This window comes from Nymphalis io, chromosome 19 (assembly GCF_905147045.1).
Source record: "Nymphalis io chromosome 19, ilAglIoxx1.1, whole genome shotgun sequence".
In the NCBI taxonomy this organism is placed as follows: Eukaryota; Metazoa; Arthropoda; class Insecta; order Lepidoptera; family Nymphalidae; genus Nymphalis; species Nymphalis io.
In genome coordinates, this window is record NC_065906.1 from 5504357 (window position 1) to 5607255 (window position 102899).

The 102899-nt window shown below is 33.5% G+C and overlaps 7 protein-coding genes and 2 long non-coding RNA genes across 13 annotated transcripts; 4 read left to right on the forward strand and 5 right to left on the reverse strand.

The window, feature by feature from the left end:
- Positions 1-5524: 5524 nt before the first annotated feature.
- Positions 5525-42156, reverse strand: LOC126775802 (CLIP domain-containing serine protease HP8-like). 4 transcript variants are annotated; one of them, XM_050497900.1, is made up of 7 exons: positions 41603-42156; positions 12923-13092; positions 12151-12481; positions 11042-11232; positions 9975-10080; positions 8285-8462; positions 5525-7179 (listed from the first exon to the last, which is right to left on the reverse strand). In XM_050497900.1, coding segments are annotated over exons 1-7 (1218 nt in total). In that variant the 5' UTR covers positions 41604-42156; the 3' UTR covers positions 5525-6938. The 4 variants fall into 4 exon arrangements, with proteins under 4 accessions (XP_050353857.1, XP_050353859.1, XP_050353856.1 ...); XM_050497902.1 differs by lacking the exon at positions 41603-42156 and adding an exon at positions 23151-23254; XM_050497899.1 differs by lacking the exon at positions 41603-42156 and adding an exon at positions 17009-17415.
- Positions 25973-39844, forward strand: LOC126775811 (serine protease easter-like). The gene is made up of 7 exons (XM_050497914.1): positions 25973-26152; positions 30735-30881; positions 34142-34250; positions 35169-35350; positions 35719-35855; positions 39010-39141; positions 39660-39844. The coding sequence occupies exons 1-7, from the start codon at positions 26092-26094 to the stop codon at positions 39801-39803; spliced, it is 912 nt and encodes a 303-aa protein (XP_050353871.1). The 5' UTR covers positions 25973-26091; the 3' UTR covers positions 39804-39844.
- Positions 42157-43705: 1549 nt separating the features above from the next.
- Positions 43706-47284, forward strand: LOC126775805 (CLIP domain-containing serine protease HP8-like). Its single transcript, XM_050497906.1, has 7 exons — positions 43706-43957; positions 44869-45023; positions 45714-45963; positions 46127-46229; positions 46312-46499; positions 46581-46685; positions 46882-47284. The coding sequence occupies exons 1-7, from the start codon at positions 43897-43899 to the stop codon at positions 47196-47198; spliced, it is 1179 nt and encodes a 392-aa protein (XP_050353863.1). The 5' UTR covers positions 43706-43896; the 3' UTR covers positions 47199-47284.
- A 2192-nt stretch (positions 47285-49476) lies between these two features.
- LOC126775797 (protein FAM161B) lies at positions 49477-56281 on the reverse strand. The gene is made up of 6 exons (XM_050497889.1): positions 55464-56281; positions 54870-55034; positions 50931-51152; positions 50578-50857; positions 50102-50397; positions 49477-50025 (listed from the first exon to the last, which is right to left on the reverse strand). The coding sequence occupies exons 1-6, from the start codon at positions 56279-56281 to the stop codon at positions 49653-49655; spliced, it is 2154 nt and encodes a 717-aa protein (XP_050353846.1). The 3' UTR covers positions 49477-49652.
- An 806-nt stretch (positions 56282-57087) lies between these two features.
- On the forward strand, positions 57088-78311 carry LOC126775799 (ubiquinone biosynthesis monooxygenase COQ6, mitochondrial). Its single transcript, XM_050497891.1, has 9 exons — positions 57088-57409; positions 57529-57719; positions 58163-58414; positions 71284-71391; positions 72616-72786; positions 73780-73982; positions 75562-75677; positions 76474-76640; positions 78191-78311. The coding sequence occupies exons 1-9, from the start codon at positions 57232-57234 to the stop codon at positions 78215-78217; spliced, it is 1413 nt and encodes a 470-aa protein (XP_050353848.1). The 5' UTR covers positions 57088-57231; the 3' UTR covers positions 78218-78311.
- On the reverse strand, positions 59302-66226 carry LOC126775792 (transient receptor potential channel pyrexia). Of its 2 annotated transcripts, none has more exons than XM_050497882.1 (14): positions 66101-66226; positions 64620-64779; positions 64301-64520; positions 63975-64131; positions 63617-63751; positions 63216-63444; positions 62559-62804; positions 62034-62263; positions 61507-61645; positions 61238-61431; positions 61007-61166; positions 60609-60904; positions 59975-60172; positions 59302-59776 (listed from the first exon to the last, which is right to left on the reverse strand). In XM_050497882.1, exons 1-14 carry the CDS (start codon positions 66140-66142, stop codon positions 59378-59380), a joined length of 2805 nt encoding a protein of 934 aa, XP_050353839.1. In that variant the 5' UTR covers positions 66143-66226; the 3' UTR covers positions 59302-59377. The 2 variants fall into 2 exon arrangements, with proteins under 2 accessions (XP_050353839.1, XP_050353838.1); XM_050497881.1 differs by having other exon boundaries at positions 61238-61446.
- Positions 78312-91240: 12929 nt separating the features above from the next.
- Positions 91241-92924, reverse strand: LOC126776173 (uncharacterized). The gene is made up of 3 exons (XM_050498474.1): positions 92726-92924; positions 92308-92649; positions 91241-91719 (listed from the first exon to the last, which is right to left on the reverse strand). The coding sequence occupies exons 1-3, from the start codon at positions 92922-92924 to the stop codon at positions 91274-91276; spliced, it is 987 nt and encodes a 328-aa protein (XP_050354431.1). The 3' UTR covers positions 91241-91273.
- A 1769-nt stretch (positions 92925-94693) lies between these two features.
- Positions 94694-97246, reverse strand: LOC126775910 (uncharacterized). Its single transcript, XR_007669920.1, has 2 exons — positions 97114-97246; positions 94694-95757 (listed from the first exon to the last, which is right to left on the reverse strand). It is a non-coding gene; the product is annotated as an uncharacterized LOC126775910 (long non-coding RNA).
- Positions 97247-99650: 2404 nt separating this feature from the next.
- LOC126775909 (uncharacterized) lies at positions 99651-100119 on the forward strand. The gene is made up of 2 exons (XR_007669919.1): positions 99651-99801; positions 99985-100119. It is a non-coding gene; the product is annotated as an uncharacterized LOC126775909 (long non-coding RNA).
- Positions 100120-102899: the final 2780 nt, after the last annotated feature.

Consider the following 102899-nt stretch of genomic DNA (forward strand, 5'->3'; position numbering starts at 1 on the left):
ACAAAACAGCAATACTTGATATTGTTGTGTTCCGGTTTGAAGGATGAGTGAGCCAGTGCAATTACAGGCACAAGGGACATAAAATTTTAGTTCCCAAGGTTGGTGGCGCATTGGCTATGTAAGCGATGGTTGACATTTATTACAATGCCAATGTCTAAGGGCGTTTGGTGACCACTTACCATCAGGTGGCCCATATGCTCGTCCACCTTATTTTCTATAAAAAAATAAAAATAATGCTATCTCTTTTTCTTCGAATGTCAAATCAATAATGAAAGGCAGAGTGAAATCAGTGTTTAACTAAATAGCCGCTAAGCAACGTTCATAAGTAAAGCTCTATGTTATTAATTTTGATAATTTTATTTTAAATATATATCTTCATGACTGAATAAAAAATTAAAAATTGTCATTACTACAGAACCCTATAGATGGGTATTTTGGCTATCTTTATTTCTTACACAATATTATTATTTAATAATATAAAAAAAGATATGACGCAAAATTTTAACAATATATGAAAAAATAAAACATAAAATCCACAAAAAAACATATTGCGAATGAACACTAGCTCTTGGTCTATTGCTTTTTTTTTAAAATGATAAGTGTTGACCACAATCCAAACGGGTTTTTTATTGCCTGCTGATCATATCGTTGTTTCTATTTCGAATTCATATTAATAATTTGGTAAAACTTACAATATATAATTTAGATAAGTGTATCATATTATTATTAAGGCAATGAATGTTTGTAAATATATACATTTGCGAGCAAATGTTTTTATTTTTTAAAACTCATTAAGCTGAAATGCATCACAAGATTGATTTGATAAAGATATTTTATAAATATAAATAAATACCTCATACATAAAATTACAGTCCATCTGGGTGGAGGAAAGGTGAATAACCTTGGCCCTATTTTACATAACAGATACGCATTAATTGCACAACAATGCGACCGCTAACAGTGTACGAGAATCATGTGCCGAAAAAAGTAATGCTTATTTTTTTGCCGTAAAACACATTTAGCAAAAAAATAAAGAAACTATTGAAATTATGAAATTTTCGTTCAAAAACGCACTCATTATTAATTTTGCATATTGGTAAAATACTGAAAGTTGTTTAAATAAATAACTAAAGCTCTTAAGTACGACGACATAAAATGTAAAAAAAAAAATTTCAATGACGTTTTGACTTTTATTCAAATAAAAATGTTCATATTATTCAATTCTGTTTTCCTTATGAATATTTGCCCATATGTCGTCTGAGGTCATTGAAAAGTTTAAGGCCCAATGTGAACATGACAAAGCTCTTTAAGAGTTGCCAGTGAAATGGATCGTTGGTCGTTTGCCACAGACCGTAAGCACTCTTCCATACGATCATAAGTTTTTGTCTAATCTTTCTCAGTAGCTGAAATTGAAAATAACTTATTAAATATATTTTTTACATCATCAGTAGGTACAAGCGAATCTCATTAGTGTACAAGCTAGCTTATAAGTTATAGGGCTGATTTCTATTTTTTTTATTTTAAATAGATAGGCCGATTGGCAAATGGGCCACATGATACTAAATAGTAACCACAGCTCATAGATATTGGCGCTGTAAGAAATATTAACAATCCCTTACATTGCCAATGTGCCTCAAACCATCGGAACTAAGATGCTATGCCCGTTTAGCCTATAGTTACTCTGGTTAACTCACCTTTTAAACTAGAATACAAAAGTACAAAATACACTAATATATAGTATATATAGCGGAAGAAACGTGATGAGGGGAGTGGTACCAAGTCGGGTTTGCACGAAGCATTATCACCAACTACACCCAGTGAACTTAGGTCTTTCTGTTAAAAATTTCAGAAGCATTGCTGATTAGCAGTAAATAGACCAAAGATTGGGTTGGAATATACCGAAAATGTAGTGAGCGCTACCTTCGACGGATTGGAACTTTAAGCATCTACAGTAAGGGCAATACTAGCAATCTTTGACAACTAATTTTATAAAATGTATACACACATATATATATTAATTACACATATATATTTTTATATATATTAATTATAAATGAGGCAAATTATGTCCTTACTAACATTTGATGGCAATCTTAAGTCACGTGGCTGGTCTGAGACACGGCTGGATCTTGTATTGATAGATACCAGGTCTGACGTCACTGTTCTCTGCGACAAACTTCCTTCGCCCACATCACACTGTGTTGCGTTCGTTTTCGTACAACAAAACTTGCAGACACTCATTACAAGCTCACGCGTGATCTATTCTGCATATTTTTATTTGTTTTTTTCAAATTATAATATCGTGGAAGTTTTATTCTTTGGTGAATTCATTTTAGTTTTGTTATTGTAAAAATGACTGACGACATTTTGACATTCGCTGTCACGAACAATAATAGAGATTCTAAAATATTTTAATATGTTTTAATTTTATTTCCCAAGAATCGAATATAAATATTTCCCAATTAATATATGCTCCTTGCTATTTAAAAAAGTGCGATAATGTGAAAAAAATATATATATAACTTCTTATATATATTTAAACAAAATACCACTGACTGACTCATCCGAGTTATCTGATACTATAAGTCCGATTGACTTGAAATTAAAGTTAGTTTTGCAAATTAGACGCATACTAAGAATTCGCTCAATGACTGTTTTTACACTTTGACAACTAAAACACTGAACTGATTTTGATGAAAACCCCAAAGACAGACATAAGCTACTTTCATTAAGCACCTGATACGCGGCGACGCCGGGGTTAATATCTAGTTACTAGTTTTAAAAAAAGTGAAGATGGATGTCCGAGTACATACTCGTACATAGCTACAATAGAGATAAACCAAAAACAAAATCGTCATTGAGAGGAATGGCATATGCAAGAAGGAAGTACGTGAGATTACTAGAAGTACTGACAAATGATGCTGCGTGGATTCTAGGTAGGTTTGGAGCTTATTCCAATGTGGGTTGGTGGCTACACATGTTGCAGAATTTCATCTGGAATATGCAGATAGCCTTCAGGATGTTTTCCTTTACCGCCGATCGCGAAATCATTTTTAACACCAATTAAGTAAATTAAGTAAGTACTTAATTTACTTAATTGGTGTCAAAAATGATTAGATTAGATTCAAACCTGGGCACTTGCCCAGGTTTGAAACTTCTGTTAATATTCACGTGTTCAAACCACTTGATTATCTAATATTAAGTAATTGCAAGTTAATAGTTGCGTTATTATACATCCGACTTTACTAGTGATTAATCGATTAAAATATATTTTAAAACATAATTCAAAGCATATTATTAAACTAACATACCTGGATAAATTTACGATTAAGTTTGCTGCTATTGAGAAAATCACAAAAAATATTTAGAAAAATATATTTATGCATATTAGCAATATTGAAAAATAAACATCAATAATACCAAAGCCATCTCGTTCTATCAAATATAAATTAATAAATGATGTTATCAAAAACCTATCAAAATATACTTTATTTAACTAGGCAACATCTTACATGCACTTTTGAATTTTTTAACGGTCATTTTATAATGTAATGTTCCACTGACCACCAATTTAGTAACAGATAAATATATAGGTAAACAAAATCACAAATAAATGTAAATATCATGACAATCTACTAAAAAGTAAGTACTAACTCCACAATGTTTTATCATCTTTATAATCTTGTATTGAGTAATATGCATTATTTAATCCTTACTAATATTATAAATGCATAAGTTTGTTTATACACTTTCACGTCCTCACTATTCAACTAATCATTATGAAGTTTTGTATAGACGTCGTCAGGTGTATACAGAAGGAAACACAAAGATATAAAGTGGTCTGTCTGTAAATAATTATAAATATTTCTTTTAATTGTATAAGTGCCTGTAACTTTTTAATAGTAGAGTTGCATTACTGAATCTTTTTAACTAAACAAACCAATTACCAATTATTAAAAAAAAAAAAACATTCTCGCGTGCTTTACGCGTATGCATAATTTTCCGTCCAGGAATTTCCGCCACAAACTAAAAAATACTCATAGTAAAAACGACTAACTGACACTCATTAAATAACAAGATGATAGACGAAAATGACGTGTTGAAAACAAAACAAACTGATTTAAAACAATAACAATAACACGTCTGACACCTACTGTCTGTGTGATTCCATCCCAGGCTGTAAACCAGCTCCACGACACGAGGCGCGCGTTCACTTTGCTCCTTGTGATCATAATATTGACAATTGATGCATAGAGTGGCAAAGTAACATGACGTTAACTAAGAGTCTACTCTGTAAGAACAAACTTGAAAATTATCTCGAAAAATGGTCGCGAAATGTCAGAAAGCAAAATGCGACATTGACCATTATAATTATAACATTTCAAAAATACACGCATAAAAATTGTATATTGCCATTTAAAGTCGGTTGTCAATATTTCTCGGATGAGTAATAAAGTGAGTTCTTACAGAATCGTACAACAGTTCCAATCATTTAGAAAAACTACCCATTTTCCAACCTGCTTTTTATGAATATTTTCAATTTATTGTGGTGCATTTTCACTTGTTGCATTTGTACTTGGTGATAAATATGACTAAATTTCCGGAAGACCAAGTTTCGAAAAATTCCCACTTCTTAATATCTGAAGAATATTTTTTTTATTAATACACATATACATATATATAAAGATATATAGGTATATATATTCGTGTGTGAATACATCTTTTGTAATCGCGCTCCCGGTTAAGTCAGAATGACCTTTTCCGAACTTAGCGATTACAATAATTAAAAATATAAATATAAAAGCTAAATACCTCAAGAATACGATGTAAAGTAAATACTGCTTAATACTATTTAAATAAAACTTTAAAACAAGTTAAGTTTTAGCATAAAAATATTTTATAAACTAGATTATGTTTTAACAATTCGTATTATTTTATTTTATTTGTCAGATCCCATTCGTTGAAATGGCAGGCTATCGCAACGCCATCATTGAACAAAATATCTAATCATTTATTAGCACTACTAATATTGTCGAAATCTTATAATATAATTAGTGAATACCATTAAAATTGTATGTACTTTTTTTTTATATAGAATAGGAAGGTGGACGAGCATATGGGCCACCTGATGGTAAGTGGTCACCAAACGCCCTTAGACATTGGCATTGTAAGAAATGTCAACCATCGCTTATAGCCAATGCGCCACCAACCTTGGGAACTAAGATTTTATGTCTCTGTGCCTGTAATTACACTGGCTCACTCACCCTTCAAACCGGAACACAACAATATCAAGTATTGCTGTTTTGCGGTAGAATATCTGATGAGTGGGTGGTACCTACCCAGACGAGCTTGCACAAAGCCCTACCACCAGTATGTAATACTTATGGATTCTCAAATAAAAGATAGTGAATTAAAAAACAAAAATATATAAAATTATAATTAAAATATATCTATAAAAAATAGTGTTACTTTTATTGTTACAAAATATATTTATACTTATCAATTGATTATTGTTACGCGCAGATATCATATTCGTTTTAAAATACAATTGTATTAAAAAAATAAATTTAATCAATAAACAAGTTCTTTATAAGTGAAGTCAAATTAGTGGAAAGATTTATAATAGAATTATTACCATGTTTGAAACACCCATACTAATAAAATAACAATATTGCTTGTTTGCTACTTGCAACCTACAATCATTAAGTTTTATATGGCATTGCATTAAAAACTAGATAAATAATAGCAGAATAAGATTTTGTTTAAATATTAGAATTTAAAATATTGTTTTTCAATATTTTCTATAATAACAGTCACTAATTAATTTTTATTGGAAGTAAATACTACTACTTGGAGGTTTGTATTTGTTGAAAATAATTACTATTTTATTCTAAGCAGCATACTAGTAAATAAATTAGTCTTGCTCAAAATTCAATTCATACACCTCTTCGACCGCACCTTTTACAATTTTTAAAAAAATGTCCATCGTGCGAGTAAGTAGCTTACGTCACCCATATAATGCGGAGCACGCCGATCGACGTAAAAAGTACTACTTTATAACTTCACGAAATTTAAGCATAATAGTATTATAGTATATTATTATAAGTATAATATTATATATTATAAGTATACTATTTTGGCCTAGTGGTAAAAACGCGTGAATCTTAACCGATGATCGTGGGTTCAAACCCGGGCAAGCACCACTGAATTTTCATGTGCTTAATTTGTGTTTATAATTCATCTCGTGCTTAACGGTGAAGGAAAAACATCGTGAGGAAACCTGCATGTGTCTATTTTCATTGAAATTCTGCCACATGTGTATTCTACCAACCCGCATTGGAGCAGCGTGGTGGAATAAGCTCCAAACCTTCTCCTCAAAAGGGAGAGGAGGCCTTAGCCCAGCAGTGGGACATTAACAGGCTGTTACTGTTATACTATTTTCAAATTCACATGTTAATTGTAACAATTGACAACTGCTCGAAATAAGTATGTTTTTTGCAGTTTACTGTCGCAACATAAATTGAGCATTCCATGATTTATTTATAACGTTGTCAGGCTATTATATTATTTGTTCGTTGTTGTGTCTATAATAAATCATTACAATTTATTGAATCTAATTGATTTGTCACTACTGAGTATAAATTGTCACTTATATATTTTAGGTGAATTAAAATATGTGTGTAGGTATTCTAATGAACGACTACTACGTTCTTACTTTATTAAAATTGAGATGTTACAAATTACTTTAATTTGAAATATACTATTTGAGCAAATTATTATATAGATGCATCATTTTATTTAAAATTTAAATATAAGTTAAAGATTAAAGTAATAACATAGCCGCACCTGTAGTAACAATAGTTAAAATTAATATCTAAAATCTAAATTTTTTATATTGCAGATTTGTTCGTTACACAGTTAATTATTAAGTAAGAATACTAATCGCTTATATTATCTAATATCCAGTTCATATAATTCACGACTCTTGTATAAACCCCAGGGTAACCACCAATTCCACACCGCTTAGATCCGTACGACACGATCCCTCGCTGAATGTATCGGACTCCTACACCCCCATTCCTGCCAGGGTATATGAGGGGACCTCCGGAATCACCACCACAGGAATCCTTATCCGGCACTCCTCCCGCACATAATTGTGTTTCATATATCTGGGGTGATCTAAAATACAATAAAAAAAATACAAAATTATAATGATAAAATAACCATTGTGCGTAAAAAAACTATTGTAATCACATTAATCAAAAGCATAAAAAATGTATTGCGATTATAGCACAGAATTTCCACGTAACAATAAATGTCATTAATCAAAATATATCAAACTGTTCTAGATAAGGTTGCTAGAAAATATACACAAAGGGGTTCTCGTTATTTTTACAGTGAAGGCATTATAAAAATATTTCAAATTGTTTGCAGATCTTGTGATAGCACTATAACAATATACTAAGACAATCTATAAATAAAATTATAAAATATAAATAAGACGTCTAATTATAGTCAATTATTTTGTTATTGTTAACTAATTAAGAAACTGACTATTGTATATTCATAGCACATTTTCTTTTGGCTATACTATACAGTACAGCTAGTGTTTGTGACATAGAAGCTGTAACAATATCAACAAAAAACGTCTATAAAAGCTTGAATTTATCCGAATTCTCTTAAATGTTTGCTTTTCGTGATGGCATAATAATGCCTTAATAAAAAATACTAATAGCCCGCAAATGTCCTAATGATGAGCAAAGGCCTTTACCTCTTGTATATATGCTATTTCCGCCACGCTTCTAAACAGCGAGTCAGTGGTTGGTTGGTTTACTAATGCTACTTTCTTTTAAAACTTAGTACGAAATGAATTAATAGCTCAAATTAAGCACATGATAGATAGCATTTTTTGCCCGTATTGAATTGTTTTTTTTTTTTTTTATAGAATAGGAAGGCGGACGAGCATATGGGCCACCTGATGGTAAGTGGTCACCAACGCTCTTAGACATTAGCATTGTAAGAAATGTCAACCATCGCTTACATATCCAATGCGCCACCAACCTTGGGAACTAAGATTTTATGTCCCTTGTGCCTGTAATTACACTGGCTCACTCACCCTTCAAACCGGAACACAACAATATCAAGTATTGCTGTTTTGCGGTAGAATATCTGATGAGTGGGTGGTACCTACCCAGACGAGCTTGCACAAAGCCCTACCACCAGTAAATTATCTAATAAATAGTGTTTTTAATTATCATCATAATATGAATGTGTTTTAACATACCCATTATAAATATTTTGACATTCTGTGTTAGTAATTATAGGCAGATCGACACTAAGTAGTACCGGCGACTGCAGTCCGTTTTCTGTGGCGCCCCAACCGGCCACCACTCCTTGCAACCCTTCAAGTTTCTCCGATAGAAGTTCCGGAGTTTTTGGTAGGCAGATTGGTTTCATACTATCTGCAAATAAATTGAAGTATATAATAAGAAAAAAAATATTCATAACAGTAATAATACTGTAAATTAAAAACTAACTAATAATAATTGTTAATTAATATGAATATTTACGTAAAAATCAAAAGATATAAAAAACAACTATAACACCAGGACGTATAAAGATACATACATTTTATATTATTTTTAAGAAAGCTTCAATTTAGCTAAAGACATTGTATAATTATATATAATTTTACTTCACATTGGACAGGCAATGCATTACCTGAATGATCTTTTTCCTTAAAATTAATATTGAATGTTGGGGTTTTTTAACTATTCTTTTTTATTAATCAATTAAAATGTTGCCTTAAATTGGTCAGCACATAATTGCACGTAACCCAAACGTTTTTATCCTCAAGGCTCCCATAATATTAAATGCTTAGTTTTATTCCGTACCTTGTTACCACAAAGAGGAAGGTGGATAACTAAAATAAATGATATCTTTAGTAGTTTTTTTCTAAACCAACATTTTTAAAGCTCTATATTAAAAAAAAACGAAACAAGTATTGTAGTTAACCTGTCACAGTTTTAAAACAAAAATTAAAAACATAGATTCCAGTTATTAATTTTATGTTCATTAAACGTTTTTAAAAGCACCAAATAAGTGAAGAACGATTTAAAAAATACGGACTACTGATTTTGCAAGCAGAACTTACGTATGACTTGTTTGAAATAACAATTACGCTAAGGACTGATTTAATGTCCAATGAATGAGGTGATATTTTTCTTGTATTGCCTAACTGAAAAAACTTCTAAACCAATGTAATTAAAATTATACCAGAAGCAGCGCGTTTCGGAGAAGATTTTAGTGCCTACATAATATTATTATTATTAAGAATGCCGCGCTTCGAACTTTCACCCACTTTATTTTAAAAGTATTCCCTTGACAAGGGTGAATTTCATATTCTTGTATTTACGTACGGATATTTTTTATATAGAAAAAGTTAATGCGTAAATGTTAAATTAATTAAAATAGAAGCCCATGACAAAGTTACATTTTCATAACTTTTATCCTTTTTGTGACTTTTTTCATTAAACAAATTATATTTATCAATGAATTCATTGTACATATGTAATGGATAAAACAATCCAATGAAGTTTGACTCATAAGCGCCTCTCGACGATTATTCACAATGTGGTGTTGTGCTTGTATCGTATTGTTGACATAAATAAAAACAGATTTTAGTGTTAAATAACATAACATACTGAAGCAGCACGCAGTGTCTAAATGTATTTTTTTTAGTTTATATCGATCAGTGTATATAAAATATTTATGTAAAATAAAATGATACATACGACGACGATGTTATTATAATACTTTTTTATTTGCATGGGATCTCCCATGAGGCCGGCATTAAGGATGTGGGTATTCTCGGCTTTGGACATCGTCGACGTTCACAGACGTCGGGCACAGTGTCATTTTATATAGTTTTGTAGATTCATATTCACATAGATATACTTTATATATTATCTTACCTAATGAAAAATCAGCCGGTTCTGCGAGACGTATCAGAGCAATATCATCTCTCAATGTCTTCGGAGTATATCCTGGGTGAGCAATCACGTTATTTATTCCTACATTCTGTTTAAAAAATACACTCAATTAAAATAAATAATATAATAATATATATAATAATGAATAATGTCCCAGGATATTATTTGGATCGTCTAATGATTTATCACTCTAGAATAGACGAAAGTTTACATTAATTCGCTTTCGCTTTACATATATGCAAGAAAATATATACAAAATAGCCCAATCATTTTTCACAAGGTTTCGAGATCGAGGTCTCTGATATTTTGCCCCACATATACATAAAGTTATTTTAAATTGACTTTTGCTAATATAATACCCATAATTGGAACATTCCGAAACTTGCACAAAGGCATTACCATACAATGAAAATAACAATTGAATTTTTGATTATAACTCATCTTGTGCTTGACTTTTAAATAATAATACGAGGAGACACCATCATTGCCAGATGAAATTACATTCTGCGTCATATATACATAAGCCCGCTTTAAGCCTTCCCCTTAAAAGGAGACGAGACCTCGGCTCACGATCAGTAGAGTTAAGATTCACTTGTTGTTGAATTTAGAAAACAGAAGACAGTTGTAATAAAATAGAATCTTATAAGCAAATTTTAATAGTGATGCTAGTTTTACTTCGCGTTTCAAGCTTGCAAACCCGTCTGGGTACCACACACTCATCACATATTCTACCGCCAAACATGTTACTGTTAGGATTGTTATGTTCAGTTTAAAGAATCGAAGAAGTAGAAATCAACCTTATATTTACGTATTCTATGCGATTTCCTAATAGCTCTGTTATACGAGTATTATGCTAACAAATCGTAGATTAATATATTTTTATTTTTATTTATATTCCATTTTACTACTTATATCCACTTAAGTTTTACTCCATTTTACTAAGTTCCGGCAAAAATTCGCCAACATTTTAAAAAATCTTTATCCACGAAATATTATCAATTATATTTATATAAATTTACTAACAGGCAAAGCTAAAATATGTTACTTACTCGTACGTTTGGTGCACAAAACTGTTGTCCTTCATTCCTTTCACAGTCAGGGTCTTTCCTGGTATCGTACTCTCCTAGAATAACCTGTCGTAACTCAAGTCTTGAACCCAAGAATGAGACACAATGCGCTGCAGTTAACACATACCACTGAGTGATGAGTGTACCGCCACAACTCAATCGAGTACCGCGAGCTGAAAGTGTATCAATAATATTTTAAACACAAAAGTATCTCTGTATGTCTGTCTGTCTGTTATGCTTTCACGGCTAATTTACACGGAATCATTTTTATTGAAATTTTGTTTTGGTATAAAACAAGCTTGAATCCCATGGAGGAACATAAGTTCATATAAGTTTATTTTTATACCTAACACTGCCTAAACGGCGGGCGAATACAATTTTCACATATATTACACAAACAGAAGCTAGTTTGTTTGTTGTACAATGGTGCATTTTAACGTTAAAAAGATATTTTTGGAATAGCTACTTATAAAATAATAGAGATAAAATGATAAGACATACAGATAATTATATAAAAAAATTATTTAATTCAATTACAAAAAAAAATGTAAGTGACCAAATATATAAAAATTGTACTTGATCGTTTTTGCGACTATATAAAACATAAGTAGTGACCTTAAAGCAAGTATTCATAGATCTTTTTTTATTAAATAACGAAATAGATTCTTAAAGTACTAATAAGATACCACAAGTCATCGTGAAATTGAAGAATCGAAGAACAAATACTTGATTTAAAAGAACTTTAAATATTTGAATCAATGACGCAATGAGAAAAATTATAGCAAAAAATAAAATAAAACTCAAATTGTAACGTCGTAGGAACTAAAATTGTATAATTGTACCTGATGTATATGACTACCAATTCTGCTGAAGCATTTATATAATTTTCATTTTATGGTTCATTAAAAATATCATTACATTTGCTTTTGACACTGTTTTAGTTATGGGTTAAACACTTAATATGACTTCATGGACCACCACCGTGGACCACGTGTGTTTCGCAGACAAGGGATTGACTAGTGGTACGTATTAAGTGAGATTAATGACTGATAATTATGAAAACATTTGAACAGACCTGATACGCTCCTTACCTGAATCGTATGATAAGAGAACCATCCACGGCATTTCGAATAGTCTAGTCCTATTGCCTCCAAAGACTCTTTCACCCTCGATCGGTCCACAGTTATTTGGCAAAAGGTCAATATTGCGGTGATATTGTATATCTGGTATGGGTTTATTTGATTCATTGCTGTCACTGCCCCTTTTATTATCATCATCTTCGCCTCCAAAATTGTATGAGGGTTTTATGAATTCTTCTCCTGATTGATCAATAGGTTTAGAAGTAGACCAAGGATTGCGATTATTATTTGGTTGATCTCCTTGTTCGCTGTCGTCGTTATTTGAACATGAACTACAGCAAATCTGAAAACATTATTCGTTATATTCTAATTTAAATGTTTACTACTTCAATACTATAAGTAAGGCTCCGGTTCCCTGGATTTGGTGAGGTATTGAGGTATTATACGCCAGCCAAACTACGCTGGCGTAGGCCAACCGTCGGGGCGTCAAGGTGCACACTGCACAAGCAAACTCGAAACATACTACAAGTGTTTATGTATTTACTTAAAACAATTTTATTTTCTCTTTGTTTACTTCACAGAAATCAAAGTAAATCATTTATTATCCCAAAATGATAATTACACTTAAAAAAGGAGGTTTAAAAAAAAAACAATTTTTTGCCTAATTTAGAGATTATCCTAATACAAATTTGACGCAAATCTTATTTTATGTCATGAAAATTAAAATAATACTCAATTTTGATTTACTTCAAAGTAAACACCAGGCACAATTTTGAATACTCACTAGTGGGTCATCGTAATCGAAACCGCATCCAAGATTTTGTAGTTTCTTCCTAATATAATTTGGCATAGGATTTCCCGCTCTTTTGATTTCTTTAATTAAACTGGGACAGTCAGATAAGCGCTTACAGCTTCCCGCTTGATTGCCAGCAAAGCAACTTTCTCCACAATACACTGAAAATTGTCAACATTAAATTAAATTAAAGCGATTCTTAAAAGTAATTTCAAATTATCATGTTAAATTGAAGCTACGACCGGTTCTGAATGTATATTCTGAAGCAACAAACTCAGTAGTTATTCTTTTTTCTCGAATAAAATACGTAGTTGTAACAATTTTATATGTCCTGTATATAAGGAAATTAACGAATACGAGCTCGTTTTTCTATATATTCTTGTATTGTGTAATAAGCCTTTCTTAGATATTTAAAGGAGACCTGTCAAAATGGTAACGGATTACAATGATAGCATATGTGGAGGAGTAGCAGGAAAAGTATTTACGCACAATTTTACAATTAGAACGTGATACTCGTGAAAAGGGACATACTGAAGTAATAATAAAAATAATAAACAATAGTGCAATGACTTTGAATTTTTAACAAGAAATCAATCGATGGTCTTTAAAGTACACGATACAAGCATAATAATAGTATACTAATAAATCGATATTTTAATAAATAAGTATAAATTAATAGATTGATAAAATAATTAAATTTATATTATTTGACAAACTTTTATCGGCGTTGTTTAAAGATTATCGTCTTATTTTTAAAATCGTTGTACCGGACTTTGGAGTAGTCTCGCGATATGAACAATGACAATTTAATTTATAAAACAAAGAATTTGCTTTCATAACGAATTTTAATTTACTTTACAGTTTTGAATTGTATAGGTAAATAACAAACTATCTTTTTATATAATGTCAACGAAATACATCAAAATGTATTCTATGATTCAGTCAAGATTTACAACCACGGACGTATCTGTAGCCTCCAGTCATCGGAAAGTAGAGACAAATAAGCAACTTTTATATTAAGTTGACACGATTTCGAATCTTGTCGAATTCTTGAATTTTGTATTTATTATAGAATATTCTAATATAATGAAAAAATCATTTAAAATTCAGACTTTTTTCACACATTAAAAACGACAACTCTGGAACCTGCCTAGCACTGAATTTTTTTTTTATAGATAAAGAAGGTGGACGAGCATATGGGCCACCTGATAATAAGTGGTCACCAACGCCCATAGACATTGGCATTGTAAGAAAAGTTAATCATCACTTACATCACCAATGCGCCACCAACCTTGGGAACTAAGATGTTATGTCCCTTGTGCCTGTAATTACACTGGCTCACTCACCCTTCAAACCGGAACACAAATTGTCGTGTTCCGGTATTGACTTGGTATTGACCAAGTACTGTTGTTTTGCGGTAGAATATCTGATGAGTGGGTGGTACCTGCCCAGACGAGCTTGCACAAAGAAATATTAAATCTGATTTAACACTCCGCATAAAACTTAGGTATAATATGTTTGTTTCGTTCATTCTGTATAAATCTTTATTTAGTTACTAACGACCCAAACAACAACAATACACAATTATGATTATTATTAGAAATAAATTAAAACAATTTAAATTATTGTCTTATTCTTTCGAATAAGCAAAACACATGTGATAGGACTTGTTTATGTGTAAAAAAAACAATGATATTTAACCACAAACCTAGATACCTACTACAATGTTATAAAATAATTAACTTGGTGAAGTTTTTCTTAAAAGCAATTTAGCAATTAGTAATTTTACCTTATACCCATAAAGCAATATTGCTAAAATTTTATTTGTATTTGTATGGTTCAGTTCAAAGTTAAAAATATATGCAAACAACATAATTCGTGAATTGCATAAAACACAAATGTAAACATTTTTCTTGTTAAAAAAACAGGAATGTTCTTTTATTAAAAAATATGTGCAACTTGAAAAAAAAATTCAATTATTGATTTTTTAGTTTAATTAGTATAGCAACCAGTAAAAAAATATATCTGAAATGTTAAGAGGTCTAACCTTCAGATAACTTATAAAATAAACGGAACCTATTCATATAATATCATCATGCGTCACATATTTATTTCTGAATAAAATAAAATTAATCTAATATAATAATAGACATCAATTACTGTAATTAGCTTAATAACATAATAGTCCGCATACTGTAATAACTACAAGCTATCACGTGTTTTTATTAATTATTCTTATAAATAAACTTATTGTACAGCACAAACATATACCACGGAAATAGCTTAAGGCTTAAAATGTGTTAAACAACGAGTGAACTTGTGGCTAATTAGCGATATGGGGGCCCATTCTACTAATCTATAACAATTACGATAGATTTCCAATTCAATTTCAATCCAACTTTGATTATTCTATATTTATTCGAATCGGAAACGAACCGATATTATGTTAACATATACCGTTCCGTGAAAACCGAAATAAATGTTAACTTTTATGCCAATAGTCGATAATTAAATTAAAGAATAGTCAAACGGATAAACGGCAGCAATTACGCTTTGATTCGATTGCGGTAAAGTGAAAATTTGTTAGTAGAATTATGGACCGCTGTTCCAGATAACCCAATCGGAGAGAAATCTTAAATAATAATCGTGTTAGATTTACACACTAATAGGTACTTATCCTTAGTATATTTATACTTTAATAAATATTTTAATACAATAAAATATTACTATGCAATGAAATGAACTAAAGTCGTCCGAATTATTATTCATGAAATAGTTTTTAACAGTTTTTTTATGATTTCTGGAACAACATTCCCTAACCTTAAAGCATGTACAGTACAAGTACTTATTCAAATTTTTTTGTTTTATGCGCAGACAGTTTGAGCCTAAAGCTCCGTGTAGATCTTAATAAGGCAAGGGTCCTTAAGAAATTCGAGTTTTTCTAACAATCTTCTTGTTTTTAATTACCTAATAAGCGATTAAAAAAAAACATGTATCGTCGTGTTTAAATATAAATTATATATTTATATTTATATATGTTATGGTTAAATATGAGTTTATAGGTTTAATGTATATCATTATTCACTTTTATTTCAAAATTTATAGATTCCTCGCAAACGTATTAATTCGTTCTGCCAGAGATTTGATGAATACTCAAAATACGCCATTTTATGTTTTCCACTGAGCATAAGACAAATTATACACAAAAATAAAATAAATTAAGCACATTAAAATTCAGCTCACCCGGGTTTGAAACCACAAGCTTCGATTAAGATTCAGCTGTTATAGCCACTGTGCAATCTCGGCTGTTTACTCTGGGTTTTATCGAACTATAATGAATAATAATTACTATTTAAAATAACTATTATTATGGATTATCAAAAGTTATATTTATGTATATATATTATCAACAGTTATAATAACTAATAAGTCTGACTCATTTTATGTTGCAAATAATGTTATAATGAGCATTGATTTTAACCGCATATAATATATTGTGGTCTAATGTTTAATTCCAATCGCTCTGTATTATTATTAATTCTATTTTTGTCTACTTTATTTTATATATTCTGCGTTTAAGGAAAATCTTATAGAAAAACAAAACAAATGCATGTTTATACGACAGTTCTAAGTTTGTTTCGAAAACATAGAAAAATATTAATATATTATAAAATAAAAATATTCTCAGACATCCTCGTTCTCAAACACTATATTAAAACACCGCCAATACTTCGCCCATTATAATATTTAATATTTGGTCCCTTGTATTCTTTACTACTCCGAAACAAACATTCAAACTGATAAGGAAACGGTACCACGTGTGCTTGCATATAGCTACCAATACAAGAATATTCAATCGAGTTGCGTTAACTTTATAGCGTGTATTACCCGCATTAGTTAGTATTCCAAAATTCAAAACACAATGTTATCAATTACACCAAAATGACAAACGATAATTTATGTTCAGCCTTTTAAAAGCCATTAACATTGCTTTTAATTACGTTTTTTAATTAGACGCGGTTATTATTATCACATTATCTTTGTCCATGGTATGTATTTCAATTTATTTATACTTACAGCAATCAACTTGCAGAAAAGCAATAACAAAACACAACAAACACTTGAGCATTGTAATACTTTGCGTCTCACACTAACACAACTTTTTTTATTAACACGGATCAAATCCACACATTCACGAGCAGAAAGATAGTCTCACAAACAAATATATTAAAAATAATTTAATTTAATTGCGAGTGGCATCATAAGGAAACACCGTTGGCACGAATCAATCATACGCTAAAGAATTGTACTCGATTAAGCGACGCTGATCAAGCGGAGTGATGACTCTTCTCAACTAGTCTTGTCAATAAAATGACGTTTTAGACCATATCGGCCAAGACTGAGAGGTTACTTGTTTATAAACGAGTTTTCATTTATCTATCGTGATTAGTTTTTAAATGTATTAATTGAACGAATTTATCGTTACCGTCGAAACTTGCCGTAGTTGGTTCAATAATAAACATATTGACGGAGACGATGCGTAGGTACAGTTCCGATACCAGTTATGTTGGTAAACTCAACGAACCGAGACACGGAAAGATCGTAAACACATCGGAGCGAATTAATTTGGATTTATTTTTTAAACATTTACATAAAAGCGTGACTTTCTTATAAGAATTGATGAATAAATTTGATCCTATGAATGCATTTGAGCAAAAATTAAAGATATCATATTTTGTATTTGAATGCAAGAGAATTATGAAAAAGATATCGGTTTTCTAGAACGGGGAACCGGATTAAATGGAAATTATACATCATATTGCCTCTACGGCAGACCAACTGAACTAATAGAAGTTACAAGATTATTTGTGTAACAGAAAACATATACCTAATAAAATATATCTAGTATGTTTTCTCTTAACTCCAGGCTGATATTATTTGAATTTTTAATGGTTTTAAATTATGATATTCCTAATATTATTTAATTGATTCCAAGCCGAGATGGACCAGTAAATTGGACATGTGCAATGAGACGTGTAACTGAGTTTTTTTATACTATTAAGTTCTCAAAAAATAAAATATCATGAGGACACTAGAGGAAATTTTAACACAAGTATATTCCCCGACTTAGAATTTAGGAGCACGGTGGTCCACATGGGCGGTATTTCCTATATATAGGTCGAGTAGACCGGGGCCTAGGGTGGCGAAACTTGGTGACATTTTTATTTAGACGTCAGATCAAGAAAACACACATAAACGTTTAAAAACTAAAATATGTGTCAATAGCATATCCCAAAAAATACCCGTATGGAGATTCCGATTATTAAAGTATTCAACTAGTAGGAGGGCGGCCACCTTCCATCGGCCTTTAAATCCAAATCCTTTTACATATAAGGAAAAACCCTGTAGTAGTTTTATTACTTAACTACTGCATCTAAACTAAAACGGATCTCGAGAAAAAAAAACAGGTAAATAAAAGGAATAAAAAGGGAATGAAAGTACTAATCTACTGTGTAAAAGTAGCCATATCGAAATTTTCATGGTGCTAACCCGGTAGTTTGGACTGTGCGTTTATAAGTCAGTCAGTCAGTTATTCTTTACGAGCACGCCAAGCAACAACGCCAGCAAAGCCGCGGGTAAAGCGCTATTATACTATTTTCTTTTCAAGAACGTACACACGCCCAAAGTTAAAGTGCTATCCATTATTTTATTATGTTACATTTTCTTAGTCATCAGAAATTATTACTAATCCGGAAATAATTACCAGTACTATAAAGAAATGACAAAATAAACCACAAGCGTTTACGAGATCGTCGACCTCGCTTGAGAAATATTAATGTTATTGAATGTTTTTAAAATTGAGCACTTTTAATCTTCGGAGCAGTACGTTATCGTTAATCATTATAATGTCTGTATCAGTTGATTTTATATAATACAAGCACAAGCCGGCAGTCGTTGTCCTGCTTATGAGCACGTAGATAGTTTAGTTTTTTAGTCACGTTATTATTTTATTTTGGTTGTTCGGTATAGCGCTGATAATCTGAAGCTTGCAGCACCTTGCAGTTTCTATTTATTTATTTTTATTTATTTATTACATCACCAACAAAGTACACACAGATACATGATAGCACACTGTTCATAAAATATAAAATAAATGAAGTGGTACCCCAATTACAGGTGATAACTGCATGAACAATAAGGCGACATATTCATTATAGCACAAACAAAAACAAATAAAAGACAAATCAAAATTTCAAGTTACAAAACAAAAAAAAAACAATGAATAAAAAATTAATAAACTAAAAATAAAAATAATAATGAAAACTAATGGTATTATGGACCTTCTAAATTTAAGTATATTGTTGGTAAAGATGTTTACATCCTTGTCGCTGTATAGACAGCGACAAGGCGATTGCATAGGCAATAGGTCTTTATAATTCTATTTATAGGTGAACTATGTCCTAGGTTCGATTTTGAAGCTTTAGTTTTAAACAATTTACGCCTCTTTAAGCGTAAGCATTTTGTGGGCGCGGAAATACAAATAAGTGACAGTAGTTTTGGACAGTCCAAAATGCCATTAATGAGTTTATACATAAAAGGCTATCCAGCAAGCATTTTCGATCAGCAAGCGATTTCTAGTGACAAGTTGTAAATAAATACATGTATAATTTTTATCGTAATCGGTTATGATTAATCTAAAACAATATACACATATATACGACCATATTTTTTAAAATTACTTTATTCAAATTGTTTTTTTATTATTTAATACACTTTATGTATTTTTTTTTACTTTATTTTATAATTTAAATAAAAATCTGCAATGACGTATTGAAGCCAATACATTTTTCTTTTTTTTCTTTCTTTTCATAAAGGAATGTAGTTGTTATCAATGTGTTATAATTTTTTACGCTTTTTTTGTAAATGTAATTGCTATTTTGATGGCGATTAAAGCCATAAATAAATCAAGCCTTTACTGTTACAACTTGTAATGAATATTAATTAGAATTTGTCAAGGTTAAGTAGTATTAGTAGCAAATGTAGGTATTTTATTTTGGTGTGTATTTATGAAAATGAAAACATTGTGTCCTCACAACCTGCATGAATGTGTATAATTTCATTGAAATTATGCCACATCTGTATTCTACCAAGCCGCATTGGAGCAGCGTGGTGGAATAAGCTCGAAACCTTCTCCTAAAAAGGGAGAGGAGGCCTTGGCCCAGCAGTGGGACATTCACAGGCTGTTACTGTGTATTTATGCTAGTTGTAGGCAATATATTCTGCTAATGCCTCTTTGATCTTGTAGCGGCCGCAGATCCCGAGGTCCTGGTTTCAAAACCCAGGTCGGGCCGATAAAAAGTTAGTGAGTTTTTCTGTGTTTACACACACTTGTGCACTAAAATATGTCCCGCGCAGTTGGCTAATCTCACTTGAGATTGGCAGCCGTGGCCGGCCGTGACCGATCAGGAGGAGATCATTCTGCCAATGTCAAGTATGTTGTTGTTACAGTTCAACAAGGATATTATGACGCGAGGGCAAAATAGAAATTAAGATTGACATGATGTCAAGTGTTATATTTTGAAACCCACTGCAACAAATAATTGAGACCATATCTAATTGGAAACCCTAAATTCCCATCCATATAGCTGGAGTAATTTTTACATTATATTTTATAAAATATATAGTATGACTGTGGGTATATTTTGTGTTACTTACGTAGTTACTTACGCAAATTGGCTAAATTATCATCCAGTAAAATTTCTAAACCAAGTATGAATAGAAACAAGGATAGACAAACTTTTGTTGAATAATTGTGATAATACTTTATAGTATTGTGATGGAGATTTTAGCAAAGATGATGAACACTAACCATCATTTGGCCTATTTGCAAGTCTGCTTACCTAATTTCATTTAAAAAATAACGAGATACTTAAATATTACAACATTTTTTTTTCTTGGAATGTGTCTTCTGTTCTCATGGCCTCGACAGCGTCATAGACGGATGGCGAGTACTAGTCATTCATTTAACCGAGTTTAAGTCCGATGATAACGTCGACAATGAAAAAGCAACAAAAGCTGATAAAAATTATCATTAGGAATTACCCGTAACCAGCTTGCAAATAAATGATAATTAATTTCTATATATATACATCCTCCAAACAAACTGGCAGCCGCTGAAGAGTAATTTGTATTTAAAATGACGTCCACCTGCTTTTGACTTCCACATATCGGACGCCACTTTTACGAACGTTTGCACAGACGTCCTAGCTACCCGTAGAACAGAATGAGTGGACTTAAATATGTTGGTAAAAAGATTGAAAAAATATAATCAAAAGTTCCGGAAGATTTCACACCTCGGAGTGACACTCCTGCAGCGCGTATATTAATGACGCGTATACGTTTCTCAGCAATAACGAAATATCCGCTTATTTGGCGTCCAAATACTACGTTGAGTTGCGACGTTGCCAACTCTCTTCATTCATTAAAATAATTCGGCTTAAAAATTCAAAAAACCATAGTAATTCGCAATACCAAAGTATTTTCTTGAAGGTTGCTATGTCATATTGGTTCGGAAAAGTCACACACCGTGTTTATGTAAGAGAGAATATCTGTTCTCGTCGCCTCGCCAGCCTTGAAGGGAGGGACCTATCCATTCTTTGGCTGCGCGTAGACTGCGATGATCAAACGTGATGATCTGATGCGTGCCTATATAATGCCGAAACTGACCGGCTCGTTAAACACATCCAAATAGCTACAGATTTCGTGCTGCAGCAGTTCTCTTATCTCGTTATTCTTAATGATTTTAACGCCCACCATGCCGAATGGCTTGGATCACGTACACGTACAGCGTGATTTTTGAGGCATTTCCTGCCTCTCACATCCACTCTGTGGAATCAGCTTTCGCCAGCGACTTTTCCGAACCAATATGACATAGCAACCTTAAAGAAAAGAGCGTACTCATTCCTTAAAGGCCGGCAACGCACCCGCAAACCTTCGGGTTTTGCAGATGTCCATGGGCGATAGTAGTCACTTTCCACCAGGTGAGCCTCCTGCTCGTTTTCCCCCTCTTACAAAAAAAAAACGATTTTTAACAGATCGCGATATAAAGATGGCTAATTTTCTTTCATGCATGTGATACTACGAACTCGTTACTTTGTTCTATATTAAAGATATTGTTATGTTTTTATCTTAACCTAGGTCACATAAAACGATTGTTGTGATGACATTATGTTTGTTTTTTTGAAGTGAAAACTTCCTTAGGCGCGTTGCGCTGTTTGATCGTAGGGGATAAACTCGTGGTTTCGCGTCCTCGACATGCTAATATTGGTATAATGAAAGATTCAGTACATAAATTTCATTCCGCCTGCACTGAAATACTATGATTTTTCGACTGGATCGAGTTCGATTCCGGTCTGAAATTATAGCTGCTGTCTTAAGTTGATATTTTGGTTTTGAATATTATAGATTATTACTCTTAAGTTTATTTTTGCTTTTACCTATTTTCTTTGATTATCTCACAATATTATACAAATAATATCCAAAAAATATGGACGCAATTCAAAATACAAAGACGTCTATTAAGAATATACGTCTATATATTCTGAATCGATATTAATCGATCATCATAATATTATTACGTGTTGTCAGGGGTACATAAAAGGACATATGGTTTTTAATAACAACAAAGCATAAAAGATATCTAACAAGGTCTCCTATGTCCTATGTCATACGCTGCGGAAGAAAATTAGTTTAAGTATAAATTATTTAACCATTGTAAGAAGGAGAGGAAACTATCTTTGTTTCTTTCTTTCTTGTATTATAATTTTGGCAACGCCGTTATTATTGTAATGCCATTTACTCACGTTAATTCACTGGAAGTGAAAAAGTCGGCGCAGTAGGTAATTTGTAGACAATATACTAAAAAAAACATTAATTTCAAAATAAAGAGACTCATAGGCTCATTCATATTGATACCCAGAATTACCACCTACAGTCATAAAACTATTGATAATAAACTCTAAAAGAAAGGGAAGTTCCCTACTCCTCTTATTATTCTTCATATGTTTATATATTTGAAAATTTGGACGTTCTTTGCTAATATCTATATTTCAAAGCCTTTGAGCCATGACTTTAATTCTTTGATAATGAGTCGTGTATTTGTCACACGTGTAAATACATTTCCAATATTATTATCATTACATATTCCGATTTTACTTACGTTAATTATTTTTCAAGGAATGCTCGTCATATTTCGTTGAGACTATGGTTACCATCATCAAGGAGCGCACGCGTTGAACTCACGTCGCCGACTGACTGACAAATACGGTTCATTTAGTAGTTGAATTACATTTGACGATAAGTACTTACAGACTACTAAAACACTGTTAACGATGCCGAGAATCTAGCTAAGGTTATCATCAGTCTTTCGCCACATCCACGACTAATTCTAGAAGACCAAACGTAAATTGGGACACCAATTGGTAGAACGACCCCTTCTGATATTTTTGTAAGAAGTACTTATGCAACCAACGCTGCTAAAAAGTAAATTTTAATGTACTTGCTGCTCCATCCAACTGTGTACGGCTGTGGTAAAAATATGTCAAATTATAAAAAGTAATAAAAATTGTTTATGATCTCACCTTAATATCTTTAATGAGATAGTAGTGACAGTCTGCCTCAAGGTTACGAGCGAGTAATGTCTATGTCAGTAACTCAGTGACAATTAATACGTTAATAGTATATAATGCTGACTGCCTCGTTGGTCTAGTGGCTTGATGTAAGGCCGCAGACTCGGAGGTCCTGGGTTCAATTCCCAGGTCGGCCCAATAAAAAGTTTTTGGGTTTTTCTGTCAAAAATTTTCAGTAGCAGCCCGGAGTCTGGAAGTTGGAAGTGTGTTCACTCCCATGTTTCGGAAAGCACGTAAAGCCGTTGGTTCTGCGCCTGAACTCTTTCCGATCGTGTCGGATTCCCATCATCATCAGTCCCATCGGATTATGAGAGTTAGGGAATAGAAAGTGCATCTGTGTTTGCGCACACACTTGTACACTATAATATCTCCTGCGCTGTTAGCTAATTTTACTTGAGATTGGCCGACGTGGCCGAAATCGGTCTGGAGGACATAATTAGTATATAATTGAATAAACAAAGACTAATAATAACAACAATACATGGTTACATTACAACAATCCATTATTTTTTCGTTAAAAAAATCTTGGAACACGATCGCAGAGCCATTTACCACGAACAATCTAAGGCAGATACATAAACATGCACAAAAATCATCGAAAATGATCCAGTCATTTAGTAGACATACATTGACATACACATGCAGATAATAATTTTACGCCATCTCTGTTGAAATGATAGTAGTTAGTAGTATTGAAAACATCTTATGGTCAGTGGTCACCAAAGCCAGCTTTAACTCTGTAAGAGAAATTCGTCTCCAAACTCGGGAACTAAGATGTTACTTTCAATATCATTGCTGTCATCAGGTGATATATTTTAACGGTTGTTTAATTATGAAGTTGGCAACAAAAACAAACCCTTAGCGATGAATTCCTTTGAGTTCACTTCTGGTGGTGCGCTCTAACGTACACAAGTAAATGAGATACAGCTGCCATTGCTAACAGTGATCACCAGTTGCTGCGTAGTTACGCAGGTAATATTATAGTGCACAAAAAAAACATTATTAATAAAATAAAAAAACGTACCAGTAACATTTTAAGAAAAAAAAATCTTTAAATTATTTTAATCTATACGTATAAATTTAAATGCGCGACCATTTAACTTTTTTTAATATAATCCGATGATTCAAGTATCATAATTATTGGTGACATTGAAATCAGTTCACTATTAAAAAAGTAAAGTTTTATAATTCACTTTATTACCTTCCAATATAATATAATATACAAATGGATTTAAAAATAAATTAGTGGATAGTAATAATAATATCCTGGGACATTTTTTCACACACGGCCACCTGAATCCTAATCCCAAATTAAGCTTGTACAAAGCTTGTGCTATGGAAACCAGACAACTGATATACTACATATACTACTTTTCTTTTATAAATACATACTTATATAGATAATTACACCCAGACATGTTCATGCACACAAATGTCTGTTCTGGGTGGGAATCGAACCCACAACCTTCGGCGTGAAAGGCAAGTATCTATCAACCACACCAACCGGCTCAAATAGTCAATTGGTGGTAAGTGGATGGGCGAAGAGGTGAATTAGTAGATTGGTGAATGGAAATACTGCTGCTAATTTTAGTGTTTTATCACCGATTCACCAAGGAATAAAACAGTCACAAACAATGTGGCCAGCCACAAACAATACCTTATTGTAACATGAAAAAATATATTATAAAAATGCTTTATAATTTATTTGAATACACGAATCCGGGAAATACGAAAAGAGGACTCCGTGATAATAAACTGAAACTCGCAGTGTTTACAACAAGTAATAATTATGATAAGAAAATAGTACTAACATTGTTTTGTATCGAAATTGTGTTGGTATAAGTGTACAATAATTAATTATATGAAAATTTATATAAATACCTATTTAGTTTCATTAAAAAACTTTTATATATAAAGGTACACCAGTATCATTAAATTTAACACAATAATCATTTATACAGCCATGTTACATACTATATTAGCGTAGAATAAATACATAATTATAGCAGTATGAGTACGTTTCTGGTTACTATGTTTAACGAATTATTATTTTACATTAGTCACCGATCGTTTTTGAGTTACGAGCCGTAATAGTCTTTCCTGTAATTTTTATATCACATGCGAATTCTAAAAGGTTTAAACGGTGTAGGATCACGCCTCGTAGATCTATAAGCAAAACGAATCGTTTCTTGAATATATTAACCGGAAATGAAACAACATAGCTTATATATTTATTTTTATTTGATTAAAAATAAAGCAACATTGGACAATTCTATGTATAGCAATAATATACTTAAAGGCAAGTCTTCCGGAACCAATCACAATTGAACGCATTCGATTAGTTGCATTCAATTATTTGACTGACTCGATTAGTGACTTACAGTCATGATACTTATTTCAAACAAAGAGTACATAGATACGTTACTCATACTATAAATAAGAAGATTACTCAATTTTCTGAAAATAACTGTAATGAGCCAATGTACAAGAATTTATATCTTCGTTGCTATTATAATGCGTCACGGACGAACAGGTAAGCAAATTTGTTTTTTGTGTAATATGAGTAAGTTGCAGTGGAAATTTGATGACAATTTCGAACATTATTGCCGTCTGGTTTATAAGATGGAATATAATAAAACTGTCACAGGAAAACGGTAACATTTTAATTCGCATTTCTAGATTTTGAAATTTTTCATAAATCTTTTTTATCGTCTTTTTTTTTTTTAAAGCTAGTTTCATAGCTTCGAACGGTTTTTGAAAATGTTAACTAATCATAGGGTTCTAGAGATACCAAACCAATAATACGACGTTGGTATGCTAAAAATAATCATACATAACATAAAATAATCGAATCATACTGTTATTCGCGCAAAGATATTCAAGCAAACAGTTCTAGGATACAATCTAAAAAAGATATAAGGTAAATGTACTAGAGTTTCTATTTGTCCCACTCTTGCTTATGTTCTTCTTACAATGTTGAACACATTCCTTGACTTAGTAGGGCTTTGTGCAAGTCCGTCTTAGTATGTGCTACCTATTCATCACATACTCTACCGCTAAACAGCAAGACTGTAAAGGTGGTTAATATTTCTTATAGTAGTATAATAATTAAAAAAAAACAACAGGCAAACACATTATACGGCACAGGCATACAGGTCGCGCTTTATGACCATACACGGATTGACAGACAGTAATCGTGCGAGCATCTTCATCGAACTTCGTGTGACATCGAAAATTGTAATTATTACACAAGCACCTGCAAAGATGCAACCACCTTCTATAACCGAAACTCCAAGAATGGTTCTAGCGTGTTAAAGGACCATTACATTTAAATACGTAGTACGAACAAATAAAACTAATTTTGATAGTTGTACAGATAATTGAAATAACCATACCGCAGGGAAAGATATTTTATTGACATTTGAAGTAGGAAAGCAGACGAGCAAATGCACCTGATGGTAAATAGTCAAACATTGTAATTTTACCTTGTGTCCGCAATTCCACTGGTTTACTTGACCTTTAAACTGAAACAAAATTTCATATTTATACTGTTTATTAAAGTAACTATTGATTGGGTACCCACCCAATATAGACAAAGAATATATAGACAAAATACCAACAAAAAAATATAAAAAAATAAAATATAACTTATAAGCTTTAAATTATGAATACTAATTTAAAATAAGTTACTGTTAATAAATAAAATATTTTTTTTTACGATAAATAAAATTACGATACATTCTCATATGCTACATTTAATTTTGACAGACATTTATTATATTAGAGTATTATAGTATGTACCGTAAAATGTAAGCGATAGAATATATTTCATTTATTTTTATTGGGCGTTTATTACTTCGTACAAAATATCAAGTTAAGTCATATAGTATTGAAGCGAAACCGCAATGGATAATGTATCAAGCGAGATTCATATAGATACTTTAGTTATAATAGTGGAATAAACACAAAACCATTTCAATCAGAACTAAAAATATTTTGGAATAATTACCCGTTATTTTATTAAAGAAGATTAGGGATCGTTTGACTTCAAGGCAAACGATGGCTGATGGAGGGCCAGCTGCCGGTGACTTGCTACTGTGACGCACGACTGTAATATATATTATTTCAGTTTACATCAGACTTATTTACATTGAAGACTTCACCAAATATATACAGCTATCAGCTGCTAAACACACATATCTAAATTAATCTAAAAATAATATTAAAATAATTGTAAACACACGATAAAAATTCATGACAAAATCAATATTTTTAAATCTTCATCTGCATAATTATATGCGATTTTCTTATTAGTTATATAGAAAATATGTGCTATTGAATAAAATAGATATCATCTCTATACAATCCGGGGCGCATATACATACAATTTTTGACCAATTCCTTTACACATACTACTATTGTACTTAAAAACACAAATATAGCAAGAGCACGATACCTAATTTATTAATGTATTTTTTTAATATTTAAATCAGGCCCGCATAGGTGGGCCGGCCATCAGAGCGTCACGGTAGCATGCAAAGCGATCCCGTGGCGCTCCTCGTTAAGACGGAAAGGGTACCGCTGGTTTTTTAGTGGGTATTCCGATGTCCGGGACGCACTCGGCGCCTTGGACACCGACGAGCCCCGCATACCCCCCCCCCCCCCACACACACACACACACACACTGTTCCCGTGGGGGAAACGCGTAAGGCGTTTTTCCAGCGGTAAAAAAGGGAACATTTATTAACTTTGCGTATTCGGAAATAACAAACAGCAATTTACGTACCATTAGTTAAATTAAAGTATTAAATTAATACTCAAAATTAATTCGAGGCTTCTTGTGGTCAACAAAGACTACATCGGCATTTGCTGAATGTCCAGTCGTCGGATATCCGGCTATACGGCCAAACATGAATCCGTTTCATTTCTACAAATTATCTAGTTTTATATTTTGTTAAAACAGTAGTATTATAAATATTATAGATAAGTGCTAAAATTTACAAAGAACTTATAGTATTTTTATAAATAATTTGTTAAAAAATTGCTCGAACTTTTGTATTTAAAGAGAAAAAAGTATGCGTCCTTTTTCACACCGTTACATTAATCACGTCTTGAAATGAGCGGTTTCATTCGACATACCCTTACAACAGTTATTTTTTTAGAAAATTTATATCGTAATTTGCTGTACTTGTATGCTGTGTGGTATATTAAACCTAATATAAGGTTTACTAAAACAATGTAAGTAGCTAGTTTTTTGTAATAATAATGACACAAATTGCTGCGATGATAAGCTTAACGGCTTATTTAAAAAGAAAATTATACAACTAGTCTACGATGTGTATAATTCAGTTCATCGTGGAGATTTTGTATCCATCCATACCATATACCCTATCAAAGCGGAGTAAGAATAAAGGTAAACAAACCTTAGATTTACAAATTGCATGCGTTCTTGCATAAACAGTTCTTGATTAATTTACCTTTATTTATAACACAACACTTCCACTTAACGAGCTATAACCTCATTAATTAAACTTTCGAAGTTCCGATTACAACTTAATTGATGATTGGAAATGAATTTTTTTCGCGAATCCATAGTGAATATTATAGATTATTTAAGATCTCGACCAATAATATCGCGTCAATTGATATCGGTGACCAATTATATCGGTGTCAAAGTTGTTTATTTTGTTTTATTCCTTTTGTGGTAGGATAAGGCTATATGTATATAATTATATTTATACATAAGGTATTTGTATTTTATGGTAATCGCAATTTAAACCTCAACTACAATCTCCTCGATGGTAAACTATTTAGAACTTTTCCTAATTACTACAAAAGATAATTTTAAAGCTACCTTTTCGCTGATCTATTTTAAGGGACTATAGTACATACTTCTTTGAAAAATATTGAGCTTATTCCACAACGCTGCTCCAATGCGGCTTGGTCCATTGGAAGCACGAGATACAATATAATTGCATATAAAGCGCAGGATAATTTTGTGGGGCTTGAACTAAGGTCACTTGTTCTAAGCATATACATAAGTTATTTCCAACTCGTCCATCCACACAAACATCCACCCATCTATCCAACCACCGATCTCCTTTGCCACTATTCTTCATAGGCTATAAACGTCATTATCAATTAGAACAAACTAGATTCTGCCTACTTCTTTTCTAGATACCTATCAGGGCTAGAACTATGATTCATTTATTGTCTTTAATTTATAACGTCAACGGGTTTTTAAAGGCAGAGATAGTAAAGCATGCGACCACAAAAGTAATCCGGTTGGTTTTGTAAATTGAGCTTTAGCACAACTTGGAACCATAAAATGGTTGATAAAAATAATGAGTAGCTATTATTGGTTAATGAGTAAGCATGTATGTCGTAAAACATAATTATACGCTAAGGGTTTTTTATTCTTTGAATTTACAATAGAAAGGAACATCTTCCTATCTATTGTAAATTAAAGGAAGGAAAAAAAATGACTACAAATAGTCTTGGCTGTTGGTACAGTCACGTTGGCTCATTAGCGGACTATGGCACTATAGGAAATATTAACCATTCGTAAATACTATATGTATTTATAAATACGTATTTGTAATTTTTTTAATTATTCTTTGCATCCTTGCCTTTTTGGTAACCTTTTATTTATAACATCTTGATTATTTATGATTCCGTTAAATTCGTTTTATTAATAAAATATTATATTTACATGACTAAAGTATTTGTCATTTTTTTTAATAGAATAGGAAGGCGGACGAGCATATGGACCACCTGATGGTAAGTGGTCACCAACGCCCTTAGACATTGGCATTGTAAGAAAGGTCAACCATCGCTTACATATCCAATGCGCCACCAACCTTGGGAACTAAGATTTTATGTCCCTTGTGCCTGTAATTACACTGGCTCACTCACCCTTCAAACCGAAACACAACAATACCAAGTACTGCTGTTTTGCGGTAGAATATCTGATGAGTGGGTGGTACCTACACAGACGAGCTTGCACAAAGCCCTACCACCAGTAAAAAAGTCATGCAGTCGCTATCGTTATTTATTATTCGCTTAGTTATTCGCTCAAAAATTTATTATGACTTATGTTTTTCCTTTATTTACAGAAGATATATTGGGTACGGTGGAAGAACATCCAGCTTGGCAAATAATAGACAAATTCGAGTGTGGCTTTAGTGCATCTGACCGCATAATCGGGGGTATGAATGCAGCTCTAGGACAGTTTCCATGGATAATACGGTTGGGCTATTACAGTGAGTCGGTTATTACCAAAGTAGTTTTATATAAAGGGTTCACATAACAAGTGTACTTTACACACGGTAAAGCAAAATTGCTAATCTTTGACTTGGGTTTGCATGGGTTTACCTACCTAGTTTGAAGCTAAAAATAAATTACGATACGTCGTTGAAGATTGAAAAAGCGTAGAAATGAGATCGCATGCCGAGAAGGATAAGGATTTAAAATTCTGCTGGTTTTAGGCGCGCTCTGAATATATTACTGTTTGTATTTGAATCTGTGTCCGGCCCACGCGCATTTCACATCTACGCATTATTTAGATTTATATATATATTTTTTTTTTAATAACGACTCATGCGCTATCCATTCTGTTTCTTAACCGACTTTAATTTTAGACTATCATTTATTTACCAAAGACCCAAATAAGTTACTTTTCAATCTTTAGTTATATTTCTAGAAATCTGTTAATTTTTTTTGGAAAAATAATTAATTAATCTTTTCTTTTATATACAGATAATTAGTATGAATTTAAAAATATCTACAAGAACTAATCTACAAGAATACTAAAAATATCTACAAGAATCTGGAAATATGTAAATAAGCATAGATCCAGCATTAAAAAGCAATAAATCTGTGCGACTTGGTATTATCATTAGCCTAAACTTCTGCTATGAAAAAATTACAAAACTGTCAAGGTGACACTAATTAATCAGCTGGTCACTAGACCAATAATATTTTGGTTATATATTATTATATATTATATTGGTCTAGTGACCAGCTGGATGAGGTTGCAGATCAGGGATTCTAATTTTAAATAGAATCGAATTTGCTTTTTCACCACGATCGTACTTTCTGTCTATCATTTCGAATGTGTTTATCTTCAGGCGAAAAAAATATATATAATCGTGCATAAAACCCGAAAATAATATATATAAAACTGATTCAATTATTCATGCCATTTATTACGAAAATTTAAATTATACCTTAAATATAAATGTTATTCTTGATGCGAATGCTTTTACTACTTTTATCTTGTCTCAAAGAACAAAGCGTTAATTGAACAAAGATATATCCCAGAAGTGATTCGACCAAAACGCGTTGTCGTAATAAGAAAAACCCATGACGCAAAATGATAGTCACGATACGATACGTTTGGCGTTTTCGAAGTTTCTGTCATAACGTGAATAACACCAATTTCAGGAAATTTTGAACATTTGAGATTACGGTAAATAAAAGAAGCGACTCGATTTTTAGAGAAAATAGAATTCAATGAGACAGTAATCCAGGACAACGAAATATTTAAAAAAAAATCAACGACAAAAGCAAGACAGCTAGATAGATATTGCCATTTTTAATAGAGCAAAGGTTGCTGCTAACATTTTCTTGTTAATATGACGTATAATATCGCCTGTGCGATTAATCAGACTTCCGATTTCGGTGATCATTCTCAATGCAGACTGCATTCGAACTCGACTCAACTCGACTGAAATCGCTCAGGAGGGCATCATCATCATCATCATAATATAAGATATTCGTGTTTAAATTTCGTATTATATTTTGAACAAAATCACTGTGGTGCCGTTCCAGGCGTCCCAACGGTCTTTTGATTATGGCACCTGGAACGATGCACTTCGTTGCTATTCTGTAAGAACCTCTTTTATAACACACCCGTGAAATGTTGATAACCAACTTATGGTGATATACTTTGATGCGTGTATTCGTGAAATATTATAATTATAATTGTCAATGTCGCATATCACTCACTATCTGTACACTATCGATTCCTGCGATGAGTTTCATTGAAAAATCGAAGTTTTCTCGTGCAGAATAGCTTTTATAATTAAAAAAAAAATCAAAACATCAACATTTGAAAACTTAATTAATCATATTACATATCTTACCTATTTAAAAATTTCGTAAGATATAAGATGGGTAGGTAGGTTCAAGTCGAACGAAAATACCATGCGCGTGCGTTCGTGCGTCGTGGTCAACGTCGGCGTTTTATCCATCCCGCATTAAGTTATTTTTAAATATTTATTTAATTTAGATTTACCTTATCATTCTATAGTATGTTTTGGTTTTTAAAAGATAAAATTTTCTTTATACAAGTATAATCACACTTCTGACTTTCAAAATAAGTAAACATTAAGTACATAATGTCGACAATTGATGTCAGTAACATTTACGTGATAAAGCAAGCAATCATTTCTATTATTTATCATTTCCGGCATGGTATTCATTAATGTATATCATTTAATTAAATTTAAAAAAATAAATTGAATCATCAGATATTAGCAATTATAAAACAATAAGACAAATATATATTTACTTATTTGAAAACGTGGCTATCAACCGATCATCAACCGATCGTCATAAAATTTTGAATACACCTCACCCTCACTCCAACTCAAAATCAACTCAAACTAGTCAATTATATATTAAAATTATTTACTGTGAAATAATACTTATTTATTTCAACATACATATAGCATTTTATGTGATAATAATCGCATATTAGCAATTATAAAACAATAAGACAAAAACATATCTACTTATTTGTAAATGCGGCGCTACGAGCGTCGTCGTTATTTATTTATTAATCTAAATCAATAAATAAATAATGTGAATCTTAGTCCATTAACAACTGTTTACACCAAAAAATTGATACAACCAAAATTAAAAACTATGCTAGTATAACAACTACTAATTCTACTAGGCATGTTCCGTAGTATCCCTGTAAACTTAAAAATAAAAATCAGATAAAAAGTACGTTTTAACTTATAACAAAAATTCCAAAAAAAAAAGTATTTTCAAGAATCAATAAATAAATAATCTCAAATAATATTTATTCTATAACGCATTGATAAACAGATACGTAAAACCTCATCGGTTAATCATACTGTAAGTCAATACTATTTTGACTGTCTCGTTGGTCGCAGATACCGAAGACCTGGGTTCGAACTCTAAATCGAGCTAATAAAAAGGTATATGGGTTTTTCTGTTGAAGATTCTTAGTAGTAGCCCGGAGTCTGAAAGCTGAAAGTTGGAATAAGCTCGTAAAGCGGCCGGTTTCCCTGCGGTTGTGTAGGATTGGCGTCCATCGGATTATATGTGTATCTATGTTTGCGCACACACTTGTGCACTATATATGTCTTGTACAGTTGGCTAATCTCTCTTGATATTGGCCGCAATTGCCGAAATCGATCAGGAGGACATGATCATCATCAATACTATAATTACTACAGTAACTAATCAATACAAATTCATAACTATTCAGCAAATGGAGAGAAGGAACCTGGCTGGTTATGTGGTGGTGCCCTCATAACCGACCGCTACGTCCTCACTGCGGCCCACTGCGTACAGAGCATTGCAGATGAAACTAAATTGTGAGTGAGAAGACATTACTTACCTTATCAAACTTTCGTGATATGTCCTTTCAAAGAAATAAATTGAGTCAGAGCCTATCGATGACTATTGATTGATGGAACAACCCAGTGCTCACAAATACTTCAAATATTGCATCATGATTATTGAATGAGGCAATTGTAGATATAGCACGTGGTAATGACGGTGCAATAAAAGTACCCTTCAGCAATTTTCATTGAGATATTTACCATTTGGCGATTCATCACAGTAATTTTCATGGAATTGGTATTTGTAAAGTATTCCACAATTACATCCTGGTTATATTAATAGACAGTTTGAAATCAATTGAATTTAATTGAATGAGTCTATTGGAAAATGTAATGATTCATTCCATTAATTATTCAACTGGAACTTGGAAAAGATTGTGATAGATTCGGTTTCATAGTTATTTTTTTAAATTAAACATGTATAAAAAAAAAATAATAAACGAATAAACATATACGATATTCAAGTATTTCAAATTTTCAATGCAAAATAATCTTGCCCGTTTGGCTAAACAATTTACTAAAATAATCATGCTCAATATTTTTATTTTTACTGTTGAACTGAATAAATAATTTAAAATTATATAACTTTAAAATTAGTTCGAAAGTAAAGTTTAAGTCAGACAACACACATATGCACACTAATGATCATAATTCTAGATCTATCGAGAAATTTCTAGAATTTTGATGAGTTTTCTTTTTTTATATTATATACGTATACTGTACAGAGAAGAGGAGGAACGGGATAAAGTTACATGTTTTAAAACGAATTGCAAGATGGCCGACACAATTGTTAACTGACTTATATTTTATTGATATATTTTTTTATTTAAGTTTGTACGGACGGATATTAGCATATACAATGTATTCATCAATAGTATTATTTGTACACAGGTCATCTATTCGAATAGGAGAATATGACACGATGACAAATCCAGACTGCCAAGTGCATGTATGTGCACCTCCAGTACAAGACAGAAAGATTAAAAAAGTAATAATACATCCGAATTACGACAAGCCGCCCTTTACCAATGATCTGGCCATAATTTTGATGGATAAGCCCGTTGAAATGAATGGTAATTATTTATTACAAATTAATAATTTCTCATCATGCGAGAATGATATCATAGAATTTCAGTCGTTAATAATATTCAGTTCATCCTCATCAGCTCGTTAATTATAGTTTCCGTCAATAGTCTGATCAACTTTAACTAGTAAAGTGAAATAGATTTTTCGTATGATCAGAATCCTTATAATATTATAAATGCGAAAGTGACTTGGTTTGTTTGTTACGCTTTCACGTCTTAACAATCAATCGATCATCATGAAATTTTCAATACTATTCAAAATTCTCCCTTATCGAAATCAACTCAAACTAGTCTACTTTATAATTTTTTCAACATACTATATAGCATTTTTATGTAAAAAGGAAATTTATTTGTAGATTACGTTTTACCAATTTGCTTGCCTCGTTATCATCAACTTTGTAATGTTGACTTGGGTGATTATGTGACGGTAGCCGGCTGGGGAAAAACGAACATGACCACTGAAGCAAAAGCTAGAATATTGCAATATGTTTCGGTAAGGTTTGATATAAATCATTTACACAAAAACATTATTTGTAGTTATATATATGTATAGCTATTTATTCATGCAAGGTTTCTACATTAACGGGGAGAGAAATTCTACTAACAAATGTCACTTCGTCAACATCAAATCGTTTTCCTATTCTACTCACTCAAAAAACCAGTTGCGGTTCAGTCGAAGTTGGATCGGAATAGAATTGAGAACATATCGTATCCGTTCTAAATTAGTAGTATTGCCCTGATCGTTTTTGAGTTACTGCTTATGAGTAACGAGCCTATAAAGTCGTTCCTATTAACCTTCACGTCAAACACTGCTAAACAAGTGTCTTGAATAAAGTGACCTCATTCATATACATTTAATTTTTACGTAAAAATTAAAATAATGTAGTACATCTTTCCTATACCTATCATGCAACTAAAGGACTTGAACGATTGAGGATATTCACACAATAGGTGTAATTGTTTTGTTAAAACAATGGTTAGAGCTATATTCGGTTAGGTAGCATTTAAGTCACTAAAAATCAATGATAACTCACATTCACAAAATAATATGTTGGCTTAGTGCAAAGAAAATCACAAAATCCAATAAATGGTCTACTAAGTAGAGACTATAAACTGCTAACACTCGTCTCTTTTATGTTAGTATATAAAAGTAGATGCTAAAAAGAGAGTGTAACTGTATTGCCAATAAAAAAAATATTATATAAATCCTTTAATTACTCTTTTTCATAAAATTCACAAACATTTCTTAAAGTTAAATGACAGCAATGAGTACTTTTAAACGATCGAACGAAGCCTCGGGCGAAAACTGGAATGTATTATGAAAAAAGGTAATCAATTCCTGAAATTGCCTTAATCTTATCAACACTCTGGTCTTAGATATCATGTTCCTCTAAACGTATAATCATTCAAAGCGTTGCTGTCTGAAGCGATCACGGCGGCAAAACATTGCTATCAGTCACTGATAACGCTATGACTGATGGATGATGCACTCCGATTAATGCAATGACTGAATGGAAACCGGTAGATAAATATTTGGGTCATTAGTCATTACTGCAAAAATAATTTACATTGTCATTATCGAACGGCAATAAGTGTTTACATGCGCTAAGCAATTCCCATGTAACACTTGGACTAACGCTTTCTTTTTGCGTGATCTTTGCTCAACATCGCAATATGAATAATAAATATAAAATTTACTTTTATAAATAAATATGTTATCTAACATGTATTTTACAACGTTACTTACTTGCTTGGCCGATGATTAGTCGGTATGCGTATCTAATACCGATGTCATTCCATTAATAATTTTTGATACATATTAATACGATGGAATTGAGCAGCCTGCATAAGCATCTAATAAAGCCTAAAATTTGCCATTACCGCTAAAACTTACATTAAAATTACTTTTTAACGATATCTTCCAAAAATACAAACAAAATCAAAATCTATACAAGCAACAAACATGGATTTTCCTATTTTGACAAAGAATTGTTGTACCCAAAACGCCCCCTTGCAAAATTACGTGCAAATAAGACTAATACGTGGTAAATTGAACTACGTAATTCTATAAAAAAAAAAACACAAACACATGCGTAACAAAAATACCAGATTCAATATTATTCAGTTAAGCGCACCAACTTTATTTATTAATAGCTTATCGTTTATTAGATAACGCGCCATGTTTTCCCTTTTTTAATGTGAATGTTTAGTAGTAATACCAGATCGCAGAATGAAAATTAAGCAATAATAATTATATGATCTATGACGCTCTTCTACCCAGACAAAAATACCCCACTAACGTTATTTATTATATTCCATTAATGTATTATTTATATTCATTATATTCTTTCTGTCTCTGAAATACCTAATTAAAAAAATTATGAAAGTGTAAATGGATAATAATTTATTTTTAGTACTGAAATAATCTTTAAATAATTATATAACATGTATTAATTATGTCTATGTATATAATTTTATCTTCTTCATTGACTTTCCTTCCTTGAGGTGTGATTCCTTGAAGGTGTTATATATTTATTTAGGTGAGGCGAGTTTAGTATTTGTTTAATTCGGTTAGTCATATCACATCACATTACGGGCAACTCACGGATATTGTGGGATATGTGACATGGCCTCGCCTGCAGTAAAACCACGTAAAACTGACTTTACGTGACTTATATCCATGCGGCGCTTCATTTGATGCCTTGCAGCTACCGTATAAGCCGAATAAGTCGCGATGGCCCAGTGGTAAGATCGCGTGAATCTTAACCGATGATCGTGGGTTCAAACCCGGGCAAGCACCACTGAATTTTCATGCGCTTAATTTGTCATTATAATTCTTCTCGTACTTTACGGTGAAGGAAAACATCGTGAGGAAACCTGCATGTGTCTAATTTCACTGAAATTCTGGACATGTGTATTCCACCAACCCGCACTGCAGTAGCGTGGTGGAATAAACTCCAAACCTTCTCCTCAAAAAAGGGAAAGGAGGCCTTTAGCCCAGCAGTGGGACATTCACAGGCTGTTACATTACGTTACGTAAGAAAGCCAAATCGATCTAATGTTATTAATAAAAATTGGAAAATCACTATAAATATTAAGACATATATCGTTTTTTAATCGCCGATTATTAAGCAATTAAATTAGCCTTTTTTTTTTAAATTTTTTTAAACTTATTTTTGGCGAGCGATGTCAATGATCCGATTAGCATAGTGACGTGCAGTGGTCAATGGGGTGAACGGAAATTTTGTTTTGTCTATGTTCAACATAAATTTCTTAAGGTTGGTAATTACCAATATAATAGGTTCTATCATTCAAATCCATTACTTTGCTTTGGGATATCTAGGATAGAAAATTATTCTACACACAAGGACATTTCATCTACTTTTTTCATAGCAATTGAGCTTTTACAAATACTAGCTTAAATTAATAACTATGGTTCGTACCTAAGTTACATTTACAATTTTTGAAATTATACATCAAAAAATAACACTACGAAATTGCGAAAGAGTTAGATATTCACTCATCCATTACTCATCATTAGCTTTTAAATAAGGCTTCCTTCAACTCCAATTCAATCCGTATGCAAAACGAATTGTTTCTTGGTATTTGTTTTGGTAGTTGTTTATTTTTGTTTTTTTTTTTTCAAGATGCCAATAATGAGACCTGAAACCTGCAATTTTTTCGGAAAAGGGTTAAAATTAGCTGCATCGCAAATCTGTGCCGGAGGTCAGCGAAACAAGGACGCTTGCGTCGGTGACTCAGGAGGGCCATTAATGAAAGTAATGATAATATTTAAAGTAATATACAAGATAACCAAATACGAAGATCGTTATAATTAGCTTACTATGATGAAAATGCAATTCTTTTGCCTAACAGTGAAGTAAAAATTCGTCAATATCTCAATACTGGGTAAAGGTGTCTTCTTAGGACGAAGGTTCAGAGCTTATTGGTATGCTAGGGCTTAGGGATGGATACACAAGCAGAATTAGCAGGTGCTTATTATGTCAGATGAAATTACCTATCATCACGGTGTTTTTTTTACTGTTGAAAATAAGACGATATTATAAATAACTGGCCCATTTTAAGCCTATCTACACATATACACATGTACTATCATACATTTCGGTGCTTTAATAGTTTAATATATTTTTTATTTATATATATTTAATAGGTAGGCAAACTGGCAAATGGGTCACCATATGCTAAGTGGTTACCACCGCCCAATGTCTTTGGCACTGAGAAATATTAACCATACCTGACGTAAAATAGTAGTTTTGTGTCGTATTTGTTTTTTCAGGTTTTCGACACGCTAGATGGCCCGAAGAGCTTTTTGATGGGTATCGTATCATTTGGTCCAACCATCTGTGGTATTAAAAAACCTGGTGTATATACTTCTATCCCCCATTTTCTTAAATGGATATTAAATAACATTATATCATAATTTATATGTGCTTGTGAAATAAAATTTCTAAGTTATTTATTGTTTGTTGTATCCTAAAAAAATATTCAACATGAAAAGCATCATCAAAATCATAAAACATACCAAATATATTTATATGTATTTAATATACGGTTCGTACTGTCGTTTAATAATATGACCCTTTTTTTCTACGGTATATACTAAGTAACTATGCAAAATTAAAAGATACGATGAAATAAAGAAACTCTCATACATAATAATAATAATGTGCTCCAGGCCTATTTCAGCCACGGCGGCGAATCTCAAGAGAGATTAGCCGAATGCGTAGGAGATATTATAGTACACAAGTGTGTGTGCAAACACAGGTGCACTCCCTAGCTCTTATAATCCGGTGGGACGGCGCAGGACCAACAGCTTTACATGCTTTCCGAGACACTGAAGTGTACACTTCCAACTTCCAGACTCCGGGCTGCTACTGAGAATTTACTGACAGAAAATCCCAATAACGTTCTATTGGCCTGACTTGGGAATATATAGGGACCAGGACCTCCGGGTCTGCGGCCTTACATCTAGCCACTGGACATACATTCATGAAAACATTTCACACTTTTTTGGGGCAGTCGTTTAAAAGGACAACAAAGCTATTTTCCTTAGAATATTAGGAAAACAATAAGGATATTGGCTTGCAGTATTTGAAAACATACCCATTCTCTACATTCAACTAAAAAATATGACATAACTTACTATATAAATATTTAAATAAAATTACTTTATAAAATTACTATATAAATTACTTTATTAAAAAAAGCAAAAATAAAAACGGAAATATGTTAAAAATGAATGAATTCATTCATATAATCAATCATTTTTATTTTTTTGTCATCGTTTGTTGAGCAAAATTTTGATTTTAAAAAAAAACCTTAAAAACTTAATTTTTGATTAGTTTGAAAACATATATTAAGATAAACTTTTTATTTACCTACAATAATCAATATTCCATTTGTTTATTAAAAAATCGATTTTTTGGTAAGCACGACCTAGTTCTGCGCCCGAGATTGGTTTCAAGCAAATGTGAAATTAACTCCTTTTGATATTAAATTTAAATAATTTAATTTAATATTTAATTTAATCTCCCTGCGCCCTTCAATCCTTCAATTTTCAATCCATATTATTTTTAATTTAAAAAGGAAATATTACTGTATAACAAATAATATAATTTATCACGTTATCTTTGTACAACATAATTATTTCTCGATTGCATAGGTTTTTTTTATATTACAGTATTCTCGAGTTTTTTATTTGTAATTTAGATTTAAATGGTTTTTATATAACACAATATTGAATTATATTGGTAAAATAAAATACATGTATTAAAATCATAATGAACTTTATTACCTGTGTAACTTATAATTTAAGTCAGCTTATTAAGATCATACAAATGAAATTTTATATACCTATCATTGAACAACACGTCAAGCATGATTTCATAAAAAAAATCAAATGACTGTGTACTAACAATCGATTCCGGAAGTAATATAATTATTACATCGGTAATAACGATACTGGTCCAGTTAAAATGTGATTAAGCCCGTATAGAAGAGAATTTTGTATTACTTACCAGTACCTACGACGAATACACCCAATTTTACATTGATAAATCAATTCCATTAAATTTATTTATTTATTGTTGTAATATATTCGAAGTAAATAAAAAACATTCATAGACATACTTATTAAATTTACCTTATTTACCTGTTATATTTGTTTAGTAACCCTTGCTGACCTGCTTCATTTGGATTATTAGTAAAAAAAAAACTTACTAAATAATACGTGTTGTATTGCTGCGAGGGACCCTTCGTGAACCCAAATAAATTTGCAAATATTTATATTATTCTTATAATATTTTTTAACAAATTTATTACATATGTAATGCCCGCAAATCGTGAAACAGCCGCAATCCTCCTGTCGTATCGTATTTGTCGCAGTCACTTAATAAATCAGTGTGGGACGAGACGTTGCGCTAAATAGACTTGATGCACTTTTCTTCTCAAACACAGGGCCACAGGAGGTATGTCCGCGCAAGGCATATCAATCCATAGCCCGAGCAAGGTTAACGACTTATATACAACTCTTAATAAATTTCATCATCGCTGACAAATAAGTTTTGAACCTCAAAAACGTAAAGAAATAAAATAAATCCCCCATTTGCCAAAACCATGACGTCACATTCCATTCATTCGCTAATATCATGACGTATGAAGTGAAAAAATTACGTATCAAAGACCACCCGCAAAGCGAACTAAACAACTAAATCATTATTTCCGAAGACGTAACAAAACACTGATCGTGAGTCACGCATATCGGGGGATATGCCTTTAGAGCGCGGAATGTGTCTCACATGTCAAACAGAACGTATGTTCAAAAAGCGCCGCGCACTTCTATTAATCGTTTTGCAGATTGCAGCTACCGAATGAGTTACATAATATAACTGCAAAATATTAAAAATACCCAATCGTTTTGATGTTACAAGTTGTAAAATTAGGACACACTCTAAATTTTTTAAAACAAGTTATGTTTATTATCACACAAATTATGTCTTTAAGGACATACATATTTGCTACGTTGATGTAGTGATGCCTAATGAAAAGTACCGAAAGGCTATCGATACCTTTATTATTATTCCTATATTCTTAATAACAACTTGTTATAAACGTTAGTTTTCTTTTAGTTTTCATTGTCATTCAAAACCATTATTTCTCATCGCTTTAATAACATAACATCAAATAAATAATCTATTGCAATAATATTATACATATAATCAATTGCGTTTCATTTAATAATTATTGACAAAAATGATTACACATTTGATTATACGTATGAAGGATGCAAAAAAGACCAATATCGATAATATAATGAAAGACTACTTACAATTCCCTCGATGTCCCTAGAATTAAATTGTATTTAATAAATGAAATTGTATCTCTATGTGTTGAATGACCGTACGTAACCGTAGTCTACAAGATATAGCCCCGCCTATTTTATGTATGTGTTCTTTTAGATACTGATGATGATGATGTATATTTTTTAAATGTGTGCCATTCTTGTAAAATTGTATTAGTAGTAGAGTTATTAAGGCGGGAAAAGTGTGGCTACACTTGGATAAGGAATATGCAATGATGGCATATTTCTCACAAACCTATACACTTAGTGTTCGATTGATGCCTATCGAATCGATAATATCGATATCTTACGAATTAACGAGAAGCCATAAATATTTACAAGATATCTTTCTCATGACCGATTTCGGCCACGGCAGTCATTCTCAAGAGAGACTAGACAACTGTGCGAGATTATTATAGTGCACAGGCGCTAGACCTACATACAGTTTTAAATGCTTTCCGAGGAATGGGAGTTTAGCTCCGGTCTGGTACTGCAAAATTATTGATAGAAAAACACTAACTTTTTATTGGCTTAACCCGCGTATGAACCCAAGTCTTCCGTATCTACGGCTTTATAAAAAGCCACTAGACATACAACGAACTCCCTTCCGGTTCAATACGGTATCATAAAAACGAAAAGTATGCTCTTTTTTATTATTCTGAATTTTACCTAAATCAATATTCAGTTATCATATTGAAACAGCTAAACCCGTTACAATATGAATACTAAACAAACATACAAACTTGTCTATGATCTTTAGACATGAAAATTTGAGCCAATTTCATCAATAGTCACCTACTTTGGTGCATAATATGTAGAATATAATTAAACTTTCGAAGAAATATTTTATAACGAATGTAATAATCCATTCATCCTTATTAAACAGCCACTGCCGAATGAACAATTTCTATATATATGCTTCGTGTATTGACGCAACGTCAAACGCAATTGCTCTCTGGTCAGCCAGTGTACCGGAGACATATAAATAGCTATAACATTAAGCTTTTGACAGATTCAACCAGTCACAAATTACCAATCAGTTAGTAACATAGAACGTACTACGCATACTCAGTGCTCGAGTAGAACGATATCGGTACGGTAGTGTTACGCAGAAAAAGCGACAACATAACAAAATATCTCGTAAACACAAACAATTATAAAAATATACTAAATAATGGATAAAATCATATGGTTATCTTCATATTTTCTAGTCTTAATAGTCACAGGATTCGGTCGTAAGTATAAATTTATTTAATAATATTTCAATGTTACTTTATTCTCATAGATCTGGTTTTCCTGTTCTCACATTGTTAGTGCATCATAATGTCCACATAAACGTACATATGTACGTAAGTACAATACATACGTGAATTGCTTTTCATTTATAATATAATAATTATTTATTTAAATATTTCTACTTTGCAAATAATTCATTCAATAAACTGGTTTCATATTAATTAATTATTTATTTCAATATATTTAATAAAAGTATGTGAGTAATGCAATACATGTTTGAATTGGGAAGTTATATCAGCATACTTAAAATTAGACTGAAAATTGTTTATGAACAATAATTATAAAGGTTATTTTACCTGTCAACTTGAATTAATACGTACAGGCCAATTCTACTGACTTATAACATTCAAAGACCAAAGTTCAGTAATGATACATTGAAAGTTATATTCCATTTCAACATAATGTTCCTCTCAAATCCAAACTTCAGCAAAACCGTTACGGGATCAGAACAAAACCACTACCATGTATATACATGACAAGGACATTTTTAATATAATTTTCTGATATCAAGTTGTTTAACATATTATACTTAAGATACAAACAAAAATATGGATATTTCAAAACTTATAAACAAAACCGGATGTCAGTCACAGTGGGCAATAAAGAGTAGTTTACTACCTTTGCCCAATTTTTTTTACTAAATTTGCCCTCCATATCAAATATTAAATATATTTTATTTCACTCTGCCCACAAAGATAAAAAATACTTATAATTTAGTGCAATTAATTTTTCGATAATTCAATTCCTTTTCTTGGGGGAAAGTTATTATACACAAATTCATATTTGTAATGTTCATAATCCAAAACATATTTTTTTATAAATAAATTTCTATTTCTTACAACTCTTTCAGAAAATATTGAAGTTGGTGAACCCTGTGAAACTAAATTTTATAATGGAACGTGTGTTGCTTTAACTACGTGTCCTTCAGCCGTGGCTTTGGTAAAAATCAAAGATATCAAAACATTAAGAAACATATTATGTGGATTCGAAGACAAACATCCTAAGGTATGTGAATTATAATAATAATAATAACTTTTGATACATGATTATTACACATAATATTACAAAACATACATTAATAATTACAATTAGAATCACAATCACAAAAATTATAATTAAAATAAGAATTAATAATGATCTAATTAATGACATAAAAAAGCAAATAATACACATATATGATGAGATAAAATAAAATAAAATTGATCATGTATGAGGCACATAAACCAGAGTACTACACAGACTTCTGGACCATCCGCCTCATCATATAGCCGTTTACATCATTCGCAATAATCCTTAGGATAGTGTTGTTTGAACTGTCTCTGATTCTACGTATCAAGGATGCAGATCTTTTCCTCAGACTCTGTATATAAAATACATTAATTACTGATAACCTCTCAAAGGGAGACAGCTGTCTCCCTTTTAGAAGAAGGTTGGAGCTTATTCAGGTGGAATATTACTCCAATGCGGTGTGATTGATACATACCTGACTGAATGTCAGTAAAATTAGAGCATGAGATGAATTGTAAACACAAATAAAGCACATGATAAGTCAGGCAGTTCTTACCAGGTTTTTAACCCATAATCATCATTTATGTTTCACGCGATCTAACCGCTACGCTGGGCCAAAACGGTTTTTTATATGATACTAAAACGTAAATGATGAAAATAAGTAATTTCAACACAAATCAATTTCAGGTCTGCTGTCCTGCAGCAGGAAATACAATAACGTTCAATAATAAAACCGATGAAACGGCAACGAGTAGACCTAGGAAGTCTACAACCATGAGACAGGAAGATTTGACAACGACGATTCCAAAATCATATTCGGATCCATTTCCGGATCGAAATGCTTGCGGTCAAGTGAAAGCTTCGGATAGAATCGTCGGTGGAACTATCGCCGAACTTGATGAGTTTCCGTGGTTAGGTCGCATCCGTTACTCAATTGGTAAGTTTAATTACTAACCTAACAAAACCTAACGCTTAATATTTTGTTCTATTTCATTTTAATAATTTAGAAAAAAAATTACTTTATGGTATACTGTAATTTATTGTAGCTTTTTTTATTTATTAGTTTTAATTTTCCGTACTTATAATAATCTAATTTTCAGGTGATGAAAACAAATTTACTTTCGCTTGTTCAGCATCACTTATTACGAACCGTTATCTCGTAACTGCTGCTCATTGCGTTCAAAATGGGAGAACATTGATCCCGTAAGTTCAAATATATTTTTGTTAAATCATTAAATACCTTCAGTACATATTAAATTATTTACTAAACTTTTTGTCGTTTTAGAGTAAGCGTGCGTTTAGGTGAATGGGACGAACAAACTGAAAAAGATTGTAAAGATGGTTATTGTGTTGATACACCACCCATTGATGTCAATATAAGTAAAATCATCACCCATCCAAGATACAGCCCAGAAACTATAACACAAAATGACATAGCTTTGATACAATTAGAAGCACCAGTTGAATTTACAAGTAAATATCGTTTTTTGTTGTTTTTTTTTTTATCCTATAAATCCAATGAATCTCTAATAATTCATTTTCTTTTCTTAACAGATTTCATTCAGCCAGTGTGCTTACCAACAACCGAATACATCATGATGCAAGATTATGTGCACGAAAGTGCTTACTGGGTAGCGGGCTGGGGACTGACGGAATTTGGTAATTAATTAAAGTTTTATTTATTTTTATTTCGAAAATGTATTGATATATACCCTTGAAACTACAAATGGAAATTTAAAGTAATTAGGAAATCAGCTTACATAACTGAAGAAATCAATACTATGAGTAAAGAATATGATGGTAATATAAATTAGGAACCCCAAAAAATATATCATAAATTTCATTTCAATTTCAGGAACTTCATCACCTATTAAACGTAAAGTGAGGTTGGAAGCTGTACCGACCGAGACATGTAAAGGAATATTAAAGAACATACCAGAATCTTCATTTCCAACCTTAATATGTGCCGGTGGTAGACTGGGAAAGGACAGCTGCAAAGGTGATTCCGGCGGATCACTGGTTAGAGAAGTTATGGAAAATTACCAAAACAATTGGTATCTGTTCGGAATTACTAGTCTTGGTGCCAGCACGTGTGGAGCTGAAGGTATACCTGGAGTGTACACGAGGGTGATTCGATACATGGATTGGATAAGAGAAACTGTTGCTACTTGAGTGCAAAATGAAGTGTCCAGTGTGTTGACAAATATTTATATAGCCAATGGCAGGAACAAAGATAAATAAACAACCTTAACCTTGAATTGATATTATTCACTGTAGTTTCATGTAAAAATCTTGGAGTTGTTATTAAAACTGAAAGTGAAATTAAAGAGGATAATATAAGTTGTTAAGAGGAAAAATGTCTTACATATAAAAATATGTTTATCAAAAACTGTTTATAGTGTGTTATATAGAAAATCATATGGAATATGTGAATCTAAGGTATTTTTTTTTAATTGCAAATTGGTAGGCAGACTAGCAAATGGGCCATCTGATGGTAATTGGTCACCACCGCCCATAGACTTTGGCACTTTTAGAAATATTAACCATCCCTTCCAACGTTACCAAATCTTGAGAACTAAGATGTTGTTTCTAATGACTGTTATATTACCTCACTTTCAAACGGGAACACAACAATATTAAATATAGGCGTTTGGCGGTATGATATGTGATGATTGAATGGTACCGACTATCTACCAAAACGGGCTTGCACAAAGCCAAGTAATCTAAGTAACACCAAGGATTGTTAACTTTGCTCCTGTCATTAGAATATTGTATACTTATTACTAATATGATTCCTATTAGATGTAGAAGTGATGAATGAAAATGAGACGGCAAAATTCTTTAAGAGCTTCAATAGTGTAAAATGAGAGCACATTACACTTACTTAGATTTGATTTAGAACGGAATGGTAATGACAGTAGTAAAAGGTGTTCAGATAGAGTCATTCGACAGTATTATATAGGTTAAGTTACGTTAATGTATAAATTATATTATGAATAACTTTAAGCCATATTATGTAAGATATTAATAGAGATATCATTTAAGAGTTACCATTGTAATAATAGTTATTATAATACATTGTTTTATAAAAAATAAATTATTTATGAAATTGATTTTTTATATATTTATTTTATAGTCTAATATTCACCTTAGCTATATGTAATAAATGTGATAATAGCATATCAATGTTTTTAGTGGGCGTTTTGAAAAACTTCACTATAAAGCATTTATCAAATTTGCGTTCAGCAGAAAGTTTTTATAATTACTATTCTATTAACATCTAAGAAAACATAATACGGCCCAGTGCATTTTTTTTTCATTCATCTCTGTCTTTATATCTTTCTCTTATAGCCTATTCATACATTATATTACAAATATATATAATACATTTGTACTTCTTGTAATAGGACATTCATCCCTCCGCATACACCATACCATAATAATCTCCTGTCTCACTCAAACATTTTAATTTTGTATTATATTATATTTATACCTATCTTAAATAAATGCATCCACCGATAAATCATCTGCCACCTTAGAGGCCCAACACTCGATCTACCTGTATCAATACATTTTTTATATAATACATTTTTATATAATAATATCCTGGGACATTATTCACACACGGCCATCTGATCCCAAACTAAGCAAAGCTTGTACTATGGAAACCAGACAACTTATATACTACATATACTATTTTTCTTTTGTAAATACATACTTATATAGATAATTACACCCAGACTCAGGACAAACATGACATGTTCATGCACATAAATGTCTGTCCTGGGTGGGAATCGAACCCACAACCTTCGGCGTGAAAGGCAAGTATCTACCAACCACGCCAACCGGCCCGTCATCAATCAATCAACAATCCAACAGGTTTGATGAAAGTTTTATAAACTCTCCTATAATTTAAGTAGAACTAGGGTCTTGAATATATAAGAAATCATAACAATTAATTGACTACACTTTAATCGAGGACTGTTTTGCAAAATAATCTAGAGTACAAATTTTATTTATTTTACGTTTTAACACTTAAATTATTAAGTAAACAGAACAGCTATGAACTGTTTAATCTTTTAAACAATATGTCATCTCTCTATATAATACTTATCGCTATCAGTTATTTATAAAGGTTATTTACAATTACATTATTATTTATTTTAAACAAGAAAGGATGTAACCACGAATAGGGCGCCTTGAGTGAGATATGGTCAAACTGACCTTGTATTCAAACGGCGCCGCGCGCTTTTAGTCGCGTTGAAGTTGACGAATAAATATGCCGTGTCGTGTTTTATCACCAGTTACTGAATATAATTTTTAGGCGGGCGATTTAACGCCCCGTTGTCCTTAACGTAATGGAGTGTATCGAGGTTTTATCGCTTTTCATCAATTTGATCTGTGTTAAACATAATATGGAAAAAAAAATTGTATTATTGCAAAGTGCATTATTCGGTAAATAACGTAGAATTGGTTTTTAATCTAAGAAAAAAAAACGGACATCAACTATTATGCAATTATAGCATATCTCTCAGATATTTTTGGTTGTAACAATAACGTCCGTAACCTTTTCATAATTAAAAGAAACAATCACTCGATTATTTTATGGAAGGTAATATAATACGTTCATTCTCTGTCCAAGCTATCTATAGCTTCTACGTCTTCATATAATTGTGAACGACTTTTTGTCTTTGCATTTTCAATTTTGTCCAAGTATTTGAATAAATCGCCACAAAACTCAGACGATATACTAGGATTAGGAAAACGATAAGATTTGCTCATCCGCGTGGCTCTTTTTTTACTTGGACTTTTTCTTGGTGACAGTTGAATAGAATCGACAGTAGTTGCGCCAGATCGAGGAGCATAATACCTTTCAAATAACATGGGCTGCTGTTGCACTCTACCATACATTAATTCCATTTCATGAAGAAACTCCTCTCTTCTCATTCTTTCCTCATCACGCCTGGTCTGTAGCCGCATCGCTATATCCTGTTCGTGGCTATTGACAAAATAAAATTACATTGTATTAATAGAATACATTATCACAGAAGTTTATTAAAAATATATATGCATACTTATTTTTGACTAAATGCCACGCCGGATTAGCCCGGAGTACGCGGTCACGATTCTTTGTCTCAGCTCGCTTGCGTTGATCTGCTAAATGTCTAGCCGCTTCTAATTCAAATTTCCTTCTCACGGCTTCTGCTCTTAACAAAGCAGCCAAATTGGATCTCCCTGCTGCAATTCCCTTTAAGTCTAAAGCTGTATATGCTTCAGTTTTATCGAATATTGTATTATTCTTTCCTAAGCTGTCATCGGCACTGCAACTACTCTTAGAATGTTGGTAAATTTTCTTCGATATATCGCTTATCTATAACAAAATATAAAACAGGTTTTATTTAAATATATCAAACTTAAAGTAGTGATAATAACATTTAATTAATATTATTTTCAATGTTTAACTCTAATTTGACAATAATTTAAACTGCAGATAGCCAGGACTATCTACTAGCGTTACATAGTTTTATTTTTATCTTTTACATTTGCAAACCTTTTTAGAAGCTCTTTCAGCTGTGTTAAATCGGAAAGGCCGTGGAGTTGTCGTTATGAAGTCTTCTTTATAGTTTTTCGGTTTTCGTTTATCTTTCGTCGGACTTGTCGATCTATTTTTGTCCGATGAGGTAACAGAGGGTACTGCAGGTGACGGATCTATCGGTAGATCGCTGTGTGCTGCAGGCGTGGATAACCGGCTTCGATCACGTAAAGCCGTACTACCTGGTAAACTTGAATTACGTAACATTTCCTCTGCCCGTATACGACGATTCATTGCGCTGGAATTTGTAATCGAAATCGAAATTATTTCAATGTGCATTCAAAACAATTTTACATGCATAAATATCTCACCGAAAAAACGTATCTTCTTTATTTTTTTCATAAAAATAATTAGAGAAAAGATTCTTGGGCACAGGACGGGCACGGAAGCGTTTCTTCTTCTTACATTTCGGTAAAACATTTGCAGTTCTTGCGCACATAGCACCGATACCAGTTTCTTCTTTTTTAGTAAAACTAAACGGTTTCATTTGCGCCCTTAGCTCTGCTTCACTATTTATCTTCGTCATTGCCCGTCTGTTGAATAGATTACTTTAGTTGAAGATAAAATTGAAATCAGTCTTTATATTGCATCTATAAAAATCAATATAGATAATACGCAGGCATTATGTATGACCTATATATCTTATTAATCATCGAAACTAATAAGTTTGTTTGTTACGCTTTCCGCTTTCACTTCTTAACCATTTAACAGATCGCCATGAAATTTTGCATACACGTCAGAGGTACAGAAAAGGACATACGGTATACCCCTGACGCAGGCGGAATCTCATATCACGGCATGCGCAAGCGATCTTGTGGCGCTCCTCGTTGAGACAGAAAAGGTACCGCTGGTTTTTTTAGTGGGTATTCCGCATACCCACCAATGTTCTCGTTCGGCAAACGCGCCCAGCGAAAAAAAAGGCAGAATCAAGAATTGCTATTAAATATACTAACATTTACAATATAGCATTGAAAATCATTATTATATATATATTTTGGCTAAAGTATCAAGGAGATATTTCGATTTGAATATGTCCTACATATTCAAATCGAACCTGCATACAATATACGTCCTCTACGTGTATAACTTTTAAGATAATTTATGATAAACGAATGTATCGTGACCGTGTATGTCTGTGTCTGGTGTGTGTATTATGTTGGTAATATTAAACAAGATTACTGGGTTTTTCCAGATTTGTTCGTACAATATTTAAATGTATTGGAGTTGCAATCAGAATACCAGGATGTGGTTTTATCGAACGAGTTAATTTACCTGACTTCGTCTCATTTTTTGTAGAAGCAAATATTATGTTTTAATTATACAAAAATAACTGCTTTTAAAAATATTCCATTCGATTATTACGTGTATTATTAGAACTGGTTCATGGCATAAAAATCGAAGCAAAAAACTTAATGATTAAGAAACGAGTGACGACTTAGCGCGCCACTTCATACGTAAGTATAATATGCTGATGAACGTTTTCCATTGTCTTACAATTATATTACTATTATATCTACTTATAATGGTTTATCATATATTTTTACTGGAACTAAAACAAATAGTATTTCTTTATACAAAATAGGTAGGTGGGTCATTAGGTCACCTGAAGGTAAATGATCATCACTGCCCAAGACAATGGCGCTGTAAAAAATATTAACCATTCTATACATCGCCACCAACCTTGGAAATAAGATGTTATGTCTCTTGAGCCCGTAGTTACACTAGGTCACTCACCTGCCCGGGGTGGCGTGGCGTTGGCGATAAGTCTCGCTCGCTCGCTTCGAGGAGCACTTCGAGCCCCTAGCCCCCCGGATCGAGAAGGTAGCGGGTGCCATGCACAGAGTGCTGCCTAATCTCGGGGGACTGAGGGAGGAAGTTCACCGTCTCTATGCCAGTGTCGTGCGATCGATGGCCCTCTACGGGGCACCCATTTGGTCTCACAGACTATCGGGCGTCCGCCGATGCAGGATTAAGATCCAAAGTTCGCAGCGGAGAGTGGCCATCCGCATAGTGCGGGGATATCGCACGATATCCTACGAGGCGGCAACCGTCCTAGCGCGCTTTCCGCCCTTGGATATTCTGGCGGATATTGATGAGAGGGTCTACCAACAGACCCGCATCCTCCGCCAGAACAGTGAAAGCGCGCCCACTTAGAGTGCGCTTGAGGCGTTGAAGCGGCAGGAACACCGGAGGGCTCTTGCGACGTGGCGCGACCTTCTCTGCGAAGAACGGTACACACGCAAACACGTCGTTGGAGCGATCCTGCCAGCCTTCGAAGCCTGGATGAGGCGAAAGCGACGAATCACCTTCCGACTTACGCAGGTAATGACCGGTCACGGTTGTTTTGGAGAATACCTGTGTAAGATCGGACGCGAATCAACGGCGATGTGTCACCACCGTGGCGCGGACCGGGACACCGCTCAGCATAAGTTGCAAGTGTGCCCCGCGTGGAGTGCGTAGAGGGAGATCCTGGTCCGTGAAGTCGGACAAGACATGTCCCTGTGAGCAATCGTGTCAGCGATGCTTCGCAGGGAATCGGCGTGGAGGGCTGTAGCCTCCTTCTGTAAGACCGTCATGGTTCAGAAGAAGACGGCGGAGCGGGAACGGGAAAGGGCCGATCCTGCTCAGCCGAGACGACGACGGCGTCGTCTCGGCCCTCCCATAGCCCAGACGCTCGGGGCTTAAAAGATAGGGCGTAACCCTGGGGCCGTGGATGCGTGAGGTGGGGGTATTTCAGACGGCCCTGTGGAGGACGGCAGCCGTGATGGCCTCGCGCTGCCGTACGCACTAGCGAGGAGTCCGGGGGGCGAAATTCGCCCCCTGATGTCTAATCATTAAAATATAGCAAATTGTCTGTAGTTTCATATATCTTTGATTAGATTAGCCAAGCCTTAGCCAAGACTAGGTGTGAGTAATGTCTATGCTGGATAACTATGTCGTAATTAACACGTAAATATAGTTAAATAAACCAGACAAAAGACATTATGACAATAATAGACTTACAATCAAAAAACAAACAAGCCATTTCACTTTTAATTTAACTGTTAAGTAAATTTAATATCGAATAACAGATTTTTTTAATGACCTTTAAATAATGTAGGTAACATATATAAAACATGTAGGCAGTAGGTACGCCCCAACGGCCCTGGCACTATCTTTAGGATACATTATATCAACTGAAATATTATAATCGAGTACCTAGTGTATTTTATACGTATCATATTTGTAAACAGTAAATCATTATTACATTAACCAGCATCAATGTATATATTTTGTCAGCCATCTATAATTAAATAATATTTATAATCTGTCGTAGTCTATTTACTTATGATTATGAACCATTATTGTAACTGAATAATTTCATGTTAAGAATAACTTGTCTATGCACGTATATATCAAATAAATATCCCAATTATTATATACTAGTTACTCGTCCCGGTTTCCGATGGGTAGAAGAATGGTCTACATAAAACGTAATATAAAAAATTTTATTGTAATACATATAACGGTATTGGTTTACGATGCGCACTCCAGTAAAGCTCTAGTCGGAATGTTTTTTTCCCGACATATTTAAAAATCATCGTCATATTGCAGTTAATTTACCCAAAATCTTAATGAATTATACTTTCCTCAAGAATCACTCCATCTATTGATAAAAACTGTATGAAAATCCATTCGGTACTTTTTGAGTTAATCGCGTTCAGGCAGACAGTTCCAGCGTTACTTTGTTTTATAATATGTCGTGATTTATAAAAATAAATAAATATATAACAGGTTTTATTCCAAATCTGTGTCATATAGTTACTTTTAGGTTTCTTACCCATCAATAAGTTAATAAAAAATCATTTACTACATTTTTTTATGTAAATTAGATAGGTGGACGAGCAAAGGGGCCATCTGGTGGTAAGTTGTCACCATTGACGCTGTAAGAAATATTAACCATTCCTTACAGCCAATATACCACCAACCTTGCCAAGCTATTTATTAAAAATAAAACGTAAAAAAAAAAACAAACAAAACAGTTACTCTCTTACTCAACACACACAGTCTCGCAAGTTATATATTAGTAAGATACATGATTATACATTAAACTCAATTATGATATGATAGAAGTATAAAATAACTTCTTACTACTGCAGTTATAAACCGATCAAATTAACGAAAAGGCCTTCTTACTCTAGAATTATCTTTTCAGTCTAATTTGTCTTATTCTTCTAATTAAGATTAATAAATTACCTATATTATATTACCTCATGGCTTGATCCTCTAATATTTTATCGTATAAAGGAATACGGGACTCTATGGGAACAGGCTTAACTCGAAACCGTTTTTTCTCCTTTTTTTGATGGAGCATATCTTCCGACAGTGACTTTTGTAGACTTCGAAGTTCATTGACTATACGGTTTTCTGCATCTCTAATAATAATAAAAAAATATATTTTTATTTTATTTATTTTTTTTCAAATTAAATAACATTTTCAATCCCTCCACTTAATTGTAAAGCTTGTTATAGGTTTTGAGACGAAATACACTAAGAATTCAAAGCCGAACTTGTTACTTTTATTATAGGCGGCCAGTATTGTACCGTTGAACTATTAACGTTACAAAATAATAATATTATAAATCAGATTAATTTCGTTTCGTAAATGCTGAATTTTATACCCAACTAACATAAAATTGTTTTGTAAGTTTTTGTTATTTTTTTTTTATTCATTAGATTTACAAGGCCGCAAGTGCAAATTGCAGTTCAATATAGTTGCCATACACTGTACACGGCATACATTTTAGGACAAATATTGGCCTTTTCCAATTATACTGTATTCACACTAATGGAATTTTAAGTACCTTTCCGTCATTTTAAATGGCTTTGGTATGGTAATACTTTTCCGACGTCGTCGTAGACTCGAACCCATAGCTCTTGTTCTAAGAGGACTTGAGGGCATACTTTGTGTTTTATATAAATCGTCATCGTTTAACTGTCTGTTTCCTTCAAAATATTGCTCAAATTTTTCATCAATTTCAGTATTTTTATGTTCTACTTTATCATCATGCCAAGAAATGGAACATGCGGAATGATTACGTCTAGGTCGGCTCAATTTAGGATTATCTTTTACTGATGATGTATTTTTCTTTGTTGACTCCATTTGATCAAATTTTTCTCCTTCATTTTCAACTACAGTGTTGTCTAATTTACGAACCCCTCTTCTGAGATTTTTTGGTACATTATTTCGGGAAATATGTTTTATTTTATCATTATCTATGCTGTTTGAGAGAGTTGTTTCGTTATAACGTCTTAAACTTGTACTTGCACAAATATTTCTATCAGACTTGGTATATATTTTATCATCAATACAATTATCAATATGTTCAACAGCGATACCAAGCATCAACTTTTTTTTCTCCCTTAAACTTTTCAAAGTTGAATAAAACTCCGACTCTGATAAATGATTAATATCATTATAGTCAGGAATACTTTTGTAAAAATCTTTTAATTTTTCAAAATCAACGTCAGCTCCTGTAACTGAACAAGACGTAGATGATTCAATTGAGTACTGTTCGGCTGCATTATTTCCATTACGTTCGTGCGCAGTTTTTGGCATTTTGCTAATAGGATCAACTGGAACATTAATACACGAATTCTTAAATACACTACAACGATGCATAACGTTTTAATAGCATAATTATTCACTGAGTATTAGAGCAATACAAAGTATTTGTATATTAAGACTGTTGTCACGGTAACAAAAGGTACGGTAACAAAAGGCACAAAAAGAAAATCGTTTATAGGCCAAGTAACTAATTTTTACTGAAGCTTTACGAAGTGAATATAAAATCAAAAAGAATAATCCAATTATCCAACAGTAAACTGAATTATGGAACATAAAACACGATAGAATTATAAATTTTCTTTTAGAGTGTTTTTAAGAAGTAAGTTTACAACACAGCAGTGGTTAATGGTAATTAAGAAGTTTCATTTGCTCTTATCGTTAGCTCGACGAAGTTTTATTACGACGCTTGTTTACATTAATTGCTAATATGACATATATATTTATTTTATAGAAACAAAAGAAACTGTTAATCGATATTGAGGTAAATACCTCCTAAAGCACAAAACTAAATTAAAAAAAAAACAACAGCCTGTGAATATCGAAATGCTGGGATAAGGCCTCCTCTCCCTTTAAATAGACTGTTTGGATCTTATGCCACCAAACTGCTCCAAGGGGTTGGTGGATAAACGAAATAACTTCAATGAATTTTAAATAAATATATACCATAATGAAAAAATCGATGCTTTAAGATTATTAAGATTATTAAATTTTTTAAGAATAAATAGTTAACTAACATTTTAAAATCTATACATAATAGATCTTAACATAACAATTGTCAATTTGACATATATAAAATGTCATTTCTTCAATATTTAAATGACAACGTCAAAAGTAAACTAAAAGTCAATGTGACAAATATTTTTAATGTAAATTGAATTATCCATACATTATTATAAAAACGCTTAATTATGACAAAAGCGGGTAAATAATTTAACGAATGTAAAACATTACTGTAACATTAACTATATCAAAATATCCCTTAACGTACAACATTAAAATTAAGAATGTTGATTACTAAAAGTATACAATTTAATAATATATTAGTGACCAGAATTACTAATATTAGGTCTTTAGCTTCATATCGAAAATATAGTAATAGCAAGGAGAAGAAATTTAAGGGGAAATATGACGTTATAATAGCTGGTGGTGGAATGGTGGGCTGTACTTTAGCATGTGCTATCGGTATGTACTATATATATTTAATTTTTCTAAACAATTAAGTCTGTACGTTGTTGTATTTAATAACCATATGTGGTTATAACCTTTGAAATACTACTTATCTGTACATTTGTTCATTTTAGGAAAGAATTCCTTACTTTCGAATTTGAAAGTTCTGTTATTAGAAAGTAGTCCGGATAAAAAATTTCAACTAAAATCAGAATATAGCAACAGAGTAGTAGCATTAAATCAAAGTACGAAATCTTTTATGAACTCCTTAGAAGTCTGGCAACATGTAGAAAAAATGAGGCTACAGCCAGTAAGGCATATGCAAGTGAGTATTGAACTTATTATTGGTATTAGACCTTAATTCACTCATGCCTATCATAACTTACAACTCTACCACTAAATTATCAAAATCTTGTATTACTGTGTCAGTTTTGTGAGTCAGAACAATTGTACTGGCAAAGAAAATGACTCCATACATAGTTGCAAATTACTAATTAAAGGATAAGTAAATTAATGTTGCAATGCCAGTGTCATTAGCCCAAAGTACCTTTCTTATATATATCTATATAAATTTTTCTATTAATAAACCTAGAAATATTAGTTGATTGTAATTAATATTAATATAAATAGAAATCATCTTGATTAATTATAATTAATATGATTTTTATAATCAGTGGTTCCTTGGTTATCATGAAAACATAAATAATTATTAACATGATTAATAACATAGTATTATAATGCTAGTAATATTCTTACTTTTTTTTATAGGTTTGGGATGCTTGTTCAGATGCCTTAATATCATTTTGCAGTTCTGACATTTTAGACGATGACATAACATACATTGTAGAGAATGATGTTTTACTTGAAAGTATTAATAAAGAATTAAAATCATCAATTAAAAATGTGGAAATAGTTTATGGAGCTAAGGTGATTGGATATGAGCTATCAAAAGGAGGTCATGATTCGCAAGGAAATATTGTCAAAATGCATAATGGTGATACCTACTCATGTGATCTATTGGTAAGTGAAAGACTTATTTTAAATCATATTTAATTATTAACAAAATGTATCCTTAATGGAGAGTTGAGTTACAGTTGATGCAAATCTTATTCATTAAAATCTCTGCTTTTTAATGATATCTTTTTTGCAACATATTATGTGTATGAGCTTATGGACATGTGTGTGCAAGTATGCTCATCATTATCATAACTTTACAAAATAGCAATAGACTAAAAATTTAGTTTTCTGCATATTGTCATAACTAACACATTATACATATATATTTTTTTCACAACTGCCAAAAAAGGAATGTAATCAGGGTTCATGTATCTATGGGAGTTTCTTCCTGAACAGATTTAAATGTATGGGCTATTGTTAGAATCCGCACATCATTCATATCAGTATAATTGTTTTACTTGTAAATTAGTTTTTTGACTGGGTAGACTTTTTTTAATGTTTTTAACATCGTCATAATTAGTTATTTCATATATTTGCTGTTATAACCATTTTATTTTTATATAAAAAAACACTAATTCTAAGAGAGAGACAAATGAGAAGATGTTAATTTGGGTATTCACATTTAGACCAGATCTTGTTGATATATTTTTTCTCAATATTTTATATAAAGGTCACTTAAATTAAAATGATTAGATGTAAACAGGTATAGATATAATTCTAATGTTTTATTCATATAAAATTAATTAAGTATAAATGTATTTGTGTACGTTATATTTATATACACAAAAATCATTACTGTAAATGACACATGATAAATATTAAAAAAATAAATCTGCTAGTTGAGTTCTGCTAATATCACATATAAAACAGATGACAAACAATTATATCAATAAATGGTTTTATTTTTTTTTTAAACATATAACAAATTTATTGACCATTGACAATTAATCTTCATTAAATTTAATATGTTTATAAATTGTATGATCAAATGTCAGAGATTGTTATAAATAGTTTTCATATCGTCATCTATGGAGGTTGAATATCATCCAATTTTTTTTCAATCAAACTCAACCTAGAGTCTGTTGTTTCAATTAATTTGTTTATTTTCTTTGTCAAATCTGCTAATTGATTTTTAATATCCACCATACAAATCTCTTGTATAGCATTAATAGTGAAAGACATTGGTCTGTTTCTGTTTTCTACAGATGTTGATGTGTTTTTTTTCCGTCTTTCTACATTTTGACTTTCTGATGAGAATCGATCGTAGAGATAACTCTTCCTTTTGACAATTTGCCTTTCGATATCTTCATCGTCTTTACTTTTTCTAATTCGACATTCATAATTATTATTTTTACGAATACTTTTCTTTGTATCCTTACGACTTGCCACCATCTTGTAGATTGATGCTATCAATTCTCTGGGTATCTAAAATGTAACAATGGATATCATTCACACTTAATAACATATAATGTATACCTAAGCTACTGAGCTTAAAATTACTTAGCTAAATATTACCATTATTAAGAAATTTAATATTGTGTGAACTAACTATATATATAAACATGAAATACATATATTGTGTTACATTTTCTGTAGAATAAATAAGAGCTAAAACTATCTTACCCTATTCTCTCTTGGATCGTTCGGTCTGATATTCAAAGTTCGCAAATGTGATGCCGTTAATAATGCACCCCAACGGAGCACCGCTAGTAGTTGTTGCGGAGCACATGACAGTAGAGTACTGAAGAGCATACTCTCTAAATGTGCTACTAACTGAGTTTGTCGAACCAAACGGTCGAGTCCAGCGCTTTCTTGCAATGCCTAGATAGAACCATATATTTTAGAAAATGATCATAAACAGCTTGTATATTCATCTATAACCTTAATTTACATATTTTTATAAGGGGATGATTATTAGTTTGTTCTTAAAATTATTTTAAATATATGAATATAATTGTCTAACCATATACATATGTCTTTATGTTACCAAGTCATATTAATGTATGGGTCAAATGAAGAATTCATCTAATATGTAAGATGTTATTTCGGTATCTCAAAATGTATAAGTATTCTCTGATCTATAATACTGCTATGGAATATAGAGCCTAGCATTAAAAGAAGAAAGATCTCCTGGATTGGCTAGTGCTTGAAATTGGCTGCTCTCAAGTGGCTCTCATTATCCTCATTTTTAAAGGCTGTTTTTGATATATGTTTTTTGTCATCATAAAATAAATATTCTATATTTGAATCTCTTTACCTGAATATCGCTTACAGCTAATCCGACTAAAAGATTCGTCAATATAACTGTCACGAGCAACACGAATACCAAAAACATTCCATGAGCGGTCAGTGGATAGTGTATTTGGGAATTTGTGCAATTATTGTAAAATATGTCCTCGTATTCCAATTCTCCGGACATCATCATGACTGTCTTGACAAGGCCAGCCGGCAAATGGAATGCCGGATAATTGCTGAACAGCACACTAAACGCTAAACCAAATGCTATGAGAAGACAGCTGTAAGCCAATAAAAACGTCGCAAAATTGACCGTTACTGAAAAAAAAAGAACCTATATCAATAAACTTTTAATTAACAAAAATTATCTCATTAAGATCGTCAGAGGTTTTTAATATAGTAGTACTAGGTATTAATTACCAGTTGTAAACATTTGCACGTATAGCCCAAATGTTGGAAAGCGCCCAATTATCATCATCAATTCAAGCCAGCAAAAGAATATTGTTATGGCTGCAACATCGTGTTGCCAATTTGATGTATTCGCATTCGCTACCCCATTTCCTCGATACCAAGTTGGTATCTGAAAATAAAAAAAAAAAACATTTCGCGTGACATTGAATATGATACTGTACACGAATAATAAAAACTTACCGTGCAGAGAAAAACACCAATAATGATCAGCAATTGCAACCAATTTTCCCACTGTCGAATATAGGCCGAATAATCGAGACATGCTTGAAATATTTCTTTCGCCAAGAAACATACATTCAAAAGAACGATTAAATACTGTATAGGTCGTAAATAACTTGGAACATCACAAGTTACATCTTCACATAAGAATAACTCTGGAAAAACAGATACTATATACAAGATATGTATGAAATTTTACTTTATAGAAACATTGATAAACTGCTACATACGTAGTATATAAAGACTATACAAAGTTATGAATATCGCGTGGTAAACAAAACTTAATACAAAGAATTTTCTTATTCTTCGCCATTTCAAAAAAAGGAATGTCTCTGCTACTGGATGCTTCAAAACATCTTTCCGACCCACCTGTTGAACAAATCAAATATTTAAGCCGCTACTACAAGTTATTTTGTTTATATTTAAAAAAATAAAATAATCATAATCAAAAGATAAAAAGTAAAAGTAACATCCTATAATTGTCCCACTGTTGGGCTACGCTGCTACCACGTAAGTTGGTGAATATACAGTATGTAGTACACTATATGCATTCCCCACGACATGGGGAAACGTGCATACTGGAAAGGAAAATATCGTTGTATTCCTTCACCGCCAAACACGAACGTATGAATTATGAACACAAATCAAGCACATGAATATTCAGTGATACTGACCTGTCTTTGAACCCGCTATTATTGGTTAAGATTTATGATTTATGGGCCATTGCGGATTTTCTTTTAAATCAAACTATACAAACCTCTACAAACGCTAGTAATAATTCAGCCTCTCCTCTCGAGAGACACGGCACTAATGGTCGAAAGTCAATGGTGAGCTCACAGTCCACGTCACCAATTTCGTGTTCGCTTACATGTACCGCGTCATCAAACTTGCACAGATATCGAGGTATCACGTCAGGAACTCGACGGACAATAAAGGATAATGCCGATACCCCACCATTTGTACGCAATGTTACATCACCACCATAATCTGTAACACCACTGATTATCATCAATGCGTTACTAATTGTTAACATAAAATGAACTGGTGAATATACACTTTCTTTTAGCGTTTTCGCTTTATGGTAGAAAATCCTAACATGAAACTAGACTGAATATAAGATAAAGTAAAAGTAGAGCCACAACCTGTAAATGTCCCATTAGTGGACTAAGGGCTTACTCTTTGATGAGAAGATTTTAGAACTTAAACCGACCGCTGCTCCAATGCGTGATGGTGGATATAAGGTATATTTAGAAAAAAATGCTTGTCCAATTTAGCATCTTACCCAAAAGCAATAAAACACACGCAGAGAACTCATTTAATGCAGCGATGTGGACTGGGGTGTAACCAAAATTATCGGGAGCATTGGGATCCGCTCCAACCGACAGCAACATCCGTGCAACGTCACAAGCACGAGCTCCTCTGACGATCGCTCCGTGTAGCGGTGTTCTGCCGTCAACATCTCTGGCGCGCACATCGGCTCGTTTAGTCACTAAAAGTTCTACGACTTCAACAGATTGAGCTAATGCCGCTGTAAAAATAAGTAAGTTTTATCGTTCAAATATAATTATATAATACGTTTATAATAATTAAATTATTTGCGTTGTGTGTCATCCGGCAACAAATGCCTGCTTAAAAAAGTTTGCGGTATTCGTCGCCCGATTTGAATAATTTCATATCGAGCTAGTAGTTTCTATGATTATCATCATACCAAATCATGTTCAACCAAACAAGCTCAGCAAAACTTTGTAAACTCGTGTTAAATTTGTTATGTACAACCATGTGTATTTAATACCAGTAGGAACAGTTTACTAGATTTGTTGACGTTGCTAGTTACTTTTCCGTACCTCCGATTCTCAGAGTGATGTTACAAATAACCTATAATTGCATTATTAATAAAAAAGAGTTTTACAAAACATTTAAATGCATCAATAAATATTACCTAGATGAAGGCTCGTTTGTCCTCTCGAATTGGTACATTCTATATGTGCTCCGTGCTCAAGAAGTAGACCGGCGCACTCAGCGTGACCGTCCACAGCTGCCAAATGCAGTGCGGTGGCGCGCCCAGGACCTAAAGCAGCTCGAACGTCTGCACCTGCGTCTAATAGCAGCTTCATACAAGAAGCAGATCCTAAAGACGCTGCTACGTGTAGAGGTGTTTCGGTAAAAACCTATAAAACGTAGGTGCATTTGTTCGTTACGAAGATATACAAATATATTTATTATTCTTTCGTTTTGATTCATGTTGCAAATTTCTCGATTTATACAACTTCAATGCCTTGTTCGACTCAATTGTTTGTTTTAGAACTTTGTTTGACAAGATATGATTGAGAGCAGACGCACCTGTGGTGTATCAGGACACGCGCCCGCTTCCAACAGCGCATTTACTACTTCCGGCGCGTCACTGAGTACCGCGTAGTGTAGAGGAGAATGCTCGCTTAGCCCTGCATTAACATCTGCCCCGTGGCTTATCAATGCCTGTAAACAATGTTACAAAATTACCTTTTGTATATAATACCAAAAAACATTCTGTAAATATTTATTTCTCATACGCCCCTTGATGGTCAGTTCTATTATTATAAGATGAATGATTTAATTTTAACGTGTAATTGCTGCTTTTGCTGAATAATTAATAGCAATACGAATTTGGCAATACGTATTATTTTCGTCCCGTATGTACACTTATTAAGTTGAAACGTACCTTCACGCATGACAAAGATTTAGCACTCGCTGCGCAATGTAAAGGTGTTGCTTTCCTGTCAGTCTTCGAGTCCCATATGTTTGGATCAGCTCCGTGTTCTAATAAAATTTTCACACATTCCTCGTTGTCCACTAAACAGCCGAGGTGAAGGCATGATCTGCAAATCGATACATTCGGAACAATGGAAGCGAACAAAATTTTAGTAAGTGACTTTAATTTTATGCCAGTTTTTGGCTGAAACTCCATTCCGAGATAGTTGATTTATTCGGTACTAACAATGTACATTTTCAGTATTTATATATGAATTAAAATATAATTCTCTTTACCTCCCGGCATCGTCGCAGCTATTCGGATCGGCACCTACTTTTAATAGTTTCGATAATAAAGAACTGCGCCCCAACCAACATGCCCATAGCACCGTCGTACGAATTCTATCACTATGCGCCTGGGACACGAATGATATAACGTCTTCATAATGTCCTGTCTCTAGTAGTGTTGATAATTCATCAGCATAAGGTAAATGCCGTAGCGCATATTGTATTTCATCTGGAGACATATTTTTTTATTTAATCTTACTTTCGTGATACATCTTGACCAATAGTTATGTATATAAATAGAGATTGTTTACTTGAGCGCGATAATTACCTGACTCCCAAATGTCTCTGGACTTAACTCTCAAACGGTCTCCAAGATCGGCGGCGTGGGCAGACTCGTCACTAGAAATGTAACCAGCCTCCCCCTCTTCCGAGTCCTCTGCTACCTCACATATGTCCTCTCTCCATCGCGTACTACCTTCGCGAAAATCCTATAATAAACAACAAGGATATTTTTCTTCTGGATCTACTCTTTATCCGATTCTTCTAAAATACGCACAAAACTCGTGGGTTACACGTTCGTTTACGGATTTAAACAAATGGAAATAAAGTAACGGTTACTTTATATCATTCTATTTGTCAACGAAAGTTAATTCTTATTCAAATAAATAACTTTATTTTAGGGTAGCAATTTTATTTTGTTAATCTGCACCCAATTATGTATTTAGTTTTAATTGGTTTACTTGTACTAATATAACATTATGTTATTGCTTATAATGTGGAGTAATGTTAAAATACGTTCAGGATTTATAAGAGACTAAAAAAAATTTGACGGGCTGGCGGGTTTTTAATAGATTCACGCTCTTTGACAGCAAGACGGAAGAAAATGCTTGGCGTGTAGTTGCTGATTGATATAATTTGTTGGAGAATAAAATATTTATTAAAACTAGTACGAAGTTCATGATTCGCCGATCATTTTTTAGAGCTAATTTTGTACATATCATAGTATTCACTTTCGAATGAATAACTTTCATCGTTTCATTACGTTTATTAATCATCTTTTATAGAAAAATATTAAAAAAATACAATTTTTCGTATTAACATATGTTATGTCCTAATCATAACTATCGCAAGTTAAGTCATATCATAAAAAAATTTAAACTATTGTATTGAAACCCAAAAAAAATGTGTGAAAAAAATCTTTGCCCAGCCGACTCTAAAATATTTGCCTGAATTTCGGCTTCAAATAAAAACTGAATAATGTGTAATACCAGTATCTATCTATGTCTTTATACTTTATAATATTATATCATATATTTATTATATCAGTATCTATCTATGTCTTTATCGATAAAGTATACTTTCTTAAATATAATGTAATTTAAAAATAATAATAAAACTAAATATCTGTGACTTATATATTAAATAATATCCTTTTTAAATATTTTCTTAACTTGTATTATCGTCTTAATTACTTTTATTAGATATAATTACGTGTCGTTTTACGATGCCTTTGAGTATAACTTGATAAGTCTACACTAATTATTTATTAGACAGTTTACAGTCCATAAACATTAATTGGGATATAAAGTTATATTGTTCAATCACATTTATTCAATAGCTTTACAAGAATACACTATTTACGCATTGCCCAATTTAAAAATGTTTAAAATACTTGCGTAGGACGATATTATAACGCAATGTTGATTCAATAGTTTTTCACCTTTAAGTAATACATAAAATGTATTTCAATATCACGTTATATGTTGCTGTACACACACACACATAATTATAATTAATAAAATATAAAACCTTTTTGCTCTTTATATTCTTGGAAGCTTTCACAGAAGGCATTACGATTTACGGAAACGCGAACGCATATTAAAACATCGTCCGCCCGCGCTTCGTATCAAACTGAAATCTTAGGTTCCCGAATCGTCCCCGCCGACAAATATTAATAATGGAATACAATTTTTTTTTATATAATTTTATTAATATGTAACTTTACTCGTCTTAATTTTACGACGTCTAGTCGATGATCGCAAATACAATATTTCATTATGCGTTTACCGTGAAATTTTATTGCTTTATTCTATGTCCTTGGTGACATACTGTATCTATTTTTTGATCACAGTATTAATATTTTAGCGTTAGATAATTTGATGGAACAGCTTATAAGATGTTTAGTTCGTGTTTTATTTTATAGTCGACTTTCGTTCTATTTTGATAATTTAACATTCGAAGAAACGGTCACGTATGAAATTTCCACCGATTACTATATTTACATATTTCTTTTTAGGAATTTCGAAGTTCGTGAGGTATGTCTGTACTATTCATATAATAATATATATAATACATTATAATAATATAGTATGTGATATTTAAACTCTTTATTTAATCGATTTTCATATAAACAAACATAATTAAATATCATTTTTTTTGCAAATTAATTTTTATACATAAAAGTAAATATATACTCAATATACTCAATAACTCAATCATAAACAGCTATCGTATAAAACAAAAACAATCTAAAATGAGGCATAATATATATATAATATTAAACATAATTAGCCAACCTAATGAAATTTTTTTTTTTCAAAAACGACGAACTCCTGCTTTTGAATTTGAATATTGTGTTTACATTTAAATGCCAATTAACTATCTGGTCTATAAATATTAAAATTCAAAATGATCTAATCCGGTAATGATAATTATATATACTAAATATTTAAACACGTATTCATATCACGGAAACCTTTAATATGAAACAAATGTGCAAACAATTGGTCCAAACTTCTTCTCTATTATTAGTACAGCGATAAGTTAGGGTTACCAACGGTGAAAAAAAAATAGGACAGCATATAAAATTAATATAATAGTAGAACTTACAAGATGCAATCGTTTTATTTAAAACCATTTAATTCAAGTTAAAAATAAATTATATAAATTAAAAGCAGCATTTAGAACAAAATTATGGCGTATTTTAAATATTAGTCAGCGTCTCAAAAGCTATAAGGTAAAGGTATGAATATTAATTTCTATGCCGAATAATAATTTCTAATATTGTTGAATCGGCTTACTAATGAATTAATTTATCACTTCGAGTTAAAAGAAGAAAGTGATTGAAAAAATGAACGAAAAAGGAACTGTTTCATACTAATGTACATATTAATTAGCCAGCCCTGTGTTGCATGTGTACGTGCCGCACACGAGCCGAGCTACAGTCTAGTTAGTACCGTAGAAATAGAATTATTAAGTGCAGGTGGCTAAACTTCAGCTCGAATAATACTTTTACAACACGCTTTTTAGTAATAAATTACGTTTGAAATTTTAAAAATGTACACAACATTGAATGTTGCCACTTTAAAAAATGAATTCCTATTATTTTGCCTTTTTTAACATTTTTATGTTAAATATATAATTTTGATGTGATTAAAATGTAAAATTGTATACATCCTTAATAGACAATGATAATTAAAAATATTAAACATCACAGAAGAAACATATTTTTTATTGAATAGTAGAGAGAGATGGACAGAAGAGGATCCCGCTCTTTCGTTGTAATTTTATTTTTAAATCATTTCGTTTGTTTTGTTTATCAAACCTTCACCTAATAACTGGTCGATGTCCGTCTTTAAAAACGTTTTTAGTGAAACAAACTCAAAGGGAAAATCATCCACGACACTAACAGTTACTCAAACAGTCTGTAGCAAACAATCAAAATTTAACATTTGTACAAATTAGCAGGCTGTAAATATCCCACTGTTGGGCTAAGGCCTCTTTCCGATTTGAGGAGGCTCGGAGCCTATTTCACATAGCTCCAATGCGCATTAATGGATACTCATGTGGCAGAGTTTTATCCGACATATGTATGCTATTTCGCAATTTGTACTTTCTGCCCCGAATACGAAATTAATAAACAAATGAATAAAAAAAAAATAATGTCGCTTGTTCGGGCTTACAACTACAATTTCCAGCCAAAAGTCATATGCTCTAACCATTATACAATCTCGGCTCTAGTACCCATTCCACGAATAACGAGTCTGAGATTGAAAATTATGTCAACAATAATTAACATATCTTATGTACGTACGTGTAAGAATTTTCACGAAATTGATTGTTTTACTATTATATATTTAATGTTTACATTATTTGCGGTTTGTGCCTGTTTTAGACTGTTTATACGTCCGTCTCGCTGATGAGCTTTGTGTGTTTGAATTTTTCTTAACATTTACTTTCTAATTAATTGAGACGTATGTACGTATTAAAAACTATACTATATTACTTATATAATAATATATCATTTATTTTTATCAAGAAAAATTAAATATTCTGATTGCTTTAATAAAAGTCCAATGAATACGAGGTGAAAAATTATCATAAGTAATTTTTAACCCATTTTAAATGATTATTTTATTATATTATTTTATTGTTAATCCCTCATTATTACAAACATGATGTGCTTGTATACTTTCAAGTATAAACTTCTTATTATTTAGCCCAACTACATACATATACATAGGTGATTAATATCATATAAAAGTAAAAATAATAGATGTAAGCATCGCTTACCTGATTTTCGATAGTCGTTTCGCACATTCCTTAAAAATTCTTTATTTTTCCTGAACGAAATCACTCGCTATTTCTGAATGTTGTGATGTATTGATTGGTTCTCAATACCTGCAGCTTTTTGCACCCAAAATATATATTTATTTAACCCCATTGGCACCAGTAACGTGCGCTCCACTTTTAACACAAGCAATTCGCCGGAAAACGAAGGAAATTAATATTTTTAACAAGATTTTTCTCAGAAATCAAAGGAATCGGCTTCGTTTACGGATAATTTAAATAAGATGCCCTCACTATTTAAATTATCTTTCCAACTAAACTTTAAATAAATTTTCCTACGTTTCTTTTATATAAAGCAGAATTATGCGAAGTTCGTAACACTAATGCTGTATATTATCTAATTAAAAATCAACCAAATTCCTATCATATAAAGAATAATTAATTACTAATAATAATTACTCTATTAGTAACAGAATTAATCTTATAGACGTTTTGTTAATTAAATAAATTCTAAACTCATTGAACACATTTTGTTTCCCTTTTTTTAAATACACTTAAATATATAAGCCGTCAAATATCGTTCACCCTTCAACAGAATCTCTAAAGCTACTGTTTTGAAACAATGTCTTCCTACGTTAAATGAAAACACAAACCTTATGTTATTTCAATTGATTGCTGTTAGTCGAATGGCATTTGTTTGAAATCGTTAGAACGCTGCATTCGATTTTGTTTATTATTTAAATGTATTGAATGATTAAAGAATAAGATCGCCTTTGAAACGCTCTGAAGTAATCATCGCGTGAGGTTTTCATGCGAAATTGTGTTTTAAATTCATTAATAGTACTTAGTAATAGGGCTTTGTGTAAGCCCGTCTGGGTAGGAACTAACTACGCATCAGTTACTCTACAGCCGAATAGCAATAGTGAGTATTATTGTGTTCCGTTTTAAAGAGTGAAACTGGATAGGCACAACGGAACATCTTAATTACCAAGATTGGTGACTTATTGGCGATGTAAGCGATGGTTAACATTTCTTACAAAGCAAAATTTTGTCTTCCTATCTATTTAAAATAAAATAAAAATCTCATGCTCGGTGGTAAAACACTATAAGCAAAGATATCAATTCGGTGCATAAATTTACCAACCCATAGTAGTGTTACTGCTGAAGTAACGTCAGGTTTAGGTCTTAGAACTCGCCCTTTGGTGACGTTGTTGACCAATAGGGCAAACAGTGAATACATTCAAATAAAACTCTTTCATGACGGGAGACTGTTGGGTTTGACGAGTTGATATATATATATATAATTTTGCAATAAAAACTATTTTTTAATACCGCTACGATCAGAGTGTTGATTAGCGGAATAAACGCAGACGTTAATATGGCTATAAAGTAAAAAGTAAAGTTCTCTTAGCTGAGCAAACGTGTACTCTCCTCTTGCAACAGGATGTGGGTTGGTGGATAGAATACATGTATCAATCATCCGACACTTGGTAGATTTCCTTACAATGATTTCAGTCACCGCCGAATCTGAGATGCATAATGAAAAAAAAATAAGCATCCGAAAACACATTGTCCATCGGATTCGAAAGTTCACTCTTCAGTGAAGATCCGCTTCTTATAACTACTTGGCTCGGGTCATCTTGGTTCTTAGTGAATATGATTCAAATAATATATAATATTAATAAACCCTGTACAATCATATTACTCATGCTCTTAAGCTGCGGGATGCTCTACTTCAGAAATGTATATTATCTCAGCCGCTTAATATCTTCAATTCGTAATCTGTCCTTGTACCTTTGTATGTAATATATTTGTATTAGCTTTCGTCCGCAGCTTCGCTCGCGACTGATGGAGAGGAGAAGGGGTTACCCAAGGTCCTTTTTTGTACACGTGATAACGAGTATACAAAATTTTGATCGGTTTAGTAGTTAATATGTGAAAGTGTAACAAACAAATAAGCAAACGCACTTTTGCATTTATATTATTGATAAGGACTAATTAAACGACTTCGAAAAAGCAGGAAGTAATCGATTCGGCTGTTTTAAATTTATATTAAGTAATTGGGAAAATTAGTTTTTATAGATAATAGCAAATATCGTACATGTTATTAAGTAATGCTCTTCTAAATTATTTTGTAACATATTTTATTCAAAAACAAATATTAAAATATAGCAAAAACGGTACTACAATTATTAAAACAATGAATAAATAAATTACACAAACAATCTTAATATAAACATATTGTGTTTATATTAAACATCTATTGTCTTCAAAATATTAATATAAGTGATAATACTTGGCAAAATGAAATAATCTCACCACCAAAATTGAAAATTTAGAAAAAAAGAAAAGGGAATAAATACTGCCTTATAAAATTAATTATATCGATGTTAAATAATAAATTCAGGTTTGATAATTTTCAGATCGGAGCAGATGGCGCTAAGTCAGCAGTTCGTGAAGCTATGGGAGTACAATATCTTTCCTGGAATTACGATCAAATGGGTATTGTTGCCACACTGCAATTGGCCGAGGTAATAACGCTGACAGCATAAACGTTTCTAAGTAAGAATAGGTACATAAGCTGAATCATTAGATAGACTCGTCATCGAGCAGTGAGCTCATATAGAACTCACATAGAAGATTATTGGTATACAATTAGATGTGCTTGAAAAGCCATTTTTAATACACGTTATTCTTAACTATTGTTCGCCCACGCCTTTTCCCGTGTGATAAGGGCGAGTATTAGGTAAAAAAAGTACAAAATTTCATCAAAATCGGTTCAGTGGTTTATCCGTGAAAGCGTAACAGACGGCCAGAGTTACTTTCGCATTTATAATATTAGTACATATTTAAATGATATACCAGCAGTGCTGAAAATTTAAGTCACATCAATAATATATAACATAAAAACAAAATTAACTTTTTAAATTCGCTTCTGCCAACGTAACTAGAGCGCTTGGTTTTACCGTCATAATTTAGACGTATTTTACTTCTTGAAACCTCGGTCAGAAATTTTATTATCTCTATTTCTTTTATGATTAGGTACGATTACGGCACTTGTTCTTTTTTTTATCTCTTGTGGATCTTTTTGCATATTTAAATTTAAAAATAAATCAATTTCGTTGTAGTTACCGTTCTCGAACATGGTTCTGTTCTATTTCATAGATGGTCACTAAACTACGGATTGAAACTCGGGTATAATATTTGCTGTGCGCCTGTCGCTATCATCTAAATATCCTTTATTTATTTATTATAAATTATAAATGCATTTAATATCATAGTCTAGTCTAATCTGGTTTGCCAGTCTACTCTCTATTTTTGTTACACAAAAAAACAAACAATAATATGTATGTTATTATTATTACGCTACGCATACCATTGGATTGATACTGTAAAGTCACACTTGCCGTTAGATTTCTGGCACAGTACCATCAACGAACAATATGTGGCGCTTAAATAATAAAAGAGACGTGCAAGGAATGCCAGGTATTTACCATTACATTGTCGTCTATACATAAATACAAAACGGTTCCATACCTGCCTCTCCATTGTTTGTCAACCGATTTTCTGATCGTTGTTTTTGTTTAGTAGTTGACGTAGTGCAAACAAAAACATTTTGAAAATAAGACAAGAAAAAAAATGTTCGAAGGATGAGAAATGCACAAAAGAATTCGACAAATTTGAATATAGTAACTGCAATTCTTACTTCTCGGTATCGATGGCATAATGAATGTATATACGCGTTTTACTTTCAGGAAACGACAAACACGACAGCATGGCAACGGTTCCTGCCGACCGGGCCTATTGCGTTTCTTCCTCTCAATCCGACGATGAGCTCCCTCGTCTGGTCGATGACTAATACGCAAGCGAAAGAATTGCTGAACTTGCCAGAGGAAAGATTTGTCGACGCCATCAATGATGCCATGGTTAATATAAGTTATTATTAAATATTTTTCCCTAAAAATGTTTGGAATATTTTCAATAATAAGACGTGAGATCATCAATTATAGTTCCGTACGCAATTAGTGAAACCTTAATGCTAAGCCTATGCTATCTGTGAGTCTAGCACATGGCTATTTCTTTACAGCCGAAGAATGGCTGCTATCATTCATAATTACTTCGGTTATTTGAAAGAGTGACATCTATATACAGATAGGGAGAAAAAATTTATACTCTGAACATAAAATGAGTTTCAACGTTTTAAATTGTGCTATTTACAAGACTATTTTACCCGTTGTTTATCAAATGATTATGGATCGTAGTTGAAATTGTCCCTCCATATATCTATAGGTATCAAATTACTGGTGGTAGGGCTTTGTGCAAGCCCGTCTGGGTAGGTACCACCCACTCATCAGATATTCTACCGCAAAACAGCAATACTTGATATTGTTGTGTTCCGGTTTGAAGGGTGAGTGAGCCAGTGTAATTACAGGCACAAGGGACATAAAATCTTAGTTCCCAAGGTTGGTGGCGCATTGGCTATAAGCGATGGTTGATATTTCTTAGAATGCCAATGTCTAAGGGCGTTTGGTGACCACTTACCATCAGGTGGCCCATATGCTCGTCCACCTTCCTATTCTATAAAAAAAAAAAAAAAATTATAACAATTTAAATTTCACGATAAGGAGCTATTTACTTCAAGTATTTTTGTTACAAAACAATTTTCTGAGTCTGCAAATAAGAAGCCCAGGTTAGGTAATCGATTTTTGTAAAGGCCGTTTTATTTTGAGTACCTCGAGGTCACGTTACATTTTGATGTTAAAATTTTCATTATTACGCTTTCAAATTTTGTTTTATGACCAAAATGGAGATATAAAGATATAACTTACAATCAATTGATATCAGCCGTTGTTCACATTTAAATCAGTTTAAAATCAACAATTCTTAATAATAATTAACACGACTAATATATTTTCTAGTGGAAACAATACCCTCGGAGCAGCGCGGTGGATGCCTGCACGTCTTGGTTGGGTTCTTGGTTGAAGCGTTTCAATCTGCCAGACGGGGCTGAGAGGCAATTGCCGCCAAGTATTAAGTCTATCGTCACGGATTCTAGAGCTGCTTTCCCTCTAGGCTTCGGCCACAGCACGAAGTATATCGGGCCAGGTGTTGCTCTTATAGGGTGAGTACAATGACCTTACTTTGCCTATTTATTGGTGTTGCGATACCGCTATTCATTTGTAATAATTTTTTGTTTATATAACTTTGAAGTAGGAAATAAGTGTGAAGTGATATTTGTAAAATTAATTAAATTAAACAAAACAGAGAAAATTTTGTTTTTTGCTTGCATTTTATATAAATGGCGCCCACTAAGCCTAATAACGATGTCGAGGAGAGTGGTTCTTCTCCGTTATGTAAATATTTAACATGATTTTTAATCATGAATATCTTCAACTCAAGACGTTTCGTAGTCATCCCCTCATCAACTAACTTTCAACCGATAAATTATTTATGTTAATGAAAATAATTGGTTTCGATACTGTATCTGAAGCCTTATCTTTACCCTGTTTTTTTCATCTCTAATAGCAGTTAGTCAAATATTTCTCCATTCCTCTACTCCTCCAGTTTTGGCACTAGATGTTTACTCAGCTAATGTCATTCATATTAATAGTAACTTTTTTGCAACGTTAATTTTCCCTACCCCACATATATTTTATTATGCACTAATTGATAAGAAAAAAAATAATAAACATAATACTATGACAGTTCTAACGCTATTTATGCAAGATTAAGAGATTCATAGTAGCTATCGCAAACTGGTTTAATCCGAATTTAATCAGTGTGTTTATTACACTACTACAAACGCAAAAACGTCTCCAAGCTGAATTATATGTACAGCATGCATTTTAGATAAAGTAAGTCATTTAATTATAAAACATGACTTAAATATTAAAATATCTATTATAGTAACAGCCTGTTAATGTCCCACTGCTGGGCTAAGGCCTCCTCTCCCTTTTGAGGAGAAGGTTGTGGAGCTTATTCCACCACGCTGCTCCAATGCGGGTTGGTAGAATACACATGTGGCAGAATTTCAATGAAATGAGACACATGCAGGTTTCCTCACGATGTTTTCCTTCACCGTTAAGCACGAGATGAATTATAATCACAAATTAAGCACATGAAAATACAGTGGTGCTTGCCCGGGTTTGAACCCACTATCATCGGATAAGATTCACGCGTTCTAACCACTGGGCCATCTCGGCTTAATATAAAATATCTATTGAAGGAAAGTAATCTAATGTTTAAATTATGCAAAAGACAATACTTCATATTTAACTGCTTCAGTTATATGTTTTGTATTTTTTATACTTTAAAAAAATGCTTGCAGCTTTGGACTGATGAGTATCATACCGAATAAACTTAATTTAATTATATTATTGTAACTAGACAATTATTATTATTAAAATTGACGCCTAAGCAAAACAAACAAAATCGATTTAAATATGAAAACATTATTTAGATGTCTTGTTGATGATATCCTTTAATTTTAAAAATAACTGAATCTATAATAATATTTGCCGTTTAAAAGTAATAAATACCTAAACAAAGTCAATTAACAAGCATTAAGTTTAGTCTAATTCAATCGAGGTATAACTTATTGATAAATTGACATCAAAATATGCGAAATACGCACAATAAAAAAGCAAAATGATAACATCCTTTTTTGAAATCAATTAATAAACAAACGTGTTCTATTTCAGCGACGCAGCTCATCGTGTCCATCCCTTGGCTGGACAAGGAGTGAACCTAGGTTTTGGGGACGTAAAGGAGCTGATAAATTTCCTATCTGATGCTATTTATACTGGGCTTGATATCAGTACGTACTACATAAATATAAAATAAACACTAAAATTACAATCTATGTAGCTGTTAGTATATTCGATTAAAATATAATAATAATATCCTGGGACATTTTTCATACACGGCCATCAGATCCCAAATTAAGCTTGTACAGAGCTTGTACTATGGAAACCAGACAACTGATATACTACATATACTATTCTTTTCTTTCTTTTTTAAATACATACTTATATAGATAATTACACCCAGACTCAGGAATAACAGACATGTTCATGCACACAAATGTCTGTCCTGGATGGGAATCGAACCCACAACCTTCGGCGTGAAAGGTAAGCATCCACCAACCACGCCCACCACCTCGTCAATATAAAAAACCTTATCGCTACAAGTGTAAAATTCTCTCAGATATGTCAGTTCTGTATCTGTAATCTGTAACAGCCTGTGAATGTCCCACTGCTGGGCTAAAGGCCTCCTCTCCACTTTTTGAGGAGAAGGTTTGGAGCTTATTCCACCACGCTGCTCCAATGCGGGTTGGTGGAATACACATGTGGCAGAATTTCAGTGAAATTAGACACATGCAGGTTTCCTCACGATGTTTTCCTTCACCGCAAAGCACAAGATGAATTTTAATCACAAATTAAGCACATGAAAATTCAGTGGTGCTTGCCCGGGTTTGAACCCACGATCATCGGTTAAGATTCACGCGTTCTTACCACTGGGCCATCTCGGCTTCTAGTCAGTCTGTCAGTTGAGAATATGAAATCATTGAAACTAAAGCATTTTCATTTAATTTATAAATATTTTATTTTCAGCTCATCCAAATTGGATGGGAAAATATGAAAGCTCACGCCAAAGACACAATGTGCCCACGCAACTGGCCGTCGACGCGCTCAGCCGTCTGTACGGAATGGATCTACCGCCCTTCGTCCTCGCACGCAGTATTGGGTTGCAGCTGACAAACGCTTTCCATCCTATCAAGGTGAGTCAAATACTGTAATACTTAGTCGTTTTTTGCAAGCCCGTCTGGGTATGTACCACTCACTAGATACATGCTTACCGTCAAACAACAATACTTTTATACGTTATTGTTGTGTTACGGTTCAAAAAGGTGATTGAGCCAGTTTAAATACACAAGGGACATAATATCTTAGTTCCCACGGTTAGTTGGGTAATATTTCGTACTTAATAAAATAGGCCAATAGTTTTCGAACTAAGACAAAAAAGTTAAAAGAGCTTCCTTCTTAGGGTTGATTTACATCCTAAGACTTCTAATATATTTGACTCCTAACAAATCTAAACCCATCCAAGAATAAAGATAATTCATATTAAGCCAAAAATTCTGTTATCCTCCATGCAGTCTAAATCCCTTTTTGGAAAATCTTAATATAATTATTTAAGTATGTATAATAAATCTTTTCCTTTTATAAAACTGAACTTTTTAAATATTGTGCAATAAAGAAAAAAAATATTATAAGCTATTTTGTCGCCATTTTATTTATATTTTACAAAACATACAATAACAAAAGTAGATTCATATAATTTTTAATATTTAAAATATATTGACTAGGATATTTACAAAAAAAAAAAAAAACAAATTCACATAGTTTAAAAACATTTCAAACATTTCTTGTAGAAACATAAATATCAGCTTAAAAGTTTAGTCTGTTGCTTAATAGCAATAATTTTCTTACGATTAACATTGTGTATTATGGAAGGTTGTTAAAAGGACATAAAGTTTTTATATTTATTTATTATTAAAATTTGATGTACTTAGTTGTTAATACATGTGTTATTGTTCAATGTTTTACGTTATCATTTTATTTTTTAATTAAATGAAGCAAATGTATTATATATATTTTATCTTTTCTAAAGAGTAATGGAGGCGTACAGGTAGTGTTTATTTATGTATATATATATATATATCCTAAATATTTACAATTCACTCACAATAAAACCATAAACTAAAGTTTCTAGAAACGTAGTGTTAATGGCGTTTTCAATGTCCGTGAAGCTGTAATCGGAACTTCGAAAGTTAAATTAATGTGAATATAACTTGTTAAGTGATAATAGTATTGCATTAATAATAAAGCTAAATTAATCAAGAACTGTTTATAGTGCGTAATACAGCAGAACAATTAGAAAATCGCATGCAATTTGTAAATGTTCGGTTTGTTTATATTTATTCCTACTCCGATTGAAATTAAATCCATATTATACATATTTGTCCCAGTTAACACTTGTGTTCCAATTACGCCCCAAGTAATAATAGTATGATTATTATATTATGTAAATTATTTTTCAACTACAAACAGTATGTAATTTAAAATTCAAAGTTAAAGTACACTTTTCGTTTATTTTTAATACATTTTCTGTGATATATATTTTTAATGCCTTCGGTAATGCCTACGAGTACGACATGCGAGATTCGAGAAGTGGAATAAATATTCAAACTTCGCCGACTGCTATATCGAGTTGTTTATTCTGTATGATAAACTAAATACTGTTACTATAATATTGTTTTTGTTTCAGAAAATGATAATGTCTCATGCTGCATAGAAAAAGAAGTTGCACGCGTCGAGTATTTATAAGAATGGTATTAAATATAAAATATGATTGTAATTGTTGGAAAAATAAAATTGTTTATATATTATTATTTTTTTTCACTTATATTATTAAGGAAGGTAATAAAAAATTTGGACTCAAATTTCCATCTAACGATAAAAGACTTATAGTTCACAATAAAAGTTAGATGAACAAACAGAAATAATATTTCCACATCAAAACGATGAATCTTCAACTAAAATAGTAATTGCATATAAAATTAAGCATAAAAAAGGATTAAACTTGTAAAATTTTTTTATTAAATTCTGATACTAAGTAAATCCGATTATTGATTTCTATATTATTTCTGTTTCGTTCGTGTCCGATTACCGTCCTATCGGACTATGAGGGAGCTCATGTGGTTGCGACACACACTTTCGTGCACTACATATAATGATTTATCATCTGCTCAGATGTTTAGTATTTTATACTGGGCGTGGTCAGCGAAATTAATCACAATAATATAGAATATATATAATATATCGCTAATTATGGCAAATTATAACCAAAGCAAAGGAAGGCACACACTCTAAAATTAAATGAAGTTAACAATCTGCATTACGGATTAACTTTTCTGTTAAAGCTCTTACTAACTTCTCTTAATTTAAGATACCTCTGTCAAAATAAACCCAGTTCACCCATTTCTAACAAATATTGCTTCAACCGCACGCGTCTTACAAGCTTATATAAATGAACTACGTACAACACGAGATGTAAAAAACTTGAAACTAGACCAAACTGAAATCTCGCATTTTCTTATGGTACTGATGACAGTGCAATTAAATATACTTAATAATGTCGTATTCTTATTCAAAAGTGCCGCAAAACACAAGCATAGTTTTTGTTTTCGTTGACTTGTTGTCATTTTGTTTGTTTGAATTACGCGCCACGCCACGCTCGTACGTTCTGCGCGTCGCATGATGTAATTGGTTGAACGATATGTGCAAAGTGCGAGCAGTGGCATAGCGTGGGTGTGAGCTAGACGGCTAGAGAGTAGGATCCGTACTCGCTACTCCGTATTTTATACCTGACAGTGTTATTTTTCGGGCTAAACCGCTAAACGATCATCGCCGAATGAATTTTAATAATAATTATGCTAATTTAGCACAGATCACATAATACTAGCTAATGTTTATGAAGGGCAACATACATCTAATGCTAAATTCTGATTATTCTTCTTCAATGATACATTGTTTTTTATTGTATTCATACTACAGTACAATAATAATTCATTTGCCTGCTTGTTTTTGTTTCAATTTCCCAAATATCCCAGCCCTAAAAGGGTACAAGTTTCGGATGTTAATTTTTCGGTTCACTTCCGTTGAAAATTCGATAATTTAATACTTCATGCTTTTTTATTAACGAAGTCAATTATTAATATGACCAATACGTTGCATAAGTATTTAATACACACAGTATAATAATATCGTTTGTTTTGAGGTCGATGCCGTTCATAAAATAAATAGATAGAATTAAGCCGTCTATGTTGGCCGGCCGCCTGCCTGACTTCAATACTGTCGACCCTCGGAAATCTATTCCCCCATTCTTATGCCACGCAGGGGTTGAGATGGGATGGCTGAGCCACCGTGGCTCCATTCTACTCTGACGTAGCTAGACGATATTCTCCTTATACGAAGTCTCTTATATAAGGTATATAGAAATATACATATTTTTCTATTTTGATTATATATAACAGTGTGAAAAACATAAAAAACTGATTTATTTTAACCTTATATTATATTATATATTTTTATAAAGAATATTATAAAAATAATATTAAAAAATTAAATACTCTGTAAATACATACTATTGTATCTACTTTTCAATTTAACTGAGTTATAGATTTTAAAAATACAGTAATAGTATACGTAGCGTACAGCTGCAGAAGATGCAACTTTTTTCAGTTTGATCTAATGTAAAATTCTCTACAGTATCGGCTGAAGTTAAATATAACCTTGTAAAACGCGTGGGGCTTACTGTATTATATGCTAGAAATGGATAAGCTGTGTAGTTAATTTTATTCTTACAGTCTTCCTACAGTGATATCTTATATAAGCATAAGCAATTCATCAGGCCTTGTATCCTAAAAATATTATAGTGAATGTCGCATGTATAGGAAGATCACTTTTTGATAGTTCTCGATCGAGTTCAATATAAAATTTCGAATTTGTTATTACTGAAGCTCTACTGAAGCATTGTTGTCTGTGCGTCTATACATCAGGTATCAACTAATGCAGTGACAGTGCAAAGAATATGTCATGAATGGTTGGTCAGTCAATCAGGCTTGTCAAAATTTTACACTGATGTATTTCTTGGATATTCAAGTATTTTTTTTTCAAAGATTTGTCTCATTAAGAAATAAATATTGTTAAAATGCTGAATATCTTAATGTGCCAATTAATTAGTTAATGCTTAATGCATTAGTTGATACCTGATGTATAGACGCACAGACAACGATAAGCACTTTTAGTTATTATGATATTTATTACGGAGTACCTTTACAAATATATTAAGATACAAAATTATAAAAACTCCGTGTAAAAAAAATCCTACGTGCGTGAAGCCGCGGACATAAGCTATCATGTTTATAAAAGTTATAAAATACTTGGTACCCGTCACGACTTCGTAGGGAATATTATAAGTTGGGGATTTTTCCCGTGTCAGTCAATCAGGCTATGGTATACAAACATTCGCCAACCGATCTAATCGGCGGTACTGCATGCGTCTTAAATCTTACAAGTTCAACAAGTCCAGCTTATTTTTTATTATGAGTTTATTTGAATATCTCGTAATATTTCTGAAACTACTGGTTCAAATTTCAAAATGATACCTTTTGATTTAATTTTAGTTGTTTTTTTTTTCAAATCCATCCATATACCTATGAAAAATGAAAGTGCTATATGAATGGGATTAGACGAAATCGAACAAACAAAACATACATCTTTATAACATTATGTTTAATAAAAGAAACATTTCAATTAAAACAAAACTATTCATATTACTTTTAATAATATTTATATCGTTATCGTTGAAAAAACATCTTGCCGTATATTTGTCAGGTCATTGACTTGGAGCATCGTCCTATGTGGTCGTTCTATTTCATTTCGCTATTTATGGAATTTATAAATTTGCTTTCTTATTTTTCAGATTAAGTAGCACAAAAAATTTAAATAATTATCTAATTTTTAAACGTTGCTATATATTAGAATTCCTTTTTTATGTTAATATTAATAGACATATTGCAAAATGAATACGAGACTTAAACGGCAACAAATATTTTTTTCTATATGTTAAACAAAAACATGTGGGAAAGTTCGGTACGTCCTTTAGACACGCTCTCTATGAGGCCGTACAAACGAGTTCATTTTATCGTATTATTTCCTAAGCGAACAACGAAGCCCTTCAAAACGAGTTTCTCGGCAGCGGCAGTTGGCAGCTGCTAAGCTATCGACCGTTGCGGCACGTTGCGGCGAGGCTGAACGTGACGTCACAAACAATAGCCGTTCGTGCGGCCATCTTGTTTCCTAATGTGAATTCAAGCCATAATATACTTTAAAACCATTCCGTATTTATGCGTAATAGATGATAATTCCTTGCAAACGATATTTATCATGTGACTCAGCGCCCTCCGCTCATACGCAGTACATGTATCATTATTATTACTCATTGTTCGTATATCAAATAATTATTCTTATAAACGTAGCTGATTACTAATAATATATTATTGACATAAAAATAAAAATCGAACCGAAATTATTAAAAATAGAAAGTAATTAAAACACTGCTAAATATATAGTACCCACTTACCGAAATAACTCATTATCTAACAGCTAAGTACCTACTTATGGATTTTAAATCATTATAATAATAATAAACTATCACCGCAACTTCAGCTAAATAAATATTGTGTTTAGCTAAATATTAATAATTAGTAAGGTACTTAGGGCGACTGAGCTCTAATAATAATTACTGACTGATATTTTTTCTTTTGTCACTCAATCGTTACGCCCGATTTCAAGATAAGTTAAAATTAATATTATAAGATTAGCATCGATACATATTTAGGTTACATTTGATAATTAATAATTCTACTATGCTAAGTAGTTAGTATAAAGATATTTTTTTATGTTACACAAAAGTATAAAATGTAATGGATTTTTAATGTCGATGATTTTGTTAATAGATGATTAGAAACTAGCAGTTCAATGTAAATTCATTTGCTGGAAACAGACAAACCCTCTTTTATTTCCAGAATTCTCAGAAATTAATTATTATCTTCTTAAAAAAAATTGCTTTGTCTCAAAATCTATTGTCTTAAATATCTAGTATAACTTTTTACATGTATTTAGCTTGTTCCGAAGGACACCATTTGAGAATTTTTCTACCTGAAAATGGCAGGTATAAATATATTGTTTTATTGTTACTTACGGCGTTTAAGCAAGATATTTTAAGCTTTACACAATATGTTCCATCTAAAGGATAAGACATACTATTAACATTACTATGAATAAATAATGGGAAATTATTATTAGTTATTAAAGCTTATTTCGATACAATATACCCGTTTTAATTCATTTTTAGTTTTTTATAAGTAACATATTCATTTAGGAATATTTACTGAGAGGGTGATACAGAAAAGCAAATTATACTTGATGTAGATTATTTTTTTAACTCGTTATTTTTTATTATTCGTCATTGAATTTATTATACTATGAAGTTATTCTTATTTCAAGCTTCCTTCTATCATATACCTGACTCATCAAATACGTTTCACTAGGTCAAAATGATATATCAAATTTAAATACAGTAGATACATACCTAATGTAACACAATTTTAACAAGAAATTAGCAAATAATATATTTTAACAAGAATCAAATTGTGTACATTATAAAATATGGTTTTTTATTTTATTTTGAAGCACGTTAATTTGTTTTATTTTATTATTATTTACTAAATATATTATTATATTTTACTATTATTAACGAAGCTTTCGTTATCAATCTATAATAATTCTATATTATTTGTATAATATCAAAATTTACTGCTCCACTCGTTTCTAGAATATTTATTTAAAACATTTACGTAAAGAATTTAGAATCATATTGATACTTATAAAAAAATATAAAATCTAAAATGTATAAAGCCTATTTTATTTATTTATTATTGTTAAGCAAAGAAAATAATAATATTTCTGTCAAATTTCTAAGAATCAAACAATTATGATGCAATAACACAAAAAAAATTATATCAAAGTCACGTTTCTGAAATATATAAGTATAAATACTTGATTAAAGTTTAGTATTGATCGTCATATTGCTGGGAATTGCGTTGGAACGGCGCCATTTTGTTCCATAACTGCGCAGTTGCGCGGCCCCAATGGCGTCGGGTATATAAAGCTAGCATGACGTCAGCTAGCAGCTCATTGATTTCTCAATGCGGTTCGGTGCGGACGTCGAGTTGTGAAGTGCTTGGAGTTCTACAAATATCATTAGTGCCTGGTCTGATTCAGGTGTGTAATATTGTCTCATCTCGCAATATTCTAAAGTCCTTTATAAAACAAAATGGGCTACAGTGCACAAGAAAAATCTGTTGTTGATTTCTGTGAGAGTAAAAGTGAATCTCTTTCTAACTGGGTCCGCAAAGTAAAATGTAAGTCATTAAATGCCAAGACAAAGAGAAAGCGTGACCTGAGAATAATCGCTATTTTAAGCCATTCATTATCTCGTGCTGAAAGTGAACTTTTAAACAAACAAAGAGAACGTGCTAGAAGGTGGGCTCAAATGCAAGCAGACCTCGGATTAAATAATAAAGAAGAAGAAGTCGCCAAGCAGGAACGTGAAAAAATCAATAATTTCTGGAAGAATGATCTCAGCGGCCTTGATAATTTTTTTAAAGAATTAGACAATGTTAAACCATTATGTGTTACTCAAGTAGGATAATTAGGTAAAGTAAAATTGTAACTGAATCTGTGATATATGTAGGATGTTTTCTAAATTACAGTCCCATTGCGTTTCGCGTGGGTCTGCATCAGACGGCCGCCATCTTGGCTGCCACTGGGGCGTGGTCGCTGCTAGCTACGATATGGGTTTGTAACGGTATCATGCATTTATTTAGTTAATTTACATTTATTTAAATTGTTAATTAATATTTCAGTTTTCTATTTAACAATAGTGGATTGGAATTAAAAGTTTTATTCATATTGAATAATAAATTGTAACATATGTTTTAAGTATGGCAAATAAAAATAATTTGAAAATAATTGGTCTGTTGAATTTTATTTCAAATCTTTCTCTTTTGTATGTTTGTTCGTATTTCACCCGACATGTATTATTCCATGAGTCATCATCGACTTAATGAAGATCGACGTAGCAGTCACGATGCTGCCGAGTTCCTGAGAATGCTGTCATCGGTTACTTCAGTTGCCGTCTCGGAAAGCTGCTAAGTTCGCTTCGGCACGGCATGCGGCCCTGCACCGAAATAGCGACGCGAAACATGCTTCCATTCCGGTATCAGCCCACATTAGGTAAAAGTTAGGCAATTGCGTCATGATTTCATCAGTGTTAACCGAAATCCTCGACTCGCAAGCGGGTCTTTTCGTATGTGTGTTCTTTTCGAGTCTCAGATCTTGAACAGCTGGCGGGTCGAGTTGCCAACTGCCCTAACCCACCACGCGGGACGCAGTCTATGGAGCTGTCTACCGCGCAAAGGCGTTGCCATTAACGCGTACTTCGCTCACATTTGATACTGGCCAAACGAGTTAGATCATTTTGGTGAGTCAAATGTTATAAAGAAAGTCTTGACTGCCCTACTTTTTTTATTGTACTATAATTTTAAAATTCTCAATGTGAAATAGAGGGCAATGTTGTGCAATAACATTGAATCCAAACAGGCTCTCTACTGTAAGACGTGAAACCAATGTTGGCTTATGAAGGCTTAACGTGAGCAGTCGGAGAGTTAACCAGTCTGAGAAGTGTAGGTGCTCGCCATACGTTGAACATATGTTAGAATACTTCAACGTTATGCTCCAAATTTACGTCGACGCAATTTCATATACATGTTAAAGAAGTAAGAAGTTTCTGGAATTATAAAACATAGCTAGTAGGTCACTTACGACGCTGACAAATAAAATTATTGCAACGTGTGGGCTGATTATCTCCGGGAATACAAAATAAAATGAATATTTACTGAATCATATGTAATTAAATTAATAATCTGTTATGCATCACTTTTAACTGATTGAACCATCTAAACGTGGATGTTATATTGTATTGGTAAGTGATCAAGTATCTTGCCCTTGCCCTTCTTATTAAGTAATAACAAAAAGAAATATTTAAGTAATTATTATGTATATGCACTTTCACAGCGATGGTCCGGTTTTCGTGACGGTGACGTCAAGCCCAAATAACTTTACCAAGGGGAACCTTCCAGAAGGCTAACACCCAAATATTTGTTAACAACTCCGAGCCGTCACCAACAGTCACGGACAAAATGATTATTTTTTTTGAATATATATTATCCTGAATAGGGACTCATACAAGAACGAAAGTATAGCGGTCAGCGGACGAAATTTGTAACTTGAAAGCGATTTAACCGGTCCTGACTGACGCAAGACTTAGGTAAGTGGTCATTCCCACTATGGGCGTGCTGATTTTGATCACTTCAAATACTATTGAACTGGTTGAATGTACGAACCACGTTGAAAAATATTTCGTTAATACATTACGAGGTCAAACTGATAAATCTGCCATTGGGCAAGTCTTACTTAAAATCTTGAACGTTTTACTGAAAGAATGAATTTATGATTACAAAAAAATAAAAGAGTCTAGGATTATAAATTTCGTATATGCGTAGGTGTTATACGATATAGAAAATGCATAAATGTTGTGGCGATACCTATCGCTGTTTGTGTGCCTTTTAAAATTATCTTCAGGACTATCGGAACCAGACGGATATCCGAACGGTGGTGTAATTTAAATCAATCGAGCAATTATGTACACGGCATGCGATTGACAAAACGGCTGGTCTGCCATCCAAACTAATTTACATAGAAGCAGGTTTGGATGTTGGTAACATTAAGCATCTCTACCATTACTTGAACCGTCGGCGGCGATGTTAATGTGCTTTCAAAGTCCAGGTTAAAACGCCCTCTTCAGTTAGCTGTACTAATACTTAATACTACACCAAAGCATACACGATGAACATGCTTACTTCACGAGCACTGACGGAAACGCCCGAGGCAAAAGGTACTTAGGTTTTTCTAATACGTAGAGGCTTAGCAAAAAGACTAGCTCCAAAGCCACTCGATAGATGTTTATTTTAGGATGGAAAATATTTGAGGACAAATTTATTATATCATACTCATGCAAAATACTATATATATATATATTAGCTGTGAACACTGTCACTGTTCCTAAAAATACTCTCAGCTTACGATGATTTATAACACATTCCTTTATATTAAATATGACTTTACTGAATTAACCTAAGAGTACAATGATACTCCCAAGCGTGGATAAATAAAAATTACGGTGAGTTTTATTTCAAATGATCAATGATGTTGATGACATTATTAAATTGTAAATCACTCATTCCTGTGTACAATTCACAGCTATCTTCTGGAAGTGCCAGCTAGACTTGCGAGTTCAAAGTCTACCGAAACCAGGCACATTCAGCAGAAACTATTGCTACTATCACGTGTTATACTACCGTACAAGTTTCGTAAACAATATGTTAACAAACCAGTTAATATCATTATAAAAATTAAGAATTACCTTGAAAACGAAAATACTATTTAAAATAGAAATATATTTGCAAATACTTCGGGTGAGCTGTTCCAGAGCATATGTTGCAAGTTATTAATGCTAAAGGTAAGTGGTTAAAACTACGAAGCAAAGGGCAAAAAAATGCTATTAGTAAAGATTACAATTTGAAATAATAAAGACTAGTTGAAAACTACATCATACCTAATTTAGGACAAATATACAAATTAACAGACATATTTAATGCCTTTCGGCATGTAGGTCATATTGTTTTTCAGAATTTTCAGAAAATTATCCACTAAATTATCATTAAAATTTATAATTCAAGACAAAATTATATAATTAGGTATTACGAGACAAACTTATTTCTGGAACCTACGTTCATTACTATCGGTCGGAAAGACAAATATGAAATACTTGCACAATTGATTACATTAATAATTATATGAACAGAAAAACAAAAGGATTCAAATAATAAAGGTATATCATGGAGAAATTGCGATATTACTGACATAATGCATGATTCTTTATTTAATCTACTTAAATTATCTACGTATGTAGTTAAACTATTTTATATGTTCATTGAAGCAGTAGAGATCGAGGTATTTATGCGGATTCTTTTTTTCAAGTTAATTATGAAACCTCATTAGATTCACATATCCGTAATCCGTTTACGTTTTCCTTCTTTTAAGTTTGTTTAGCTAGATGTCTGCTGGTGTAAAAGCTATATAAGTTACGTACTACATAAGTGACTGAATTGAATACCATGCATGCTGGTATTTAAAATGATGTCGAGGTTATTGCCAAAAATGAGAGCGAATAATGCAAAATGATGTATGTATGTACATATATATGTATGTACAGATATATATCAGTTATAAAATATGTGCATTTTTCATAAATAAAGAGTATGTAGATAAAAACAATGATTCAAGCACAATAAGGTATGTAATATATACAGAGGTGTAATTTATTAAATTATTTGCTTTTGGTATCAATACTTATTTTCTTACGCAGTACTGTAATGGTTATTTGATTGTTAGAAAAGAAACTATGCTTTATGATTGTTCCTGTGAACATTGTTTTCGTTAACTTGAATAACGATTGTTTAGACTATTTATTGAATCTGGCAATGGTGTTATAGCGTGAACCATGCGAAGTGTGTATGTAAATTGCATGGCACATTAAATGGTGATGAATGTTTATTAAGCATTATAATTAGCCTGTAAAATGCTATTATTATATTGTAATAATAACAGCCATATGTGTCACTGTAATGCTTTGAATGTATATAATCTTGTAAATTTGACTGTGTATTCTTGCTGATTTCTGAATTTTGCTTGCTGATAAGTATTGAATGCCTATATTTAATATGAACCATGGACTGGGATGGGCGTGCACAGTAAAAACTATTCACAGATGAGACAAGGAAAATGAATTGTGGTCACTAAATCAATGTAATGATCTGAACAATTGACATTTAACAAAACACATATTTAAAAAAGTATAATACCATACCATTTTAAAAAAGAAGTAAGTGAATGTTGACTTAAACTTGCTAATGAAACAAATTATTTAGTATGAATGACTGATTATAAACATGTATTTTTTAATGTTATATAAGCATAACCAAACCCTTAAAGTATTAATAGATTGTGGTGGAAAGTCTTAATACTGCTTGAGCTGAGCATTTGCATTGATTTGCACTCTTCGGTGGACATATATAATTTTTTTCAGTTGTGGATCTTTTTATTGAGACTGGCCCTAAGCATTAATGATGTTTGAGGTCGAGGACGAGAAATGTGCATTCTGCTGTCGATCAATTGCTCACGGTGATAATAATACTTGCTTCAGACGAAACGTTTAGAACGAACGGATTTAAATATACTAGATACTACTAGATACTTATACTAAAGATGGCCGGTGCTTATTGTGTAGCTTATCGGACGGCCTTAGCATCATGGGCATTGGATGTCCTTGTGACTTTTGTGACTAGTCTTTTGTCTCCAGACTTATCTGTGTACGGATTAAGTGACACGGTACAAGCTGAATTATCGAGCTAAGACAACTAACAACCGACTTTGATGACCGATCAGGGTTTAATTCTATCGAGGATATAACTGCCGCCATAGCGCGCATGCACCTACTTTATCTGACTGCACCAACGCTACGTGTTACGTTAGTGCACATCATTCACTCATGATAGTTCTTATGCCGGTAAACGATTCCGCCAGCCTTGTAGCCAGCCAGCCTGCCAACCAGCCACTCTCTGCTTCGGTGGGTGTTGCGGTTTGATCATCTGAAATTTTTATTCACCCTTTGCCTGCTATTGAAGGTGCCAAAAGCAATCAACATATCCATGGCTAGTGTTAAGCATGATACAACATGGCAGAGCTCCCAGCTCCAGTCATATTTTTAATTCTACAGGTGCTGAAGAATCTTTCAGCATATCATAAGTGCCGCAGCTGAACATACCCAGTCATCTAGTTATCCTGTTTACTATGATAGAGCCTGAAGCTCCCTTGACTACCTCGATCGACAATTGACAAGTGTCAATCGTGGGCAAGCAGACCATTGTCATCTGCAGATTTTTTTGCACGCTAGCAAGATTAATCAAATGGCTAACATCAATATGCGCTGCAGGCTAATCATTCTCGACCTGATCAAGCCTTCTGCTAACCAGCCATTGGAGGCTTTGGGTTGTAACTACTAATCTGCCTATTATTGGTGCTTTGTGCTGATCATTTTCCGTTAGCAGGTTTGCCTGATTGTCAACAACCCTCCACTGTGCTCTCCATCTCTGTTCATCAAGGTTTCCTGCCTGCCTGTCATGGTGCTCCTCAGTATACTCTGCAGTCGGACGTGGTGCGTTAAACCTTTGCTCCCATTGGGCCACAAGCTGACCAACTTCAGTTACCAGGCTCTCCAGCCCACCTGAGGTGGTGCTTCGGGTTCTAGTTGCCAGTCAGGTGTGTTACCATTGGTGCTGCGGTTTAATATTCGAGTGCTACACATTAGCCGGCACCCCACTTGTGCCACAAGCCAACCATCTTTAGTCAGCAGGCCCTCCACTCTGCCGAACATGATACTTTTGATGCTAGCCGCCAGTCTGCGCACCATTACCTCTGCGGGCATACAATCTACGGTCAGCATGCTCTCCAGTCTGATGGACGTGGCGCTTCCTGTGCGAAACAACATTCTGCGCTCTACTGATGCCACAGACTGACAACCTTCAGCAGGCTTCCTTGCCTGTCTGTCGCAGTGCTTCGGGTGCAATACATCAGCCTGCGCACCATTAGTGCTGCTGGCTGACCCATCTCCAGCCAGCAGTCTACAGCCTGCCGGACGCAGTGCATCCTGTGCGACACAACATTCTGCGCTCGACTAGTGCAACGGGCCGACCATCTTCAGGAGGCTTCCTTGCCCGTCTGTCGCAGTGCTTCGGGTGCGATACATCAGTCTGCGCACCATTGGTGCTGCTGGCTGACCGATCTCCAGCCAGCAGTCTACAGCCTGCCGGACGCAGTGCATCCTGTGCGACACAACATTCTGCGCTCGACTAGTGCAACGGGCCGACCATCTTCAGGAGGCTTCCTTGCCCGTCTGTCGCAGTGCTTCGGGTGCGATACATCAGTCTGCGCACCATTGGTGCTGCTGGCTGACCGATCTCCAGCCAGCAGTCTACAGCCTGCCGGACGCAGTGCATCCTGTGCGACACAACATTCTGCGCTCGACTAGTGCAACGGGCCGACCATCTTCAGGAGGCTTCCTTGCCCGTCTGTCGCAGTGCTTCGGGTGCGATACATCAGTCTGCGCACCATTGGTGCTGCTGGCTGACCCATCTCCAGCCAGCAGTCTACAGCCTGCCGGACGCAGTGCATCCTGTGCGACACAACATTCTGCGCTCGACTAGTGCAACGGGCCGACCATCTTCAGGAGGCTTCCTTGCCTGTCTGTCGCAGTGCTTCGGGTGCGATACATCAGTCTGCGCACCATTGGTGCTGCTGGCTGAACCGTCTCCGGCCAGCAGTCAACAGCCTGCCGGACGTGGTGCAACCTGTGCGACACAACATTCTGCGCTCGACTAGTGCAACGGGCCGACCATCTTCAGTCTGCGCAAGGTGCTGCGGGCTGGACACCTTCGGTCAGCAGGCTCTCTTGCCTGCCAGACGTGGTGCTTCGTGTGCGACACAACTATCTGCGCTCGACTGGTGCAATGTGCCGACCATCTTCCGCAGGCTTTCTTGCCTGTCAGTCGTGGTGCTTCGGGTGCGATACATCAGCCTGCGCACCACTGGTACTGCTGGCTAACCCCTTCGCTGCCAGCAGTCTCCCATCCCCGGCCAACAGTCTCCCATCCCCGGCCAACAGTCTCTCCAGCCTGCCCGACGTGGTGCCTGTGCGAATGAACGTTCTGCGCTCGACTGGTGCCACGGACCTACCATTGTAGTAGTAATAGTCGTGGTGCATAGTGTTCAGAGTGCCAGTCTGCGCACCATTGGAGCTGTGGACACAATCTACAGTCAGCAGGCCCTTCAGCCTGCCGGACGTGATGCTTTGGGTTCTGGCCGCCAGTCTACTCACCATTGGTAAAGCGGGCTGGACACCTTCGGTCATCAGGTTTTCTTGCCTGTCAGTCGTGGTGCTTCGAGTGCGAAACATCAGCCCGCGCTCCACTGGTGCTGCGGGCTGACCACCTTCGGTCAGCAGGCTGTCGAGCTTGCCGGAGGTGTGCTTCGGGTTCTGGCCGCCAGTCTGCTCACCACTGGTGCTGCGGGCTGACCACCTTCGGACGGCAGACTTTCTTGCCTGTCAGTCGTGGTGCTTCGGGTGCGACACATGAGCCCGCGCTCCACTGGTGCTGCGGGCTGATCATCTTCGATCAGCAGGCTGTCCGGCCTGCCGGACGTGATGCTTCATGTTCTGGCCGCCAGTCTGCTCGCCACTGGTGCTGCGGGCTGACCACTGGTGCTGCGGGCTGACCACTGGTGCTGCGGGCTGACCACCTTCGGTCAGCAGGCTTTCTTGTCTGTCAGTCGTGGTGCTTCGGGTGCGACACGTGAGCCCGCGCTGCACTGGTGCTGCAAGCTCATCATCTTCGGTCAGCAGGCTGTCCAGCCTGCCGGACGTGATGCTTCATGTTCTGGCCGTCAGTCTGCTCGCCACTGGTGCTGCGGGCTAACCATCTTCGGTCAGCAGACTGTCGAGCCTGCCGAGCCTGCCGGAGGTGATGCTTCGGGTTCTGGTCGCCAGTCTGCTCACCACTGGTGCTGCGGGCTGACCACCTTCGGTCGGCAGGCTTTCTTGCCTGTCAGTCGTGGTGCTTCGGGTGCGACACATGAGCCCGCGCTCCACTGGTGCTGCGGGCTCATCTTCGGTCAGCAGGCTGTCCAGCCTGCTGGACGTGATGCTTCTGGTTCTGGCTGCCAGTCTGCTCATCACTGGTGCTGCGGGCTGACCACCTTTGATCGGCAGGCTTTCTTGCCTGTCAGTCGTGGTGCTTCGAGTGCGACACATGAGCCCGCGCTCCACTGGTGCTGCGGGCTGATCATCTTCGGTCAGCAGGCTGTCCAGCCTGCCGGACGTGACGCTTCGGGTTCTGGCTGCCAGTCTGCTCATCACTGGTGCTGCGGGCTGACCACCTTCGTGATGCTTCGGGTTCTGGCCGCCAGTCTACTCATCAATGGTGCTGTGTGGGCTGACCATCTACGGTCAGCAGACTTTCTTGCCTGCCCACCTGCGAACAACTGAATAATGGCTGATCGACTACTCGGTCGGGAATAGGTGTGACAGCTTTCGGTATGGCTAAGCATTTTTTCACCAGAAAACTTTCCTGCCTTTTTTCCGCGGTTTTCGCGCACTGGCTGACAGTCTGCGGAACACTGGTGCTGCGGCTGATCATCCTTGATGACCCTTGCCAATAGAACCTGCGCTGCGATAGATATATCAAGGTGCAGTATTGTAAATCATCGCCTTTTTCTTCTAACTCATTATTTCAGGGATGATATATAATAAAAAAAAGTATGTTTGATGATGTATGAGGAAAATTAAACATAATGAATAACGTATGAGAAAAATTAAAAATAATGCTTACCACATAAGCTTACAAAATTCGTAAAGATTTAAGAAAAAAAATACGCTGGAATGATCAAAAATTACAATAATTAAATCATAGATATACATATATTTTGTGAGTATATTACTATATTTTTATTATTTTGATTACAATGATCGATGTTATATATATTATAAATTGAAATAATAATCATTTTGATATGCCATTTATGTGTAATAAACCTTCTATTTCAGTTAACAAATTCTTAATTTCAGATTTTAAAGCTATTGATTTATACTAGATATAAGAAATAAATGTTTAAATATATGTCTGTAACTTTACCTATGTAATGTTCACTTTTCAGTCATTATCAATAAAGAAACATCAAGTTTGTGTCTTAAAATATTTTTTACAGATTCAGGATGATTTTATGTAAGTGTTATATGTATCTGTTTAAAAAAGTATTTTTCTTCATTAAGGCATTTGTAAATTAATATTTAAGGTTGTACGAATAATATATTTGTCATTTTTATGTTTCTATTTCTATTTTGTTAAAGGTTAATAATGATTTTCAGCTGTAATCATTTTTTTAGACAGTCTTATAATTGTAAGATGTTTTAAAAAAATGGCGAAATTACAAAATCGTACCTCTGTATTTTGGTATAAATTTCAGAGTAGTTATAAAAAAAATAACTCATTTTATTCTTTATTTATACTATGGGAACTGGAACCAATAGAAACATACACCCCAAAAATATTATATACAACTTGAAAGTAGCTCAAAACAAATTAGAAGTCCAAGGAATGTCTGTAGGTAAGAATTCCTCTAATGCATATTTTAACAGGTAAATAAAGTTGTCAATGGAAGCTAAAGAAGTGTAAACAAGACTATTTTAAAAATATCTGTTACTATTGTAAAGACCAGGATTCTATGTGCCGCAATTAAAACTTCGAGAACACAAAATACGAAATTTGGAGAAAAATGGCATTCGAACGTTTCCCTGCTGAAAAACAAAAAATGCTGGTAAACCGTAATAAACTTTTTTTTTTAGCTTTTGATTACATTTTGTGTTTTTTATTTACCAAAAACACTGCATCGTCGGAAATATGCTATAAATGAAAAGTAATAATTTAATCGAAAGTACAGGAAATATAAGCTATTTATTACTATGAGAATATGTGCAAAATACCTATGTACATTAAATTTTAATTTAAGAGATAGAAAATAAAAAAATAAAACCGTGATTAAACATTCGTCACTAAAAAAACAAAAAAAAACATGAGAAAAATATCAAAAAGGTTAGTGTTAACTAAGATGAAGAAAAGACGAATCAAAAGGAGAATTTAATTGTAGCATGGACTATGTAACAAGAAAATAATGATTGTTTGTAATTACAATCGATAAGTGAAGGTGAAGTGACAGCAGGTGAAGATCAACAAGGCGATCATACAAAAAAGAGTACTACTACAAGGTATATAAACACGAACATGAAGAAAACAGTGTGACGAAAAGAACCAGGCATTTTAAATAGTAGTCTATTAATTTTTTAACAACCATCATCAATGATGAAGACAACACCACATATAAATAAGATCAAAGGTTTCTCCTAAGCTAATAAGCTAAACCAAGAAGAACAAAGAAGACCGCGTGTGACTATGAACAGCTAGATCAAATTAGATGAAGACTACGACTACCTAGCAATCAAGATGAAGATGACACGAAGAATTAAGATAACATAGGCTTGTGAAGAATGAAGTAAGAGGAGAGGACAGCGCGTGTAAACAGCGAGATCAATTTAGATGAATTCTACGAACACCTAGCAATCACGACGAAGAAAGAAGATAAGAAGATCGCCGAGGCCTTTGAAGACTGAAGATAAAAAGAGGATGGCAGCATGTGAACATCAACAGCGAGATCAATTTAGATGTATTCTACGAACACTTAGCAATCACTACGAAGAAAGAAGAAGGAAGATCGCCGAGGGCCTTGAAGACTGAAGATAAGAAGAGGATGGCAGCATGTGAACATCAACAGCGAGATCAATTTAGATGTATTCTACGAACACTTAGCAATCACTACGAAGAAAGAAGAAGGAAGATCGCCGAGGGCCTTGAAGACTGAAGATAAGAAGAGGATGGCAGCGTGTGAACATGAACAGCGAGATCAATTTAGATGAATTCTACGAACACCTAGCAATCACGACGAAGAAAGAAGAAGGAAGATCGCCATGGGCTTTGAAGGCTGAAGATAAGAAGAGGATGGCAGCGTGTGAACATGAACAGCGAGATCAATTTAGATGAATTCTACGAACACCTAGCAATCACGACGAAGAAAGAAGAAGGAAGATCGCCGAGGGCCTTGAAGACTGAAGATAAGAAGAGGATGGCAGCATGTGAACATGAACAGCAAGATCAATTTAGATGAATTCTACGAACACCTAGCAATCACGACGAAGAAAGAAGGAAGATCACCGAGGGCCTTGAAGACTGAAGATAAGAAGAGGATGGCAGCGTGTGAACATGAACAGCGAGATCAATTTAGATGAATTCTACGAACACCTAGCAATCACGACGAAGAAAGAAGGAAGATCACCGAGGGCCTTGAAGACTGAAGATAAGAAGAGGATGGCAGCGTGTGAACATGAACAGCGAGATCAATTTAGATGAATTCTACGAACACCTAGCAATCACGACGAAGAAAGAAGAAGGAAGATCGCCATGGGCTTTGAAGGCTGAAGATAAGAAGAGGATGGCAGCGTGTGAACATGAACAGCGAGATCAATTTAGATGAATTCTACGAACACCTAGCAATCACGACGAAGAAAGAAGAAGGAAGATCGCCATGGGCTTTGAAGGCTGAAGATAAGAAGAGGATGGCAGCGTGTGAACATGAACAGCGAGATCAATATAGATGAATTCTACGAACACCTAGCAATCACGACGAAGAAAGAAGAAAGAAGAAAGAAGATCACCGAGGGCCTTGAAGACTGAAGATAAGAAGAGGATGGCAGCGTGTGAACATGAACAGCGAGATCAATTTAGATGAATTCTACGAACACCTAGCAATCACTACGAAGAAAGAAGGAAGATCGCCGAGGGCTTTGAAGACTGAAGATAAGAAGAGGATGGCAGCGCGTGAACATGAACAGCGAGATCAATTTAGATGAATTCTACGAACACCTAGCAATCACGACGAAGATAGAAGAAGGAAGATCACCGAGGGCCTTGAAGAATGAAGATAAGAAGAGGATGGCAGCGTGTGAACATGAACAGCGAGATCAATTTAGATGAATTCTACGAACACCTAGCAGTCACGACGAAGAAAGAAGAAGGAAGATCGCCGAGGGCTTTGAAGACTGAAGATAAGAAGAGGATGGCAGCGTGTGAACATGAACAGCGAGATCAATTTAGATGAATTCTACGAACACCTAGCAATCACGACGAAGAAAGAAGGAAGATCGCCGAGGGCTTTGAAGACTGAAGATAAGAAGAGGATGGCAGCGTGTGAACATGAACAGCGAGATCAATTTAGATGAATTCTACGAACACCTAGCAATCACGACGAAGAAAGAAGGAAGATCGCCGAGGGCTTTGAAGACTGAAGATAAGAAGAGGATGGCAGCGTGTGAACATGAACAGCGAGATCAATTTAGATGAATTCTACGAACAACTAGCAATCACGACGAAGAAAGAAGAAGGAAGATCACCGAGGGCTTTGAAGACTGAAGATAAGAAGAGGATGGCAGCGTGTGAACATGAACAGCGAGATCAATTTAGATGAATTCTACGAACACCTAGCAATCACGACGAAGAAAGAAGGAAGATCGCTGAGGGCTTTGAAGACTGAAGATAAGAAGAGGATGGCAGCGTGTGAACATGAACAGCGAGATCAATTTAGATGAATTCTACGAACACCTAGCAATCACGACGAAGAAAGAAGGAAGATCGCTGAGGGCTTTGAAGACTGAAGATAAGAAGAGGATGGCAGCGTGTGAACATGAACAACGAGATCAATTTAGATAAATTGTACGAACACCTAGCAATCACGACGAAGAAAGAAGGAAGATCACCGAGGGCCTTGAAGACTGAAGATAAGAAGAGGATGGCAGCGTGTGAACATGAACAGCGAGATCAATTTAGATGAATTCTACGAACAACTAGCAATCATGATGAAGATGAGAACATGAAGAAAGAAGAATAAAGATCACTGAGGACCGTGAAGACTGAAGATATAAAGAGAAGGGCAGCGTGTGAACATAAACAGCGTGACCATTTTAGATTAAGTCTACAATTACTTAGCAAACACGATGAAGAATGAACATAACAAGAGGAAGGCAGCGTGTGAACATAAACGAGATTAATTTACATGAAGACTACAACTACCTAGCAATCGAGAAAATAGAATGAAGATCACTGAAAGCCGTGAAGACTGAAAATAAAAGACGAGAATAGCGTGTGAACATTAACAACGAGATTAATTTAGATGAAGACACTACAACTACCTAACAATCACGTTGAAGGTGAGAAGATGAAGACTGAAGATCACTGAGAGGGATTTGACGGCGGAAAATAAGAAGAGGACAGCGTTTAAACATGAACAACAACAGCAATTTAGATGAAGACATTACAACTACCTAACAATCACGTTGAAGGTGAGAAGATGAAGACTGAAGATCACTGAGAGGGATTTGACGGCGGAAAATAAGAAGAGGACAGCGTTTAAACATGAACAACAACAGCAATTTAGATGAAGACATTACAACTACCTAACAATCACGTTGAAGGTGAGAAGATGAAGACTGAAGATCACTGAGAGGGATTTGACGGCGGAAAATAAGAAGAGGACAGCGTTTAAACATGAACAACAACAGCAATTTAGATGAAGACATTACAACTACCTAACAATCACGTTGAAGGTGAGAAGATGAAGTCTGAAGATCACTGAGAGGGCTTTGACGGCGGAAAATAAGAAGAGGACAGCGTTTAAACATGAACAACAACAGCAATTTAGATGAAGACATTACAACTACCTAACAATCACGTTGAAGGTGAGAAGATGAAGACTGAAGATCACTGAGAGGGATTTGACGGCGGAAAATAAGAAGAGGACAGCGTTTAAACATGAACAACAACAGCAATTTAGATGAAGACATTACAACTACCTAACAATCACGTTGAAGGTGAGAAGATGAAGTCTGAAGATCACTGAGAGGGCTTTGACGGCGGAAAATAAGAAGAGGACAGCGTTTAAACATGAACAACAACAGCAATTTAGATGAAGACATTACAACTACCTAACAATCACGTTGAAGGTGAGAAGATGAAGACTGAAGATCACTGAGAGGGATTTGACGGCGGAAAATAAGAAGAGGACAGCGTTTAAACATGAACAACGACATCAATTTAGATGAAGACATTACAACTACCTAACAATCACGTTGAAGGTGAGAACATGAAGAGAGAAGAATGAAGATCACTGAGGACCGTAAAGACTGAAGATAAGAAGAGAAGGGCAGCGTGTGAACATAAACAGCAAAATCAAATTATAATAATTAAACACCGAAATAAATAAAGTCATGTAGAGTGCGACCACTATCACAGAAGAGTAAAACAAACTTGCAAAAAGACTACTAACTGCATTAGATACAAGTATCGAATTCAGATAAAACAAAACATTTACAAACATACTCTAGTGCTTGATGGAGTTGGAAATGATAAAAAAAGAAGACAACAAAAACAAACAAGAAAAATGTGAAGATAACGTTATAATTAGGGAAGCACAATTACAATCAACAATAATATTAAAAATAACCACTATATCGACATTAATAAGATAAAATAAGGACACAACAAGACGAGAACAGCTAAACAAGCCTACGGACATTCTACAGCCAAGGACGTTAAAAGTAAAGAATGAAAATTAGTGAAACCATTATGACCAGAGATGTCAAAAGGAGAAAATACATTGTGAATATGAAGAATAATATAGAAACTAATAGGCATAGAAAGAAAAAGAAGAGAAGAATAAAGATAATCAATAATTATAAAAAAATATGATTAGATTACTGAACATTTAAGATAATAGTAAAAAGAAGACGCATGAGAAGATAAGGTGAAATACAAATTTTTTGTTACATCAAAAATTACTACTATTAAATTATTAAATTCACGGAAAAATAATAGGTCTAGACACGTTAGCACGAGACGCGACACAATCTAATTGTAAAATCTATCAATTATCTAATTTGATTAAAGATATGCAAAATGCAATAAACGAGAAGAAAAATCAAATAACAGCTACATTAGTAATGAAATAGTCGACAGATAAATTATTAAAAAGAAGAATGAAGTAAGAGGGGGAAAATGGAAGTAAGAGCGCGAAAAAACAACGTCATTAAAATTACGTCTGCTTCAATTTAATCAAAAACCCGACTGTAAAACCACAAACATTGAAACTTGACTAACATGTTAATAGCTGTACTGTACAACTGACAACGACGAAGAGAGAAAAGTTACGTTCACTGAATTTGTTCAACAGAATGACTGATATTAAGAATTATCGAAGAGCAAGAGACTACAATGGCTTAAAACAGCATTGAAAATTAAACATTAAAAACGTAAAAGTAAACAAAACTTGGACGATGATGATAAATGGACAATGGACATAAAACTGCGATAAAGATGAAAAAGGAGAAACGAAACAACATACATATAAATCAACAAGGTGCATTACTCATTTCGCTTATTACGACATACTTGTAGAAATAAGGCTTATAAAATTTTAATATTTTATTTCCATTTTTGAAAATTAAGATATGTTATTTTTATCCTATTCTCAAATTCAATCCACAAATTAAAAAAATATATATATTTACTCGTATCGTCTAATCATTTTTTTTTCTTTCAGGTAAAAACCGTCATTTGGTAGTTAAAGAAAAAAGAAGACTACACAACTCTACAAAAGATATCTGTTTGTAATTTATTATAGAGCTGGAGAACATGCATCATTTGTTTTAGAAATATACGAATGAATACAAAACAATCTTTTACTTTATACACTAGTCTGATACATACAATGTTATAAACCATTCAGCAAAACTTAATCTATACATATAATAAATCTGTAACTGATCGCTGTCTGTACATGGAAGATATATGATTAGAACTTATTACTGTGCCCACGATTTCACTCGCAAATAACTAATTAAAGAAATCAATAAGGGCAAACTTACATTATTTCAGTATATACAACATTTGTAGTATTATTTTCGTGGGATGTTCATAATTGGTTTTTGCCGCACCCGGTTCTGGGCAACATACAATTGGCCATGAGAAAAACGGCATTCCCTTAAATATATTTCATCATACTTGAATGTCTTTCCCTGTGCTTTATTTATTGTAACTGGAGACCATTCCATAAAAATTGTGTTCTTTTAAAACTGATAGGTAAATCTGTGTATTTAAAAATAAGTACTTATTATCCACTAGCCGACTAAGTATAAATTTAACAAAACAATGAGAAAAAAATATATGCGGCGAGGAAGATTTCGAAATATATCTATCTAAACTGTAAACTTTAATTCTGAAGTTATTTATAAACCGAAAACAAATAGGTACTTAGGTATGAGTATTTTTAAACAACCTACTCAAATAGTATTAAGAACTGTGTATAATCTTATCTCGATATCTTTCATAAGAATGAATGCCATGTATATACGACTTCGCAAATAATGCATTATTTTAGAACAAATTTAATTACCATACAAAATGTTGAGGAATTAACTTTAGAAAATAGACATATGCTTCAACATTTATCCTTTAACTATATTAACGCGCGGGCAATAGCTAATTAAACGTATAGTATCGAAAAACAAAAGAAATGTATACTATATATATTGTTATATATTTTTTATCCGTAATATGTAGTTTTTTAATGAGCTAAATTAACTAACAAAATATATTACCAACGAATAAAGACAGAGGTTTACCAGGTCCCTGTTACCAGTGAGCGCCCTCCGTCTCCAACATACCTTCGTTTGCTGCATATAACAGCACGGCAGTAGGCGCGCTTCACATATACGCGTGGGCACGTTTAACTGACGTTTGTCTAGCAAAAGCTAAACCATATTTAATATGGTTGATCACATAGATCCGAACTCAACTAACATTGGAAGAATCTAAATGTCTGACACTGACCATTTTTTAACTTTGTTTTGTTCCTACAAGCTTTCGATCATCATAATTTTTCAGAGTATCATTTAGAGGTAGCTAAAGTTTCAGCCAGTTTAACTGAACAGTTATTTGATAGCATTTTTAACGACATGATTCTATAATTTGACATAACTTTATTATTTACAAAGCAATTGAAATAAAACAAACTTTTTCAAGTTTGCCACAATATGTTATTGAAAACCGCACCCAAATTAGTAAGGCCGTTCCTAAGATTAGCTTTCACAGACGTACATAGAAAAATGTTAACAATCATCATCATGTTTTGGGTTTTATTGCGTTGAGAAAGGCCCTCGATTGTAATTTTACTCAGATACCTTCCATGTACAGACAGCGATCAATTACATTTTTTTATATGTATAAATGTGTAGCAGTATAAGTGTAGATGTATCTAAGAGAAAAAACAACGCGATTTTAACTCTTTGCCAGCATCACCCCAAAATGGTATAATTAGGAAATGTAAGTTAGTAGTAGTGGTTACTTTCGTTTTTAAAGATAAAAATTTAAGCCATCATACGTACGATTTTAAAAAGCCTTAGACTAAAATTACTTTATACACTGCTTTAGTTCGCAGTATTTTAGAATACGGTAGCACTATATGGAATCCTCACTACGATATTTACAAGAATAGGCTTGAGAGTGTACAAAAAGGTTCTTATGGCATTTATCTTATAGTCAAAATTAGTTAAAAAGCTGCCAAGTTACGAAGATAGACTCTCTCATTTTAAGCTGCTTTCTCTTTACGATAGTAGACGCGCCCTCGATAACATTTTCCTAAATAAGTTATTGAACGGAACAATCGACTGTAGTTACCTCCTTTAAAATTATGATTCGTGCTCCTAAAAAGGCCACTTGGCCATCGGTGTATACTCTCTTCGTTGAAAAACTAACTCACTCCTGTCAGGGGTGCTATTCTCCAATTAACAGGCTAATCATCGATTTTAATAATATCTACAAAATATGATTAACAATAAGAAATTGTCAAACGAAACTCTTATAATTGTTATTTCTAATGACAATTTGAATCAGTTTCGTAAAAAAATATCTTTTTTTTCCTCAAATGTATAAAAAATGTATAAAAATAATGTATAATTGTTTTTAACATCTTTTTCTTTATAAATGTACTTTTGTTTGCCTTAAATCAAATAATTAATATTCAAAAAATTTAAATGATACCGCATGATACCGCCAGGACCACGTCCCCTCGGGCCACCGCCTCCATGGTCCGGGTCTTCAGGGTGTTCAGGGCGTCGATAGTTGATCGACCCGCCCTGAACCCGAACTGAGCCTCTGAAAGACTCGGTCCCACCTCCTCGAGGTGCTGAACAAGACGGGCAGCGATAATCTTCTCGTAGAGTTTGCCCGTCTCATTCAGCAGCACAATTGGCCTGTATGCCGAGGAAGAGCTTAGTGGGCGCCTCCTTCGGCAACAGGACCAACTTTCCTTCCTTCCACAGCTTCGGAAACTGTTCACTAGAAAGACACTCGTCGACAAGTTCCCGAAGCCTCCCTCCTAGATGTTCCAGGGCGTCACGCAGAATACGCCCTGGAACCCGGTCCGGACCCGGCGCTGTTCTGGCCCTCAGTCGATCA

Excerpts from the sequence above, each read along its gene's own strand:
- LOC126775802 (XM_050497899.1), bottom strand. The coding sequence starts at position 17,060 with ATGCTCAAGTGTTTGTTGTGTTTTGTTATTGCTTTTCTGCAAGTTGAT. Across the intron at positions 13,093-17,008 it reads TTTTCTGCAAGTTGATTGCT|TGTATTGTGGAGAAAGTTGC; the intron begins GTAAGTATAAAT and ends GACAATTTTCAG. Across the intron at positions 10,081-11,041 it reads TTTGTGCACCAAACGTACGA|AATGTAGGAATAAATAACGT; the intron begins GTAAGTAACATA and ends TTTTTTAAACAG.
- LOC126775811 (XM_050497914.1), top strand. The coding sequence starts at position 26,092 with ATGAGCCAATGTACAAGAATTTATATCTTCGTTGCTATTATAATGCGT. Across the intron at positions 30,882-34,141 it reads AATACGGTTGGGCTATTACA|CAAATGGAGAGAAGGAACCT; the intron begins GTGAGTCGGTTA and ends ATAACTATTCAG. Across the intron at positions 35,351-35,718 it reads TAAGCCCGTTGAAATGAATG|ATTACGTTTTACCAATTTGC; the intron begins GTAATTATTTAT and ends ATTTATTTGTAG.
- LOC126775805 (XM_050497906.1), top strand. The coding sequence starts at position 43,897 with ATGGATAAAATCATATGGTTATCTTCATATTTTCTAGTCTTAATAGTC. Across the intron at positions 45,964-46,126 it reads TCGCATCCGTTACTCAATTG|GTGATGAAAACAAATTTACT; the intron begins GTAAGTTTAATT and ends TCTAATTTTCAG. Across the intron at positions 46,686-46,881 it reads CTGGGGACTGACGGAATTTG|GAACTTCATCACCTATTAAA; the intron begins GTAATTAATTAA and ends TTTCAATTTCAG.
- LOC126775797 (XM_050497889.1), bottom strand. The coding sequence starts at position 56,281 with ATGCATCGTTGTAGTGTATTTAAGAATTCGTGTATTAATGTTCCAGTT. Across the intron at positions 55,035-55,463 it reads CCATTTAAAATGACGGAAAG|AGATGCAGAAAACCGTATAG; the intron begins GTACTTAAAATT and ends TATTATTATTAG. Across the intron at positions 50,858-50,930 it reads AAAGAAGATACGTTTTTTCG|CGCAATGAATCGTCGTATAC; the intron begins GTGAGATATTTA and ends TACAAATTCCAG.
- LOC126775799 (XM_050497891.1), top strand. The coding sequence starts at position 57,232 with ATGTTGATTACTAAAAGTATACAATTTAATAATATATTAGTGACCAGA. Across the intron at positions 75,678-76,473 it reads TTATACTGGGCTTGATATCA|CTCATCCAAATTGGATGGGA; the intron begins GTACGTACTACA and ends TTTTATTTTCAG. Across the intron at positions 76,641-78,190 it reads ACGCTTTCCATCCTATCAAG|AAAATGATAATGTCTCATGC; the intron begins GTGAGTCAAATA and ends TTTTTGTTTCAG.
- LOC126775792 (XM_050497881.1), bottom strand. The coding sequence starts at position 66,142 with ATGCCTTCTGTGAAAGCTTCCAAGAATATAAAGAGCAAAAAG. Across the intron at positions 63,752-63,974 it reads AATCTTTGTCATGCGTGAAG|GCATTGATAAGCCACGGGGC; the intron begins GTACGTTTCAAC and ends CATTGTTTACAG. Across the intron at positions 61,167-61,237 it reads TTGGTGTTTTTCTCTGCACG|ATACCAACTTGGTATCGAGG; the intron begins GTAAGTTTTTAT and ends TTTTATTTTCAG.
- LOC126776173 (XM_050498474.1), bottom strand. The coding sequence starts at position 92,924 with ATGATCAGCCGCAGCACCAGTGTTCCGCAGACTGTCAGCCAGTGCGCG. Across the intron at positions 92,650-92,725 it reads AAGTCTGCTGACCGTAGATG|CACCAGTGATGAGCAGACTG; the intron begins GTCAGCCCACAC and ends GTCAGCCCGCAG. Across the intron at positions 91,720-92,307 it reads AGAAAGCCTGCCGACCGAAG|GTGGTCAGCCCGCAGCACCA; the intron begins GTGGTCAGCCCG and ends TGCTGACCGAAG.